General features: G+C 51.7%; 8 protein-coding genes across 34 annotated transcripts in view; 4 read left to right on the top strand and 4 right to left on the bottom strand.

The window, feature by feature from the left end:
- Positions 1 to 1,540: 1,540 nt before the first annotated feature.
- MYBPC3 (myosin binding protein C3) lies at positions 1,541 to 16,910 on the top strand. The gene is made up of 32 exons (XM_080816766.1): positions 1,541 to 1,614; positions 2,669 to 2,935; positions 3,478 to 3,603; positions 3,683 to 3,775; positions 3,864 to 4,012; positions 4,803 to 4,920; positions 5,042 to 5,090; positions 5,246 to 5,275; positions 5,433 to 5,486; positions 6,431 to 6,594; positions 6,822 to 6,954; positions 7,323 to 7,447; positions 7,541 to 7,646; positions 7,782 to 7,948; positions 8,260 to 8,425; positions 9,143 to 9,249; positions 9,341 to 9,370; positions 10,492 to 10,631; positions 10,871 to 10,951; positions 11,626 to 11,785; positions 12,112 to 12,216; positions 12,305 to 12,493; positions 13,315 to 13,449; positions 13,584 to 13,751; positions 14,434 to 14,522; positions 14,663 to 14,858; positions 14,941 to 15,080; positions 15,294 to 15,453; positions 15,567 to 15,703; positions 15,991 to 16,177; positions 16,409 to 16,442; positions 16,591 to 16,910. Exons 1-31 carry the CDS (start codon positions 1,590 to 1,592, stop codon positions 16,417 to 16,419), a joined length of 3,807 nt encoding a protein of 1,268 aa, XP_080672892.1. The 5' UTR covers positions 1,541 to 1,589; the 3' UTR covers positions 16,420 to 16,442; positions 16,591 to 16,910.
- Positions 16,911 to 18,193: 1,283 nt separating this feature from the next.
- Positions 18,194 to 58,378, bottom strand: MADD (MAP kinase activating death domain). Of its 6 annotated transcripts, XM_080817409.1 has the most exons (35): positions 58,281 to 58,378; positions 54,970 to 55,116; positions 53,763 to 54,359; positions 52,958 to 53,261; positions 52,416 to 52,547; positions 51,675 to 51,788; positions 50,923 to 51,003; positions 49,337 to 49,515; positions 48,826 to 49,061; positions 48,487 to 48,643; positions 46,959 to 47,062; positions 46,677 to 46,867; positions 46,047 to 46,300; positions 45,660 to 45,799; positions 44,750 to 44,851; positions 43,395 to 43,454; positions 42,932 to 43,034; positions 42,364 to 42,550; positions 42,114 to 42,264; positions 41,592 to 41,798; positions 38,715 to 38,806; positions 38,070 to 38,153; positions 37,560 to 37,718; positions 34,194 to 34,302; positions 33,849 to 33,911; positions 33,497 to 33,617; positions 33,289 to 33,394; positions 30,370 to 30,480; positions 28,631 to 28,738; positions 24,134 to 24,298; positions 23,833 to 23,905; positions 23,593 to 23,699; positions 21,405 to 21,474; positions 19,480 to 19,526; positions 18,194 to 19,166 (listed from the first exon to the last, which is right to left on the bottom strand). In XM_080817409.1, exons 2-35 carry the CDS (start codon positions 55,029 to 55,031, stop codon positions 19,062 to 19,064), a joined length of 4,881 nt encoding a protein of 1,626 aa, XP_080673535.1. In that variant the 5' UTR covers positions 55,032 to 55,116; positions 58,281 to 58,378; the 3' UTR covers positions 18,194 to 19,061. The 6 variants fall into 6 exon arrangements, with proteins under 6 accessions (XP_080673535.1, XP_080673532.1, XP_080673531.1 ...); XM_080817406.1 differs by lacking the exons at positions 33,849 to 33,911; positions 43,395 to 43,454 and having other exon boundaries at positions 38,082 to 38,153; XM_080817405.1 differs by lacking the exons at positions 33,849 to 33,911; positions 43,395 to 43,454 and having other exon boundaries at positions 38,073 to 38,153.
- A 1,076-nt stretch (positions 58,379 to 59,454) lies between these two features.
- NR1H3 (nuclear receptor subfamily 1 group H member 3) lies at positions 59,455 to 72,455 on the bottom strand. 13 transcript variants are annotated; one of them, XM_080817416.1, is made up of 10 exons: positions 72,121 to 72,455; positions 65,691 to 65,771; positions 64,994 to 65,182; positions 64,309 to 64,575; positions 63,856 to 64,064; positions 63,570 to 63,749; positions 63,323 to 63,422; positions 60,512 to 60,625; positions 60,204 to 60,298; positions 59,455 to 60,002 (listed from the first exon to the last, which is right to left on the bottom strand). In XM_080817416.1, the coding sequence occupies exons 2-10, from the start codon at positions 65,731 to 65,733 to the stop codon at positions 59,856 to 59,858; spliced, it is 1,344 nt and encodes a 447-aa protein (XP_080673542.1). In that variant the 5' UTR covers positions 65,734 to 65,771; positions 72,121 to 72,455; the 3' UTR covers positions 59,455 to 59,855. The 13 variants fall into 13 exon arrangements, with proteins under 13 accessions (XP_080673542.1, XP_080673544.1, XP_080673545.1 ...); XM_080817418.1 differs by having other exon boundaries at positions 71,972 to 72,453; XM_080817419.1 differs by lacking the exon at positions 72,121 to 72,455 and adding an exon at positions 69,136 to 70,020.
- Positions 72,444 to 79,998, top strand: ACP2 (acid phosphatase 2, lysosomal). The gene is made up of 11 exons (XM_080817424.1): positions 72,444 to 72,648; positions 73,243 to 73,338; positions 73,652 to 73,738; positions 74,777 to 74,929; positions 75,042 to 75,140; positions 75,223 to 75,312; positions 75,766 to 75,898; positions 76,647 to 76,729; positions 76,851 to 76,957; positions 77,072 to 77,247; positions 79,068 to 79,998. The coding sequence occupies exons 1-11, from the start codon at positions 72,535 to 72,537 to the stop codon at positions 79,199 to 79,201; spliced, it is 1,272 nt and encodes a 423-aa protein (XP_080673550.1). The 5' UTR covers positions 72,444 to 72,534; the 3' UTR covers positions 79,202 to 79,998.
- Positions 79,999 to 80,081: 83 nt separating this feature from the next.
- On the bottom strand, positions 80,082 to 102,796 carry DDB2 (damage specific DNA binding protein 2). The gene is made up of 11 exons (XM_080816424.1): positions 102,674 to 102,796; positions 102,421 to 102,577; positions 101,144 to 101,277; positions 100,571 to 100,762; positions 84,911 to 85,056; positions 83,525 to 83,624; positions 83,246 to 83,423; positions 82,603 to 82,745; positions 80,998 to 81,162; positions 80,807 to 80,852; positions 80,082 to 80,504 (listed from the first exon to the last, which is right to left on the bottom strand). The coding sequence occupies exons 2-11, from the start codon at positions 102,545 to 102,547 to the stop codon at positions 80,455 to 80,457; spliced, it is 1,281 nt and encodes a 426-aa protein (XP_080672550.1). The 5' UTR covers positions 102,548 to 102,577; positions 102,674 to 102,796; the 3' UTR covers positions 80,082 to 80,454.
- A 12,864-nt stretch (positions 102,797 to 115,660) lies between these two features.
- On the top strand, positions 115,661 to 123,437 carry PACSIN3 (protein kinase C and casein kinase substrate in neurons 3). 5 transcript variants are annotated; one of them, XM_080815455.1, is made up of 12 exons: positions 116,638 to 116,747; positions 117,534 to 117,605; positions 118,699 to 118,772; positions 119,030 to 119,119; positions 119,278 to 119,434; positions 120,179 to 120,414; positions 120,515 to 120,670; positions 121,229 to 121,404; positions 121,549 to 121,669; positions 121,829 to 121,965; positions 122,381 to 122,502; positions 122,897 to 123,437. In XM_080815455.1, exons 4-12 carry the CDS (start codon positions 119,066 to 119,068, stop codon positions 123,010 to 123,012), a joined length of 1,275 nt encoding a protein of 424 aa, XP_080671581.1. In that variant the 5' UTR covers positions 116,638 to 116,747; positions 117,534 to 117,605; positions 118,699 to 118,772; positions 119,030 to 119,065; the 3' UTR covers positions 123,013 to 123,437. The 5 variants fall into 5 exon arrangements, with proteins under 5 accessions (XP_080671579.1, XP_080671582.1, XP_080671578.1 ...); XM_080815453.1 differs by lacking the exons at positions 116,638 to 116,747; positions 117,534 to 117,605 and adding an exon at positions 115,661 to 115,765; XM_080815456.1 differs by lacking the exons at positions 116,638 to 116,747; positions 117,534 to 117,605 and adding an exon at positions 116,207 to 116,437.
- Positions 123,438 to 123,958: 521 nt separating this feature from the next.
- ARFGAP2 (ARF GTPase activating protein 2) lies at positions 123,959 to 134,462 on the top strand. Of its 6 annotated transcripts, XR_013967592.1 has the most exons (18): positions 123,959 to 124,231; positions 124,402 to 124,520; positions 125,087 to 125,159; positions 125,679 to 125,810; positions 125,898 to 125,978; positions 126,823 to 126,904; positions 127,153 to 127,209; positions 127,870 to 127,911; positions 128,293 to 128,345; positions 128,785 to 128,921; positions 129,019 to 129,150; positions 130,827 to 130,955; positions 131,035 to 131,169; positions 132,157 to 132,283; positions 132,428 to 132,521; positions 132,641 to 132,759; positions 133,236 to 133,373; positions 133,944 to 134,462. XR_013967592.1 is itself a non-coding variant. In XM_080817430.1 (17 exons), the coding sequence occupies exons 1-16, from the start codon at positions 124,160 to 124,162 to the stop codon at positions 132,743 to 132,745; spliced, it is 1,593 nt and encodes a 530-aa protein (XP_080673556.1). In that variant the 5' UTR covers positions 123,959 to 124,159; the 3' UTR covers positions 132,746 to 132,759; positions 133,236 to 134,462. The 6 variants fall into 6 exon arrangements, 4 of the variants coding, with proteins under 4 accessions (XP_080673556.1, XP_080673555.1, XP_080673558.1 ...); XR_013967593.1 differs by lacking the exon at positions 127,870 to 127,911; XM_080817430.1 differs by having other exon boundaries at positions 132,405 to 132,521; positions 133,236 to 134,462.
- Positions 134,463 to 135,918: 1,456 nt separating this feature from the next.
- CSTPP1 (centriolar satellite-associated tubulin polyglutamylase complex regulator 1) overlaps positions 135,919 to 136,435 on the bottom strand; it is a 140,247-nt gene continuing 139,730 nt past the window's right edge. Inside the window, exon 9 of the mRNA XM_080817433.1 lies at positions 135,919 to 136,435. This exon is cut by the window's right edge and continues 229 nt beyond it. The gene's annotated coding sequence lies outside the window, so the exon portion shown is untranslated.

A 136,435-nucleotide genomic window follows, 5' to 3' on the forward strand; every position in this document is an offset into this window, starting at 1 on the left:
CGGCCATTTATTACATGTCAGGCTTGAGAAGCAAAGTCTAATATCATCCCATTTTTATAGACTGGGAAACTGAGTCTTGGAGAGGTCACGTGATCTGTCCAAGGTCACACAGCTGCGTGAGGGGCGGGCCGGATCCTGCCGCATGCATGCTAGGTCAGCGTGAGACAGGAAGCCCCCTCCCCCCGCCGTGTCTGGAATGGGGAGCTGGTGAGCAGGGACCCCCAGGGCCCAGCTCGTGTCTGATGCTCTCTGGCTTCTGGTCCACGACAAGGGAGACCCAGAAAAAGAGGAGCCTGGAAGCCTCAAGCATCTTGCTTCCAACAGTAAGTAGCGAGGTGCGGTGCAAGACAGCCTGGGAGTGAGGAAACGTCCCAAGGCAGCCAGCAGGCCTCAGAGAGCCCAGACTCGGGGGAAGGGGGGTGGCCATTAGCATCAGGGCCAAGACCCCCAAAGACCTGCTTGCCCTGAGGGTTGACCTGTGACTTCCTTTCTCAGGTCTCCAAGCCCCAGGAGAGGGTAAGCGGTGCTCAGTCCTCTTTAAAGAAGGTTAAGGAGGAGGGGCAGGGCCAGAGAACAACGAATAATCCTAATCCTAATCCGGGTGGAAAGGAATGGTAGATTGGGGCCCTGTAGCGATGCCTGATGCCTGCATAGAGAATCCCTCCCTCCTGCCGTGGGGGCTCATGAGCATTCCTGATACTGGATCTTGAATGGAGAGATTCCCGAATAATTTTCTTCTTTCCATGCAGCCACTGATGACCCAGATGTGGGGCGGGGGGAGCAGAAGTTCATCAAGGAACAGTGTGGGGGGGGTGCACAATATTCTGGCAGTATTTTTTGTGTGAATCCTTATGACTTTGGGAGACTCCGCTCTGCCTCTGACTTCCACTTTGGGGTGTGTTTAAAGATTAGCCCCATGTCCTCACCTGCAGGCCCAGCCCCGTTCCCCTTGGGTGACACCACCGCCCAATATTTTGGGCGCTGCCCTCCTGGCCCTGGGCTGAGCCCACCCAGGACTCCACGTGGCCAGCCCAGGGCCCCGCGAGCCCCAGTGGCAGAGGCATTGTCATCCAACCCTTTCTACGTACCTGACACCTGCTCTGGCATTTTCATTTATAACCTACTTCACCCGGAACAGTCCTACATGGTGGGTGTTGCTACCATCACCCCACTTTACAGACAAGGGAACTAAGGCCCAGAGGTAAAGGAAGGGGCAGTGCCAGGACTCGGGGCGGCCCGGCCCCGGGATCTGTGTGCGTACCAAACCATCCCACCATTTCTCCGCCAGGTGGACATACAGACAGACTGTGGGGTACCCCTGAGGCTCACCAAGGTTTGGGGGGAAGAAGCCATCATATTGGACTGGAGGGGGAAGGGATGGGAGCTATCGGGGAACAATGTGGCCCCGCTATCTCCCTGGAGAGCCTCGCTCCCTGGAATTTGTCTATATTTAGCAGGTGGCAGGCAGGAGGCAGATAAGAAATCCTGGGGAGGGGGAAGGCCCTTTATATAGTGCAGGGGGACGGTCCTGCTCAGATCCTCTTCGGGTGGCCTGTGTCTGCTCGGTTCCTGGTGTGACCTCTCTCAAGATGCCTGAGCCAGGGAAGAAGCCAGGTAGCTCCAGGCTTGGGGTCGGGGCTGGGTGTGGGGCAAGGAGGGCTGGGACGGCTACAATTGGGACGCAGGCTTCAGAGTGAGTTCCCGAGAGTGGGGGCTGTCTTCCGGATCTTTCCCTGACTCTTAGTTTCTCTTTTCCGTCCTTCTGATAGAGTGAGGGCAAACCAGAGAACCCTCTCCCTGTCCCCACCCCATCTCTTCTGCAGCAAGATTAGGCCCGGGCTTGCCTTTTGGGAAAAGACTGCCACAGGCAGGAGCCCAAGTTCAGTCTAGACTTGAGCCCATCTTGCTGAATGCTCTCAAGCACGGCCGTGACCTCTCCCGGCCTCAGTTTCCCTCTCTGTACAAGGAGGTGTTGGGCTGGTTCTCTCTAGCTGTGAGACTCTGCTTTACAAGCCTGCACCCCTGTGGCCCCCACACCAGGCAGGACTCCCACATTGAGGTGATGCAGCCCGTCTGTTCCGGGAGAGGATGGTTAAGAGGCCCCAGGACCAAGGGCATCCTGGGTCAAGGGCAGAGAAAGTCACAGCCCAGGGACCGGGTCCTGGCCTGTGCTCTTACAAGGTCATGCAGGGCAGGGATCCAGGCCCCCAGCCCCTCCCAGGCCAGCTTTATCTCAGTTGCTGATTCTCAGCCTGAGGCCCTTGGAGAACAAATTTAGCCACATCAAGTAGGCACAGTACCTGCCCCGTGCTAAGGGCCCTGGATTGTAGGGGAGAGAGGGGGCTGGGCTCCCCCCGCCCCCCTTGGCAGGGAGTGTGGGATATCCAGAGATACATCTAGTAAAATTCTTGTGTGGAGTTTAGGAACACAGCTCTGGTTCTCCTGCAGCCTGGCTGTGTGATCTTAGATAAGTCACTTAACCTCTCTGAGCCTCAGTGTCCTCATCTGAGAAATGGGCATAATAATTGCATCTACTTCACAGAGCCATGAGACCATTCAATGAGGTGATACATTAAAGTGCTTATCACCGTAGTTAGAAAGAGAGGCTGCAGGGGTGGGGGGCATGGGACAGTCAGGGGCTCCTGCAGCCTCCATGGGCTTGTCTCAGTCTCAGCCTTCAGCAAGAAGCCGAGATCAGCAGAGGTGGCCGCCGGCAACCCTGCCGTGTTCGAGGCCGAGACAGAGCGGTCAGGAGTAAAGGTGCGCTGGCAGCGAGGGGGCAGTGACATCAGCGCCAGTGACAAGTACAGCCTGGCCACCGAGGGCACAAGGCACACTCTGACTGTGCGGGATGTGGGCCCTGCCGACCAGGGGTCCTACGCAGTCATCGCCGGCTCGTCCAAGGTCAAGTTTGACCTCAAGGTCATAGAAGCAGGTAAGACCCTGGCCAGCCTTCCATGACGTTTCAGCATCCGGCGGCAGCCCTGCCACCTCTCCATGGCCCAGGGTATAGGAAGTGCTTTTCCACTTTCTTGCCTTTGCTTTGGTTGTGCTGTCTGCCAGGAATGCCCTCCTCCTCTTTTCCGCAGCAAGATCTCTCTGAAGGCCCCCATGTGGCTCCCTGGCCTGTTTCAGCCTTGGTGGAAGTAGGGGCGATTCAGGGATGACTAAAGCACAATGCTCTCAGGACACCCGCTCACAGATGGGGACTTGGTGGCTGTGTATGCCCGCAGGGAAGCCCTGGTTGCTGGGGGTGTGGAGGGAGCCCCAGCCGCCTAGGGATGGAGAGGAGGGACGGAGCTCAGAGCTGCTGGGGCAGACCTGCCCGCACGTGGGCACAGGGTCTGCGAGGGGGAGGAGAAGGCGAGATGCATACTGCTGATTCCGTCAGCCCGCAGAGATGGAGGGGGACCAGGGACAAGAGGAGGGCTCTCTGGTGAGAAGCGGCACCACGACCCCTGCCCCTGCCCCTTCCAGAGAAGGCAGCGCCTGTACTGAGCCCTGCTCCTGCCCCTGCTCCTGCCCCTGCTGAAGATCCTGGGGCCCCCGGAGAAGCCCTGGCCTCAGCCACTGAGGAGAGAGGAGGCTCCCCGAGTCCCGAAGGTGAGAGGGGCGGTGCAGGGGAGGCCAGGGCCGGCGGATGGGGTGTCCCAGCACAGGTCTCAAAGGCCTCCACCCACAGGGTCAAGTTCAGTAGTCCCCGATGCCTCCGGTGCCCCTGATGACCCCATCGGCCTCTTTGTGATGAGGCCACAGGATGGCGAGGTGACCACAGGTGAGTGTGGGCTGAGGCACCCAGGGGTGGGCTGGGGAAGGGGACAGCAGGGCATCCTCCCAGCCCAGCCTGTCGCCCCTCTGTGTAGGTGGCAGCATCACCTTCTCGGCACGTGTGGCCGGAGCCAGCCTCCTGAAGCCGCCCACGGTGAAGTGGTTCAAAGGCAAGTGGGTGGACCTGAGCAGCAAAGCGGGTCAGCACCTGCAGCTTCACAGTAGCTACGACCGCGCCAGCAAGGTGGGCCTGCGGGGCACGGGGCTGGAGGCATGGGGCGTAAACAGGGCAGGGAGCCCCTGGGAGGCCCCAGAGGCACAGGCAGTGCCGGGGGTCACCCTGACACTGAGGGCACACGGGACGTGCAAAGAAGAAACCTGGGGAGGCTCGGAAGTAGGTTGGAGGGCCGGGGGTACATGGGGAGAACGAGGAGGCCCAGGGGACCTGTGGAACCTGGGGGGCTCACAGGGCATGATCATCTCAGGGCGGCGTATAAAGCTAGGGGGCAAGGAGCTCAGGAAGGCTGGGTGGGGCATCAGCCAGTGAGGATGAAAAGCCCATGGATAGATGTGTGTCAGAGCCCAAGTGGCCCTTCATTATATAGAAGAAGATACCAGAGCTTGAGAGGTTGTTTTTGCTGGTCTGAGGTCACTCAGAGCCAGGCCTTGAAGCTGTGCTTTGACTCCCTGCTTCTGCTCCTTCTCCCACTCTTCCACAGTCTTGGCCCAGGCAAGTGGGCTTCTGTCAGGGCAGGGCCAACATGTTCAGTTGTGTGGATTGTGCACTGCACAAAAGTGCCTTATCTTAAGAAAATGTCATTTGCTTTGTAGGCATCACAGATTTATATTTTATCACCACCCTGTGCCAGCAGATGGCAGCCATGTCTTGAAAAGGGGTTCCTTTTCCTATTTACACAAAACCCTCTGGGTTAACTAAACCCTGGGGGCTGAGAAGGTTGGTGGCCACACCTCCTTTAGGAGTGAAGGGCCACCCCTTCTGGCCCCTGGTCTCCCCTGACACTTCTCCTCCACAGGTCTACCTGTTTGAGCTGCACATTACAGATGCCCAGGCTACTTTTGCAGGCGGCTACCGCTGTGAGGTGTCCACCAAGGACAAATTTGACAGCTGCAACTTCAATCTCACCGTCCATGGTGAGGGGAGCCTGGCATCTGTCCTGGGATCAGGGTCCCCATGGGTCCTGTCCCCCATGTCTACCCCTATGCCTGCTCCCCTGAAGCCCCTTCCTGGACTCACCTCCCTCTCTGCCCCCAGAGGCCATTGGTCCTGGAGAACTGGACCTCCGATCGGCCTTCCGTCGCACGTGAGTGGTTCCCTCAGGGCCCAGGGGAGGCCAGCGCTGGGGTCTGAGGCCCCTCGGGGTCAGGGCTGGGAGGGATGTGGGGGAGGATGAAGTTGATAGGCATGGGGGACAGCAAGCTCCCCTGGGCAGTGAGGAACTTGTTCTAACCCCCACAGGAGCCTGGCAGGAAGTGGTCGGCGGATCAGGTACCCTGTCCCAGCCCCTACTTGTGTGGTACACAGACTCGGGAGCCCCCATCCAGCCAGTGCCCCTTCCTCCCGCAGTACCTCTCCCCACCCCCGCCATCCCCAAGCCCATTCCAATTGGCTTCACTGCAGCCTTACTGGGTGTCCCTCTCCACAGTGACAGCCACGAGGATGCTGGAACTCTGGACTTCAGCTCACTGCTGAAGAAGAGGTGAGCCCCTGGGCAGCAGGGCCTAGGGCAGACGGCGAGGCCCCGGTTCAAACCCCGGCCATGCGGTTTTCCAGCTGTGCGGCCCTGAGCCGGTCTCTTAACTCTGAGCTGGTTTCCTTGTCTGTCGGACGGGACCGTCCTGGCGTTGGGAAGAGCAGAGGGCCTTGCAGACACTGTAGCCCGTGAACTCACATCCTCACGGGGTCGCCCACGGCCCCCGACAACTTGAGTCTATGATAGCTCAGCTCAGTAGGCTCCGGGGGACCCAGAGAAGCTGGGAACTGCTCCCCCAGCCCCCTCAGCTGACTGTGTGTCCTCTCCCTCTCTCTCCCGGACCCTGCGCTATGGCTGGTGCTGCTGCGGCCCAGAGAGTAAGCTCCGTGGGCGGGTTCTTCAGGGTGGCAGGGGGCTGGTGGGACTCTGTGTCAGGCCCGGGCGAGAGCCAGGGCTGGGATTCACACGGACCTGGTGAGGAGCCCCACTGACCAGGGCGTCTCTGCACCTTGGGTTCTCCTGACACCCGCCTGCCAGAGCTCAGGAGGAACAAGCAAGGCCACGTGTTCGGGGCAGTGTAAATGGAGGGACAGGGTGTGGCAGGGAGGGAGGAGGCTAGGACCCATGGGCTGGGGCCCCAGGTCCCTGTGGGCAGGTGGCCCACGCCTCTAACTGTCCCCTGCTTTCCTGCCCTGCCTGGAGCAGCAGTTTCCGGAGGTGAGTGCCTGATGAGGCCTGCACCCCTGCATCCTTCCGCAGGGACACCCCCACACTGAAACTCAAGTCCATTGCCAGCTCAAGTGGCACCACCAGAGGGGAAGGGGCAGACGGCCTGGGGCCGCTAGGGCTCCTTGGTTGGGCCCCCCGGGGAAGCCCTGCCCCAGGGGAGGGTGGGGTGGGGGGGCCCCCCCGGGTATCCCTTGAGGCCTCTTGGCGGGACCGGGATGCAGGGACTCAAGGCTAGAGGCCCCAGCCGAGGAAGACGTGTGGGAGATCCTGCGGCAGGCCTCCCCGTCGGAGTACGAGCGCATCGCCTTCCAGCACGGGGTCACGGACCTGCGGGGCATGCTCAAGAGGCTGAAGGGCATGAAGCGGGATGAGAAGAAGAGCACAGGTGAGCCCGCCCCTGCGGCGCAGAGGAGAGGCTGAGCGGCACACATGGGGCAGGGTGGGGTGGGGGAGCCCAGCTTAGCAAGAGACCACAGCGGAGGGAACAGGGGAGGTAGGAGGGGGTGGTGGGAGGACATAGCTCTCTGGCACAGCCAACGGCCCCCAAGGTGGGTGTGAGTTTTCGGGGGTGCAGGGCGGCGGAGCAGTGGGGACAGTGATGGCGGTGCTCAGCCTTTCAGAAGAAGCTGGAGCCGGCCTACCAGGTGAGCAAGGGTCACAAGATCCGGCTGACCGTGGAGCTGGCTGACCCTGACGCCGAGGTCAAGTGGCTGAAGAATGGACAAGAGATCCAGATGAGCGGCAGGTGCGGTGGGTGGGGGTGGGGGTGGGGGTAGGGGCAGGTTCTCTCCCTGCCTCTCACAGCATGTGTTCTCTATCTCTGCTGGTTCCTGCTCTGTCTATATCTCCCCATGTCCTTCTTTCTGGCTCTAACTTCCCATCTTTCTGTTTCTGATCTCTGTTCTTGTCTTTTATTCTTCCTTTCTTCCCTTCATTTGGCTTTCGCTCCCCGGGATGCTCCCGTGACCCCTTCTGCTCCAAGCAAGTAAGGGCGGCTCCTGGAGGGAAGGCTTGGGGTGGGGGCACGGGACCCCAACAGGGGGTTGGACGGGGCACCCAGGGCCCAGGAGGTGAGTGTGGCTGTCCCTCCATCCCCCGCGGCCCCCGGCCCAGGTACATCTTCGAGTCCGTGGGGGCCAAGCGCACGCTGACCATCAGCCAGTGCTCGCTGGCGGACGACGCGGCCTATCAGTGCGTGGTGGGCGGGGAGAAGTGCAGCACCGAGCTCTTTGTCAAAGGTGGGCCTGCACCCAGGACCGTGGGAGCCTGCAACCAGGGTGGGGGGAGCAGGGCTGCAGACGACAGACTGTCATGTTCTCCCCACGGGACAGAGCCCCCCGTGCTGATCACTCGGCCCCTAGAAGACCAGCTGGTGATGGTGGGACAGCGGGTGGAGTTCGAGTGCGAAGTGTCTGAGGAGGGGGCCCAGGTCAAATGGTGAGTGCCAAAGGTCACTTGTGTCCCAGGAGGGGGCCTGGGTCAAATGGGGGCATGGGCAGGGACGGTTGGGGGGGGCACACTGGGGGTCTCCCTGGAGGAGGCCATAGCGCTTCCTGCCCACCCACCGGCCAGGCTGAAGGATGGGGTGGAGCTGACCCGGGAGGAGACCTTCAAATACCGGTTCAAGAAGGACGGCCAGAGACACCACCTGATCATCAATGAGGCGACGCTGGAGGACGCTGGGCACTATGCGCTGCGCACCAGCGGGGGCCAGGCGCTGGCCGAGCTCATCGTGCAGGGTGAGGTCGCTCAGCCCCAGCACCCGCCCCGGCCGCAGACGGGAACAGGGCAAACCCAGGATGGTGGCCCTTGTGACCTTGGGCCAGTCACCCGGCACACACGGAGCCTCACCATTTTCCTCTGGAGGGTCCCGTGGGCCTGGTTAGCGTCCCCCCACCCCCAAGACTCCCCATGGGCACTGTACGACCGGAGGCACGCTCACATCACACCCAAGCCTGCACATGCGTGTTCTCCCATGTCCGCGTGATCGCCACGGGGATTCACACCCACACCCACCGCCCCCAGCTCACAGCTCTGCCCTGCCCCCCAGAGAAAAAGCTAGAGGTGTACCAGAACATCGCGGACCTGACGGTGGGCGCAAAGGACCAGGCAGTGTTCAAGTGTGAGGTGTCTGACGAGAATGTGCGGGGTGTGTGGCTGAAGAACGGGAAGGAGCTGGTCCCCGACAGCCGCATCAAGGTGTCCCACATCGGGAGGTGAGTGTGGGGGCTCAGCCCCATCGTGGAGGGGGCAAATGGGGGGGACACTGAGAGACAGAGAGACAGGGAGAGACAGAGACAGAGAGAAGAGCTGACAGAAACAATGACTGAGAGAGAGAGACACGTAGAGAGACAGGGAAAAACAGAGACATAGAGAGAGTTAGAAACAGAGAGACAGAGATGGACAGAAAGACAGACACGCAGACCCAGGACAGAGACTGAGGTAGATAAAGAGATAGAGAGGGAGACAGAGAGACAGAAGCATACAGAAGGGAGTCTTGCCGAGGCAACGGACAGACAGGGAAGTGGTGAGAGAGACAGGCGGGGAGCCCCCCAGCCTCCAGCCCCCAGCTCATGACCAGGGCAAGGCAGGAGGCCACCTGGACGCCAGCCCTGGCCAGCGGCCCTCACTCTCTCCCACTCTCTTACTCATGCCTCTAGCATCTGGGTTGGCCCGTGCTGGGCCCAAGGTCACAGAGATTAGTGAGACCAGCCCCTGCTCAGTCTCCAAGGGCCCAGCCAAGGGGCACTTGTATGTTGTCCACCTCTGAAAACACGTGAGGGACTAGAAAGTCAAAAATAGAGAAAGAAAGCATTTAAAATACGAGACCACCACTGAGCTAGGGGTGGGGCAGGGGCCCTTGGAGCCCTGACTCTGGTGAGGCTGCTGGGGGGGGGGGCTGGGAGGCCCCCTGAGCCCCCACTTCTCGACAGGGTCCACAAACTGACCATTGATGACGTCACACCTGCGGACGAGGCTGACTACAGCTTTGTGCCTGAGGGCTTTGCCTGCAACCTGTCGGCCAAGCTCCATTTCATGGGTGAGCTGGCACCTGGCCGGGCTGGGGGCCCTGTGGCTGGGGTCTGCCTTCGCTCCCCACCCCGTGCCACTTGCTCTTCTTTCTTTCACAGAGGTCAAGATTGACTTCGTGCCCAGGCAAGGTGAGTGTCGGGACCTCTTCCCTGGGCCCCCTCCACACATGTCCCCCTCCAGTCCCAGACAGAGGGAAGAGTGAGGAACCTGGAGTGGGGACCCCAAGACCCAGCCCCAGCCCTACCACTCACAACCACGGGCCAGTTATAATCTCTAGAAACCTCAGTTTCCTCATCTCTAAAGTGGGAATCCTAAAAAAAATAATAATAAGACAAAGTGGGGATCCTGACAGGGCCTCCTCCATGGGGGCAGGAAAGATGAGAGAAAAAGATGTGAGACTTCATTGTTAAATCTTTCTGCCTTTATTTTTTTATTATTATTATTATTTTTTAGAGGGTGGAGGGGCAGAGGGAGAGGGAGAGAGAGAATCTCAAGCAGGCTCTATGTCTGGAGCCCGACTCAGGGCTCCATCTCCACCATGAGATCATGACCTAAGCCGAAAGCAAGAGTCACATGCTTAGTGCGCTGAGCACCCAGATGCCCCAAATCTTTTCTGCTTTTAGATGTACCCCTCCTGCTTGTAGATTAAACACCCATCAGGCATTTAGAATCCTAACGTCAGGAGAACAGTCCGAGGCTGAGGCATGCTCGAGGTCAGTGCTTTCCAAATTAAGTTCACAGACTAGGTTATTCCATCTTAACAGGGTTCCCTGGTGAAGTAAGTTTGGGAAACACTGAACACTTACTCGGCCTCTTGCTGATTCAGAAGGTGTGCTAGCATGTCAAAGGCTCTAGAAAGTCCCGTGATAAAGAAATGTGCTTAACTTTGTTTAATCCAGGGTTTCCTACTTGATTTGGCCGTGGAAACATCTTTTTTCTTTTTTCGGGCAGGACATTGGTGTTCCTCCTGAACACAGTTTGAGAAATGCTACAGCAGGCAACCTGGTGTTACAGACCTCTCTAGGAACTTCCTGGGGGTGGGGATGGAAATGTTCTACATCTTGACTGAGGCTCAGGTGTACACATTTGTCAAAACCCGTCGAGCTGTATGCTCAAACATTGGCATTTTATTGTGTGTAAATTATACCTCAGAGTGACTAAAAATCAACAACTAGGGACATGTGCTCCTTCCAGGATCCCCTACTTTCAGGGGGTTTTCTCTGACCTACGCCATCTTCCCCTCCCCCAGAACCTCCCAAGATCCACCTTGACTGCCCGGGCCGCAAGCCAGACACCATTGTGGTTGTGGCTGGGAACAAGCTACGCCTGGATGTCCCTATCTCCGGGGACCCTGCTCCCACTGTGATTTGGCAGAAGAGCATCCCACAGGTACTCCCTCCTCTACTTCCCCACCCGTCAAATGGGTGCGTGGGACCAAAGGATGTTGGCACCTGTTCCCCACCCACATGGGCAGGGCCTACAGCTAGCTGGTCACTGGCTGGGAGGTGGGCAAGGTGGGCAGCGGAATGGGGGTGGGCAAAGCGGGGACAGAGGGGCTGCTGGGCAGGGATTCCCTCCAGCCCAGGTCAGCCCCTGTCCCCACCACTTCCCTCCTGCTCTGTTCCCAGAAAAACAAGGTCCCAGCAGGGCCAGCCCCTGACGCCACAGGGGATGCTGGTGCCAGTGACGAGTGGGTGTTTGACAAGAAGGTGAGTGCGGCTGATGGTGGGCTCAGGCTTGTTGGCCTTCTGCCGTTTTCTGCCCACATGGTTTCTACCCTTCAGTGAGGTCTCCGTGAAGGCACCACATCTGGCTAGCTGTGCTGCTGCCCCGGGCAAGGTCTCTGGGGGACCCTCATGCCTCAATCAGGCACAAGTCCCCTTAACATTGCTGGGACACCCTCCTGCCTGGGCTGTTCCCTGGCTCCCGTCTTCAGGGGCCGACCTTCACTTTGTACTTCTTCCTGACCAGGGAGTGGGTTTCCCTGTAAGACTAGCTGCCTGGGCACCACTCAGGTCGGCTTTTCCAAAACAGTCAGCAACTCCACCTACCTGAGTCCTTTCAGGACCCTCAGCTCTGTAAGGTCATGTTATTCCCATTCAGCAGGTAGTCAAACTGAGACACAGAGAGAATAGGTGATCGCCTGAAGTTCCACGGCAAAGCTGGAGCTAGAGCCCAAGAGCCTCGCCCCAGTGCTTTGCCCCCGGCAGGCCCTACATCAAGGTTTTTGGACTAGGCGCTCACAGGAGTGGTTTCCGCTCAGGCTGCATTTGCTCATCGGACCCTGCTCTGAGCTCTGTTCCTATCTCGGGCCATTGCAGAGGCTGTCAAAGCCTGTGGGGTCCAACTGGGGCCCTTTCCCCCAAGTCCCCCTTCCCCCCAGTTGCTGTGTGAGACCGAGGGCCGGGTCCGTGTTGAGACCACCAAGGACCGCAGCATCTTCACTGTCGAGGGGGCAGAGAAGGAAGATGAGGGTGTCTACATTGTCACGGTGAAGAACCCTGTGGGCGAGGACCAGGTCAATCTCACAGTCAAGGTCATCGGTGAGGCTGGCTGGCCCAGGGCCAAGAGGGGAAGACAGATGGGCAAGTAGGGAGGGCTCATCCATTCACTCGGTCAGGCCTTTGACAAACATCATAGGGCATGCTCTCAGCTCCGTGGAGAGGACTGGGATTAGGACACGGGGTGAACATGGGCAGTGGGGAACCATAAAGTGTCAATCACAGGCTGGTGACATCATCAGAGACGCATTCTAGAAATGTCCGTGGGGCAGAGGAGGCAGGCACTAGCTGTTGGTCGGGGTGGTGAGGGAACTAGCAGCGCTGGCCCTAGGACTGGGGAAGGGCTGATGTGGGTCCACCCCCCCTAGATGTGCCAGACGCCCCTGCAGCCCCCAAGATCAGCAACGTGGGTGAGGACTCCTGCACGGTGCAGTGGGAGCCCCCTGCCTATGACGGAGGCCAGCCCATCCTGGGTGAGTGGAGGGCATACGGAGAGAGCCGAGGGCCGGGTTGCGGGGGTGTCCAGGCTCCAGACCAGAGCTCCTGCCTGGCCCTCAACAGGCTACATCCTGGAGCGCAAGAAGAAGAAGAGCTACCGGTGGATGCGGCTGAACTTTGACCTGCTGCGAGAGCTCAGCCACGAGGCCCGGCGCATGATCGAGGGCGTGGTGTATGAGATGAGAGTCTACGCAGTCAACGCCATTGGCATGTCCAGGCCCAGCCCGGCCTCCCAGCCCTTCATGCCCATTGGTGAGGCTGCCTGGCCTGGCATGGCCCACGCCCTCCCCGGTCAGGCTCCTCTGTGGGCGGCCACCACACGAGACCACATCAGGGTCCCCTTTAAGCCTCAGTTGGGGCTAAGCCTCTTCGTTTCACAGATGGAGAAAGTGGGGTTCCCAGCAGTTAAATCACCTAGCTGGTAGGTAGGAGTGGAGCCAAGGCTCACACCACTCTGACTGCTGGTGCCTCTCAGGCCTCACTTTACACATCTATAAAAAGGGAATGATGACAATATCTACTTCATGGAACTGCTGTTAGGATGGCATACAGCAGGTGCTCAATAAATTTCAATGGACCCCTCTTCCTTGTTCCCTTCAACCAGGGAGGGAGGGTGATGCCTATGGGGAGCAAACTGCAGACCTTTCCCTTTAGGGACTGACTTCCAGTTTGCTTAACTCTTAGTGGACTCATCTAACCACACAGTGCCAGGAAATTCCCCGTTTTACGCCAGTTTTTCCTGAAACGGTACATTTGTAGCATTTCCTCCATTGTCTAAGGAAGTGGCTCCTTGTAAGCATGTTTGTGTTCTGGGGTATCTTTTCCGATTTACAGCTCTCTTGTGCCCGCTGGCGCTGCTCATGTCTTTAAGCCTGTGCAGAGACAGGTCTTTTCCCGGAGCGGAGGTCTTTCTGGCAGGGCTTGGAAGCGGGACAACACGGGGCGGGGGAGGCCGGGGCGAGGGGAGCGCCTCCGTGGGACCAGTGGTCACTTGGGGGGCTGGGTCACGGCCCTTCGGTCTTCCTGGTGGTGCAGGCCCAGTGGGGCCCCTCTCGAACTCCCCCTGTGCCTAGGCCCCCCGAGCGAGCCCACCCACCTGGCGGTGGAGGACGTGTCGGACACCACCGTCTCCCTCAAGTGGCGGCCGCCGGAGCGCGTGGGAGCGGGCGGCCTGGACGGCTACAGCGTGGAGTACTGCCAGGAGGGCTGTGAGTGCCCCGGGCCGCACCGCCCCTGAACCAGCCTCCAGGCCCGCCGCCCGGCGCTGGGCCCCAGACAGCCTGGGGTGGGGCGGGAGCGGGGGTGGGGGGGCTGCGGATGCCGACGCTGCTCCCCCGACCAGGCTCCGAGTGGACGGCCGCCCTGCAAGGGCTGACGGAGCGCACCTCGATGCTGGTGAAGGACCTGCCCACCCGCGCGCGGCTGCTCTTCCGTGTGCGCGCCCACAACATGGCGGGGCCCGGAGCGCCCGTCGCCACCAAGGAGGCCGTGACGGTGCAGGAGATACTGCGTGAGTGGCCCCGGTGCAGTCACCGGACAGACCTGCCACGGACGGCCTGGCCCTTGGGATCGGCGGAAGGGGGGGCACATCCGGAGAGCCCCTGCCGGGAAAGAGGGGACAGGAGAGCCTTTCTTCATGACCCAGGCCCAGGGCAAATATTCGGAGAGGGCTCCCTGCGTTTTCTGGGACGGGGTTCTGGGACAGGAACATGTAGCCCATCACACCATTGTCCTTGAGCTCTGTTCTATGAGCCTCTCAGTTCAACGGGTATTGTCCCTGTGCCCCTAACTCGGTATCAGATTAACCCCTCTGGGATCCACTTCTCATTCCTCTATTCCCAGCAAAGGCTCAATCATGTAAAGATTGGAAAGAGGCAGCAGCCTGGGGTGCAGACAGCCTCGGGGATAGGGTAGAGACCAAGACCCTACATTTGCATCCTGGCCTGTGACTTGCTAGCTGTGTGACCCTGAACCACTTGCTCACCCTATCCGACCCCTACCTCTTATAGGGTGTGGTGAGGCAGAGGTGGAAACAGGGATTTTGTAGACCCGCTGGGGCGGGGGTTGGGGGAGCTAGGGGAGGGGCATTTCCCTCAGCAGCCGCCTTCTGGCCCCGCCTCCGGAAGGGAGGAGCTGTGGCGCTTCTGGGGCGGGGCTTTCCTCTTGCTGAGCCGCCCACTCGGTACCCACAGAGCGGCCACGACTCCAGTTGCCCAGGCACTTGCGCCAGACCATCCAGAGAAAGGTTGGGGAGCCCGTGAATCTCCTCATTCCTTTCCAGGTAGGGCTGGCCACCCTCCCTGTGCCCTCCCCCCCCGTGTGTCATCTATGCCTAGCGGGGAGACGTGTCTCGGGGCTGACCAGACCCTGAAATGCCACCCAGTCGTGCCAGGCTCAGGGGTGAGCTGTCCCTCCCCACAGGGCAAGCCCCGGCCTCAGGTGACCTGGACCAAAGAGGGACAGCCCCTGGCAGGCGAGGAAGTCAGCATTCGCAACAGCCCCACAGACACCATCCTGTTCATCCGGGCTGCTCGCCGCGCCCACTCTGGAACCTACCAGGTGACGCTGCGAATCGAGAACATGGAGGACAAGGCCACGCTGGTCCTGCAGATCGTTGGTGCGTGGCTCTGGGACCCTTCCTCTGGGGTGGGGGGAGCCCCCCAGCAGGTGGCACCTTCCAGCTGGACTCTCTCCTGCAGACAAGCCAAGCCCTCCCCAGGACATTCGGGTCATGGAAGCATGGGGTTTCAACGTGGCTCTGGAGTGGAAACCACCCCAGGATGATGGCAACACAGAGATCTGGGGTTACACAGTACAGAAAGCTGACAAGAAGACCATGGTGAGCCTGGGGTTCTGGGCGCCCCATATAGACCCTCCCTAGGGCCACTCAGACTCCCTCCCCTGACCTTAGAAAGGGTCTGCTGTTCATCCTCCCTGTTTGATCTTTGTTCCCGCCACATTTGGGGTGCAGACACCAGGAGTCCCCAGAAGAGGCCCCTGACGGGTAGTAGGGCCAGGCCCCAGAGAGCCTCCCTTTCCTCCACACCCCCAGGAATGGTTCACTGTCTTGGAGCATTACCGCCGCACCCACTGCGTGGTTTCAGAGCTCATCATTGGCAATGGCTACTACTTCCGGGTCTTCAGCCATAACATGGTGGGACCCAGTGACAAAGCCGCCACCACCAAGGAGCCTGTCTTTATCCCCAAACCAGGTGCTGTACCTTTCCCACCCCCAGAAGGAGCCAGGGCAGGGGGGGGGCAGTGGGAGCAGGGAGGGGGCCTAGTGTGGCGTGACACTCTTGGTACAAAGTCCTATCACCAACAGGCATCACATATGAGCCACCCAACTATAAGGCCCTGGACTTCTCTGAGGCCCCGAGCTTCACCCGCCCCCTGGTGAACCGCTCAGTCATCGCCGGCTACAACGCTATCCTCTGCTGTGCTGTCCGGGGTAGCCCCAAGGTAGAGAGCTTGGGGCCCTGAGCCAGGCAGACTCAGGAGGCAGGGTTCAGAGGCTCCAACCTCCATTGGTCCTCTCCCCAACCTTTCCCTGCATTCTGTCTCACGGGGGGTTCACAGCAAGGCTCCTCTCCCTGAAGAGGGCCTTGGCAGTCTCCATTGGCTCCCTGGTCATTCCCTGCTTGGGCATCATGTGGATCCTAGTGGGAGCCTGTAGAATAGAAACAGGTTCCCTCCAGGCCTCCTGTCAACCTGAGATGGTCTGCCTTCCTCCCATGACCTGATTATAGCCCAAGATTTCCTGGTTCAAGAACGGCCTGGATCTGGGGGAAGACGCCCGCTTCCGCATGTTCAGCAAGCAGGGAGTGTTGACGCTGGAGATTAGAAAGCCCTGCCCCTTCGACGGGGGCATCTATGTCTGTAGGGCCACCAATTTACAAGGCGAGGCACAGTGTGAGTGCCGCCTAGAAGTACGAGGTGAGGAGCCTGCGGGACCAGGGCCCAGGGTGGCGGAGCAGGCAGGGAACCAGCTGGGACTCTGCTGGCTTGGTCCCCGCAGCTGCTCTGGCTGAAAGAGCAGTGACCCTCTTGCATCCAACATGGGCACTGGCTTCTGCTGCCACAGCTGCTCCCTCGGGAGGCTGGGGGGACATGCAAGGTGCTGGGAGGGGAAACACACATGTGGCGTGGCCTCCTTCTCCCCTGCAGTGCCTCAGTGACCGGCTGGCTCCCCAGAGGCCAGGTATGTACTCCAAGTCACCCCAACACCCCGGCCCGAGTCAGAGGCCAAGCCCTGGCCCTTGGTTTGGGGGCAGCCATCGGGAAATGGAGGCGCAGGTGCCTCTCACAGGGCTCAGTCCAGCACATTCATAAGAGAACCCGTCTTGCAGGCGCCGAGGGATGCTGGCCCGTGTCCCGGGAGCCTGGAAGGATGCTGCCCAAGCCACCTTCCCGCTGTTGGCTGTGTGTGCACAAGTGTGTATCTGGGGCTGGGCTGGGGGAGCATCAGTGGGGCGGTGCCAGGAAGATGAGCAGGGGGTGCTCTGAACAGACCAAACCGCCTGAGCTCCCCCTTGGAAGTTCTCAGGTCTTTGGGACAAAAAGTTGGTGGGCTCAGGAAATGGTGGTTGGGGACAGGCCTTTCTGGCCTGCCACATCTTCTCAGTGGATAAGGGCAATAAATGATGAGTGCAGTCACAGCTGGATCTTGTCCGAAGTGTTTGTTTTCACAAAAAGCACAGGGAAATACACTTGACCTTCTGAGCAAACTGAGGCAGGTGTTCTGTGCCCCAAATGAGTTAAAGGAGGCTGAGAGGGGAATCCTAAATTCATAGAACACTAGAAGAAACCTCCATCATCCCCCCCTGCGTATGTTCTTCCAATGAGGAAAGCAAGGGGCAGTGACGAAAGTGCATTAGCAGCAGAGCAGTAACCCAGGGCGCTCCTGCCTGGTACCTTGTGCTCTGTACGGTCTTTGACCTGCTGACCTGTGCTCACAGCAGCCTGGATAAGGGGCGGAGCTGAACTTCAGCGTGGCTCTGTGCCCATACGGCCTGGAGAGGAGCTGCCACAGGCTGCCCTGGGGTCCCAGTGCACAACGAGCCCACGACCCTCCCACATCTCTTTCCCAGTAGGCGAGGGTGGTCCTGTCCAGCATGAGATACTGGGAACCAGGGCCTTCCTCTGCTCCTCCCTGCTGGGAGCCTAAATCCAATCACCTGTTTACTTTTGGGAAGAGGAAGCCAAGGGGTCTGAGATGCCCTAACAGAACGTGGATAGTCTCAGGCGCCTGGGTGGCTCGGTCAGTTAAGCACCTGACTCTTGATTTTGCCTCAGGTCAGGACCTCCAGGTGGTAAGATTGAGCTCCACATGGGGCTCTGTGCTGGGTGTGGAGCCTGCTTCAGATTCTCCTCCTCCCCCCATCCCCTGCACTGCTTGCTCTCAAAAACAGCGGTTGGTCTTCTTGCCTAGAGAGTGTCAGAGGTTTCCCAACGGCATAGAAAAAAGAATTCCAGGAACGCTGGTCCTAGGGTTGCTCCTGTCAGAGTTCTACTCAACCCAAGGCACTGTTGGCCAAGAGCTCAGAGCCCAGGGCTCCAGGCCCTGTGGGACCCCCTGGACAAGTCACAGCCCTGCTCGACCCCGCCCATGAGGGGCCAGGGGAGCCTTCATTCTCCTTCACAGCCACGGGACTCTGCTCAGGTGTCTTAGCCCGGTTTGGCTGCTTTTTCCAGTGGCCACTTCTTAGCACAGCCGCTCCCTGCAGGGCGAGGGGACAGAGGGCAGGAAGCCCCTCTCCTAACCTTTCCGGGTAAGGGGCCCTGCTGGGTCAGTGGGGTGCGAGGCTGGGGCTTCCGCATACCAGGACTCGGAGGGGCATGATCTCATCGCTCTCCTAGGCCTGAGGGGCCTTTCTGGAGTCCAGGGACAGACCTCCTCAGGCCCGGGCAGAGAGGAGGCATCGTTAAATACAAGGCAGTCAGGAGCCCAAGGAGAGCTAAGGATATTTATTTCACATTCACACATCTGTACATTTTCTATAAATAATGTAGCGCTGAACTATGTACAATCATCTCTTGCCCACACCCAGTGCCAGGAGACGCTGCCTGCAGACACTGGCTGTGTACACTGACCTTGGCCCCATCCCACCCTGCTTCCTGGGCATGGTAGCCAGTGGTCTCTGGGACTCTCCCAGCCCAACCACTCTGCTCAGGCCAAAGGCAAGGCAGACCTTAGGGAAACTGCTGCTCAGCAAAAAGGAGCCCCTTGGTGCCGCCCCCCCACTGCCGTGGCAGGGGCCACAGCGGGCAGCAGCCACCAGCCTGGGAAACGCATAAGGACGAGGGAGGCTGCCACTCACCCTGCCGCCCCGTGACTCTCCCTGCCTTTCCCTGCCCACCTCTTGTCTGGGTGGACAGGCCTCAAGTTTCCCTCCCTCGGTACCGAGTGGGACTTTGCCCAGCACCCAGTCATGCTGGATCCCGGAGGATGGAGAGCCAGAGCCCTGCACTGGAGGGTGAGAATGCCAAAGATGAGGAATCACAACACGACTCTCAGGGACACGCAACGGTGGGCTCCTACTGTACTCAGAGTGCTTAGAAGCCACTAGCCCAAAAGACAGACAGATATCACTCTTGAGCCCTGAGGGGAGAGTAAACTGGTCTCCTGGGAATGGAGAGGGAGCAGGTAGAGGAAACCAGTGGAGCCCTGTGACAGACACTAAGACACGCTGAGACACACAACTGTGAACCAACTAAGCCACAGCTAGGGGCTTGCAGAGAACACACGCGCAGCATTGTGTCCTTGCGAACAGAAGACGCAAGGGCATCCCCTGGACTGGGGGGCTCTCAACCCCTCCCATCAGCTCGAGACGGGCCGGGGCGGGGTCCTGAGGTCTTCCTCCCTGCTGCGGACTGCAGCCACGTACGAGAAGAGACACAACACAGAGTAGCAGATCTCATGGGCCTAGAAGGGAGAGGAAAACCAGACCGATCAGATTCCTGAGACTCCGACATCGCCACGCGGGCAGATGTGCCCAGCAGGAAACTGCCCTCACGGCTGGCCGGTGGGACAGGGCATCTGTGTGCATGGGTCTCTCCCAGGGCTGAAGACCTGTTTTGGCTTCAGCTGAACCTGCGGCATCTAGACCAAGCTCAGGTCTCCAGCCATCCCTAGTCAGCCTGCCCCCGTGCCCTCGGCGGGCCCGCCCCACTCCTGTGGGAAGGTCCCCAGGGAGCCCTGCGCAGACCGGCCTGCCGGACTTGGGGGGCACACTCACCATTGGTGTCTTGTACTTGTGGCTCACCACTTCTTTAATTTCAGGAACTAAAACCGGACGGGCAAGAGACAAAACAGAAAGTTCAAAACTAAGAGCGATAGTGCCAGGCTCCCCCAGGCGGCAGCGCCCGGCACCGGGGTCCCCTTCCCCACGGTGGCCTGTCCCAGTGGCTGCAGCGGCTTCTGCTCTGACAGCTCCTGCCCAGCCGCTGCCGGGTAAGAGGACACGGCCCCAGACTCCTCGGCCAGACCTGTGCGCTCTGTTGTGGCTCCCTGTTCGATGGCTGCGACTCTAGCCACTTCTGTGAGAGCCTCAGCACGGGAGCAGGCTGGCCTTTCACCACGGCCCCGAGGAGCTGCTGTGGGGTGTCCCCCCGTGTTGGCTGGGTGAAGAGAGTCGTCTCTAGCCTGTGCCATCACCCGAGATGCCCAAGAACTCCTCCCCATTACCAGCCCAACACTGTTTGTGTTAAGCATGGTTCCCTGTACTCCCAGCCCCTACGCAGAGCGTCCTGAGGCTGGATGGAGAAGTGGCATGACACTAACACCCAGCAGACTTGTTAGTGTCCTTCCCTGAGTGGCAGGAGAGGCCCAGGCCTGCCTGTGTGAGGGAGAGCGTCAGAGGGCTCTGGAGCAGACACACCGAGCAGAAGACAGGCGAGTGCAGCACCCGGGGAGGGAGGTGACAAGGACCATCAGGCAAAATACACACATGTCCACAGCCCGGAATGCAAGACTAAGTCACCCCTGCCCCAGCCATGCAGGGTTCTGCTTGGCCAGAGGAAGGAGGAAGGCCCCCCGGGGCTCAGCCATCCTGATGGCCCCTGGAGATGGGAGCAGAGGGGCGTGGCATCCCCCTGGAGGCCAGAAAAGGTAGGATCAGAGTTGGCCACACCTTCTTACTGACCCTGGGAGGTAGAACTTGGGGGGACCCAGGGTTACCAGGGGGTAAACTCATCATAGGTAGAGCAAGAAGCCCAGGTCCTTCTCCTGAGTTGAAAGATTCCCCCAAACATCTCTCTGGCAGAAGAGGGAAGGGAGCACACAGAGGAGAAAACTCAGAACCAGTGAGCCAGCACGAGGGGGGAAAGGGGAGGCTGGGAGGAAGAGGGTGGGGAGAAAAGGGATGGGACAAACTGGCAAGTGAGCAGCTGGTCTGCTTGAAGGGAGCCCATCCCACCCATGGTGGGGCCCAGGCAGGGTCCTGCGGGAGGCAGCACGAGCCGAGGTCACTTTACCTGCTGGAGAACGAAGGTTTTCATAGCAGCGATGAGGGGCACAAAAGAATGAAGCACAAACACAGCAGGAACTCAAAGCCCCAGGGTGAGAACCCACTACACCACCGCTCAGCGGCAGCGCCTGGCTGCGGGGAGGCCGGCTCCCAGCCTCCGGTGACAGCTGCCCTGCCTGCCTCGGAGGCCCATGGGGCTTCCCTGCCCTCTAGAGTGGCTGCCTGGCCCCAACACGTCCCTCCTCCAGCATGGAAGCCAGGTGGATGCCAGGGGGGCACTGGGGTGGCTGGAGGGAGCCCTGGGCTGCTAGGAGGAGCTCAGCAGGCGACATGAACACAGCAGAGCTTGAAAACTGCCCATCTGCTCTGCCCCAGAACTTTCTGACCACCAGCTGGCCGAAAAGGGAGGGGGGCACCTGCTCACGGAGCCTCCGCCGGAGCGTCTCTGAGCTCTAAACCCATCTAAGGCCACTTGCTCTTCTGCGACCCTTTCCCTAGCAGCCACTGTCTTTCTCTTCTTTCTTCCTCCTTCCCCTGGCACCTCGCGGCTTCCCTTTGCTTCCCTGTCACTCCTAAGCCTCCTGACCTCTCTGCAGAGGCGCTTCTTCTCTCTGCCTCTAGTCCCTCCTCTGGAGCGCCGAGGTTTGAGTTACTGCCATGTGAGTCCAGACCTAAGAGCAAAATAGTGTAATTACCAAATTCCTCCAGGACAAAGACGCCTCGGACTGTATTGCACTTTTTAATGTGATTCAGCTCTATGAAAACCTGCAAGAGAGGGAGGGAGGGCGGGGTCAGGCCGGGAGGCTCTCCCCCTGCCCACGGCTGCCCGCTCCCCCAGCTACAGCCCCGCCCCCACACAGAAGACCTAGTTTCCAGAGGGAGGGCCGCAGAATCCACACACACACAACTCAAAGCGCTAAGAAGCGAAGACAGCAGAAAGGGCATGTACCTTCCGCTCCTGGCCGGAGGAGAAAGCATGGGAGAGAAATGAAGGCGTTAGTTTTAATGGTCAGACCCCACCCGAAGGCCCCTCTGCTGTCCTGGGCTGCCCGCCCATACCCTCTGCCCAGGGCAGCGCCTGGAGGACACGGTGCCCCGGAGGTCTCCCCCGTCAGCCCATCAGCTCTCTACCCTTCCATGCATCCTCCTCCGGCGCAGAGGGCTGGCACGGGCGCAAAGCTCCCCTCGGACTGTCCTCGGGGTGGGAGGTGTTGATATCGTCCTTGAAACAAAATCCAGGCTCTCCCAAGAGGTACGCGGCGAAAGAAAAATGGCTATCGCTTGGGAGCACCGACTGTGAGTTCTACAATCCTATCTGCGAGCCTCACATCCATGTGGCCCAGTGTGCAGCACGACCCTCGTTTTTCAGAGGAGGACACAGGATCAGGAAATCTATCTGCCCACGAGTAACGAAGCAGGGCTCTGAGTCCAAGCACATCCTGACCCCGAAGATCCGTTTGTGACCCCGCCTGTAGGACTCTACCAGAGGCCAATGCGTCCTCAACTCCAACGGACCCCACGGCCGTTCTCCTGTGATCAGTCAGGGCCTGACTCCCCTTTTTGGCAGGATCTCTCTTCTAGGGCAAAGCCTTAAACTACAGACCAGCAGCTTGTACCTATCCATGGACTGGTTAGACACTGGGTCGGTCCAGGCGGGGGGAACCCAGAAGGGGGCTGGCCGCTGTTTAACAAGACCTCCTCTTCGGAAGGTGAGGCATCAGGGGAAGCCACAGCACTAAAAGGCGGTCAGAAGCCTCTTCCCCAAGAAGTGCCGGCACCTTCGTGCTCCAGGAAAGAACTTCACTAAACCTCTCCTTGGGCTGACCCTAAGGTCTCAGGTATGCTATTTAACATATTAAAGTCACAGGCAGGAAATATACTGCTGGAAATAGACTGCCTGAGCAGCTGTTTCCCATCACACCAAAGCTGCCCGCTTGGGTTCCTGAAAGAAGAAACTACAATGGCAAGGGGAGGAAGAAAGCCACAGAGTCCAGAGGGCCGCTTCCCCCGAGTGTGTGCGGCCTGGCCCGGGGCTGTGGTGCTCGCACACTCAGACCTGGCTCACAGCCTCAAGGAGAGGAACCAGGACATCAGGGAAGGGGTAGGGAAGGCACTTGTGTGAAGAGTCAGAACTGGGAACGGACCTGGGATGACGCGCTGGCCTCAGAAAGGAATTAGCTTAAGGACTGTCCACTGAGAGAAAAAGTAACACTGTGTTAAAAGACCAAGAGAAAAAAAAAAAGTCAGCTCCTATGGTGGGATCACAATGAGAGAAAGATGCACCCCGAAGAGCTCCCCGGCCAAAAGAAGGGGAATGGGGCCTGTGCAGCAGGGGACAGAGTGGGGACACTCAGAGGAATGGAAAGAATAGGAAGAAGAATCAGCGGGAGAAATAGGCAAATAAACACACATACTCCAGGTAAGACAGACACAAGCTCCACACACGCACACGCACGCGCGCGCACGCACACAAGCTTCGTGCACACCAGAAACACGTGAGGAGATCAGCTGGTCTAGACTCTCAAAGCAAAACCACCAAGCAGAAGCACACCCTGGGAACAAGGGAAGGCGGACGCTGTGCGAAGAAGGGCCAAGTGAGACGCTCCCACTCACACTGCACTGGGTCTAATGACGGAGGCAGCCTAGCCACCAAGGCTCCCTCTCTTTCCCCGCCTCCCACGGAGGCTCCTCCTGCACCTTCCGGGTAGTGGCCAATGTCACTGCGCCCTCCCTCTGATTTCTGTCTCTGGTCCAGCTGCTCCCATCCTCCCACTAGCCCCGAAGGCCCAGAGGCTCACTGGGAAAGCACTGGGACCTGGACACTGAGCCTTTCTGCGGATGGAAGAACAGGGCCAGGCAGCCGCTGCTGCCCCTCCCACCTACCTGGCTGTGCATGAACTTGAGATTGATCCCTTCTAGGGTGACCTGCAGCAAGCCGCCCTCACCAGTCTTCATGTCCTGCACAGGGAACTCGCCACCCAGTTCAGGGCCTGCGGTGGGGGAGGAGGTCGTCAGCTAACTGGGGCGGGGACCCCGGGTCTGAGCTCCTGGTTAGGCCTCTGACCCTCAGGATGGACAGAACCAAGCAGAAGGCCCTTGCTCGGGGAGTCACTTTCTTCTCACCGGGTTTGATGCTCTGCTGTCGGGCCGCGGCTCTCTCCATGCTGTCCTTCACGCAGTAGTACAGTTCCCGACACTGCGGCACAGGGGACAGAACATCCCGTCATCCGGGCCTCCCAGGGTCCCCCTGCTCCACTCTCTACGTCGGCCAGGGCCAGGCCACGGGGACAGCCTGCTGTGTCCCACATGACAGCTGGACATAAAGGGGGCTCTCAACATGGATCGTGGAATTTTAACTTCCTTACAAGAAGCTCGACGCTTCTCCCTCAGCACCCACCCCCGCCCAGACGGAGCTCCTGGGTACCTTCTTGGTATAGAACTTGTTGAGCTGAGTCTCAGAGCCATTTCTGCGCCACAGGCACAGCACCTTGGTCTTGGGGCAGTAGGTCATGTTGATGAGCTTCTCGTACCACCAGCGCTCGTACACCGTCCCAATGTTACTCCGCAGGACCACACAGTCATCGCACACCTGTAGAGGCCATGGGGAGCCTCAGCGGGCCTTGTCGCCTGGACTCTCCATGGCCCAGGCTGCATGGCCCTGTCTCCCGGGGGGAAAGGACAGGACGGCTGGTCCTGGGAGCAACCCCAAGGTCAGCTTCTCGGCCTCCTGCTTACTATCTTCCTTTGTAGGGGACACAAACACTGACCTGCCGGACATACTGTCTGCTACAAGGGTTACTGAAACAAAAGGAATCATGGAGAGGAGCCTGCGGGCAGGGAAGGAGGCGCAATTAGTGCTTCAACTTTCACTTCAACCCACGTCTGTCACCTCTTATATGCACTCAACTTAAGAGGGCATCTCATGCCACCATGTGCCACCCTTAGGAATGATCTCTGTGGATGAGCGCAAAGGCAGGAGACTATGGCAGGCTTAAGCAAGGAGGGAAAAAGGGAACCAATGCATTTTCTAATACTGGTTCAGCCCTAGTTCTGCACAAATCTTTTAAATAATTAATCATATAAGTGACGCATGGGCAATGCTTATTGCAAAAAATATAATACAGGGAGGTATAAATTATTATTTTTTTAAAAAAAGATTTTATTTACTTATTTGACAGGCAGAGATCATAAGTAGACAGAGAGGCAGGCAGAGAGAGAGGAGGAAGCGGGCTCCCTGCTGAGCAGAGAGCCCAATGCGGGACTCGATCCCAGGACCCTGAGAACATGACCTGAGCCGAAGGCAGTGGCTTAACCCACTGAGCCACCCAGGCGCCCCAGGGAGGTATAAATTAAAAGGCAAACTTCTCCTTCACATTCTTTTTTAGTACTATTAGTCCTTTTTAATTAACTAATTAATTTATTTTGAGAGAGTGTGTGTGTGTCCATGCATGCAAGTGAGCATGAGTCAGGGCGAGGAGGGGCAGAGGGAAAGGGAGAGAATCTTAAACAGGCTCCACATCTGGCATGGAGCCTGATGTGTGGCTCGATCTCATGACGCCGGGATAATGACTCAAGCCAAAATCAAGAGTTAGACGCTCGACTGACTGAGGGCACCCCCAGGTGCCCTCTTCATATTCTCTTCTTATTCAACATTCTCCCTCTCAGATCAGACCGCTTTAGGTTCCCGGCTTCCCATTACTTAGCTGGGTCACCTTGGACAAGCTGGCCCGCACCTGCATTTCCTCATATGGAGATTAAATAAGGCAATGTGCATAGAATTCTTCGAACAAAGCTGGGCACATAGAAAGTCCCTATAATTAGATGTTATAACAACATTATAATTATAATACAAAAAATGTAACAATGATTATTACAACTCCATTGATGGTTCTCAAATCTTTCTCCACATGTGACCCATTTTCCTGAGTTCCTGAACCTCTCTCTAAATGGATGGCTCACAGGTAGCACCTTGATCTCATCACACCCAAATCTGAAGTCAGCATTTTCTACTGGGCAGATCCTCCTTCCGAGTTCTCTGTCGCCATTCACCCAGTGGTCCAAGCCAAAAGTGAAGGAGTGATATGAGACTCCTCTTTTCCTTCTCACTACACTGAGTTCTGTCCATTTCACCTCAAATACCCCTGGAACTGTCCCCCTCCCCCACTCCAGCTGGTAATTCATACTTCTTTTAAGTCTAAGCTCAAAGGTCATTTCCGAGGGGTCATCCACTACTCCTAGATCCTCTGCTAATACATAGCAGAGGATCTAGGCCTGCCCCTGTGCATCTTCTCCCATAACGCTCATCATAATTCATGACACTTTGCTTCCTTAGCTGACTTCCCCAATGGCTTGTCAACCCCATACGGGCAACAAAAACCATGTCTCGTTTACTCATTGCTACAACCACATACCCACAGTACCTTGGCCTACAGTATGTGCTCCATAATTTTAAGTGAATGAAAAAGGAATATGCAAAACTACCAGGTTCAGTCTACTATGTAGAAGTTACAGAGGTTCTAAAAGCCTTATGAAGAACAAGGTCTTACAGTAGCTGAGTAGAAATTAGAAATCTAGTCCTAGTCTGACTCTAGTATTCTCCAGGTGAAAAATGAAGACTATTACCCTCCTTTCCATAATCCTTTAAGAACACCATGTAAAGGAGAGGGGCAGGACAGGCACTAGGACATACGATTTCTAGGCTAGAGAGATGACAGTAACAATGTACCCGACTCATCTATGCTGCTGGTGGAGATATAAACTGGTATAGTCTTTGGGATGGTATTTGGCAGAATCTATAAAAATTTTAAATCTGTATAAGCTTGATCCAGAAATTTCACATTAAGAATCTATAAAATTAAGAAGTCTATAGAAATTCTCATGTGAGGGGCACCTGGGGGGCTCAGTTGGTTGAGTGTCCGACTCTTGGTTTTGGCTCAGGTCATGATCCCAGGGTCCTGGGATCGAGCCCCGCCCGTGTCAGGCTCCCTGCTCAGTGGGAGGACTGCTTCTTCCTCTCCCACCCCCCTGCTTGTGTTCCCTCTATCGCTGTGTCTCTCTGTCAAATAAATAAACAAAATCTTTAAAAAATAATAATAAAATAAAAGAAAAGGGTGAGAATCAGCTGCCACCTCTTTATGGTGCAGATATCCTGTTTGTCCTCGGCTCGAGGAGACACCTAACCAAATTCTAAAACTTCACAGTGACGTGAATATGACTCTCTTCTCAGCTACACCAACACGCATGTGTCTGCTTCAGGGCAGAACGCCTGCCCCATGCTTGATAAACCACTCATTCAGAAAGCTGTGGGTGTAAAAATCAAACTCAACTAAACCAAAAGGAAACAGAATACTTGTAAAATTATTTAATTTTACTACTTCATATAGGAGTTATACTTGGTTCCTTCATTCATTTTAGAATTAAAAATACCTGGTATTTTATAATTAAAAATTAAAAATTAATTCTAGAATTAGAAATAAAGAAACCATAGCCAATTTCCTTTACAATCTTGGAATAAGGAAGGGTTTTTCTACCTATGACTCAAAATCCAGAAGCTATTAAAAAAAAAAAAAGACTAATTCAACTACATAAAAGTAGAAAGACTCTGCCAAGGGCTGGAGAGAGGGTTAAAAAAAAAAAAAGGTAAAACAATCCTGCATGGCAAAAACCCATAGGCAGACTCAAAGGACTGATGAGGAACTTCACAGGGAACAGGTCAGGTGGCCCATATCTACACCCATTGATCTCGAAGAGAGAGAGGTGAGCAAATGGGGCAACAGGCAATATACACACCACCCATGAAGTATTCTTGCCAAAACACTGAATCTGAAACTCATCCAACCCCTAGATTGAACTACTAGTGTTTATAAAAAATACCAGTGATGAAGAAACGTGTTAACACCAAAGAGATGCAACCAGCAGAAAGTCTAGAACGTGAGGTACTCTGTGCAGCACATTTCTTCAATGAAAGAAATAGCAGAGTGGGAGGGGAACTGTTGTATGTTAAGAGCTACTTCAGAGTCCTATCAGCCAAAGCCATCTATGCATTTTCCCCTTTGGTGCGGTGACAGCCTCTGCGAGCTCTTCCAGCACCTGTGCGTGTGTGGAGGGAAGCAGGCGCGGCCTCACGCACGGCATCACGGTTAGCAACAGCACGGACGTGAAGAAAACCAAGGGCATATATGTACTGACTGATGAGTCAACTACGGTACAACCACACCATGGAATACGACGCAGCCGTAAAAAGAATGAGAGCCACAGAGAATACAGCGGATGACATCGTTGTGACGTATGGTGACAGACAGGGACCACACTTATTATGGTGAGCACTGCACAATATACAGAATCGCCAAATCACTACGCTGTACACTTGAAACTAATTCAACATTGTATGTCAACTCTTCTTCAATCAAAAAAAAAAAAAAGAACCCTCTTTTTGTACTGACATAGAGATCTTCAGGATATGTTCAATGAGAAAAGCAAGGTACAGATCAGTGGTTATGATGTGCTACCTTTCTGCGAGAAAAAAAGAAAAGGAACTTAACTTTATATTTTTTGTGTGTTTGTATAAAATACCACTGAAAGATACAAAGGAAACCACAGAAGTGGTTACCTACAGAAGGAAGTGGTGAAGGGGAGGGGAAATTGAGAGGAAAGGGATAAGAAAGAGAGCGAGACTTCTAACGCCTGCCGTTTCAAGTTGTCCTGACCGACGGACAATGTGACTACATCATCTATTCAACATATATGTAAAAGAAATGATGGTGAATTATCCATTATATTACTTGCATAAGAGCCTGACAATTTAATGATAAGTGGATCATGAAGATGAATGAGATTAAGTGGGAGAAATATTCTGATATCCGGTCTAGGAGTTCCCTGTGACTCTCAAATGTTCCTGTGAGACATACGAACTAGCATTTACCTCCATGAAGAAGATATCTCCATTTGTGTCGGTCCCTGCATGTACCACAAATGTCTGCTTCTTCATGTGCCGGCTGCCACTGGACCGGATAGCGAGATCACGTCCATTCTGAGGAAAGAGACATCTGTTAAGGACATCGGTAAATCTCTCTCACAGAGCTCTCTGGGCCAAGAATTCCGCCCCCATCCCCCACTTCAGCAAGTAAATTCCTATCAGCTCACTTAGCACAGTGCCATCTGCTGGCCACACGCCACGAGGGAGGGATGTGTTCTCAAACTTTCTGGCCTTGGGACTCCCATACCTCTTAAATACTATTCACGACCCCCGAGAGCTTAGGTTTCTGTGAGTTATATTTATAGACATTTGCCATATTAGAAATTAAAACTGAAAAAAGTAAATATTAATTTTGAAGTCATTAAGAATTCTAATAATACACCCATTACATGGTAATATAAGTAATTTTTTTAAATAACATATTTCCCAAAACAAGCAAAAAAAAAAAATGAGAAGACTGGCACTGTTCTATATTTCTGCACATGTTTGTCTTTAAAAATTATCTGGATTCTCATTTCTGCTTCTGCATTCAATCCACTGTGTTATGTTGGTTTGGTTGAGGGATATAAAGAAAATCTGGTCTCACAGACATGTATTTGGAAAAGGGAGGAGTATTTTAATAGCTTTTCCAGATAAATATGCATATTTTCTTTGGTAATTATAACAAAACTTGAGAAGTAACAGTTTGTTAGAGTGGCAATATGAAATCTGAAAACCCATCAATGAACACTTTGTACTTTGTTGCATGAAATCCTTTTGTCTACCTTGCATTTTGATTGGATCTTGACTCACACTTGAATTTGTAACACCACACAATGGCCTTTCAGAAAATATGGGTTTAAGGAGTAATGCAGCTCTTCCAAATATTGACACATTTCATTACAGAGTATCAAAAAACCACACTGACTAATATCATCAATCTTGTTACAAAAGCCTTTAAATCAGGAAGCTTCAAGCTTAAAAGTCTGCCAAATAAATACCCAACTCTGAATAACCAGTTAGTCACTCCTGCTAGTGAAAATGACTTCCCATGAACGAAGCTGACAGTTCACCTTGCAACTCAAACTGTTACGATCGCTTTTCCTTGAAACAATCATATTTTGCTTTGCAGCACAATACTTCCTGTATATTTCTTATTTGGTCACATAAAATATTAAAAAGATGTATCATCAATGATCAGATTAGTAAAATTAATGATTTGAATGCTTTCATCAAGAACATTCATAAGTGCAACTGTTTTTCTTTCTCTTTCTTTTTTAAACTGCACCCCCCCCATGGCTCCCAGCACAGCTTAGTGCCACTGCCTTCACTGTGTGAAGGTTACCAGCAGTTTTAGCCATCACTGCTTTTGTGCCATCAGTGCAAATGTTAACCCAGGACACAAAGGCAAAGACTTTAGTACTATTATGAAAATGTTTTCGGTTCATGGATCTTCAGGAGTCCACAGACCACATGCAGAAATGGCTGCGGCAGGATGGTTCAGTACAGAGAATCTTGTCACAGAACAGAGGGACTAACGTCTCAGCTAGACTCAAAACCCTATTTTCAAAACTGGGGGTCTTGAAAATATACATGCCAACAAATGACCCGTGGAGAAGCCTCTGCATTAGGCGACAAGGCCCCAGCCTGGAAGGCGACAAGTGCCAGTGGGAGGGGAGCCTAGGGGATGGCCCAGACATGCTTACCAGGTTCGCCAGCTGATCAAGCACTTCGTTGATTTGCTGGCTGTACACAAGCCCAATATGCGACTTTCCCATTAGGCGCCTCACCTTCTTCCGGATGTCATTCTTATTTACCTGTGAAGCCGAATGGGATCTTAATGAGGGCTCTGCTCTCCTTGCAACTGACATAGATGTGTCATGACATAGACACAGACATGACATAGAGGGGAATGTATGAGCAAGTTTCCTACCATGTGAGACAATTCTGAGTCCACATCACTGAATATGAGAGAAAACATTCAGCTGTTCTGCCAACAGGCTGGGAAGGAAAACCCTGGCTGTCTTGGGGTGGCTGCTGTAGATAAGTAGCTTTTAGAGCAGGTCTGGTTCAAATGGACTGGGGTTCAAGGAGACACTTCCTCCCTATCCCCAACTGTAACATTGAGCCCTGACAGGGCCCTAAAAACCCCTGGGGCTCCTTAGAGTACAGTTCAGAAATGAGACTTTAGAGGAGCAACATTCTGGCTTGGCTGTAGCAGAGACATGTTCCTGGGGTTCAGGATCACCACCCTTTCCCAACCAGAGTTCACCGGGACCCCTGCAGTTCACCAGAGAAGAGAGATGAAACAAACTAAGTCAGCCTGTCAGGTGTTTTCTGTGCTGGGTCAACTAAACCCTGCATGTTTAGAGAGGCTGGGAGAAAGAGGAGAAACCCAGGGACTCACTCTCAAAACAACTCTCTTCTACCCATCAACCCCACACTTATGCTTCCCTTTCAAAGCAGGACTCTTCTATTTGGTAACACAGTTCTTCCACAGCTATAACAAGTACAACCGAGTCAACCCAGAACTTGCCATTAATTTTTAACAAGTAACTCCTTTTACATCTATGGAAAATTCTATGTGATAAAGGGCTAGTGCTGAAAAATGAATTCTGACTATCCTAAGATTTTAGAAACTGTTTTTTAAATTCATCATATTATGTACGGAGTTCTAATGGCATCCTAAAACTACTTAGCAAAGGAAGCCCATTTAAAATTCAAAATAGGGGGCGCCTGGATGGCTCAGTTGGTTAAGCGTCTGCCTTCAGCTTAGGTCATGATCCCAGCGTCCTGGGATTGAGCCCCATGTCAGGCTCCCTGCTGGGTGGGGAGTCTCCTTCTCCCTCTGCCCCTGCTCATGCCCTCTCCCTCTGCTCACATAAATAAATAAAATCTTTAAAAATAAATAAAAAATGAAAATAAAACTCAAAATAAACAGGGTGCCTGGCTGGCTCAGTTGGTAGAGTATGCAACTCTCTTTTTAAAAAGAGTTATTTATTTATTTATTTTAAAGATGTATTCATTTATTTTTGAGAGGGAGCACACAAGCATGTGTGAGTGGGGGCCGGGGTGGGGGAAGGTGGGCAGAGGGAGAGAGAAAGGGACAGAAGCAGACTTTCTGCTGAGTGGGGAGCACGATGTGGGACTCGATTCCATGACCCTGAGGATCACGACCTGAGCCAAAACCAAGAGTCAGACGCTCAACTGACAGTACCACCCAGGTGCCCCTGTTTATTTTTGAGAGAGAGAGGCGGGGCGGGGGGTGGTGAGGGGCAGAGGGAGAGGGAGAAAGTCCCATGCAGACTCCAAGCTGAGTGCAGAATCAGACACAGGGCTCGATCCCACGACCCCAAGATCACCTGAGCTGAAACCAAGAGTTGGATGCTCAACTGACTGTACCACCCAGACCTCCCAAGTGTGCCACTCTTAATCTTGGGCTTGTGAGTCCCAGTCCCATGCTAGGCACAGAGATTACTTAAAATTTTATTTTTTATTTTTTATTTATTTTTTAAAAATATTTTATTTATTTATTTGAGAGAGAGAAAGAGCTAGAGAGAGCACAAGCAAGGTGAGGGGCAAAGGGAGAAGCAGGCCCCCTGCTGAGCAGGGAGCCCAAAGTGAGGCTCCATCCTGGGACTCCAGGATCATGACCTGAGCTGAAGGCAGATGCTTAACTAAGCCACCCAGGAGCCTTCCAAAAAATCTTTTTAAATAAGAAAATAAGGGGCGCCTGGGTGGCTCCGTGGGTTAAAGGCTCTGCTTTCGGCTCAGGTCATGATCCCAGGGTCCTGGGAATGAGCCCTGCGTCAGGCTCTCTGCTCAGCGGGCAGCCTGCTTCCCCCTTTCTCTGTCTCTCTACCTGCTTGTGATCTCTCTCTGTCAAACAAATAAATAAAATATTTTTTAAATAAATAAATAAATAAATAAGAAAATAAAATTCAAAATGAACAAATGGAATAGAATCACCAATCATCTTTACAACATTCCTCAGTACAAAAGCCTGGCAGCTTTAGACAAACAGAGCATGTGTGAGCTGTAGCAACCTCACACTTTCTTTTTCTTTTCTTTTCTTTTTTTTTTTTTTAAGATCTTATTTATTGGGGCACCTGGGTGGCTCAGTGGGTTAAAGCCTCTGCCTTCGGCTCAGGTCATGATCCCAGGGTGCTGGATCGAGCCCCGCATCGGGCTGTCTGCTCAGCAGGGAGCCTGCTTCCTCCTCTCTCTCTCCGCCTGTCTCTCTGCCTACTTGTGATCTGCCTGTCAAAAAAAAAAAACCCCAAAAATAAAAAAATAAAAAAAGATTTTATTTATTTATGACAGAGAGAGATAGAGAGAAAGGGAACACATGTAGGGGAGCTGGAGAGGGAGAAGCAGGCTTCCCGCTGAGCAGGGAGCCTGATGTGCGGCTCGGTCCCAGGACCCTGGGATCATGACCTGAGCCAAAAGCAGACGCTTAACGACTGAGCAACCCAGGCGCCCCGAGACCTCACACTTTCAATCAGGAAGAGAGACCTAGTAAGATGCTCTGGCCGCTTCCCAACTGCCCCAGAATTTAGGTCACAGGAACAGGCCTTGTCCTTCTGGCATCAGCAGTAGCTGGGCACAAGCAAAGTCGACATTACCTTCATCAGTAGCATGTAGGAGATGAGGTTGTGCAAAAGCGTGGCCAGCAAACGATCTTCATCATCCTCCAGACGCTTCCGGTCATGCTCTCCCAGGGACAGGTACCTGAGCAGGAGACCAGCAAAGTCAGCTCTTAGGCAGGAGACCACAGAACTAACTTGGAAGAGGCTGAATTTGCATTTTTCAAGCGTTCACTAAGTCTCATACCTGTCGATCATTTCCTGGGGACCCTGGTCCATACCCATTCCTTCTCTCTCCAACATCACAGCATCTAAGAATGCGTCTTCCCAGAACTGCATTTGGTCCCATAAAGTAGAACGTTCTTTGCCTGTGTGGAACAGAATTTTTCTAGGGGCTTATTTAACATATAAAGAATACAGCTGCCAAACCAAAGTAAAGAGTAAGCTCTAGATAAAAGGGACAAATTCTAGGACAAAACAAATGTGAGCCTCTCCACCCGAGAACTAACATTCCTGCCACCAGCCCCAGCTCCTCCAAGTGAGGCCCAGCCCCTCCCGAGGAGGAGGGATGAACACAGCACACAAAGAAAGGTGGTTACTTATAGAAAAGGTCTCCATAGCCGCATCCTCTAACTGGTCCCACATCGATCCTTTGTCCCTTCCTGCCAATTTGTGAGCAGGAAGAACCATGGTTGCAAGAAAGGAAAGACAGACAGACAGAAAGACAGAGGCTGTTGATTAAAACCAAAATCTAGTCTCTTTCAATGCTCACCTACTGCCTTTTCCAGACCCAGTAAGTCACCTTCTGCAGATATAAACACACCCTCTAACATCAGCACTGAGATCAGCCCAAAGCTAAGCAGCTACATGTTCAGTGCTACCCTCCTCCCCAGCTGAGTCCAGCTTTCTTCCAGTGCAAGAGGCCTTCCCAGTCTGTGTCTCACCTAGGAGTCCCTCGTAGAGATAGACTCGCTGGCTTACATCCTCAGAAGAGCGAACTGGGCTGCCCACCAGCTTCTCTTTGACACTTGGCTTCAAGCTGTGGGCTTTCCCCTACAAAGACGTGACAGGTTAGCTGCCCAAGGTACCAATGGACAGGGCAACGTAAGCCACACAGTGCATTAAGAGGCCCACACACCCGTTAACCTCCGCTAGCAACATGCACTTGAGCAGTCCTGCTTGTGCTCCTATGCTCGCCTCAAGGATTGGACCAGAAGTCAATCTGATAATGCTGTTTTCTGCTGTTGCCTCCTACAACATGCAATCACATTTTCATTCTCCTTGTCTTTACCCTAGAGTCTCTGTAAGACTCTTTGATCTTTAAAATGAATAAATAAGAAGCGAATCCTCTGTAGCAGCATGATGCAACAGAAGAGAACTCTGGTTTTGAAGACAGACTGACCAAGATTCAGATCCCTGTCTCTTACTAGCTGTGTGATCTGACGCGTAAAACTTAGCTTCTCTGAGTCTTGTTTTCCTCACCTGTAAAAGGAAGGGTATAATATATCTACTTCGTAGGACCATTATGGGAATTAAATTAGAAAATACATATAGGGGCGCCTGGGTGGCTCAGTGGGTTAAGCCTCTGCCTTCGGCTCAGGTCATGATCTCAGGGTCCTGGGATCGAGCCCCGCATCAGGCTCTCTGCTCAGCGGGGAGCCTGCTTCCTCCTCTCTGTCTCTGCCTGCCTCTCTGCATACTTGTGATCTCTGTCTGTCAAATAAATAAATAAAATCTTTAAAAAAAAACATATAAATGCCTGGTACATGGTTGGATGGGATAAATGTTAATTTCCTCTTTCCTACCATCTCTTAGAAATATCTGCCCCTTAGAAAAATCACTAACTTTACCTGCCATTTCTGCAATATTAGACTCTCTATTCATTCAAAAAAGATTTCAAGTGGGTAAGAGGCAAATTTCATGCCCATTTCACAATTCATGCAACAGCATGAGCAGAGAAGCGACTGATCAAAGGTTATGAGGCAACACCTAATTAGTGTGTCTACACGCCAGTCTCCGGGTTCATAGCCCAATTCTTTGTTCAATGGCCCATACTGACTTAATATAACTTATTTCTTGCTAAAACAGCCTTCTTTTTTTGAGCCAAGAAATTTAGCTAATTGCTCTTGGCAACTCAACTGTACAAAAACAGCCCTTGCCCACCAGCACAGAACGAGCATGAATTTGTCCCAGGAAGGTGCCAGGAAAGGCCACACACAGCTGAATGGCTTCTTGCAAGACCTCTATCCCATAATGTCTATCTTAATATCCAGAATGGAGGCACACTAGAAGGATTTAAAATACTCTCATTAAAATTGCTATTTGGACTAAAGGAGAGTTAAGGTCCATTAATTCAAATGGCTCTGATGACTCTCAGTCCCATTTTCTACCTTTGCTCAGGGATGTCATTTGCCCTATTAGAAACACATACTCAGAAAGCCCTGAGGGTGGGAATGATCACTGGTGGTAAATACTTCATTTCATTTAAATTTCATCCTCCATTCTCCCCACAAACCAAAGATAAGGACCTTTAAGCTCCTATAAGGAATACCATTCTCAGGGCTCCTGAGTGGCTCAGTAGGTTAAGTGCCTGCCTTCAGTTCGGGTCATGATCCCAGAGTCCTGGGATCAAACCTTGCATGGGGCTCCTTGCTCAGAGGAGAGTCTGCTTCTCCCTACCCCTGCTCATGATCTCTCTTTTACTCAAATAAAAAAATTTTAAATAAATTATTATTTTTTTAAATATTTTATTTATTTGACAGACAGAGATCACAAGCAGGCAGAGAGGGAAGCAGAGAGAGAGGGAGGGAAGCAGGCTCCCTGCTGAGCAGAGAGCCCGATGCGGGGCTCGATCCCAGGACCCTGAGATCATGACCCAAGCCAAAGGCAGAGGCTTTAACCCACTGAGCCACCCAGGCACCCCTAAAAAAATTAACAAAAAAGGATATTCATTCTCAACTCTAATAAGGTGACAAGTGTATCAGAGTGCTTAATGCTGCCTCAAGAGCCCTGCATACACCAAAATGCAATATGTCTAAAGGCAAGGACTAAACAGAATTACTTTAATTCCAACTGATCACTGCTTTTTGGTAGGATGTAGGGCAAGTTCTTTTTTTCCTAAGGCTTTGTTCCCCTCACCTGTCAGAAGAGATGAGTCACAGCAACATGCTGAACTCCAAACTTCTTGAGAGAGAGAATGTCTTATTCACCCTCTTTCTTTACAGAATAAAGCACTTAGTAAATCACTTAATAAATATTTATTAAAGAATGAAAATATCAAATAACTGTTAGAAATATGAGAAAATAAATGCTATTTTATTTATTTATTTTTTTAAAGATTTTATTTATTTATTTGTCAGAAAGAGAGAGAGCACAGGCAGGCAGAGTGGCAGGCAGAGGTGGAGGGAGAAGGAGGCTCCCTGCTGAGCAAGGAGCCTGATGCAGGACTCGATCCCAGGACTTTGGGATCATGACATGAGCTGAAGGCAGTCACTTAACCGACTGAGCTACCCAGGCATCCCTAAAATGTTATTTTATTCTTTAAGATTTTATTAATTTGACAGACAGAGATCACAAGTAGAGAGAGAGGAGGAAGCAGGCTGCCTGCTGAGCAGAGAGCCTGATGGGGGGCTCGATCCCAGGACCCTGGGATCATGACCTGAGCCGAAGGCAGAGGCTTAACCCACTGAGCCACCCAGGCGCCCCTAAAATGCTATTTTAAAGTGCTATATAAAAAGGGGCACCTGGGTGGCTTAGTCAGTTAAGCATCAGCCTTCGGCTTAGGTCATGATCCCAGGGTCCTGGGACTGAGCCCCGCATTGGGCTCCCTACTCAGTAGGGAGCCTGCTTTTCCCTCTCTCCCTGCTTGTCCTCTCTCTCTCTGTCAAATAAATGTCTAAAAAAAAAAAGTGCTATATAAATAGAGTAGTGACCAGAATAAAACCACACTATTGGCAGAATGATACAAATGAGAGCGGTCATTGCCCTGACATTGCCATGAAGACACCTACCACCTTATCTAATGGTAAATATGGGAATAATTGCTACATAGGATTTGAAGCCCTAATGTGCCTGGGAAGGGAGTCCAACTCATCAGTGATCCAGGAAAGGGTCCTTAAAGCCCCAGATCGTGGAGTAAAATAACTCTGAAAAAAGCCTTAAGAAACATTTTCTTTGAAGCCAAATACATGGGGATAATCCATTCCTTACTTCCTCTTTTCCTTCTAATTGCCCCTAATGTTTCATTCTTTTCTAACCCACTCCCCTCCCATGAAAGAAATGACCTCCTTTTGTTAGTAAACAAAACTTACAAAGATGGTGCTGGTAGCAGAGTTGGTCTCAATTTCACTATCAGACAAGGTGCCCCGAGAGCTGGCCAAGTGGGCGCTGCCCTCACCGCCTGGCCCATCACCTGCGTTGCTGCTCAGGTCACTGTCTGCTCCAAGGGTCTCTCCAGAGCTATTACTCACCTGGAAAGGAAAGAAAGGTAATAAGGGATATTCCCCAGCAAAGGGCTCCCAGAAATGCCCAGCTGTTAGAGCTCTCTACTGCCATCAAAAACAAAACAAAACTGAAAACAAAGCACTGCACTTCAAAGGTGTGTCAGAGAGCCTCTGGTAGTACCTTCTTTACAAGATGAGAAGCCCTGGGTGAAATCTCAGGGTCTGATCCTGTGCACACAGACCTATGCCAGGTGAGCATCTCCACCGTGAGAACCAAGCTGACACGAGACTAAGAGCCTCCAAAGGAGAAATCAGCCCCCTATCCCAAAGGGGGACTCACACCCCACCCACCAAGATGCCAGTGTGGTGTTCCCCTACCACGGTGCTAACTTCAGAGTCCTGACTTGAGCTTCGGATCATAACGGCTGGACTCACACCAATGACAGAGTCTGGATCAGTCCTCTGAAACGACACGGGGACTCAGACACATTAGAGGAGGTGTCCCACACACTCTCAGTTTTCCTAAGAAATACTGTACTGTCTTCCTTCTCCTCAACCCCAACCTACTATCGTCATCCCTAAACAGGTCACAAGACGTTTATCTTTTTCCTCAATATAAAATATACATGACTTGCATTGATGAAAAATAATAAACACTAAAGAAATACATGCTCGCTATAGAAAATACGTGAAAGAATGAGGAAACAGAAATAAACCGTAAACCTACCACTAACATGAATCACTGGTAAGGTTTTAGTATACTTCCTTTCAGTCGTCTCTACAAACATTTTAAAAATAAAATGGGAATCATACTGCACGTAGCCTTGTAAAACATTTTCCCACGTCACTAGATTTTTGAAAACAGTCTTTAGTAGATACTAACATAGTATTACGTACATATGCTACACTTATTTCATCATTCTCCCATCACTGGGCATGCATGTTGTCTTTTTTTTTTTTAACTTGAAGTATTCTGAGATAGCAAATTTAATGCTCACAATTCCCAACAAGGTTGTCACAAACCTGGGAACCAGATGTCAGGCTCACGCCACTGTCCGCGCTGATCTGGGACTTTTTCTCCTCTGTCTCAAAGATGGGTTTGATGACTTCGGGCCCTGGGTAGGGGAAAACCTCTGTCACTCCATACACAAAGGCAAGGGGCAGGCTGGTGAAGGGAGTGGGACAGCACACAGCCAGGTCACACACCTCAGCATGTCCCAGTCACCTTTCCAGGGACTGCCCCCACATCAGGCCCCACTGGAAGAAGTCCCCAGATGCCTTAAGAACCAAGTAGGACAAATGAAACCTGGCCTCAAGGGGTTCTGCAGCCATCTCCACAACCCGAGAAAATTCTCAGCAAATCATTCTAAAACAGAAAGCTCCACAAATAAATTTCTAAACCACATTCCCCCATACTCAGAGTCAGAGCTTCACTGGTGTGTGAAACCAGTTAAGGGTCCCCAGGCCACTCATTGCTTCCCCAACAAACGTGTCTAAAGGAGCTAGAAAAGGACAGGCCCAGCGAGATACAGAAACACCAGCTGTTTCTGTGGATACTGACTACCCCAACCCTATATGTCTCTACATTTGAGATAAAAACCACCCTCATTTTTTCCCCACCCACCCACAGTGGTATGGCAGAAGGACAGAATGACAGAAAGCAAGAAAGCGTGCCTAGGCAAGCCGCCAGAGAGAGCTGGGAAGCTACAGACTCAACATGGAGGGACAGCAACCATCTCTGCCAACTGTGCCCACAGGCCTTCTAACAGGTGAGGGAGATACCAGCCAATGAGGGGCACTGAAATAGGCAAACATTCTCCCCACCAACTCTGGAGCAATAGCGAACCATGTTCTAAGGGACTTTATGCAGTAGATGCCCTGATTACAGCCTGATTGCTAGGAGGATGGGGGGAAGAAGCAGCCTGCAAGTCACATACCTGTGAGTCCCATACCACCTACCTGCTTTCATTCCAAATACCTCCCAAGAGCAAATTTGGGGTGGGGCTGACAAAGGAAGTCTGCCCCAACTGGGCCTGGGGAGTTGGCAGGTATGGGAGATTTGGGAACAGGAAGGGGCATTTGTTCCTTACTCTGTTTTTCCAAAGCTTTTTGCTTTTTCACTTCCTGGTGCTTGTTCCACAATTCTACCCCAGATGCAATGTAAGCAGGAGAGAAAGACAGACAGAGTCAGAGGCTGGTCAGACAGAATGGAAACCCACCCACCCAGGCTGATTCAGTCTCAGGCACAGGATTAAAAATCAAGAGATAAAAAGAGATCTTCATTTGGGGGGGGCGGTTAAAAATCAAGAGATCTAGTGCCTTCCATCCCCACTCATGAACTAAAGACTCTAAATTCCTAACCTGAACCTGAAAGTGGTAGGAAGAACCCTGCGGAACACTGGAGATGGCGCTGCCTTCAATCACGTTCCTCCATCTTGGCGTGAGGAAACTGACGCCTCTGGAGGCTGGAGCACTTTACTCGAGATCATGTCACATAGGACCAGTTTAAACTTCCATCACGCCCTGCTATCTCTGCCAAATGAGCTGGGCAATGGCAATTTTTAAAGATTCCAGACAAGACAGATGATCACCTCAAGCAGCCAAAGGGGTTCAGAAGCATGAGCACCAATCTGTGTGATTTGCTGGACTGGACAGAGGCCACTCAGGCAGGCAGTCAGCATCCCTCCTTGCCTCTACCAAAAAATCTGACTCACCCTCAGAATCAGCGCCTGCCCTGCCAAGTGACCCATTCTTAGCCAGTCATGGGGAAAAACGCTTCCAGTAAAGGTGACAGAGAACGTGAAATACTCAAGAATAGCATCTTTGTTGCGGTAAAGAAGAGAGAATACTGATGATAGATTCTTTTCCCGGAAGAACCTGAGCATATCTACTTAATCAGATCTCCTAGTTTCCCAGATGAGGAGGTAGAGACCCTGAGAGAGGAAGTGGTTTGCCCAAAGTCTCATTCCCAGCTGGAAACAGATGCGGGACTAAAACCCCAGGCCTTCAGACTTGTGCTTGGGGGCCTTTTCTAAAACATCACATCAGGCAGGAGGAAGGCAGGGGTGATGGCCTCTAGGACACTATTCTGCTGGCTTAGAGAAGGGGAGCTCCCCAACGAAGGAAACTGGTGCCTCATCCTCATTTATGGGAACATAAAACAACTGCTAATGGTGTGGCAAAGAAGGACCCATTAGAAGCATACTGCCCACAGAAACAGAATCAGAAAAAGAAAGACGTACAACCTAGATGACTCAAGGTCAAGTACAGAGAGAATCAAATGAGGTGCCACCCAGAGAGCTCACTAAGGCACTGCCTTAGCGGGAATGGAGAAACACTCCACATAAACAAGCTCTTTATCAAGTCCAGGAAGGAGAGGGGTAAAGAAAAGCTGATTCAGAAATCTATACCTTGAGGTCTAGAGCCCAGGGAAACGGGGTTGCTGGACACCCCCCAGAGAAGCAAATTTGAGGGTAGTGTCATGGCTGGATAGAGGTAAAGTGGCCCAGATAATCATAATTTTATAGACCAAAGATGCATCTATAAACTTCCTTACAGCTTCCAGGAGCTCACATGGCTCTCCACTGTGAAGAAATCCAGACATAAACAAAAAGAGGCACCAGGAACAGAGCTCAGACTCCCTGTACTAAACCTCACTGGCCTTCTAAGCAAAACCTCCCTCCTTCCTCTAAGATGTAGGTTTGGGGAGCGTGTAAAGGTGGCGTAAGGGATAAAGAAGTGCAAAGAAACACCATCAGAAATGGACGCAGACCTGCCTCCCTCTCTGGAAAGCAAAGCATGGGGAAAAGAAAGGCAGGATTCTGGATGAATTGAAAGGAGGGAGAGGTATTTAAGAAGCCACAACCCTCCCTCCACCACACCAAACACAGTGATACATACCAACAGATGCTACAAAATTCTCTTCCTTTAAACTTCTGGTGTCTAGTTCTCTGGGACCCTTTCCTGCAGCACTTGGTGCCCGAGGTCCCAGCTGGGGAACTCTCAGCTGTGCCATCGCCTTTGGGTCCCCCCGCCCGGCCAGGCCAGGATCCTTGCCGACTGGGGTATTTACACTCTCTGTGGGACTTCTCTTCCGCTTGTCTGGTTCTAGGAAAAGATCAAATAGAGGAAGAGGTCAAAACAGACACGGTGAGTGGGAATCAAGCTATGGGAGTGAGGTGGGACAAGAAAGTCTACAGGAGGACGGAGAACGGAAGAAACGCAAGGAAAGAAAAGCGGACGTCTTATTTTTCGTGACTGGAAAGTACCCACTACAGACAAACATGCATTAAAAAAATAAATCCCAAAGCCTGATAGGAAGCAAGCTTGACCCTGAGGAACTTGTAAAAGAATGAGTTCCCTTTCCTCGGAGATCAGTAGGAGAGCTGTGGACGGTGCTGGCCCAGCCGGTGGGATCCCTACCTTTGCTATAGTAGTGGGTCTGGGCAATCTCCAAAAGCCCAAAGATGCTGGCCATGCCCCCCAGACCCGCGTGGGCGTAGGACTGCTCCAGGCTGAGCACCGTGCACTTGAGCAGGTCTAGCATCCCCTTGTATACCTTCCGACTGACCTCCTGCAACGATAAGCCAGGGCCTAGAGTTGGCAAAACTGCCTTCGGTGTCCAGGTCCTTCTTCCCACTGATGCCAGCTCCCCTCGCCCCCAGACACTGACCACGTCGGGGATGGCGTCCTGCCGGGTATCGTCCTCTGACTGCACTGAGCGGTTCAGCTTGCTCAGGACAAAGACTCGCAGCTGCTCGCTCTCCAGCAGCCGACGCACCTTTTTCATGTTGAGCCAGCCAACGCCCTGGCCATCCAGCACGCTATGGACCACCTCCTTCAGGAACTGCTGGTTCTCACTACGGGGTCCACACACCACCTCTGTGGTCATCAGCTTCTGTGCAGAGCACCCCCCCACCCCGACCCACCGGCCTTCGCCAGACTAGATGCTTGCCTCCAGGGGCGGAACACAAACCAAGTCTCCAGACGTCTAAGTCCCCTGCACCCCCTGCCCCCCTCCACCCCCTCCCCGCGTACCCAGCACTGCGGTTCCATTCTCCTCGCCGGCGCGGGCTACTACCGTTGCGTGGGGAGTCAGTCAGAATGGGCAGTGTGCGCAAGAACTGATTTCATCTGCCCAACTGGGAGGTGCTCTCCCACTCCTGAGCATCCCTAGAGGGCGGGCACAGGAATCGCTACCTCTATCACAGAACCTTGGAAATAGCCCAGCCATTCATTACCTAGAATTGCTGGATCGACCCTGAGGTGATGGAGGCTCTCTTTTCACTGTTGGGCTGTGTTTAATAACAGATGACTTCTGGTCCACTAAGGCCCTCCTGTTTCCTATAGCCAGGAAGGTAGGAATGACAGACATCACTACTGTGGTCCTGCTGCCTGCGTCAGCACCGCCCTGGGGAGCCATGTTCCACACCCACTCCCCAGAAGGGCTGGGCGAGGGTGGCCCCGGGCCATCACACATAGGTCGAAACCAGCCATGGCAATGTGGAGGAGGTGGGGATGGAGACTCAGGCCACTCCACATGCACCAGCAGCGCCCCACGGGCAAGCACGGGCGTCACAGGGGAGGGGCAAGGCAGGTCACTCATGGGACACTGCTTGCTCCGTGCGGAGGATGGCCCTCAGGCAGGCACGGAAGATGCTAGGAAAAAAAAAAGATCATGCACAGCTCACGGGCAAGACCCACCTTCACCACTCCCGGGGCCGGCTTCAGTAACAATCTCCATTAGAGTATTTAGCCCAAATACTGGGACACAAAATACACAGTTAGTAGGTGCACCGTGATACCACAACCCCTGTTCCCCTCAATGGAGCTGTAAGTCAGACCACCTGAGGATTCTCCCAAAGCTTAGTGCACATAACCTTAGTTCTCAGGCACCTCAGAGCTGGAAGCCAAGAGATCAGGAAACCACCAAGGCTCTAGGAAAGACCGTCCTTAAGGCTATGGTCTCTAAAAGCCAGGGGCAGGGTAAATGACACGAGGGACCTTCAGGTACTGAACAGGCACATGCATGAAAGAGGGACTGCTGGTTTTCATGAAACATCTTGCACCGGGGTCCAGAGGGCCTGCCAGTAGGCCAAGAGAGGAGACCCATCTTGCAGATGCTGTCATGGGAAGTGGGGTGGGGGTGTGAGGGCGGGAGGCGGATGGGAGCGAGAAGGGCAGCAAATGAGTGAGGCGTCCGCATGCGATGAAGGCATTTCAACTGCTTTCCTCCCCAACTACACCACATGAAGCCAGTGACTAACCCTTTTCCTAAGCTACTGAGTTGTGTGTGGATTTGAGCCACAGTGCTAGTTAGCCCCCTACACCTCTAGCTATCACGTCTCTTTGCCCACCTACCCTATGTTCCCATCCCCATCAGAGAACACTCCTTTGATTGCCGGAGTTTTTAATCACCGGGGAGAGAAGTCAGTTAAAATATATACGGAGCTCTTCTCACTATGCTCTCTACTGTAATTAAATATTTCAGCCCAATATCTAGAGAAAACAAACAAATGTCAAGAGAGTAAATTCCGAAGAGCCCTTCAGACCCTCCGAGCTCACAAATGAAAATCAAATAAGGTCATAACTGCTCTTAGAAGCCAACCAGTACTACCTGGCCCACCCACAGGGCCCATCGATGTGAAGCCATAGTGAGAGGCTTCTTGGCTCTGTAAACAGTGCCAGGCTCTCGCAACCATCCCCCGGCGGGCCAGCTCCCTGGGATGGAGCCCTCCTCTGCTCATGCAGCAAGAAGCCGGCAGATGATTGGTGGCAGCTCATGACCAGTGTGTTCATTATGGATCCCCCCAGAAGCAGTTATCGCACAGCCGCTGTTATCCTAAATGACACAGCAGGGCCTCCTCTCCAGCTACAAAGACCATTCCCATCCGAAAACCAGTCAGAGCCCATCATGTGCAGTGAAAGCCATGAGAAGCGGTATGAGGGGCTACAGCCAGATCAAATGAGCCATCATATGCAGGGTTCCTGACAAGCACCCATAGGCCTGAAATATCTGCCGGAGAATCCTGGTTTGGCGGAAGGAGGGCTGCAGTTACCTTTCAGACTGGGGAAGGGTGTGGTCTTCTCTCGCGCACCTTTGGTGGGCAGTGTGAGGTTTGAAAGACTGAAGCTTGTACTGTGGTTTCGATATAGGCTGCCTGTCAAGGGGAGGGTGTGAGAGCAATGAGTTAGGAGCACAGAGAATCAAAGCTGATGACTGTACCATCATCTCCATCTTCTTCCTTTTCAAGCATAACCCTGGTATCTCTGATCTACCACAGAAAGGACCAAGTCTATAATTTAGGGCAACCAAAGGAGCAACTGCCAGGATTGTTCAAAACCCAGTAACAACTTTCTCTGACCACCTCCCGTGGTAACAGCCAAGTCTCTCACCAACCGCTAACTCAGTGTGAAAGCTGACTTTATGCACTTTTGGTCAGAAGTTGATGCTGCCCTTACCTGGCTTCTGAAAAAACTCAGTCATAATTATCCCTGATGCTGGCTCTCTCTGGTCCCTGGTCTGTCCTTAATCTTTTACTGACACCACCCCGCATTTCCAGCAATATTCTCTAGGCACAAAAGTCAACCTCATATAGATTCCTCATACAGATTTCCAAGCGTGTTCATGAAAAAGTCCTTCACCAGGCAAAAATGTATTAGATACAGAACCCAAATCCAATTTGACCATTGTATTTCCACAAAATATATGACATTTAATACAACGACTCTCAGTTGACCGCTATCTTACCTGAGATAGACTGAAACCTCTGGGGATAGAGACTAATCTGTCCCTGTCCTTTACCGTCCTCTCTTGAAAATACCTTATTCACTGTCACCCGAACAAGCTGGACTGGGGCTCGATACCATCAGTCCATCCCTACATCTGAGGTTCTAAGCAGCACCCACCATGGCCAGGCTCTACTGCAGACCAAACGGGACAGAGACCGGGGAGCTGAAGGCACTTACTGGCAAAAGACATGATGCCCCCGAAGCCCTCGGTGCTGTTGTTGGAGATGGTGGAGGTGGGTGAGCTCGCGCGAGAGTCGGACTCTGCCTCGGAGTCGCTTGCCAGTTTCAAGCTGTTGGGCCGCAGCAGCTTTTGAGCCCTTGAATGCACAGTGGCATCTGTGAGCCCCAGGCAAGGGTACCTAGTCTTGGGAGTGTGGGCCTGACCTACACTGCCATCACGGCTCCCTTCCCACAACTCGTATATGCCTAGATCAAAGCACTAGCCTGGGACGGAGGGCAACCAGAGCATTTGGACTTCTCCAACTTTCTGATTAACCCTCACCCGGGGTCCACTGCAGTGCGGTCCTTCAGTCACCCATCTAGAAGGAATCCCCAGGCTCTCACCGATTGCCATTGACATGTTGGCTGAATCGGGGAGTGTAACTTTCCCCCTGCTCATCATCATCTTCCTCAGGGGGAAGGCCATACTGGGGCTCGAAGTATGGATTGTCATAGGTTCGCCGGCGCACTGACCCCTCTCCCATTTCTGTCTGGCGCCTGTCCGTGTTCGATTTGCCAATGCTGGGAGGCACGGCAGAGAAGGGCTTGGAGACGCCTACTGCTGCCTTATCGTCCACCTCTGTTGAGTCGGCAGGTTCCTAAAGGCCACATTAAATATAAACGAGTCACCCGGTGCCCAGTGATACCTTCCTGTATTCTCAGTTTAGCAGGACCAAGCCAGGCCTATCAGGTTCCCATCTACTATCCTAAGGGAATGCGAGAGAGAAGATCTCTGTGACACCCCGGTCTCTGTACCCACAAACTATGCAAGGGGGATATTAGCTAAGTCCTGAACAAAGCCCAGTGAGCTCCTTCTGTGTCTCCTAGGCTTTACGCAAGGAGACCCATGGAGAGGAACACAGGAAGAATGTGAAGTGGCAAGTTAACAGTTTCCGCCTCGACTTTCTGACAGAGGTGTGGCCCACGTGCCCAGTAACAACTCTCACTCATCCACCCTTCCGAGTTGCCACGCACAGCATTAGCTCCATGGATGACGGTGCTGGGGCTACTGCTGGCGGTGGTACTGGAGCTGGAGCGCAGTGGCGGGTTTTCCTGAGAGTTCTCGCTATCCGGGCCCGCTTCCTCAGATTCCTTCTGGTTCTGCAGCTCATCGATCTCCACCTCACTGGCATCCCCCAGAGCCGCGTGCGTCAACGGATCCACATCTGCCGAAACCCAAGGGGGCAGGTACAAACTGCACGGTCCCAGAGCCCCAAACCCTGCCCGGAGCCAGCCAGTGTCCCCAAGTACACTTACTGGGAGTATCACCATTGATGTCACACTTCATCATTTCACTGACGAAGTCACCAAGGGAGGAGTAAGAAGAGCTTGAGTCATCATAATCCATACTATCGCTGCCACTGCAGAGTGAAGAGCCCAAAAATAGAAACAAAAATAAAAATACAACAGAAGGAAGGGGAAGGGAAAAGAATCAGTGATCAGCATTAGGAAAAAATAAAAAAGCAAGGACTCTCATACACACACACACACACACACACACACACACACACACGAGTATTACTTAGCCATAAAAAGGAATGAAATCTTGCCATCTGCAACAACATGGATGGAATCAGAGTATAATACCAAGTGAAATAAGTCAGGGAAAGACAAATACCATATGATTTCACCCATATGCAGAATTTAAGGAACAAAACAATCAAACAAAGGGAAAAAAAAAGACAAACCAAAAAAGAAATTCTTAGAATTTTTTTTTTTTTTTTGACAGATCACAAGTAGACAGAGAGGCAGGCAGAGAAAGAGAGAGAGAGAGGAGGAAGCAGGCTCCCTGCTGAGCAGAGAGCCCAATGCGGGGCTTGATCCCAGGACCCTGAGATCATGACCTGAGCCAAAGGCAGAGGCTTTAACCCCCTGAGCCACCCAGGCGCTCCACAAAGAAATTCTTTTTTTTTTTTTTTTTAAAGAGGATTTAACTTATCTCAAAGAGCTTTTATTTTATTTTTTAAAGATTTTTATTTATTTATTTGACAGACAGAGATCACAAGTAGGTAGAGAGGCAGAGAGAGATAGGAGGAAGCAGGCTTCCCTGCCGAGCAGAGAGAGCCCGATGTGGGGCTCGATCCCAGGACCCTGAGATCATGACCTGAGAGGAAGGCAGAGGCTTTAACCCACGGAGCCACCCAGGCACCCCCAGAAAGAAATTCTTAATACAGAACAAGCTGATGGCTACTGGAGTGGAAGAAGGTGGGGGGTGAAACAGGTGATGAGGATTAGAATACGTTTATCACGATAAGCACTGACTAATGTGTCGAATTGCTGAATCACTGTATTGTACACCTGAAACTAATATAATGCTATATGTTAACTACACTGAAATTAAAATTAAAAACTTTTTTAAAAGGGGGGGAGGGGGTGCCTGGGTGGATCAGTTGATTAAGGGTCCAACTCTTGATTTCAGCTCAGGTCATGATTTCAGGGTGGGGGATCAAGCCCCAAGTTGGACTCTGCACTTAACAGAGTCTGCTTCTCTTCCTCTCCCTCTGCCCCTCCTTGTGCTCTTTCTCTCTCTCTCTCTCAAATGAATAAATAAATCTTTAAAAAAAAAAAACAAAAAACCTTGGGGAAAAAAAAAGAGGAGTACTCTTAACTCGAGGCCAGGAAACAAGATAAAATAAAATAAGTAAGCTAACACAAAACAATTAACAAAAATTGAACCGCGGCTTCAAAGACCAATATCTAAGTCCTATGAGGCTTTGCCACTGTGCTCAATAAAGGCCAGTGAGAAAGCTTCCTTTGTACCTTAAAAAGCGGTTCTGCCGCTCACCTGTCATCAGTGGGGTCAGAGTCAGAGTCGCGCTCTGGGGGCACGCTCAGCGCCTCAGCCAGCTGGGAGTTGCTATCATAGACTCGATAATGAATAGGCTGCAGCTGATGGGCATACCACTTCGGCTTGTCACCAATCAGGGCTGGATCAAACATGTCTACCCAAAGAGAAAGAACAGAGTTAGCAACGAGGAGAAAAAAAAAAACAAGAAGAGCATAAAAGAAAGATAGGAAAAAGTCTAATGCCAAACGGGAATGGAAGGGGCAGGTCAAAGCTGAGAAAAGGCAAAGGGAAGGGCCATCAGGGGACAAACGCAGAAGGTGGGGCAGGTGCGCTCACTGTTGTGGATTCGCTGGAAGGCGTAGTTGGTGGGGTTCAGGATCCATTCTCCGAAGTACTCCACGGCCTGAGTCCTGGCCAGCTTCTCAGCAAAAGGAGTCTGCCGGGGACGTGAGGCTAGAAAGGAGCCAGCTTGAAAAGCTACCACGGGCCGAGGGAAGAGACGCAGGGTACGTGTGTGCATCTGGAAGCCCTGCAGCACGTTGGGGGAGTTGAAGAAACGGACCATGGCCACTCTGGGGAAGAAGGGGATGGTGAGATGATCCGAGTTCCACACCCTGCACTGTAAGGACGGCTGCAATCCAAGGCCTCAGACCACCTCCCCAAGCCAGCACTTCACAGGGAGAAGGATCTTAAACAAGCATCAGTCTCTCTGCACTCAAGGTCTAAAAGGCCTGAGAGTATGAGGAACCAGTACTTCTCTTTGCTTTCACTAAGGTGGCACATGCAGCTACTGATAGAGCAGAACCCAGTTGAAGAGCAAATGATTATCCAGTCAACTTGGTCGTACCTCGTTGCAACATCCACAGAATCCACATCATTGCCATAGATGAGTGGGTTGAATTCAGTGGAAGGTGTGGACTGCAGGTCGCTAGAAGGCCTTCCCAAGAGAAGGGGGATCTCTTGGCCTTCGTGGAATTTCTCCAGATTGAGGATGGGCTGGGTGTTGAGACTCATGCTGGCAAGGGCCTGCGGAACAAGAGGAAATCCCCTATGGAGCGCAGATTCCTGGGTAGCTAGCCAGTCATCTCCTAGGAAAGAGTCTTTGACATAAGAATCCAAATACTTTAACCTTCAGAAGATAATCTGAATTATACAGGCTTTCAGTTTAAGCCAACCTGGCTCAAGGCAACGTAGTCAAATCCGGAACCCAGGGTAATAGTTTCCAAATTTATTTTAGTCATGAAATGTTTTTTAGTCTAGACCAGCAATGCTTCTTAAATGTTAATGAGCACAGGAGTCACCTGGGAATGTTGTTAAAAATGCAGATTCTGGTTCAATATATCTGGGGTGATTCTGCACTTTTAACAACCACAGGCAATAGTAATGCTCCTGGTCCGTGAATCACATTTCAAGTAGCAGGGGTAAGAATACAGGATTAATGAGCCCAGGGATCTTAACTCCTATAAACATTTGAAGTACAATTCTACATATCAACCTCTCCATCTTATTAGTCATACTAAAGCAATCATCAAGAATGAAAACACAGCAAAGGCAGGCTGAGAACTTTCTCAACTTGCAATCCTCACCAGTACCAGCAGTAACAAGACACCATATTACATCAGTAGGGATGAAGCAAGTGAGAGGGAGAGGGATGCTACAGAATGACCCATTTAAGCCCAAACAGATATCTAGAGGCACTGAGCAGCTAAGACAACACGGAGGTTCCTGAAGACCCTTCAAATGAAAACAAGGATTCCTATAAAGAAATATGGAGCTGTCTACTGGTGGTCCTATATAACACACACAAGAGGAAGAAGGAATGGGGCCTTGCCACATGTTACCTTCAGGTACTGCGCTCGGCATGCAGAAGAGGAAGAAAATCAATCAATGAAAAATGTATTGAAAGGATTACTCAAAGAGAGGAATTTTTGAAGAAAGCATTCTACAGGGACTTAGAGATCAATTCAAAAGGAAAATATGAAAGGAGTCAGATTGTCCAAATGACTAGCTCCTTACAAGACAGAGAGAACGCTCTAAGGCCATAAAGAATGGCAGACATGAGGGGCGTCTGGGTGGCTCAGTGGGTTGAATGTCCGACTCTTGGTTTCGGCTCAGGCCATGATCACAGGGTTGTGAGATCGAGCCCCACATTGGGCGCTGTAATCACTGGGGAGTCTGCTTGAGATTCTTGTCCTGTGCTCCTCCCCCTTCCCATGCACACTCTCTCTCAAAATAAATAAATCTTTAAAAAAAAAATCTAAAAGCCCTTTTTGAGATTCATCCTGATACCCAGAAATGGGACACACCTCTTCTTAGCTAAGAAAATCTAATCCACTTGACGTCTGAAAGGAAAGTGGCTCTTAGAAGAGCTACAGCCTCCAGGCCGCCCTCGAGTAGCCACTGCTCCCTTCCTTTTCTTCTCTCTTCACCCACCTGCTTCAGATGCTTCTTCAGCTCTAATGATTCTGGTTCTGGCAGGGTTGGGAGCACTTCTGCATTGGTGGGGGCAATCACCTGCACCAGAAAAACAAGAAAAGGCATGACCTTGGAATTAATTGCTCAGGAGTTACTCTTACATAGAGGAGGTAACAAAAATAGAAAGTTGCATACATGGTATTTTCACCCACATGTGAGTATGTATATCATGTATCCACATATATTTAAAATACACCCGTATGTAAATAAAAAGAAATACACCTTGGTGTTACTGGTGACTATCTCTACATGCTAGGGCTGTGGTTTTTATTTATTTATACTTATTTGGATTTTTAAAGTTTTACAACGAACACATATCAAGAGTTCCTGCTGAAGTCTGAATGTACTCATGCCACAGAATATTAATATGCATTTTAAGTCTGCACTGAAAGACACTTTCTCACTAGAAACCATAGCCCAGGAGAACCATCAGGTGAGCTACACTGTATGTCGTGTTCCCACAATCACAACCACCTTACTGCTCCCAGATGCAGGGCAGCACTTCACTCCGGCAAAACTAACTCTGACACTCCTTTGAGTTCTAACCAGGGCCTAGTAAGCCAATAAAGCAAAAGCTAAGCATTTAAAAAAATTGTTTCAATGAGTCACACAAGAGAAATCACCTAACTGAGGACCTTCCTGGGAATAATCTAGAAAAAGAAAACACAATCCTATTCTAGAATCTATAGTCCCTCAGCCAAGAACCTCACCCTATTGCTGTCCAGATCCACCAGCCATACGTCATCGGGCATTTTGAAGTCCAGTTTGTAGAGGAAGAAGCTGGCAGGGACCCCGATGATGTACGGAGTTGGAGCCAACAGCAGCTGTGGGAAGAAAAAAGAGGGTAAGAAACAAAAACTAAATCTCTTTCGATCACTTAAAGAATCAGGATCTTTTTAGATAAGGAAATCCAGGTCCACAATCTCTTCCAAAACTCTTGAGGGTAGGTATGTTTCTGTATTCACAATTTTTCAGATTTTGGAGAGGTAACAGTGTATATTCTGTACGTTATATAACACCTGTAACAGTGTAGCCAGAAACCTATAATTATTAGCATTTACTTTTTAAAAAATTTTTCATTTATTCATTTGGGGGGGTGGTTTGAGCAGGGAGGAGTGGCAGGCAGAGGGAGAAGCAGGCTCCCCACTGAGCAGGGAGCCTGACATGGGGCTTGATCCCAGGACCCTGGGATCATGACCAGAGCGGAAGGCAAATGCCTAACCAACTGAACCACCCAGGCGCCCCAACATTTACTTTGAAAGTAAAAACCAAAAATAACACGAGTTTTGACATCAAATCAGTTCAAGTTAGGTCATGGTTTACAGACATATAAGTTATAATAAGGGATGGAAGATGAGTACTGATTTACAACTTCTTGGCACTGATCTCCCTCGGAGCTGAACAGAGCTGGAAAATAGAGGTGACAAAGCCAGAAAGCACCTGAAACTCACCTGTTCTGCCGATGCCATGCAGGTGGGCAGCAGTGGGATTACAGGAAACATATACTCCAGTGGGTAGATCATCGCCACAAATGCCATCACAGACATGGAGAGGGCATTGTAGTCTCGGGACTGTAGCACCACCTGCCGCAAGTCATCCCACAAGGATCATTCAACAGCAAGAATAACGGGGATGAGAAAACAGTTTCCAGCGCTACCATTTAACTTCCATCTCACCTCGCCTAGGGCCCCACAAACACAGCTTTCACAGTGATCTCTGCCCCATGCATTACCTTCCTGGTTCTTGTTCCCCCAATTCCAGAACCACTCACTGGAACAGAACTACTGATATTTCCAGAGAATTAGGTCAGTCTAGCTAAGGATAATTCAACTGAGTGGCAGACCCTCTGAATACATTCCACTGAGAGTACCTTAATCCAAATCACACCTAGAGGGTGCCTGCTGTATACCTGGCATATGTTACCTTCTAGGGACAAAAAGATGAAAAAGATGTAGGCCCTGTCCTTAAAGGTCTAGAAAGCTGGCTCTCTCACCTTGTGCTCTAATAGGATGCAGGTTAGCACCTGAAGACAGGCATCCACACCCAGAAGTTCCAAGGGAAGGTGCAGTGGGAAATCCACCAGGGTGAATCGAGAAGGGTCTGGAAGAGCGAAAGTCAGAGCTTGTTGGAGCTCCTGGGGTAGGACCTCAATGTCTACTCGCTTCTGCCCAGAGACGGGCACTGGGGAACGAAGCAATCGATAGATCCAGGCCTCAATCTCTCGAAGGTCATGCAGAAGGGCACTTGACTTCTCCTCCACTAGCAATGATCCAGTAAAGATGCGCCACATAGTGTCCCTGAGGAGCAGACAGCAGGAAACACACACATAAGCACCAGGAGCTGATACCCTACTGCAACACAATACAGTAGCCACACAGTAAAAATGATGATATTGGAAAAGCCCGATCTTTGGGCTCAGCTAGGGCTGGAGGGTATATACAAGAGAACAAATGTAAAAATGTATGCATAGGAGGACTTATATTCCTGCCTGCATGAAACATTGAACTCCAAACATTATTATGTTAGGAAGTCTAACTCTGCAACACTTTTCCCTTAGAAAGGACTAATACAATATACTTAAAGAGGTGTATGAAGGACCGCAAGCCATGTTTTTTAATGATTGACCGAATTCTTTCTTTTAACAAAAGTTTATTCTTAAACGTACAACACGGTCTAAGACAACACTTCATTCTAGCCATACGAAGGACTTCAGGCTTCAGAGGAAATTTCCTGCCCCTCACAGACCGACTCATCTCTAACTGCTTCCCTCTCTCCTGAGTGTCAGCAGCAGACTGTACCTTTGTATGCCTCGAGGGATGCCCAGTTTCTTGCCCAGCAGCCGCTCGCTGCAGCAGTCCACAAGACGTTTGAGGGTGTACAGACATTCTCGGAAGGTGGAGAAGAAGGGATAGTGGCTGAGCACACACAGGGATGTCAGAGTACTATTGCGGGAACGGCTCCCAGCCTTGGCCCGGGGTTTGACCCGAGGAGACTGATTCACATCGGGGGCAGGGTCAGCACTGGGGGGCTGCAAGGACAGGCCAGTCTCTGAGGTCTCAGTGCCAACCTCTTCTGATGCACAAGTGGCACGGGGTCCTTCCTTCCCACGCGACCCTGCCCCAGCTTCCCCCTTTTCTTTAGGCATACGCTTCTGGAAGGAGCGGTAGAAGTTAACACAGATGCCATAACGAGTGACTCCGGTGTCCTTGTCAGTGAGGGTGAAGACGAAAGAAGTGTCATCCCGCAGACTCATGCGCCGCTGCCGCACACTCAGACAGCCCTCGGGCTGGCAGAAGAACACTACATCTGGGGGCAGGGGAAACTCGGAGTGGTCCTCCAAGGGGTACCGCCGTAGTAATTCAGGAGTCTGGGCCACACTATCACTGCTCGGGTGCCTGAAGAACATAAAGACGAGCTCAGTAGCCTGAAGGGATAGGATGCCATTTCAGATGTTCACCAAGGCCCAGAAATGAAACTCAAAATGCTATTTTGGATAAAGTAACCTAACTGTGGGACCTTGGAAAACATGGGTGTGGCTTGCAGCATTCAGCAAGTAGGCTAAATGAGATCTGTACTGTCATGAAGATACCAATCTTCAAATGCAAAGAAAACTGCAGCAACAGAATTATTACTAATGCCTTCAGATGATTAGCACTTTAAAAGGTGTATTAGCTAATGAACTACCAACAGAAGGTACGCAGGTAAAGAGCACAGCCTACTCTTCTTTTTTACAAAATCAGGAAACTGAGGTGTACAGAGTACATTTGCCCAAGAACACAGAGATGCTAGATAAGAGCAATTTTGCTCTGTCTCTGTTTCTCTGGGCCAAGACTCTCAATCCACCTGACTGCTGTTTCCTCAGCTGGCGCTGGTACACCTGTCACGGTAAAATAACAGGGGAAGAGTGAGGAATGCAAAACAATGTGGGTGTCAGGAAGGTGAGTAATTACACATGTTGTGGTCATTGCACGTGAAAAAGACGAAAACCAGTCTCTTCTTAGTTACCTGGCCCCTACGATCACTAGATAATCAAGTAACCGAGGACAGAGCTTCTTCTTTTGCACCATGGTTCCAAATTCACCAGTTCATCTCAGAGAAACTTCAAGACACCACACAAGGAGTCAATGTTCCCAGGAGGAATTCTGATGTTATCTGAAAATTCAAGTCCAATAGGAAAAAAGTAGTGATAAAATCCACTGCTGTGCCCAAGGGACTCATCCCCCTCAGCTTTATTCCAGCCAGGGTCAGATGTCAGAAGGGCTTCTGTTTTAATCCTAAAGAAGGGAGAACATGACACTTTTCCTAGTCCAGAGCTTGGTCAAGGCTTATGAACTCACAGAGCCAAATGTCAAGAAGTAGGATAAATAATGGCTCACCTCCCCCATCCCTACAAAGCAGCCCATTTCCAGCCTCACTCCTGGTGCTCTGTTTCTGAAAAAACAGACCCCGTTAGTCTCATCTGGATTCAGTCATTATGATAACAAAAACTAAGTCACTTTTAGGACAGCTCCAGGGTATCAGGATCCAACCAGACTCTAATCAGCACTAATCTGTACTCCTACCTCTGGATGTAAACCCAATTATTTTCTGCTCTAACATTCTGCATTCAGCTTCATGTGAAACCACCATAAAAACCGTATACTTCATGCACTCAGACGATAACAACAGAGGGCTACTCTACCCTGGGCACTCTCAGATGAAGAAAATCCATGTCCCAATTGCTTCCCTAAACCATGTTTTTCTTCCCTCTTCAAGCAAGAAAGGGGCCCACGGGTCACTGCTACTAGCTCTGCCCTTGGTGCTGAATCATACATAGTCTTTCTCTATTCTAGTCCCAGGACTGGAATCAGCGATACAATACACACAGATGAGACTTTGTCCTTGTACCTCTTACACAAATGAAGAATTAGATGCAGAAATAACAGAATTCCTGCAAGAACAGGGAGAGGTACTCAGAGGAATTGTAAACCATAGTCCAAAAAGCAGGAAAAGCTTACATGGTCTTAATTATAATTTATGTCCTATTGGGTCTCCATACACTTCTCTAAGCAAAATGTTTCACTCCACTACAAGGCTATCTTCAGTGCATACAGGATTCTACTTCTATACTCCACACATGGTCACACTAAGACCTCCTTTGCTACACACACAGATATTCCCATTACACTACATACACACACGCCACTCCCGTGCACTCCCACACCCAGACATGCATAATCCCTGTATGCTTAAGGTTCTATTTGATTTAGATAATGAGTTCTATCTTTTTCTTCCCTGCTTAATAATAAATAGACTGCTCCGCAATATTCTTGAATCCTCAAAATACTGCTCCCTCCCTTCTCTTGCTCCCAATAGAGGAGCTGCAGGTAATAGGATTCGGTATTGTCTCCATAGCGACTCAGGGCCCAGGACTATTTATAGCATAGCCACAGCCCCTCCCCTGCTCGGTGACCACAGAGTGCTAGCAGCTGCTACTCCAGAGTCGTCCAGGGCCCATAACAATTCATTCTCCTTGAATCTAGAGACACTTCTTCCACTGACAGCACCTGCTAATTATTACGTTATCTTCTCCCCATCTATTTTTAGTTTATACTTTGTTCTAAGTTCTGGATTTTGAGAGAAATCTCTTCTTTCCATGCAACCCAAACCGAGTTTCTACGCATGCCATATGCTCATTTTAGGTTATCATTACCACCCAAAAAGTCCTTTGGTTCTCTCCAGTGCCATGGAGTCGTGAGCAAACTGCAGAAGGTGGGGCACTGTTATAAAGTTGATCTCTGCTCCTTGCAAGCAGAGTAAGAAAGGGAAAGGAAATAGAAAAATGACAAGGGACATGTGTAAAAAGTGTAATTCTTTAATTATATGAAAATTGCTTATGATGAGAGCTGATGTATCTTAAAATAAAACAATTTATGGGGCCAGAGCTCAAGGCTAAGCCTTGAAATCTATGTTTACACTGAAAACCAAGGGCACTTTCCTGCCAAAATCTCAACAATCACACCTGAAGAGTCTTCTACTAATATATTAGGGCATCAGACCTCTAGCATTGGTGGGATCTCAGCCCTGCCACTGAGAATCATTTGATAAAGCTCAAGTCATTATCATGCTCTACCACGTCCATCTCCCTCCAGAACGACAAGGACCCTGAGATCTTGTGACTATTCCAGCCCTAGTGATAGGATAGATTTTTAGCCACACTTCATATCTCATCAACAGCCACTACCTCTGGTTATTCCGATTGCAAAGATAGGCTTTCCTCCACATTCTCTCCCCTCCCCAAAAAGACTAACATCACCTATAACTCACATCCTGTCTTCATATCAACCAGACTCAGACTCTGCCTTTTGCCTCAACCATGTTTTCTAACAGGGAGTCCCTGGTTCTCAGCTCCTATGTTCCAAAGGCATCAAGCTCAAAACGCATACCTATCTGCTTCCCCATCCACTCCATCCAGACGCAGATTTAGAATCCACAGACGTTTAAGTTCTCTATGTCTTTTCAGCCTACAAATGGCCAGGTTTAGCAACGCTTTGGATTGGTCCCTCGTTTGGGGCAGAATGTCATAGTAAAACCACAGGAACCGGAGAGCGAGATGACATCTTTGCTGACGTGAGCACAACAGAAGGCTCTCTCCCCTCCTACCCAGGCAGTGACCTTGCAAGCGCATCAGCACAGACCGGTAAGCGTGGGGGAGAACGAGAGCAATAAGGCAGGCAATAGGCAGGGTTGGAAAAGAGGCGAGGACAGAAAGAGGAAGAATTTAAAGATGCGCGAGGATGAGGAGGGAAGCAGTTGCAGAAAAGATGAAATGGTATCTCGATTCTCCAACAAGCCAGTTTTCAAACATCAAAAATTTTTTTTCTTTTTTCAAAAAAACCAAACATGATCTCCAACCCGTGATCAAATATAAGGTGCACACGGCGTCCGCGCGCCAGGTGCTTATCCCGGCTTGGTCCACGGCAAGACAGCTCTGCCCGCCCCCTCACCTGCTGGACAGTTCTCCCCCGCCCACGCCCCGAACCAGCGCCCCCAGCCAGCCGGGCCGGAATCGAGGCCAGCCACCGCGAGCTGAGTGAGCCCAGTCCGGCAGCCCGCACCTCTTCCGCGGCTCCGAGCGCCCTCCCTTCTAGCCCCGCCTCCTTCCCTCAGGACCCCCCCCCCGGTCCCCCTCCAGACCCCACGCCCCCCATCTCCTTTAGGGCCTCTCCAAAGGTGGCTTCCCCCTAGAGCCCTTGTTTCCTCTCAAAGTCCGTCTCCCCCGGGGAGCCCCGTCCCGAATACCTTCCCAGGAACCCCTGTGGCCCGGACCTTCCTACCTCCCGATCCTTGGGGAACCGGCCAGGCCCAGCCAGACGGCCCCCGGCAGCGGACTGTCGGAAGCTCGCCGGCTCCAGCGCCGCTTCAAGCGCGCGCCAGTTCCGTGTCTGCACCGGGGGGCGCGTACCACTCGGAGCCAGTGAGGGAGGGGGAGGTTGAGGGGCCGGGGGCTGTACCACGCACCACCGAGGGGGGACAGGGCTGCACCAAGCCGAGAGCTGAAGGGTGGAGTTAACCTCGGGAGAAAGGCGGCTACGCACACACCTATCCTTGTGGGAGTGAGAGGGCGATGGGGAACGCTGGGCCAGCCCAGCGCCAAGCGTGCCACGGGGAGGACCCACAGGAATACATTTTGTCTAGGTTGCACGAAGAGATTTTAATTTCACATGGTAATAGAGCCTATTTCGACGAGATGTGGATTAATCTGGAGGCGACTTCTCAAGATAACACTGCTTCCGAGACTCTCTGAGCGTCCCCCACACCTCACCCTCCCTCCCCCCGCTAGCGGTTTGGAAGTGCCCAGCAGCCTGGGCGCAAAGCCGGCTGCCTCGGAGGTGGAGCCTACCAACTCAGGGACGGCGGGGGGACCGATGCCGGAAGGCGCGGCCGCCGTCTCACCTACACGGGAGCGCGCCGAGCGAAGGGGGCGTGAACGGTGCCGCGGTGTCCGCTGGGAAATGGAGTCCAGCCCTTCTGACAGGCCCAAACCACAATGGGGCAGCCTCCCCATTCCACAGGGCCTGGGGCCCTAGAGCACAGACTGTTGTGCCCTCCCCCCCCCTTTTTTTTTTAAATTTTTTAATTTTTAGGTACCAACGGAAAACCCAAGACATTATGGAGGCGCGTGCGAAGACAGGTGCATGGCTGGGGTGCTAGTTCTGAAAATTCACCCACGCTCCTCCTCGGAAAGACAACCCGATCCCACCTGGATCATTAAACGAAAAGGGCATCTAACCCTCAGCATTTCATTCACCGTCATGGGACCAGTAAGAGGAGGTCCCCTCTCACTGCCAAGGCTGTCACTCGTGACTTGTCTCCCCCTCTTTTGCATCTGGAGGCAGATCTTAAACGACGGTTTCCTCCTCTGTGGCCGTGCCCCCACCCCCAACCCAGAAATGGTTTCGCTCATCCTATCTTCCTTTTGGTCTTTCTGTACAAAGAGCGCCAGGCCTATCAGTGAGGCAGCCCCAAGGCATTTATGGCCAAGCCGCAGAATGACAGCAGAGAATTTCTCTGGGGGCCCTGTGGGGAAAACAGGAAGTGGTGGAGGCAGGACGGGCAGGGCCTGGGAGAATCTTGTGCAAAGTGGCCCCCAGGTCCATCCATTTGGTTGGGGCAGTACAGGCTTCAGATGGAGCACAGTTTCAGCAGAACCCTCCACTGCCCAGCAGCCACAAACTCCCAACCCTTTGACTCTCCTTTAATGTTACTCGAGGATCTCCTTTGCCCAGCTCCGAGGAATGTTTGCCCTTCTCAGTCTGCTTCACCTCTAGGAAGCAGCCGGATGGATCAGCCATCCAGCCCAGAAAACAGAAGATATGGGGGTGGGCGGGGGAGGGGGGGAGGAAGAGCAGTCACTCGTGCACATCCCAGATCTCAGAGAGCAGCGGGGGAAGCTTTTTGTCCTGTAGGCGCAGTGCAAACACTTGCTCTGAATGGACACTGCTCAGTGTCCGGAGGCTCACCAGTTTCATTAGCATCCGTGGGAACATCAGTCGGTCCTGGGGGAAGGAGGGGACAAAGTACAGTTTCTGCCTCTCCCGAGGGAAGGGGGCAAGGGTAGGGGAATTGTGGGAGAGGTAGCGAATTGTCTGTGCAAGATGTAGTCAGGGAAGGATTCTTGAAGGGAAAGTAGGTGTGTCAGGGGATGAACCTCTGGGGAGGAGGAGAAGAGAGGAGGGGAGACTCATGGGGAGACTCACATGGGGGTGGTGGATGGAGACGTAGGCATGCAGGGCCTCCACATATGTGTGTTGCAGCCTCTCTACCTGGAGCTGGTCCTGCACGTTGGGCCGGTCTATAGGTCACCAACAGAGTTGAGGAGCAGGTCTGGCCAGGGTCTTAGTTCTATACCCCAAATCACAACCCCCCAAATAGGGACATACCCCACCCAGCCTCTCCCAAAGTAGCACAGCAAGGGCTTCCACTCCCACAATTCCTGCCCTATGGGGCCTGCAGCTCTGCTTGGTGCAAATCTCTTGCTCCTTTTCCCTCCCGCCCCTCCTCGCACCTGCAGAAAAGATGCTGATGGCAATGAGCAAAGCAAACTCGGCATCATTGAGTTGCAGTTCGTTCATGGCTCTGGAGAACTCGAAGATGGGGTTGATGAACTCCACCTGCAGCCCTGGGGAGGCAGAAGGGAGGCTCGGGCATGCGGCACAGGCAGCAGGAACTTCCTTCTCTCCTCCAGCTCCTCAACTTAGGGGAACTGTTAGGAAATCACTAAGAAGTCTCCCGGGGCTCTGCTGGGTAACATTAGGCAAGTTTCTTAACTTTTCTAAGCCTCCTCTGTGACCTGGGAATCCTATCTGAACGTATAAGACTGCCGTGATGGTGAAACCATAAAGCAGGCAAAACATGTAGGGTTGTGCTTGGCACACAGGAGGTGCTGGATTCAATGATAATACTGCTGTCACTGGAATTCTCTAGAAATAGAGGCAAAGCTTGTTTCTGTTTACAAAGAAAACTTTATCACTGGCAACTGGCCTTAGTTATTAGAATACCAGAGATACATTTCATGTTTCATGTCCCAGCAGGAAGACAGCAACGTGGGCAGGGGCTGTGGCATCACACTGCCTGGGTCTGAGTCCCGGCTCGACCATTTATTAGGCTGTGTGACCTTGGGTAAGTTATTTGTTGCCTGAGCCTTGGTTTTTCCGACTGCAAAATGGGGATAATAATAGTACCTCATTGGGTCCTTAGAATGGTAACTACTATATAAGTATTTGTTAAATAAATGAATGAATGAATAAACTTAAAACATAGAACCAGTCTTCTTGCTGAGGAGAGTGAAGGTCAACAAACCATGACCTACAGTCATGACACCTAAAGAACACTTCTCCCATTACTAAGTCTCCTCGCTCCACCCCACCCTGTCTCTGTCTGTCTGCTGTCTCTCAGCAGCCTTCTGCTAACTTTTCCAGGCGACGCTCCCTGATTAGTCACTTCCTGTACTTCTCCCCTGATGTTTATCAAGTGTGTGTTGAGACAGTTGAGACACTGAATGGACAAGAGCCATTTTATAAAGCCTTTCTTAGAGGGTTGTTGAGCCTCAAAATGTGCTGAACGGCCCCTTCATACAGAGAGGATGAGGAGATTCTGGAGCTGGGCCGTGCACCCTGCCAGCTCCACTCCTGGTCACTGAGCGCGGGCCTCCGTTGCTCTCGGTCCGCATCCTGAGCTGCCCACCCCGTGCACGCACAGCAGTGGATGCAGAGATGGACGGAGACCTGACAAAAGACAGCCCCTGCCCCTCCTCCCCAAGACCTCGCTGACAGAAGGAAATGAGAGGCAAACAGGATGGCAGCAAAACTGCTCACATCAACGTATCGATAACTAGGTGCCGATTCAGACAGCACGAGTCTGCAAGCGCTGAAGGAACGCCCAGGCAGGGGAAGGGCAAAGCGTTCAGAAAGCAGGGTGCTGGGGCGCCTGGGTGGCTCAGTGGGTTAAAGCCTCTGCCTTTGGCTCAGGTCAGGATCCCAGAGTCCTGGGACCGAGCCCCGCATCGGGCTCTCTGCTCAGCGGGGAGCCTGCTTCCACCTCTCTCTCTCTCTGCCTGCCTCTCTGCCTACTTGTGACCTCTGTCTGCCAAATAAATAGATAAAATCTTAAAAAAAAAAAAAAAAAAGAAAGAAAGAAAGAAAGAAAAGAAAGGAGGGTGCTAGGAAGGAGGCAGCAGCCATGCTTTGGAAGGATGGGGATAATAAGCATTTAGGGACCAGGCAGATAAAGGGAGCAGGGCTGGGCTTTGAAAGCTGGAGAAAGTCATCAAATTGCCCCATGAGGTGCCTATACACGCCAGCAGCACCCAGGGCAACTGATGGCTACAGAGCTAGGGTTTATGGGAGGCCTTCCTAGAAAGCTCATGGGCGGGCCTGTGCTGGAACAAGAGGCACGTGAGCTGCTCTGTCACCAGAAACCGGAGAAGACTATGAGTTCTGCCCTGGAAACCAGGACCTACCAACTCCGAGAATGAAGTCACTGCTTCAGTCCTAGTTCACAGGCCTATGCCCTCAGGTGTTCAACTCCTCAGTCTCCTGTTAAGCCGAAGTTCTAGTCCCTCCAAAACCCTCTCAGCCTTCCATGCTTTTCCACCCCCACTCCCATAACACAAACGTTACCGGCAACTGAATATGAGGAGGCCAACACCACTTAGCCTGCAAGCAAGTAGCAATGAGCAGCACCGTGTGTGCTCTAATTCCTGAAGAAAACACTCCGGGGTACAGCACGAGGATAGGAGTGGTTACTCTTATCCTAAAACTGCCCTAAAATTGCCAGGTTCCAACATGTATTTTAGCTTTTCAGAAAAAGCAACTGAAAAAGAGTGGTGGGGGTGGGGGTGGGGGGATCGTCCACACGATCCTTAAAGAGCACAACCAAGTTCTTCAGTAAATACTAAAAGGCTCATTGCAGCGGTTTTCGAGCTTTTCCCCTCGCTGTGATATCGTTTCTTCAAGCAAAACATTATGCAGAAGCACAGTATTAAGTGGGGTTTCTTGTTTGGCTACAAAGAGGATGAGGGACAGTCTTGTACCTCTCTGTTCCTCCTCTAAGGGGACACTTCTTTGGAGCCCCAACCCCCTCGGTCTCCCCAAAACACTGAAAACCACTGGCCAAATGCAACAGAGGTCAGATGTCTCTTTGCAGCAGCTGAGAGAGGCCTATCACCACTCCAACTTTCTGTCTTGGAAAAACAAGTGGAGCCTTCCCCATACAGCCACCCAAAAACCCTGGGCCTGTGTCTCTGTAGTCACTATGAGCCCAGTGACAGAAAGTGTCTTTCCATCCAACCCAATCCTTTTCTGACCTCAGTTCTTACCTGCTTTGGCAAAGTCTTCCCGGTTATAACTGAAATCCTTGAGGAAGGTGATACTCTCACTCCCAGGGTTGTACCTCCGAGATGTCTCCAGAAGCATCACCTGCACGCAAGTAGCAGACCTCAAACAGGGACTCAGAAGGCTGGTCTTGGCATGGGGCCCCTTTGCTCCCCACCAAGCTGTCTGCAAGCCCCTGCGGGAGACAGTCCCGCCCTGCTTCTCCCTTCACCCCTCGGCCTTGCCAGCCACCTCGATCGCAGAGGTCTTCAGCAGGGCGATCTGGTCCTCCCGGCTGAGCTGCAGGAAGCCAGGCAGCTGTTTGGCAAAATCAACGATCTCCTGCACAGAGACGATGGCCAGCTCGGTGAAGTGGGCAAAACGCTGCTGACGGGCCTCCCGGCTCTGGGGATCTGGTGCCATGGGCCAAGGCTACCCAGCAGGGCAAGGATGGAGAAAACGAACTGTACTGAGTCAGCTATCAAGAAGCCGGTGGGTGCTCTGGGCACAGCCACCTCTCCCCAGTTCCTTCGGTTACCGTGACTCGAAGCCGGTCAGAAAAAGAGCGTCTGTTACACTGCTGCTGGGCAGCCACCAGCTTCTCAATCATGCCCCGCTGCTCGGGGCTGAGCTGGGGCAGGACTTGGGGGGGTGAGGACACCCTTGGGGGCATGGACATGGCCTGAGCCTGCTCCTCCTCTAGCCGCTTCAGTTTCTTCAGGCGGATCTGCTCTTCTGACAAGACACCTAAGGACAGGGTTGGACATGAGGAGGGGAGAAGAGGGGGACACAAGAAGCAAGGATGGGACAGAGGGGTAGTTTGAGGCTCTAGAAAAGCAGAGAGCACTGGGTAAAGTCAAGGACGAGATTTTTAACTCATACTTAGGGACCACGTAGGAAGACCCTGTAGGCTCAGCTGCCTGTCTACTCTCACACCCCAGCAGCCCTTTCCCGTCATCCTCTCCCCCCACTCCTGTCCCCAGACACTCACACTCCTCCCGCATGCCAGCCTGGCGGCATTTCCGAAGACGACACTCCTGACATTTGCGACGCATGTAGGTGTCCATGGGGCAGTGGCCCCCACTGTGGCAGACATAGCGCGCCCCTTTGATGACACTGCGGCGGAAGAACCCCTTGCAGCCCTCACAGCTCAGCACGTTGTAGTGGAAACCGGAGGCCTTGTCCCCACACACACTGCACAGCTCGTTCCCCAGCATTTTGGGGGCTGGCCCCTTTTTCCGCTTTTGTGGACGGAGCTCTGGAAACAGAGGAGAGACTTCATGTTCTTCTCCAAGTATAAAGTCCCTGGTGCCCAGTTGGCCACTGCGCTGAGCACTCAGTGAACATCATCCCCTTCAGTGTATGCTGTCTAGTCTGTTATGACAAAGTAGCTCTCATGTGCCAAGTGCTATTCCGTCCTAGGTACTGCCTGAGCCCTTTACATGCACTGATTCTCCCAACTGTAACAGATACATACTATTATTTCCATCTTACAGATAAGGAAACTGAGGCTCAGGAAGGCCCAAGGCAGAGACAAAATTCACATTCAGATCACTCAGGTCTAGTAGAATCCAAAGCCTTTGGATTTAACCATGGTCTCAGAAGGTAAACAGCCCTAAGGTACCCCTCCCAGATCCAGGGGGCCCCTTCCTCCCCCAAATCCAACAGCTCCTCACCTGTAGACTCTGGAGGGGTATCCACCCCAGGGAGCAGAACTGCAGGCTCTGCTGCCTCCAGCCCTGCCCCCAGAGAGCCCCCACCGGACTGGGGAGTGTTGGCTTCCTCCCTGAGGATGCAGGTGTTGCCTCCCAGCGCCTGGCTGCCGGCATCTTGTGCATCTGGCTCCCACAGCTCCGCTGCAGAGTCTGAGCCCCGAAAAAGAGGCACAAGGGGGTCTCAGGTCCCTCCCATCCACTTCCTTAGCGACCTTCTGGGAAACTGCTCATTTCTCTCTACCCCTAGAGGGCAGCAAAATGTTGGCTCAGGCTTCAGGACCCTGGGGTTTACGTGGGCTCTAGAGCTAGTCTCTTGTAATCCCCTGTACCTCATTACCTTAGATGAGGATGTTAACCTTTGTCCCCTTGAAGGGCTGACATGCATCCACTTCAGAGGTCAGACAGAACTCTTCAAAGCCAGTGCTGGTAGGCACCAGACAAGCCAGCTCTCCCCAGCAGCAAGCCCACATTGAGAAGGACCAGCACCAGACCCAGCGCAGAGGTAGTCTGGGCAGAAGGAGGCAAGCAATACCGAGAACAACTCTGGACTGCTCTCCAGGGGACTGCTGAAGGCAAGTAGTGAAGGAGGCTTATTCCTGAGGGAGGACAGGAGCTGGGATCTGAGCTCAGAGGAGAGGGCTGGAGTGAAGAAGCTTACCACGAGAAGCATCAGGCACAGGGGCCTCCAGCCACAAGGACATCTCTTCCTGGAGCGCTGGACATTACCAAGGTGGCTGTCCTGCAGGAATGACCGAGGTTACCGTCTGCAGAACTGGGGCCCTCTTTGGCCTCATCAACCTTCTCCTCCTGATCCTACGAGTACTCATATACCCACCAACATTTACTTGCTGTGTATGTGTATACTGGCCTGTGCTAAAGCTTTATATGCCTTCCTCTAGATATGCCTATGATGTCATGACTATTCTTAAATCCATTTTATAGACGAGGAAACTGAGGTTCAAAGAGATTAAGTAAATTGCCTATAGCCACACAGTTAGGCAATGGTAGAGCCAAGATTCCAACTCTGGTCTGACTCCAAAGTCTTAGCTGTTGGCTAAGGTGCCCACCTTGCCACCTTTTCTCCCCCAGGGATCCCCTCCAGGCCATCACAGAGTGTCTGGGCACATCTGCCCAGCTTCTGTCAGAGCCCCTTCCCCTTCCTCCAGCACTGAGGACAGCCAAAGTTGGCCAGGACTAGGGCATGAGATTGAGGCTCACTCACCCAGTAAGACTCACTGCTTGTTAGATAACTTCACTGCTGTCACTTTCCAGTGTCCCAGCACAAACCTCCTACCTCCAGGAGTTGCTCCATTTCACAGACAGGACCCCCTCCCCCAGAACCCCTCAGGAATTTTTCTGGACCCAAATAGAATCCTTTTGCTTCCTGGGCTGCCATCACCATCATCATCCTTCACTTCTCCCCAGAGACCCCTAAGATCTACAGGGTACCCACCCACCCCCTCCCAGACTCACACAAAGAGCCCCAGGCCAGTGCTGAGGAGCAGACACACCGGATCCCCAGGCCACCAGACTTCCCGGCTGGGGCAGTCTCTGGAGCCCCCTTGCTGGGAGGGGAGGGCAGTGCAATCCCCTGTCTGGAGACCTTGCACTGGGAGCCGGAGCTGAGCAAGTGAGGGACCGGAGCCCCAGGGAAGTAATGTGGGGAAAGGCTGAGGGGAGGGACTGCCAAGGGGTCGGGCCACTTCTCCTTCCTGCTAGGCAGACCGGAGACGACTGACCAGAGCCCTAGCCGCCGTCCCCCACACCCACAGGGCAGCTTCCCCACCATGTTGACTCCTCCCCAGCAAAACTGCCCGCCCCCTCAGTCCAGCCTCACCCCTGCCCCCCCTGCCCCCAACCACGACAGTCCCATTTCCCTATAGACCCGCCCAGTTCCACATCTCTCCCCTTCCTCTCCTCACCCCGGTGGCTCTTAGCTGCTCTTACAGAAGGACTGCCTCCCAGGCACCCCCTACCCCAATCCCGGCAGCCTCCAGAGTCACCTCGTAGAGCAAAGGTCCCGGCACTGCCTGGAATTGCAACACTGAGCCTCAGCCTGCTTTCCCAGCCTCCCTCCTCCTCCCCTGCCTCTGAGAAGGCCAAAAGCTCTCCCCACTAGCCCCAGGCCTCAGCCAAATTAGGATAATAACTCCAGGGGTGGAGAGGCCGGTGCTCATCCTTCTAGGGAGTCTCTGAGTGGCGGTACCCTGCAGGGGGCCACCAAGATGTGAAGAGGCCAGGAGAGAGAGGAGCAGTGGCAGGGCTGGGATGGGGGTGGAGGCAGAGATGGCAGGTGACCCAGGTGCCAGCCCAGGATGGACCTGGGACGGTATGCAGGTTCTCACATCTGGGAACCATTCATCTGAAGTGATGGTAGGTTCTATCCAGCATCTACTGAGACTACACCCATAGCAATCCTGCCCTGCTGCCTGGAATGTGAGATCCATCCCTGAGAGGAGACACCATGTTTTATTGATTTTATCTCCCCTGTCGCCCATGGAACAGGGCCTAGCACAGAGCAGGCAACAGAATAGGGACTACGTCCCTGTTTGTTAAATGAACAGGTGAACAAAAAAAATAATATGATCCTCTTCTACACCTGAGCTTTCAGCACCTGAGCTCTGGGCCTGGCTTTGCCTCTGCCTCTTTCTAACTGTGATCTTGATTAAATGAGTTACATAATATCTCTGAACCTGTTTCCCTACCTTTAAAATAGGGATGGTAATAATAATGGTGTTTGCCACATAAGGTTGTCATGAGAAGTACACAACGTATTACATAGCTCAAGGGGTGGTACATAGTAAGTGTTCAAGAAAGAGCAGCAGTTATCATTCCCCCTCTCAATCCTTTCATCTACAGGTCTTCCCGTCACCTCGAATCTGCACACTGTTAACCTTCTAGTGCTTGTTTCCACACACAAACCCCTCACTATCTCTTTTGGTCCTTAAAGCAGCCCCAGGAAGGAGGGAGGGCAAGTAACAGGAGCACCATTTCACAGAGAGCCCTGAGCTCATGGCAAAGCCCCTGCCAAGACCACACACAGTTAGTGACCAAGCTGGGATCAGAATCCAGATGTCCTTGCTCTAGTCCCTGTGCTCTTTCTTCCTCCTGTGTCAGAGTCCAGGAATACTCTTGTCTGGACTCTGCGGAGTCCAGTGGCCAGCGGAGCACTGAGACGGAAGAAGCGAGGGCTCGTGGACTGCAGTGGGAGAGACAGGGAGCCCTGGGGATGCTTCAGTCCAGATGTGGGAGGCAAGGAGCTGAGGTTACTGCTGGTTGTTCACCCCCTGCCCTGCTCCCAGTTTCCTGCTCCCAGGCTCTTCCTGTTTTGCTGTGAACTCCAGTTCCCATGGGCCCCACATTAAAGGACAGAAGGACAGAGGGCCAGGGCAGGCAGCCAGAGGGATTGAAACAGATGAACAGGGCACCAGGGAAGAGATGAAAAAGGGAAAGAGTGGACAGAGGGTGTGGAGGAACAGGATGGGAGAAGGACAGGGAAAGCAGAAACAGAGAAGGAGCATGGTGAGAGATGGGAGGAAGCACAGGGTGGGGTGGGGGAGTAGGCGGGGGTGGGAGAGCAGAGACTTGAGAAGACAGCAGGCTGCCTGGTGTTGCAAAATCTGCCCATGTATTCACTTTCACATTTCAGAAAAGCCCCTCCGACACCCCCCATCTCAAAGTTCTGCCTCCAGTTTTAGCTCTTGTTCCGTCTTTTCACAAGGTCATCCCCTCATAAGGCCACCACCCTTGTCTGAGCATCTTTGAGTCACGAGCACAAGGCTCTCCATTCCTCTTGCATGTGTTCCTTTCCTGATTTTCACAAGGCCCCAGCTGTCCTGGGAAAGTAGACACTAGGGACTCCAACCCCTGGGAAACTGCAACCATCCTGTCCCAGCACCCACACCATCCAACCAGTTCCCTCCTCCACCTTCCCTACCCCCAGAAGTACAGCCAGAGATGCAACTGCAGCACCTGGTTCCAAGGAACGTGGGACAGCACGTGCTCTGGGCTTTGATGACCTATCTTCTGGGGGTTGGAAAACACCTCTCTCATCTACTCCTGACCCTTAGCTCCAGGACCCCGTGACCACATGCGAGCCCCACCTGGAGCCCTCTTGACCCAGGTTAGCATCAGCTGCTCAACGAACAGGGCGCCATCTTCCTCCAAGGCAGGAAATCAGTTCGCTTTATCTCAAGTGGAGAAGGAGGAAGCATCAGCAGCCCTTTACTGCCAGAGCCAACCCTTCAGGTTACAGGGGTTCAGGAGTGCCACCTCCCCCTGCCCCCCACCCATGAAAAGGGAAAGGTGAGGAAAATGGGAGACAAAACCTGCTGGCACTATCTCCACAGAGTTTCTGCAGGCCAACCGCTGGGACTTCTCTCCCAAACCAGAGCAAGTCGTCAGACAATCAGCAGCTGGGGTCACATGTCTCACTCTGCCAGACCCACCCCCACAGAATGGTCCCACCAGCCCACAGGTGTTAGGCGCAAAGCCTCCCAGTGCCATGGGGCCTTTCCTAGGTTTCTTTGGCTCCTGGGGGATCCTAGAACCTCTGGGGATTTTCCAGGTCCTATTTGTGAACCCCTAGAACCTAGAACCTAGAACCAGAGGCTTTTCCTTGCAGCAAGGGGAACCTTGAAGCAAAAAAAGAGGAGCATTCACCAGTTCACAGTCATACATAAAACTTGAAAATTCCCCTGAAAGTACGTGAATTCCCATGAAGCAGGCCACAAGTTATGGTCTGGAGGGACAGACTGGGGAAACTGGTTCTTGCTCCCTCCTTCACCATTCTGGAAAGATGCAGTGTGGGTGTCATCTTGCAGGGCACTTAAACAACTTCTGCCCAACCTCCAATCACAAGACAGAGAAGAACCCAGGAGTTTCTGCTTCCCAGGCCTACAAGTTCAGAGATGATATACCAGGCGAAAAGGAAAAAAGTAACATCTATTACTACATACATTTATATTTACATGTATTATTTTATTTATCCTCGTATATAACCCTAGGAGATAGTCACTAGCAAGTGGGCCAATATCAAATCTGAACACAGGTATAACAGACTCAAAAGCTCAAACTCATCTTCAAACAAACACAAAACACCTCACTCCATTACACAAAACTGCCTCCCCAGATGGAAAAAATGGTTAACTCACCTGGATTTAGGTTTGCTTCTGACAACACAGGGTGAAACAGTGGTTTCCAAACCTGGTCTCATTTTCAGAGATTCTAATTTATTTGGTCTGGGGTAGGCCCCTGTATCTATCTATCTATCTATCTATCTATCTACATGCCTAGTTTTTTGTATCTATAGTTAGGAACCAAGGCATGGAGACCACAGAATCATCTGGCAGAAAATATGCAGAAGCTGGGGGTCAAGAAACCAGGGCTTAGCTCTTGATTCCACCATGTACTTCACCCTTCCTAGATTTGTTTTCCCTACAGAAATGAAATAATATCTGCTCCATCAATCCCTCCTACATAGGATACTTGCAGGCACAAAGGATACAGACATACTTTAGCAAGTGGGAAGAAAAGCAAAAGATGAATTTGTTCTACTCGCCAAAATTTAGTGAGCCCAGGATTTACATTCTGAAATCATAAAGGTCTGGCTACATTGCAAGAAGAGTAAGGGATATATTAGAAGAAACATTCAAGAATGCCCACTACTGGGGCGCCTGGGTGGCTCAGTGGGTTAAAACCTCTGCCTTCGGCTCAGGTCATGATCTCAGGGTCCTGGGATCGAGCCCCACATCGGGCTCTCTGCTCAGCGGGGAACCTGCTTCCTCCTCTCTCTCTGCCTGCCTCTCTGCCTACCTGTGATCTCTCTCTCTGTCAAATAAATAAATAAAATTAAAAAAATTAAAAAAAAAAGAATGCCCACTACTATGCAGAATTTTGCCCATTAGCTGTGCCCCCATTCAACCCCACCAATGTGAAAAGGTTTCCTTTGTCAGGAATCTCTACTGGAAGTATTTGGGGGCCACTCAGTATGGTTTAACAATGCAGTTTGAGTGGCCTGCAAGAAGCAGCCCATTTTAAAGACTAATTGGGAATCAGAAAACTTGAGTTTTATTCCCTTCTCCTAAACTCTGTGACCTTGGACAAGCTCTTCTCTCTGGTTTTGTTTCTTTATTCTTTTAAGTAATGGCAGTAGGTTAGATTGGGGATTCAGAGATGCTGACTTATGGAAACTACTGACATTCTTCATGAACCCTAGAGATTATATGCAAAATTCCATTTGTGTGTGTGGACATTTTTCCAGAAGGTGGGGGGGTGTGTGGTAAATTTTCATCTGATTCATAAAGGTCCTTGTGACTAAGTAAGAAGATTAACAACTATTTGACTACCCATACTTCAGTTCTCAATTTCTATTTACTCCTCCATAGTAACTGTAAGGTATACATAAGTAATTGGATCCGAAGTCCTAGGGCAAAATTATGACCCTGCTTTCTCCCATATAGTTCTGATCAGGTTTTATTTCTCCAACCATCTGAAGTGATTTTACTTCCAGTGGGCACATCTGATCAAAGCATCCCAAGGGTCTAGTGATTCTGAAGCTCTGAGTCACGCCCAGCTCAGTCACAAAGCCATGAAGCCAAATTGGCTGCACCCGGATCCTAATGGCCGATGCCTGGAGGGTCTCTGATTCTGCAGAAACTCCACTTACTCCCACTTTATGATATGCTCCTTCCCCTTATCCCTATATATCTACCTCCCCATTGGTCTGAAATTCCTCCCCCGTGGATTCACTGCTTTGGTTTTTCAAAGTCTGAACATACTGTGCAACCCACTCGTTTCGGAGAAAGCATGAAACCTTCCCAGGCATCCAAAACTCGGAAATGGAAGGATGGGAGGGCAGGGAAAAAACTGTAACGGAAAGTGAGAGGTCTCCTGGAGCTTTGCTCAAAGGCACGAGCTGTAGGCTACACTGGGACCAACCTCAAGGGCATAAGGAGTCCAAAGAACTGTTGACACGCTGTGCCCTGCACCAAACGGAGCCTCCCCGGGGCAAAGAGCCAGGGCCAAGGCTCAAATTCCACCAGAAGGTAGGGGCGTGGAGCGGGGTGCCCTGCACTTCCAACCCTTGCCTGAATTCCGCAGCAGCTCTGGCTCTGAGCTCAGGCCCAGCGGCACTCCGGCCCGAGGGGGCGCTCGCTCTCCCAGCCAACGTCCGGCCCAGAGCAGGCGCCACCTTGTTATTCGGTCTCCGTGGCGGGGGCCAACCGGAGCTCGGGGTTCTCTTTACCAAGACGAGGTCTTCAGCATCTTCTACCGCGCGAGGTTGCGCTACACTCCCACGCTCCTCCGCCGCGGCCGCATCGCGGGCCTCCTACACGCATTCCCTCCCAAATTCCTCCTTCTCCCACCATCTCTGCCCCTCCTTTAGCAAGATGGCGGCGAAGGCACTTCCGGCGTGTGTCCCGAAGGGTGCGTCCGGGCGGCAGCTGGAGGTGCCACGCAGCGGGTTCCACCCTCTTTCTGCAGCATAGTCTCTAACGGTGATGGCGGGCAGACAGTTTGCGTGGAGCGGGGCGGCTCTTCTCCCCCTCCTTCTTGGCGTGAATCTGCTGGTGATGCCCCCCACCCAGGCCCGGAGTCTGCGCTTCGTTACCTTGGTAATGAGAGATGGGGTGTCCCAAGGGCTCGCCAAGAGCTGGAAGGGCACAGGCCCGCTGTTGGAGGGAGGGGCGGGGCTTGGGCTGGTGTCGGGGTCTCTCCAGGATCATGAGCGGGTTTAGGAGGAGACCCCTGGCCTGCAGGGTAGGGGGCCCGGTTTGGAATTGAAGTGGAGCCCCAGTTATTTTCGTGGGGCAGGCAGGGTATAAGTAGTTCTATATCAGGGCATAGGTCGGGTGAGTCTGTCTTGGGAAAGGGATGTGATAGAAGGAACGGTCAAGAGACTCACCCTTAAGCCTTTGGTGATTTCCCCCCAATTTCTCCCACCACCTGCATTGCTTTCATTTCTCTTTTCCTTTTTCACCTATATCTTTGGTTTCGCCTATAGTCTCCACTGGCGTTGTGTTGGCCAAATTAGAATCTCTGGAACCTGTTCAAAGTTAGTGACTTCCGAGCTGGGGTCTTTTGCAGTGAGCAGAATTAAGGCTTCACAGAAGGAGCAGGGCTTCCTTCCCCAGCAGGGCAAAGGTGGGCCCTGTGTCCCCATCGAGGAACCTTCTGACCTGGAGGCAAACTATTTTTTTTTTCCTCAGCTATACCGACATGGAGACCGTTCACCAGTGAAGACATATCCCAAGGACCCCTATCAGGAAGATGAGTGGCCTCAGGGGTTTGGTCAGCTAACCAAGGTGGGTCAGAGGCCAGGCCCCCTCTCCGGGTGTGCTGTAGCATGAGTGACCTCGAGAGCAGACCGCAGAACTTGGGGGCCCCACCGAACTGTCATTTCCCACGTGGCTGCTGACTTTGACCAGATTTCTCAACCTTACTTTCCTCTGTGCCCAGGACAGGTGACATACACAATGGGCCACTTAATAAATGATTCTGTGATCAGATTGACCCACTCCTACTTCCAGCCAGGGTAGATTTGGAAAGCAACACTGCCTAAGTCCTGTGGGATGTGTGAGCTGTCCCTTCCCTGTCAACCCTTGCATTTGTCTGCAGGAGGGGATGCGACAGCACTGGGAGCTGGGCCAGGCTCTGCGGCAGCGCTACCAAGGCTTTCTCAACACCTCCTACCACCGGCAAGAGGTAAGGCTGGGAGCCCAAGAGGCAAGGGGAAGGGAAACTGCTGTTCTCACCCTCTGCCCTCAAGGAGCCTGGGCCACTCTGGCCTCCTTCCATGCATTTTCGGTTACACCTACAGGACAAGGCATCCCAGAGCTGTATAGCACACAGTCCCAGAGGCCAAGTTGCCCTTCTTTGACTCGGAAAGGGCCAAAACAGATCAAGGATCCAAGCTTAGGCTTAAGGGCGTAGCGAAGTCTTTCCTGGTTCTGTGAAATAACCTGGATTTCCCATCCAAGATGCTTCTCGAGTACCTACTAAGGGCAGAGTGCTGTCCTAGCACTCTGCATTAATGGTGCAGCACACAGATAGGATCTCCGTCTTCGCAGAGCTTAGAGTGTAGTGAGGGTGACATGATAAACCACCCAAGGCCAAGAGATAAAGAGCAGGGATCACGTGTAGAGAAGGCGTGTCAGGGAAGACTGGCCAGTGTTCCAGCTCCTTGAGGCCCTCCACCCCAGGGAGGGGGTTGGCTGTTCCTCTGGTTACCACTGTTGGCCACGGGCATCTCGATGTTATTGTTCCCTTGAGGGGCAGCTCTGTCCTGGTCTTGCCCTGCCCCACTGCATCCTCCTCCCTTTGCACAAGGAATTCTTTCTGTTCCTTATTTCCTCTCCCTGATCTCTAAGCCATTTCATAAAGGGGTGTATGTCTTTGGAGACAGTTTCTGCCTTCAAGGACCGTGATGTTGATAGGGAGATAGGCATCATTAGAAAACCGGACCGACAGACAGAACTGACAGCCTTAGTGACTGAGCACTTGGGACTGGGAGGGCATTTGAGCTAGAGCCATTTCCACAGGAGTTCTTCACAGACTGGGGACAGCCAGCCCTTAGCTGAGTGTTTGGACCTTTGCTGGGAAGAGGAACAGGGAAGGTCAGAGAGGCGGAGAGGGCCCCATTCACCGGGTAACCATCAAGGACAGGTCCTCCCGCCATGGCCCGTCCAAGGGGCCAAAGCTCCCACCCCACCCCCACAGGAGAGACTGGTGTTGTCATTGTAGGTTTACGTGCGAAGCACAGACTTTGACCGCACTCTCATGAGTGCTGAGGCCAACCTGGCTGGACTCTTCCCTCCCAACGGGATGCAGCGTTTCAACCCAAATATCTCTTGGCAACCTATACCCGTTCACACTGTGCCCATCGCTGAGGATAGGGTAAGACTGGCCAGCCCTTCCCTGGAGGTGGTGGGAGGGACGACTCTGGCCGTGAGCCTGGCCGTGATCCCCAACTCCTTCTCTGCCTCTGTTCCCCCTCTTCGGTCTACAGCTGCTGAAGTTCCCGTTGGGCCCATGTCCCCGCTACGAGCAGCTACAGAATGAGACCCGACAGACACCAGAGTATCAGAATGAGAGTGTTCAGAATGCAGTGAGTGGGGCTCAGGCGGAGGTCACCACACTGGTCCTTTCCCCCAGGGCGGTACTGATCCCCTTTGATCCATTTTTCATAGCAATTTCTGGATATGGTGGCCAACAAGACAGGGCTTACAGATGTGACACTGGAGACCGTTTGGAATGTCTATGACACACTCTTCTGTGAGGTGAGCCCTCTTAGGGTCCCGGGTATGGCCTTTCTTCCCTCAAACGTCTGCAGGCCCAGGTGACCAGGACAAGTAGCATACCATGCCTGGATACCATTCCCACCGGGAAGGTCCAGGCAAGCCGCTTCTTGTGAAACCAAGGAATTTCCCTCATGGGTGAAAAAGAACCTTGGAGTGGGAAATGGTTTATTCTGTGTCAGCAGTTCTTGGCCCTCTCCACCCAGAAGTCTCATGGTGCCCAGCTCCATTCTGCTGAGTCACGCTTTCCGTGCCTGAGCTTCCTTTCCTGTGTCCTGTCCGCCATGTGTCCTGGTTCCAGTCCCTCAGCTTCACGTCTCATCTCCTCTCCCTCCGTCACACACACACAGGCACCTTCCCGCTGGGGAGGAGAGCTGTCCCCGGAGAGGCTCTGGCCTAGGCCTGGGAAGCTAACCTGCCCGCTGCGATACACAGCAAACACATGGGCTGGTCCTGCCGCCCTGGGCCTCACCCCGAACCATGCAGCGTCTGAGCCGACTAAAGGACTTCAGCTTCCGCTTCCTCTTCGGGATCTACGAGCAGGCAGAGAAGGCCCGGCTTCAGGGGGGTGAGTGGCGGGCAGCGCGTCACTCCCCTCCTCAGGACCCTACTGCATTAAAAATCTGCTCTGGAGGGCTTCTCCCACGCTTCCTTCTCCAGCTGTAGTGCTCTCTGCTTCTTCGAGACCAGACCTCCCGTTAGCCCCCGAAGTCTCCCCAGTCCTCCGAATGCTTAGCTCCTCTGTCCCTGTAGAAAGGCCACTGTCGAGTGTGTGTGCTTCTTTTCTAGCATTCATATTCTTAAGTGTCACCCATGTCAGAAGACCCTCTGTCCCCTCCAGAGAACCACCGGGGGCCACTTTGGCGAGAAGGCTGAGAGTAATACACATGCCAGTTTCCTGATCCGAGTCCCCGCAGAGCTGGCTGTCACACTTTCCCCAGCCTACACGTGGCGAGCGCCCATGTGTGGCCGCCATCTTGTGCGTTCTGAAGCAAGCTTCGGTTTGTATTTGCTCCAGACCGGAGTAATTGTCCAGATGCCGGCAGGGCCTTGCAGCTGCTTTATAAATTGGCAGGTCTCTATGTCTGTGTTGAAATACGGGTATTTTGTTTTATCTTGCTTCCCTCTGTACATGCGAAAGCTCTTAAGACAGCAGAGGTGCTGGAGAGTTTTCTGCGTGATTCCTGTGCCCCTGAGTAGAGTTCCCTGTGCCGGTGATCAGACCTAGGACTAGTAGAGGGTGAAGGGCCACACACAGGTCTGGTCAGAAGACGGGGTAGCTGGTGCCACTGACACTGGGGACTCTTCTCCTTCAGGAGTCCTGCTGGCTCAGATACGGAAGAACCTGACCCTGATGGCAACCTCCTCCCAGCTCCCTAAGCTGCTGGTTTACTCCGCGGTGAGCTCCCGTAGTCCCCGGGGTGCGGTCGTCAAGCAAGGAGCTGGATTTCCTCTCTCTCCAGCGCCTGGGGGTGGGGCTGGGGGGAGCAGTGCTGATGGGGAGCTCCACTGTCTTACAGCATGATACCACCCTGGTCGCGCTGCAGATGGCACTGGACGTCTACAATGGGGAACAGGCCCCCTACGCCTCCTGCCACATATTTGAACTGTACCAGGAAGATAACGGGTGAGTGCAGCCACCAGTCTGCCCTCTGGAGGGGTACTCGGGTAGTGGCTGTGGGTGGTCCCAGGGCTCGGGTACCGGCCTGTGGAGCAGCTTCCGTCTCCTGTCAACCCTCAGGAATTTCTCAGTGGAGATGTACTTCCGGAATGAGAGTGACAAGGCTCCCTGGCCTCTGGTCCTGCCTGGCTGCCCTCACCGCTGCCCGCTGCAGGACTTCCTGCACCTCACAGAGCCCGTCGTGCCCAAGGATTGGCAGCAGGAGTGCCAGCTGGCAAGCGGGCCCGCGGACACAGGTGAGCTGCTGCCTGCCTCTGCGAGGAACATCCCAGAACAGCTTTCAGTTCCTACCCACAGGTCTCCAGAGAGCTGCTGTACCTCCAGCCCTTTGACTCATGTCGCTAGACAGTTCACTTCCCTTCCCCAAGACCATTCCTCACCCTCTCCCTCCTCCTCATTCTCAGGCGATGCCCTCCCTTCTCATATCGCTGAGGAAACTGGGTGTCCAGGAGAGCATGGGCTCGTCCTCCCACCAACAGTTCTTCCAGCTTATTTGCTGGCATAAGCCACCACCTGAGGCCGAGCTCCCACGGGTGCTCCGGGTCCATCTCTTTTCACCTCCACAGGGACTTGTGGGGCCCCAGTGTTTCCTGTTTCCTGGCTCAGGAAACAGGAAAAGTTACACTTTCACATCTTGAAAGTGTAACGAAGACCCGTCAGGGCCCCATCTTCCGCAGCCGTGCTCCGTCTCTGTTCCCTGTGAAAGTGGAATCCTTTGCCTAGACTCTGGTTCCGCTATTCAGTGCCCATTCTGTCAGACTCTTGCTAGACAGCGTGTGTCACCTTCTACCCCAGTGAAGCCTTTCGTAAAGGACCAATGGCCTCTTCTTATCAAAGCCTGATCAGTTCTCAGCTTCTCTCATCTCTTAGGGGCATGATATAATCGACTGTTCTGTAGACACTTCCTCGGCTTCTCTGGCTTTTTTCTGACTTGCAGGTGGCTCCCTTACTGGCTTTTTCTCCCCACAGAACAATGGATGGCCCAGGTCTCATCTTGGCCTTTCCCCATCTGTGCTCACTCCCAAGGTGATCCCATCCAACCTCCTGGCTTCACATACTACCTCCGTGCAGAGTTCCATCCTTTTATGATTCAGATTCATGAGCTTCTCTCTGAGCTTCAGACTCAAATATCCAGCTGCTGACTTGAGGTCTCTCCAAGCTGCTGTGTCTGAGACCAAACACTCTTACCCCCAAAACCACGCTTCCTCCAGGTTCGCCCATCTTCGCGAATGCCACATTCGTTACCTCCTTGCATAGGGTGACCCTATGAGTCCTCTTGAATACCATCTTTCTCAGACCCCAAATCCGGTTCACTAGCAGGATCTGCTAGATCCTATCAGCTCGACCTTTAAAATACATCCTCTTGGGGCACCTGGGTGGCTCAGTCAGTTAATTATCTGCCGTCGGCTCAAGTCATGATCCCATGAGCCCCACATTGGGCTCTGTGCTCAGTGGGGAGTCTGCTTCTCCCTCTCCCTGCCTCTCTCCTCTTTCCCTGTCCAATAAATAAAATCACACACACACACACACACACACACAAACACACATATATATAATCAGTTCATATCACTGCCCTTCTTAGAACCTTCCAGTGGCTTCCTGTGACTTTGAAAACAAAATCCAGGTTCTTCCCCACGGCCTTCCAGGTGCTTCTGGTCTGATTCTCTGCTCTGATCTGTTTGCTCCTCACTTACTCTGCTGTAGTGATACTGATTTCGCAGCTGATCCTAGAATGTGCCAAATGTATTCCCACATCAGTGCCTTTTGTGCTTGCTTTCTGTCTACCCACCCCTTCCGCCCTTGTCCCAAGACCCTTTCTCTCAGATGCAAGTGTCTCAGTGAGTCCAGGTCTCTGGTCAAATTGTCACTTCCTCAGCGACCCCTTCCATGACTGACCTACTACCTTTCCATCCTTTTCTCTTTGCTTCGTTTTTCTTTATAGCACTTGTCACTAACCTGGTATGTCCCATTGTAAGAGCACCTGGTGTCTGGTAGTCAGTCAGGTTTTTGTCGGTCAAATACTGATAAGCCCTTTCTCTTTCCCTCGCCCGCCCAGAGGTGATCGTGGCCTTGGCTGTCTGTGGCTCCATCCTCTTCCTCCTCATCGTGCTGCTCCTCACCGTCTTGTTCCGGATACAGGCCCAGCCTCCTGGCTACCGCCACGTCGCAGACGGGGAAGATCATGCCTGACAACCACTCAGCCCCCTTCCCTCTGCCTCCTAGGGGAGGGGGGCTGGGCCCTTGCTCCTGACTGTTGCTGCTCCCCAGCCCTGGACGGGAGACCCTGAGTTGGCCTCCCTCTGATGACCCCAACCCAGATGAACAAGTGGGACTCGGCTTGGCCCTTGGCACCTGTCACTCAGCATTCACGTGCCTCCCTGTTCACCAAGTACTGTGTTGGACCTCGGCTTTCTCCAGACAAGATTTGCCTCCACCATGCTTCCTAAGGACCAGAAGTGTAGACAAGTATTCGAGCTTCACTCAGGACCCGGGATTGAAAAACTGAAGGAGTTAGTGCTTGTTCTGCCTCACCCCCCCCCCCACCCCCCAAACCCAGCCTTGCTCTCTCTTCCAGCCTGGAGTCTTTGGCAAATGGTTCAGAGGACACTCTTGCCTCTGTGCTTATTGTAGTGGGAAAAACTGCACAACATCGGGGGTATGGACACTGGCCACTAAGGAACCGGATCGCCCAGAGGCCAGCCAGCCAAGTTTTCCTTTGTCCCCCTGAAGCCACTGTTAGAGTCAGACATAATGCTTTAGGCATCTTGTCAGCCTGCAGCTGGAGCAGGGCAGGGGGGTGTTGGTGCAGGGGAGAGGGTGGGGGAGGGGACGTGAGTTGTGGCGCAGACCTGACACTACTATCCCTCTCAGCGAGGCTGGGGTCTCCATGGACCAGAGGCCCATGCAGGTTGTGAGCTGGCCAGCTTTTGACTGTGGCCCAGAATAGGGCTAAGGTGGCTTCCGGAGAATGAAAGTTCTAGACTCTTAGTGCGGTTTCTGTGCCTTTTCTTCCTTTGGGGGCCCCCAGGAGCTCTTCGGCCAGGTCAGTGTTGGAAGATCCACTCAGAAGCTCAGTTGGGTATGGTTTTATTAGCCACGTCAATCGTGAGCACAAACCGAGGAATGCTACCTGATCCCTCTGTCACTGCACGTCAAAGAACAGAGAAGTCCCTTGGCCCCAGGAGAAGCTTGGCTCCAGGCTGGATATAGCAGAGACCCTTGGAGCACCTGGGGTACCAACCCCAGAGAAGTTTCTGGAGCTAAGCCCAAAGCAGTTAACATGCCAATGTCCCAGTCCCACAGTGTCCCATGCCACAGTGTCCCTGCTCCGACCCTAAGACTTGGATACCTTTGGCCCTTTAACACACAGCCGCCTCTTCACACAGGATGTGTTCTCAGGTGGCTCCAAGCTCTGGCTTGGCCCACACCTTCATTAATGGGTCTCATGTCCGCATCCCAGCTTCCTCCTGGCTCCAAATGAGAATGTGATAACCTAGGAGGAGTGAGACCAGTCTGACTTGCACCTTCCATGATCCGTCTCTGAGAACTTGGGGCTAGCTCAGGGCACCTACGACTTGGTCAGGAAATACCAGGAAACCGGACAGCAGCCAGGCATTGTCATGACCAAGCCAAAGCAAGAGGCATGGAGGGCCTGGGCCAGAGAGTCTGCTGTCTCCTGGAAGTCTTCACTGACTCCTACCCTGGGGTGACTTGCTAAGCTGAGGGGGGCCTGCACTCAACCTGGGGGAGCAGGGGAGGGCTTGGCCAATCTGAGATACAACCTGCTTCACTCACCCATCACAGAGGCCAGCGTGTCCCCCATGGGATTGAACTCATTGAGCTGTGGAGACAAGGGCATAAGCATCAGGAGGAGGTGAGGTGTTGGGAGAAGGGCACATGAGAACTAATTTCTGGTCATTTTTGGTCAGTTAAGGTAGGTTGAAGCCCTGCGTCCTCCCGTCAATATTTGAGGGCCCAAACCTCACCGAAATGATACCAGAAGATTCTGGGTCATAGAGCTGATACATCATCTTCCCTGAGTTTCCATCAAACACATCGATCGTCCTTAATTCGTGGGGGGTACAGCTTTTGAAATTGGGATCTGGGTATCGGCCCACGACAACGAGGTTGTACCGAGGATGCCAGGTTGCCTAGGAGATGGAGAGTTGTCATGAGAGTAAATGCCGAGTACAATCAAGAGGGACATCGGAAGTATTCTTTGTCACTCTCAACTATTAATACAGTTGCTAGCAATTTAATAATGGAGGTAAGACTCACACGAAACTACAAGAACAGCTTTCAAGTGCATGTGCATCCACCCTCCCAAATTTTTAACTCCAAACTGGCCTCTCTGGACCTTGGGACACCTTCAGGCCTTCTCTCTCTTTCCTATTTCCTGAGATCATACCAACCAATAAATGTTTTAACATCAGCTTGACCCAGACATTAACCAAAGAAGTAAGCCTACAACCGAGCAAAAAGTCTCCAGGAACCAAAACCACGTAGGACATAAGTTCTGAAGGAATCCCACCGCTGTCCCTCCTGCATCAACACAAATGACGGACGAGTTGAGCAGAAAATGGCTAGTGGCCAAGAAAGGGAAGGAAACCTATGTTCCCCAGCTTACTCCACTCAAAACAAATCTGGCAGTTAGTCGGAATGACAGAATCAGATGGGGTTTTCTTAAGAAATCACAAGGAAGTGCTGGAGGAGAAAAGACATGGTTAGCAGGAAGGACAGAGTGGTACGTGCCATGGCTTGGAAATACGTCATGAGTCCCACTTGGGAAGCTGGAAATTGTCCTGGCTGGATACAAAGTGGGAGGTGACACATGAATCAGTAAGAACCAACCAGTGAAGAACCCTTGTTCTTAAGAGCTTGGATTTGATCTGAGGTATGGGCAGACATTCTGATATTAAATGATCACTGCTGACGTTGTACTTCCCAGGCACTAGACATGTGCTGTAAGCATATGGATTCTTCCAACAAACCTGTCCATCAGATACTGATACTCGCTTTTTAGAGAGGAGGAAACCGAGATCCAAAAGTCAAGCAGCTTACCCAAGGTCTCTAACCGGGGCTGTGGGCCTACATGAAGCTGGTGCCTCCCACCAGACCCCATGCTATTTTAATGAAAGAAGTACAGGCATGAAACCTGGAGGTCTGGAGAGGGACTGCACTGTTAGAAAAAGAACAGAAACCAGGAGAGCAGAGGAACCACCAGAGTTGAAGCTGCCTGGGGTGTGGGCAGGAAGGAATCCGAAGACTTAAAGACTGTCAGCCATGGGGACTGGGGTCAGCTGGGGGGGGGGGCAGCAGCCCACGCAGGTAACTGGAGGTGACAGCAAAAGAGCAGGGAGGTGGGCTGAGCTGAACAACCCAGGAAAAGAGTTTATGGGAGACAAAGAAAACCCAGCACAGTGGGATTGCAGAAGGGGGACAGAAGTTGCAGAGAGCACTGGGAGAGAAGAGACGGCTTCCTGCGGGTGCAGGATGAGATCTGGGATTAGGGATTTTGGATCTGGCCTCTCCCTACCTCGGGCAGTCTTGGTCGATCCCCGTGATCACAGCTCCCTGCCTCCATCACTTACCTTGATGGGCGTCAGGTGCTGGAAGTGGCGGTGAGGGTGTGGGATCAGGCTCGGGGGGCAGTCCCACTGGGAGGCTGAGTAAACCCGGAGCTCACTCTTCTGGTCAGTGGTCAGGAGCTGGGCTCCATCAGGACTGAAACAAGCTGGCAAGTGAAAAGCCCCGGAGATGAAGGAACCCCAGGCCCTTGTTATCCTGGCTGTCACAGACCTTCTCCTGCAGGGGCACCCTCTCTCCCACTCCGCTCTAGACAGAGGTGGAAGGGAAGAGGTGACTCTGGACTGTGAACAAAAACATTCTAGAAACTTGGGGCATCTGGGTGGCTCAGTGGGTTAAGCTGCCGACTCCTGGGCTCAGGTTAGTAATTTCAGAGTCCTCGCTCGGTGGGAAGTCTGCTTGTCCCTCTCCCTTTGCTCCTCCCCCTGCTTGTGCTCTCTCTAAAAAATAAAAAAATTTAAAAAAAATTCTAGAAACTTAGCAGCTGTTGGAGGTAGCTAGACTCAAAGTTTCCAAGACATCCACTTGGCTGATGTTCTCAGGAGAGAGGTTTAACCTAGCAGGTCCTAAACGTCGAGGGAAAAAAAAAACCCAGAAGTGGTTGGACAGGCAGGGTCTGCAGGAAGGATGAAGTCTGGTATATCACACCTGCGTTGACAGGATGGCTATGCGGCAGTGAGTGGAGGAAGCTGGATTTCCCTCTAACCTGGCGCAGGTCCCAGATTTTCACTGTTTGGTCTACGGAGGCTGTGGCCAGGAACCAATCACAGCATGGATTCAGGGCCACGTGGGTCACTTTCTTTTTGTGCATTCTCAGATTCCAAAGCTGCGGAGAAGGGCTCGGTTCAGATGGGGCGCAAGGAGGCCCAGGGTTGGGGGCAGGGGGTAAGGGAGAGAACGGGAGGACCTGGGCTCCAGAGAACGCACCTCCCTGCCATCCATGTTCAGCAGGATCACGTGCCCCACATTGTCTCCTGTGACCACCATTCGGCTTCTGGCAGACACATCCAGGCTGCAAAACCAGACGCTGGAGGGAGAAACTGTGCTGTAAGATTGCTGGGGACAGAGGCAAGGTCCCTTCTGTCACTGTTGCAGCTCTGGCATCTAATGTACCAGAGCCGTCCCATGAGGATTTGCTGAAGGAATAACCATCTCGCCACAGACTCCCAGAGAGGAGCCCTTGGACTTGTCTACCAGCCGTCAGAGGGGATGGGGTGACGGGGCTCCGAAATGTGTCCAGTGACTCAGCCAGTAAGAGTCCTTGAAGCAGCCACAGCTCAGAGCCATAAGGCAAGTCCCCAGGCTAGCCTCCCCCTAGACCCCTGGGTTCCGAGGAGGAGGACTTGTTTATTGCTTTCTCCCTCCTCTACCCTTTGGGCCAAAGGAGATGACAAACCAAACGGACTGCCCAGCTCTCTTCCGCAGGGCTGGTGAGAAAGGAACTTCTGCCCCCTTCTGAGCACTTAGGGGAAAAAAGCACACACAACCTCGGAGCTCTGTTCTGCTCTTCCGTCTCTCTGACTACTTGAGGGTGAAGGGAATGGGTTGGGATTGCTTCAGGGATCCTAAAACCCAGCCAGGAGAGCTCAGGTTCATATTCTTTTCTCTCGAACACTCAAATCCTCGCTGCAGTGCCCACAAACCTACAAATGTCTTTCAGAGGGAGGGTCTCTCGTGGAAGAATAGCGTGGCGCAGAGTCTACCCGTCTCTGCCCGGACCTGTGTGGAGCCACCCAGGATAGCGGCCAGTGCCAGTTAGACCCCCTCACACATACCCTGGACTCTCTGGAGAACAGTAAGAGTCATGTCTCTGCTAGGAATCCAAGTGACAAGCATTTTGTCATTTCTCTAGTCACTTGCTCTTGGGGCATCCCACGGGCTCTGCGGACATGACTGTATCCCTTTCAGCTTCCCTCGAGGAACTGGTTGCATCATTACACCCCAGTGACGTGACGGGAATGAAATCTTAAATTCTTAGTTCCTGCCCCAACCTTTAAGTGGCTTTCCTGGCCATTGCCATGTGAACTAGTGAGAATCAAGGTCTAGTCTAATACAGGAATGCCTTACAGAAGAGCCCAAGCCCTTCCCTCGCTGGGAAGAGTGGAGGTTCTAGAACCCCTCACTGAAGCAGTAACGCACCCAGAATGCAGGAAGAGCAGCTACGGAAAGTCTCAGCGGGAAGGGTGGGACGTGGCCACCACCTTGCAGTTCTCCCCCGTACCAGGTGTGGGGAACACACATGAGACCTGGGTGCTCTCACCAGAACTATGCCGAGAGCCCAGACGCCCTTTCCCTCCTAGTGAGGCTACTCACTTGCAGGTGCCTGAGCTGGCAAAAACTCGGAGAGTGTTGCCTTTAAAGTCTTGCAGCCTAGTTGTTCCCTCCATTGAGGAGGTGAAAAACTGGTTGGTATCAAGAGGGTTAAACTTCAGCCCAGTGATGCTCCCTCCAGCTCCAATCTAACACAAGGAAGAGAAAAGCCAGTGAGTGACGTCGGCCCAGGCGGAGGACGAGGCCTGGGTGCACAGGCTCTGCGGACCAGAGAGCCAGGCAGGCAGCAGGTGCGGCCAGGCCAGCCGAAGGGCCTGGACACGGTGATGTGCCCCAAGATGCTCTTTTCTTACTTAAGATTTTAGTTTTAAGTAAATTGTTAAAAAAAAAAAAAAACTAACATACGGTACATTTGGTTGTTTTCAAAATACAGTTCTATGAATTTGAACAGAGAGATCTGAATAACTACCACCCAAATTGGGACACAGAACAGTTCCATCCCCTCAAAAAACTTCCTTGTGCCCTCCCGGCGTGGTCACACCCCCGCCCCACCTGTAACAGCCCGGCCGCCACGGCTCTGCTCTCCATCATTATGCTATGGCTTTGCCTTGAACGGAACGTTCTAGAAGTGACTCCCACAGTCGGCATCCTCTTGCGACTGGCTCCCTTCATCTGACTGAGCATGGCGCCCGCGAGACGCGGCCAGGTTGCTGTGTGTACCCATCGCTCACCCATTCTCCTGCTGGCCGTTCCGAAACGTGGATGCACCACAGCTTACTTACTATTGCCCGGAGCTCTTTAGAAGAGCCTCAGCTCAGAACAGGGCCTGGATTAGGAGGGCAGGAGTCAGATCTGAGCTCCTTCCTAATTTTTCCACACATCCCCGACAACGGTGATGAAAACGATCATGATAAGGTCAGCAACGTCTCCAGCTCTTACGCCGCTGCTCTCCCAGCCCCACAGACTCCCCAAGGCCTCTGACCCAGCGCCCGCTTATCTCACTCAACACGCTCACTGGCACGTTCCGTCCCCTGTCCAAAGCAGTCTAACCAGTGCCTGTGGTCCGCCCAACCCTTGCTGGTCACTTTCCGCTCCCAACAGCTGACTCCTGTGCTCACCCGGGCTTCGTGGTGTCTGTTCTTAAACCCGTATATGCCTGTTGTACTTTTTGTTGTAATTATGTAATTTAATTAAACATGTAACTTAATTACATGTCATTTATTAACCATTTCATAAAAATTAGAAACTTTAAACATTTCAACGAAACATGTAAACATTTAAACAGGTTAAGTTAATTAAACAGAAGAACTACGTGCAAAAAGGAAGAACGCTGTTATTTCTATGAGAGGCGTGTTGAACACTTTGGAAAAACTAGATAAAAAATGAGTTGTTAAAAAATGATAGTTGTCAAATTGAGCATGGGTGCGATACTTATAAAGACGTAGCGTGGGAAATAATAAAACTTGAAGAATCTACAATCAGATTGCTTCACAACTGCCTTTAAATTATGTCTTCACGGGGCACCTGGGTGGCTCGGTCAGTTAGGCGTCTGACTCTTGATTTTGGCTCAGGTCATGACCTCCTGGGTTGTGGGATTGAGCCCTGTGATGGGCTCTGTGCTCAGTGGGGAGTCTGCTTGGAATTCTCTCCCTCTATCCCATTCGTGTACTCTGTCTCTCTCTCTCAAATGAATAAATAAAAAAATCTTAAAAAAAAAAAGATTTTGTTTTTTAAGTGAGGGGAGCCGCAGAAGGAGAGGGAGAAGCAAGACTCCCCACTGAGGAGGGAGCCCAATGCAGGGTTTGATCCCAGGACCTGGAGATTATAACCTGAGCCAAAAGCAGATGCTTAACTATCTGAGCCACCCAGGTGCCCCAATAAATAAATCTTTTTTTTTTTTTTTAAGATTTTATTTATTTATTTGACAGAGAGAGAGACATCACAAGTAGGCAGAGGCAGGCGGGGGCAGGGGGGGAAAGCAGGCTCCCTGCTGAGCAGAGAGCCCAACGCGAGCCTTGATCCCAGGACCCTGGGTTCATGACCCGAGCCGAAGGCAGAAGCTTAACCCACTGAGCCACGCAGGCACCCCCAATAAATAAATCTTAAAAAAAAATTTTGTCTCCACTTTTAGGGAAAGGGAAACTAGACCCTATAAAAAATACATTATGGGGGTGATTTCTGTAAAACCAGGTGAGCCCTCATCAGTGGACCATGACTCCCAGAAAAGGACTGGTCCTATGTCAGAGCATCAGTAGTAAACACACACATAAACATTTTAAGCTAAAATACATGTGTGTTCTTTCTAGTAAGGGCTGACTTAAGTGGTTACGACCACCTCTTTCATTGAGAAGGAAGAACAAAACCAGGCCAAAGTATGATAACCAAATACACTGGAAACTTCCAATACCAGAGAAGATGGCTAGCTCATCAGCCTTCTGTTGAGAACTAGAAAAGGGAAACAAAATCAGTATCTCTAGAGAGAAGCTTTTGAAGTCAATGAGCGCTATGAAGGCATCAAGGACTTGAAAACTGACATCCTAGAGAGAGGAGAAGCAGCAGGTAGGCCTGACTTTGGATGCCGCCTTTCCCCTTGAAGCCTACGCAGCCCAGAAAGATGTGGTTGGGAAGCAGAGGGAGCAAACTGCAGAGAAGCTGAACGGAAAGTGGTAGGTGGCTCCAAGGCTGAGAAGCTGGGCTGAGGTTTTGCCAGTCTCTCAGGGCAAGAGGAGAGGTCTGGGGAAAAAATCCAGCTTTTAGTTAGGATTCCTGACATGCTAGAGATAAGAGCAAACTGGAACTAGTCTGATGCTCACAAAGACTGAGAGGTCCAGATTCAAATCATTTCTTTCTTTCTTTCTTTCTTTCTTTTTTTTAAAGATTTTATTCATTTATTTGTCAGAGAGAGAGAGCAAGAGAGAGGGAACACAAGCAGAGGTAGTGGGAGAGGGAGAAGCAGGCTTCCCGCTGAGCAGGGAACCAGATATGGGGCTGGATCCCAGGACCCAGGATCATGACCTGAGCCGAAGACAGACACTTAACTGACTGAGCCCCCCAGGAGCCCCCAGATTCAAATAATTTCAATCTCATTGGATGAAGATGATCTGGTTCCATCCTACCTGCCTGTCAGAAAGAAAAAAAAAAAGTCTCTGGAGGAAAATATCACCACTCAAAACTCCAAATTATCTCTGCAAGTTTTCATATGCAATATTTGGCATTGAATCTAAAATCACCCAGTATACCAGAAGATAAGGCCAAATAACCAAAAACTAAGGAAAAAGCATTTGAAAGACACAGGAGATCCAGATATTAGAGTTATTAGATACAGGCTTGAAAATAACTGTGATTAATATATTTTAAAAAAATAGACCTGGGATGCCTGGGTGGCTCAGTTGGTTAAGTGTCTGCCTTCGGCTCAGGTCACGATCCCGGGATCTTGGGATCGAGCCCTGCATTGGGTTCCATGCTCATCAGGGAGTCTGTTTCTCCCTGTCTTTCTGCCCCTTCCCCGACTCGTGCTCCCCACCAACCCTCTCGAATAAATAAATAAAATCTTTAAAAAAAAATGGACCTCATTTAAAAATGGATGAAGGATTTAAACAGACATTTTTTTAAAGACATGCAAATGGCCAGGAGCACATGAGCAGATGCTAAGCACCGTTAGTCACCACGAGATACTATTTCACACCCCTCTGAGGGCAATGATAAAAAAGATGGACAGTTATAAGTGGTGACACGATAACCCCTGAAAGGGGAGAAAATACTTGCAAACTAGATCTAATAAGAAGTTAATATCAAAAATATATGAGGAACTCAGTAGCAAAAAACAAATAAACAAAAAACCCCAAATAACCTCATTAAAAACTGGTCAAAGGGCCTCAATCAACATTTCTCCAAAGAAGACACACAAATGGCCAACAGGTATATGAAAAGGCGGTCAACATCACTAATCCTGACACCAGGGAAATGCAAATCAAAACCACAATGCTATCACTTTACACTTGTTAGAATGGCTATTATCGAAAGAACAAAAGATAAGAGGTGTTAGCAAGGGTGTGGAGAAAAAGGTACTCTTGCACTCGGTTGATGGCAATGTAAATTGGATGGGGCCCTGTGGAAAACAGTATGGAGGTTCCTCAGAAAATACACATGGTCCATGAGTCCCACTTGTGGTTATAGAGTCCAAGGAAACGAAACGAGCTTCTCACAGTGTTATCTTCCCTCCTGTGTTCACTGTAGCTACTCACAATAGCCCAGGAAGGGAAACCACCTCAGTGTCTGCTGATAGATGAAGGGATAAAGAAAATGTGGTATGTATGTATGATGGAGTATCATGGAGCCCTCAAGGAGAAGGGAATCCTGCCATTTGTGACAACCAGGGGGAAGTTTCGCTAAGTGAAATAAATCAGACACAGACACTGCATGATCTCAATTATATGTGGGTCTATAGATGTGGAATTCATAAAAGCTCAGAGTAGAATGGTGGTTGCCAGGGGCTTGGAGATGGAGGAGATGGGGAGATGTGGGTCAAAGGGTACAAAGTGTCGATCATGCAGGGTGAATAAGTTCCAGAGATCTAATGCACAGCGTGGTGACGTAGTTAATAATACTGTGTTGTGTATGTGAAATTTACTAAGAGTTGATCTTAAGTGTTCTCAGACAGACACACAAGGTAATATGTGAAGTGATGAATGTTAACTAGCTTGACTGTGGTAATCATTTTTTTAAAGATTTTATTTATTTATTTATTTGACAGAGAGAGATCACAAGTAGGGAGAGAGGCAGGCAGAGAGAGGGGGAAGCAGGCTCCCTGCTGAGCAGAGAGCCTGATGTGGGGCTCGATCCCAGGACCCTGGGATCATGACCTGAGCTGAAAGGCAGAGGTTTAACCCACTGAGCCATCCAGGTACCTCAACTGTGGCAATCATTTGCAACGTACCCATGTTAAAATTCACCCTGTATGCTTTAAATATGTGCAATTTTTATTTGTCAATTGTATCTCAATAAAGCTGGAAAAGTGTTGTTTAGGATATGGAGAAGTTGGAGCCCTCCTACATCGCTGATGGGAATGTGAAATGGAGTAGTCACTGCGGAAAATGGTTTGACAGTTCCTCAAAAACTCAAAATTACCATATGTCCCAGCAATTCCACTCCTAGACATACACCCAAGAGAAATGAATATGTATGTTCACACGAAAACTTGTATACAAATATTCCTAGAAGCATCCATAATAAAAGAAGGCTAAAAATCAATGCCTCAAAACATCCATCTCAAAAAGTTGTGAAAGTAACGGGAAAAGAAAGTAGGAGAGGGCTGCCTGCGTGGCTCAGTCAGGTAAGCATCTGACTCTTGATTTCGTCTAGGGTCATGATCTCAGGGTTGTGGGATCGAGCTCCACGTCAGGCTCTGTGCTCAGCATGGAGTCTGCTTGTTGCTCTCCCTCTGCTCCCTCTGCTCCCCCCGCTCTCTCTCTCTCTCCCTCTCCAAAATAAATAAGTAAAATCTCAAAAAAAAAAAAAAAAGAAGGAAAAAAAAGAACAGAAATTAATGAAACAGAAAACAAATACACTGTGAGAGAATTAACAAACAGAAGTTGGGGGTGCCTGGCTAGCATGCAAGAGCATGCAACTCTTGATCTCAGGGTTGTGAGTTCAAGCCCCACACTGGGCATGGAGCCTACTGTAAAAAGAAAAAAAAAGTCAGTTTAATGCAAGATTAATAAAATTGATAAATCCCTGTTGAGACCGATCAAACGGAAGTCACCAATAACCAATGTAATAGATCAAAAAAGGGACATCAATATAAATCCTAGACATTTTAAACAATTATAAGAGGATATAACTAATCTGATGCCAATAAATATGAAAACTTAGATGAAATGGGCAAATTCATTAGAAAAATGCAAACCTGCCAAACTGACAGAACATGAAAGAGAAAATCAGAATGGTCTGAGACCTATTAAAGACATTGTGGGGGGTGCCTGGGTGGCTCAGTGGGTTAAGCCTCTGCCTTCAGCTCAGGTCATGATCTCAGGGTTCTGGGATCGAGTCCTGCATCGGGGTCTCTGCTTAGCAGGGAGCCTGCCTGCTTTCCCCTCTCTCTCTCTGCCTACTTATGATATCTCTCTCTGTCAAATAAATAAATAAATAATTTTAAAAAATAAGACATTGCAGTTACAACTAAAAACTTTCTTGCAAAGTAAATTCCAGACCCTGATAGCTTCACTGCTGAATGTACTAAACATTTAAGGAAGAAATAATATCAGTCCTTTTTTTTTTTTAACTTTGTTTAAAAAACTTTGTTGAAAAGTTGCAAAAATTGCACAAAGAAGTGCTTTTCTGGAAAAAAAAAAACACCTACTTTTCTGGAATCATTGAAAATAAATTGCCAACATGATGTCCCATGGTCCTCAAACATGCTACTATGTATTTCCTATAAAAACATGCTTCTGGGTAACCACAATAAGACCATCAAAACTTAGGGATATCCAAAGTGGTTCAGACTCATAGAAACAGAAAGTGTAATTGTGGTTGCCAAGGCCTGAGGGAAGGGGAAAATGAGGAACTTATTCAGTGGGTACAGAGTTTCAGTTTTACACCATGAAGAAATTCTACAGTTCTGCTACACAATAACATGAATATAGTTAACACTTAAAATACCATACACTTAAAAATGATTCAGTGATAAATGTTATGTGCTTTTACCACAATGTTTAAGAAGTATTACCTGTTAGAGATATAATTGGAAAGGTTAAAAAAAGGGGTGGGGGAAGAAAATTTAAATAAAAAATTTGAATATAAAACTAAAATAAACATAGAATAATCATACCACGTAGGGGTGTGTGGGTGGTTCAGTTGGTTAAGTGTCTGTCTTTGGCTCAGATCATGATCCCAAGGTCCTGGGATGGAGCCCAGCCTTGGGCTCCCAGCTCGGCGTGGAGCCTGCTTCTCCCTCTCCCTGTGCCCCTCCCCACCACTCAAGCTCTATCTCAAATAAATAAAAATTTTTAAAAAATTAATCAGTGTAACATCACATTAGCAGAATAAAGGGGGAAAATCATATGGTGATCTCAAGAGATACAAAAACGTATTTGATGAAATTCGATTATCATTCATGCTAAGAACTTCTGGTACCTTCTTTTATTTAGAAGTAAAAGGGGGAACTTCCATAGTCTGATAGAGGATATTCAAAAACAGACAAGTTTTAACACACAAACAAGCTCCTCTGTGTGTATGTAAGAGAAGTGAAAACAGGTGTTCAAGCAAAAACTTGTACATGAACATTCACAGCCGTTGTATTCATAAGAGCAAAAGGTGGAAAGAGTCCAAACGTCCATCAGCAGGTGAATGGATAAATAAAATGTGGCATATCCATATGATGGCCCATTATTCAGCTATAAAAAGGAATGAAGTGCTTATACAAGTTGCAGCATGGATGAAAATTGAAAACATTATGCTAAATCAAAGAAGCCAGACCCAAAAGGGCAAATATCATGTGATTCCATTTATACGATGTACCTAGAAGAGTCGACTTCATAGAGACAGAAGGCAGATGAGTGGATCTAGGGGAGGGTAATAGAAAGTCATTGTTTAATGGGTACAGAGTTTTATTTTGGGAAGACAAAAAAGTTTTGCAGACAGTTGGTGGTGAGAGTTGTGCAGTGTGCTTAATTGTACACTTAAAATGGCTAAAACGGGGGGATGCCTGGCTGGCTTAGTTGGAAGAACATGCAACTGCTGATCTCAGGGCTGTGAGTTCGAGCCCCATGTTGAGTGCAGAGATCACTAAACAACAACAAAAAACCCTTAAAAATGGTTAAAATGGTAAATTGTATGTTAGGTGTATTTTACCACAATAAGACGTATAAGAAATCATACTTAATGATCAAATAGAAAAGCCTTCTATGATCAAGAACAAAACAAGCATGTCTGCTATATGTAACACCAACAACGTACTAGAGGTCTTGCCAATGGAATAGGGCAAAAAAGAAGTATAAGAATAGTAAAGAGAGAAACCAAACTCTCCTTATTTGTAGAGGACAAGATTGCGTAGGAAAAAAATTTTAAATCTTCAGATAAACTATTAAAATTAGTCAGTGTGGATTTTTGCTTCCAACCATGATGGGATGTCCTATCCTCCCGCGTTAAACCACCGAAAAAATGGACACGATACATGAACTAGGTTCTCAGACATTGGACAACAGACGGCACAAGACAGGAGGGAAAGAAAGGAGAGAGCCCTGCCACTGCCCCAGCTTGACTGTTTGGAGAGCGACTTCAGGGTGCAAGACAGGGAGGAACCAACCACACGGCCCAGCAATCTCACTGAGCTGAGAAGACAGAGTTTTAGGAAAGCCAACATAGCAAAAATCGGTGGACAAAATGCTGGGGAGGAGAGAGACCCACAGAAGGAGCGTTCTGGAGAGTTTCACAAGGGTCCCCTCAAGTCTTTGGGGGAGTATTAATGTATCTGTGTGTCTGAGGAAACTACCCAAGACTGGAGGAGGGGGCGGAGAGAAACATCATACATCGGTAGGGGAGGAATCCTCAGAACAGTCTGTGTTCTCATGGTCAGGAAAGGGAAGACTTAATATACAAAACGTTGAGTCCCGGGGTGCCTGGGTGGCTCAGTGGGTTAAGCCTCTGCCTTCCGCTCGGGTCATGATCTCAAGGTTCTGGGATCGAGCCCCATATTGGGCTCTCTGCTCAGTGGGGAGCCTGCTTCTCCCTCCCCCTCTGCCTGCCTCTCTGCCTACTTGTGATCTTTCTCTCTCTCTGTCAAATAAATAAATAAAATCTTTAAAAAAAAATTGAGTCCTCAGAAGGGTATTGCCTCAGGGTGAGAACAGGTTATATCTATGGGCTGCCTTAAACCCATGCTCACTGGGGTCTCCAAGATGTCCATGTGCTAAGCCATGGACCCTGTGAAAAATAAATCAATAAATACACTAGATGACAAAAGGGACTTTGGATGTGGTTAAGGGTCTTGAGATGGGAAGTTTACCTTGGATTATTATCTGGGTGGGATAGATATAATCAAACACAGAAGGGTCTTTATAAGAGGTACCCAGGAGGAGTCAGAGGCAGAAGAGAAGGTAATGGGTCAGAGGCAGAAGAGAAGGTAATGGAGGACAGAAGCAAAAATCGGGGTGATGCACTTTGAAGACAGAAGAAGCAGCCACTGCCCAGCAACTCAGACGGGCACAAGAGGCTGAAACACACAAGGAAACGGATTCTGCCCTCGGAACCTTGAGAAAGAACTAGCCCTGCCAACACCTTGACCTTAAATCCAGAAAAAATGATTTCAGACTTCTGACCTCCCGATCTCCAGAACTGTAAGAAATAAAATTGGGTACTTTTAAGATACCAAGCCTGTGGTAATTTGTTATAGAGGCAATTGGAAACTACTACAGTAACTGGATTAACAAAGCTTAAAAGCAAGCCTTGAAGGTATCAAACTGCTTAGAAGTAACTGCATCCCAGAACAAAGCCCAACACTATTTAAAAGAATACAACACAATCCAACATCCCACCATGTACCATTCACAATGTCTGGCATCCAGTGAGAAATTACCAGGCATGCAAAGAAGCATGAAAATGGAACTCATAACCAGAAGAAAACTTAATGAATAGAAACACCCTCAGAAGTGACACAGATGATAGAATTAGCAAAAATGTTAAAACCGCTATCACGAATGTACTCTATATGGTCAAGAGAGTAGAGGAAGTAGTGAACATGAAAAAAGAAATAGAATATATTTAAGAAGGCCCAAATCAAACTTCTAGAGATGATACACAACATCTGAAAAAAAATACAATCTAATACAGATTAGATAATGCAGAAGATCGTGAATATGTAAGACAGCAATAGAAGCTATGCAAAATAAAATAGGGGTATTAAAAAATGAACAGTTTATCAATGACCTGTAGGACGGACAATACCTAGTAGCCTAACATATATATAATTGGAATCCCAGAAAATAAAAAGAGGGGGGGGAAACTATTTGAATAAATTATGACCTAAAATTCTCCAAAATTTTTAAAAAGATTTTATTTAATTATTTGACACAGACAGAGAGAGATCACAAGTAGGCAGAGAGGCAGGCAGAGAGAGACAGGGAAGCAGGCTCCCCACCGAGCAGAGAGTCCCATGAGGGGCTCGATCCCAGGACCCTGAGATCACGACCCAAGCCAAAGGCAGAGGCTTAACCCACTGAGCCATCCAGGCGCCCCAAATTTTCCAAATTTGATGACAAACCCAGAGATCCAAGAGGTACAATGAACCCCAAAGAGGAGAAACATGTAGAGAAATACACCAGATAAATCATAATCATTTTTAAAGCAGCCAGAAGGAAAAAAGAAAAGAAAAATCATGTAAAGAGGAACATAAGAATGAGAGAAGACTTTGCATCAGAAATCATCTCCAGGGCTCAGTGGGTTAAAGCCTCTGCCTTCGGCTCGGGTCATGATCTCAGGGTCCTGGGGTCGAGCCCCACATCGGGCTCTCTGCTCGGCGGGGAGCCTGCTTCCCCCTCTCTCTCTCTGCCTGCCTCTCTGCCTGCCTGTGATCTCTGTCTCTCAAATAAATAAATAAAAATCTTAAAAAAAAAAAATCATCTCCAAAGTAGTAAAAGCAAGAAAACAAAAACAAAAGCCTGTGAACCGGGGCACCTGGGTGGCTCAGTGAGTTAAGCCTCTGCCTTCGGCTCAGGTCATGATCCCAGGGTCCTGGGATGGAGCCCCACATGGGGCTCTCTGCTCAGCAGTGAGCCTGTTTCCCCCTTTCCCTCTGCCTGCCTCTCTGCCCACTTGTGATCTCTGTCTGTCAAATAAATAAATAAAATCTTGGAAAAAAAAAAAGTCTGTGAACCTAGAATTCTATACTAGCAAAGATATCTTTTCCCCTAAAAAAAGACAAACAAAAGAAAAAAAGGTATCACCAACCAACCCACATTATAAGAAATGTTGAAGAAAATTCTCCAGGCAGAAGGAAAATATTACCAAAAGGAAATCTAGATCACACAAAAGAATGAAAATCACTGGAAATGGCAAATATGTAAATATTGAAGTTTTTCTTCTCATTTAAAAAAATCCTTAAAAGTTACCTACCCTACAACACAGTCATTCCACAACTAGGTACCTACTCAAGAAAAATGAAAACATATATCCATACAAAGCTTGTACATAAATGTTTATAACAGCTTTATTTTTATTTGGAAAAAAATCCAAATATCCTTCTGAAGGTGAATGGATAAATTGTGGTACATTGATATAGTGGAACACTACCAAGAAAGAAAAAGAAAACCCAACTGATACATGTAAAAATGAGGATGAATCTCAAACAATTATACTGAGTGAAAGCCAGAAAAAAAAAAAAGGGTATATATTGCACTATGTCATTTATAGAAAAGTCTAGAAAATGCAAATTAACCAATAGGGTTAGAAAGCAGATCAACAATTTTCAAAGGTAGGAAGGGGTAGATTGCAAAGGGGTAAAAGGAAACTTTGGGGCTGAAAAAAAAGACACAAATAACCCATATTAAGAACGTGAGGGTAGGTATCACCAAAGATTGTGTAGACATTAGCAGGATAGTAAGGAAATACCAGGAACAAATTCATGTGACTAAATTCAACAACTTAGGTAAAATGGACACATTTCTTGAAAGACAAACTACCAAGCTCATTCACAAGAAACACGGGACCTAAAATTCTCCATAGCTATGAAAGATATTGAACACATAGCTAACTCCCCAACAAAGAAAACTCCAGTCCTAAAAACACTACAAAATTTTTAAGGAAGAGATAGTATCAATTTACACAAAGAATTCCAGAAAATACAAGAGGTAGGAATACTCCTAACTCTTTTTATGAGGTCTGCATTAGCCTGATACCAAAGTGATTACAAAAAACAAAAGGGAATTATAGGATATTGTTAGTGGTCGTCTAGTACATGATCTTAAACTAGAATATCTGATGGGGTGCCTGGGTGGCTTAGTGGGTTGGGCCTCTGCCTTCAGCTCAGGTCATGATCTCAGGGTCCTGGGGTCGAGCCCCACATTGGGCTCTCTGCTCAGCGGGGAGCCTGCTTCCCCCTCTCTCTCTCTGCCTGTCTCTCTGCTTACTTATGATCTCTCTCTCTCTGTCAAATAAATAAATAAAATATTTTTTAAAAAACTAGAATATCTGATATAATAAGTAAAATACAACAGATTCTAGGGTAGAATATTTACGCAAAAATCTAAGTAGAGGTTTGGGTGTGTGTAATAGTGTATACACACAGAGAAAGAGGTCCCAAATGGCGATTTCAAGTAATTTTTATTCTTCATGCTTTTCTCTGTATTATTTGAAAATCTGAAAAAAAAAAAAAAAGAAAGAAAATCTGAGAAGCATCGATCATTTTACAAGAAGAGTAAAACAAAGTAATCTTCATTTTGAAAATGTCACACGTGTCTCCTTGCCAAGGGCCTGAAAGATGTAAAGATCAGAGCCAAGGTCAGAGGACTAAAGAAGTAACAAAATGAGGGGCACCTGGCTGGCTCAGTCAGTGGAGCATGTGATTCTTGATTTTGGGGTCGTGAGTTCAGGCCCCATGGTGGGCATGGAGCCTACTTAAAAAATTAAAAAGAAAAATAAAAAAAATTAAAAAGAAAAAAAGAAGTAGCAAAATGAGGCACTGCTGCTCCTTTAGTCCCTGTTCTCAAATCAACTTTCTGTTAGTATGTGGGAGGAAAAACAGAGAGGTCTCCAGACTACCATACCCTTCTTCTGCTCCCATCTAGCCTCTTGGTAGTCACAAAGTTCAGATGCTCGGGCCAATCTCTGCCATGTGTGAGGAAATGTCACTTAAAGTCACATTATACTAGAGAGGGTATAAACCCAAAGCAGCCTCAGCCTGGCACAGGTTTAAAGCAGATGTCATTCCCCTTTTGGTCAAGAGGCTTTCTTCTAGGACACCCTTAGGCTACTTCTTAAATTTCTCTATTCCCATGTCCTAGATTCCAAGGGGAAACAAAACAAAACAAAACAACAACAAAAAAATCTCTTCCTGAGCTCTGGGTTTTGACTTCAACTTAAAAATTGCCCCTTCTGGTGGTCACCTGTCTCGCCAGCGGGGCAGGAAGCCAAGGTCTGTTCACAGCATTCCTCTGGCTGCCTTTCTTCTGGCCTAAAGCACCTGTTTTCTTTTCTTTTCTTTTCTTTTTTTAAGATTTTATTTATTTATTTGACAGACAGAGATCACAAGCAGGCAGAGAGGCAGGCAGAGAGAGAGGAGAAAGCAGGCTCCCTGCTGAGCAGAGAGCCCGATGTGGGGCTCCATCCTAGGACCCTGGGATCATGACCTGAGCCGAAGGCAGAGGCTTTTAACCCACTGAGCCACCCAGGGGCACCCAAGTACCTGTTTTCTTGAACATGCACGCATCTCATCCCAAGCCTGTCTAACCTGGCCTTTTCTGATGGGCTGCTTTGAGGAAGCACTTAAGAAAAGTCATCCTGGGTTCACCCTTGGCCTCATTTATCTCTTCTGTTCCATTTCTGGGTATATGCCCCAAAGAACTGAAAAGTGGGGACTTGAAGAGATATTTGCATACCCATGTCCGTAGCAGCATTGTTCACAAGAGCCGAAAGGTGGAAGCAACCCAAGTGTCCATCAGCAGATGAATACGGAAGCAAAATGCGGTAGATGGATCAAGTGGGGAATTATTCAGCCTTAAAGAGGAAATTCTGACACCTGCTACAACACAGATGAAGCTAGAGGACATTATGCAAAGTGAAGTAAGCCAAAGGATAAAAATTGTGTGATTCCACTTATGCAAGATACTCGTGAGCGTGTCAAAACCATCAAGACAGAAAGTAGAACGGTGGTTGCCAAGGATGGGGAGACGGAAGAATGGGGAGTTAAGTGTTTAGTGGGTACAGAGTCTCACTTTTACAAGATGGGATTCTGGAGACTAGCTACACAAGAACTCCAATGTACATAAGGCAGATGAACTGCACACTTAAAAATGGGTAAGAGGGTACATTTTTGGTGTATTTCATCACCATCTTTAAAAATCAGAACATTTCATGTAAAAAAAATTAGGACTTCAGACTTCATTTGAATAAATCAGATCTGATACCATCATGGGACCTAGATTCTTTTTTTTTTTTTAAGGTTTTATTTATTCATCTGACAGATAGAGATCACAAGTAGGCAGAGAGGCAGGCAGAGAGAGAGGAGGAAGCAGGCTCCCTGCTGAGCAGAGAGCCGGATGTGGGGCTCCATCCCAGAACCCTGGGATCATGACCTGAGCCGAAGGCAGAGGCTTTAACCCACTGAGCCACCCAGGCGCCTCAAGGGACCTAGATTCTTACATGTTAATCGTCTCCAGTGTACCTCTGACCCCACCCCCTATCATTCTTTTTCCTGTTTGGCTTTTTTAAGCATGTGACTTTGTGGCTTCTGCTCTAAACACAGAAAACCACTCTAGACGGTACAGCCCTCCACTGTTAGCCCCCTGCTGGGCAAACCAAGGTCTTCTCTTTGGTGGAGGGGCCAGCACCGTCATGCCTCAGCAACTCACGATAAATACTAACCACGCCTAGAAAATGCTAGGCCAAACTGCCCAGAACACACTCTGCCTTTCCTTTTTCTCTCCATTTACCTAATTATTGTTCTTCCCCACTCCCCACTCACCCATGAGCCTTCTCTCTAACTCACAAGGGGTTCTTCCTTCTCTCACGTTCTGCAGCATTTAGCATCAGTAGTGCCAATTATCTTGTATGCATATCCCATCTTCCCAGTTACACTTCAAGGCCCTCATTCGTTCAACAAACAAAAAGCAGCGGCGCCTGGGTGGCTCAGTGGGTTAAACCTCTGCCTTCGGCTCAGGTCATGATCTCAGGGTCCTGGGATCAAGCCCTGTATCGGGCTCTCTGCTCAGTGGGGAGCCTGCTTCCTCCTCTCTCTCTGCCTGCTTGTCTGCCTACTTGTGATCTCTGTCTGTCAATAAATAAGATTTTTTAAAGAACAAAACAAAAACAAAAAAACAAATATAAAGCAGCGACTCGAGGCCAAACGTTATTCTAGGCACTAGGCATATGGTGGTGAACCAGAGAGGCAAGGTCTCTCTTAACGTGGAACTTACTTTCCGAAGACATTTGTTTGGGCAGAGACATACAAGTAAGTCAAACATATCGGGAACTGATAAACATTGTTCAGGGGGTGGCGAGAGTGAGGCAGGGTAAGGAGAGAAGGGGTGAAGCAGAGGCTCCTTTAGACAGAGTGGTCAGTGACAGCTGTTTGAAGAAGTACGTGAAACCAAGACCTGAGTGGTAAGGGGGAGCCAGCCATGAGAAAACCGTGGGAAAGAGCACCCCCGTCAAAGAGAACAGCAAGTGCAAAGACCCCGTTTTAGGAATAGAAATAGCTAGTGTGGCTCGAAGCCTAGGAAGTGGGGAAAGACAGTAGTAGGAGACGAGGCCAAGAGTGAAGAAGGGGCTCAGATTCTGTTCTGTGTGATAACTTACAAGAGGGTGATCAATATTTTATATCTTCTAATGTTTTAAGGGCTGGCACTCAAGGCAGATCTGAATAGCATTACCATTTACTCGTTTGAAAATACCCAGTTCCTTCTGATCCCAATCATTTCCTCATTCCCCGATAACTTTTCATTCCTTCCACAAACACTTCTTCAGCACTACTGACTGGTACAGGGAACTGCTCACCCCTTTAATGAAGGTGGGTTTGTCCTTTATGCCAAAGTTCCAGAGCATGATATCTCCCCCTTTGGAACCCACAGCCAGGGTGCTGGGGTGAGTTGGGTGCCATGCCAAGGATGTGGCCCTCCTGTCAAAGGGGGCAGCCTTTTGGAATATCCGGTAAGAAGCCAGAGAGTGCAGAAAGGCCTGCTGGAGACCCTGACACAGAGGGGGGGGAAAAAAAAAGAATTAAGTTGAATTAAAACCCAAGTCCTGGGTAAATTGCTAATCTCTGCCACCTCCATAGATGAGCTCTAGGGCCAAGTCCCGCCACCAAAGGAAAACTAACCGCCTGGCTCTGTGCAGGCAACGTGCATGAACTCATCGTGGAAAGCAAGGGGGCAGAGCGTATTCCAGATGAGACCTTTACGGCATAAGACTTCTACCTGGCTGAATGCCCAGTAGGTCAGTCCCCAACACAGAGGTGATCTGGCCACTCTGACAACCCACTGAACCAACCCAGCATCTAACCTGAGAACATCCCCGTAATGAAAAGGTACCAGGCAACCCCTGGAGCACTTCAGCCAGGAAACACCTCACCTGCTGCAGTGATGGCCAGACAGCGTTGCCTAGCTTATGGTGGTGGAGGGCCCTGACGATGCTGCATGGTGGCGGGACCTGCAGGCTAGCCAGCCCCGCCCAAAGGCAGCCTGAGTCAAATCTTCTGCTAGAACCTGCCAAGCAGAACAGATACATATTTTCCTCTCTCTTCTCACGCACGCAAGAGTTTCCTGCTGAAATCTCAGAAAGAAAGCCTTGTTTTTTCATGCCGCATAGCCAGTCTCTCCCATCACCTCCTAAGACCTTTCCATGGTCTGCTCGCTCTCACTCAGCACAAGAAATAAAGTAAGGATTAGCCCCTTGCCCCGAACACTCTCCGAAATAGTAATTTTGAAGTGAAACTAAATATGAAATCATAGGAAACCAGACCCTTTGCAGGGTTTCTGAGCAGGGAGCCGAAAAGACACACAGGAATAAAGTTTATGCAGAACTCTTTCCAGTGCGCTGGGAAACTCATGCTAGGGTTGGGTGACAATTTTAAAATCACATATGATGCATAATAAAAGGGTTTTAGGATAGCACAGTAGAAGTGACTGGGGAAAGAAGTATCTTTAAATCCTGCATTAAAATAATGTAGAGGTGACCAGTTGTTGGCCCCAAGTCCAATCTGCTCTTTTGGAAACCAGCGGATCTAGAGGGTCTGGTGGCTGGAAATTAACTAAGCTGCTTTTGGAGAGGTAGATCCACTCAGAATAGGGATACAGATGTATTTGAGGACCTGGTCTCTATGAATCTGGTCTCTTGACAACCCATTCCTTCTTTTTATGGACAAAAAGCACTTCAGCAACAACCCCCTGCTCCAGTCTTTTGTGTTCCCCCACACTCCTTATCGCCCCAGGTTCAAGCCCCAATAAACCTCAGAGACTGAGTTTTCTAAGGAAGGAAATTGAGGGTTCTTACAGAGGAAACCAAGGACACACAGCTAGCAACTATGACTATAGAAATTCAGCACACACACCACCAGGCAAGGTAGGGTTATTTTAAGCAGTCCTCGTGTGTAAAAATCCTGGGACAAACAAGGAATTGGAAGGTCCGTTGTGTCTTATGTAATGGAGCTCATCTGCCTCTTCCCGTCACCTGAGGGGGGTTAAGCCCAAGCTCTATGATGTCAAAGGACCTGCAGAAAAAATGCACAGCCCGAGGCATCCAAAACTTGGGACAGCCTGGAGAAACCAGTAGCACCCATCCCCCACTCCAGCCTCCTGCGTGAGAACCCCAAAAGGCGGAATTATTAAAGCAGCAGGCGCAGGCAGTACCAGGGCCCTTCACACAGAGCTTCTTGGCCTCGGGCTCCAGCTCCCGGGGGCTTCTGCTCCTCTTGCTCTTGGGGCGCACAGCCACCTCGGGGGTCTTCTGGGTTTCTGGGCGTTTCCTAGGAGCCATCGCGTCCTCCGTGCGAAAGGGTACTGTGCCCTATGCCGAGATCGTGGAGGGAAGATTGTGAAGCCCCTGGGGAGAAACAAGGCGGGGACCAGGGAAATAAGCCAACTTCCCGCCAAACAGTCTCACCGCTTTCAATCTGGCTTCTAGCTCCGGCCCCGCCCCTCCCGGAGAGGCCCCGCCCCTCCCGCGAAGACTGGGGCACGAGAGGGGAGGAGCTCAGGGGCTCCCTAGGGAAACGGGATGGAGCCTACGTGCCTGGCCAAATTGTGCTCGTCAGCTGATCTGCCAGAAATAAAGATGGCCGCCACCGTGAGGTCACCCAACTTGAAGCCTCTTCAGAATCCGCGCTGCCCGGCCTCCGCCGGTTCCCCAGGAGACCAGGTACCAATCAAGGCTTCGGCTCCGCCTCCTCTGACTTTTAATTGGTGTTCAGGCCCTCTCGGGCTTTAGGATTGGCTGTTTCTGGCAATAGAAAGCTTTGTAGAAAGCTACCCGCCCCCCACCCGCGATGGAAATCAAAACTCTTCCCGCCCGCCGGCTTCGCCATAGGGGTCGAGTCCTTCTGTCTCCTCAGCTGTCCCGAATCTCAGCTTCTCTGTGCAGAGTGGTTGAAACTTGCAGCTCCTAACTACGGTTTCCCCAAAGCTGCGGAGTGTCGGCGTAGGGAGTAATGAGCGGGAGAATGTGCAGGCTAACCGGGCTTAGAGGTCTTGTGCCCTGATTTAAGCCAGAGGCCAAGGCATTGACTCTCCTAGGTGACTCTCGCCCGGCCCCGAAGGAGACAGTTCGGACGTATCTGACTTTCTGCGACGAGCCACTCAGGAGCTGCGGTTAGTGGAGGACCGCGGGGCCTTTCCTTCTACTTGCTAAACTCCGTCCCGGGCGCTATGGAAGGGCGAGAGGAGACAGCAATGCATTAACGGAAGGTCCTGCACTCACGGACAGGTAGGGACAGAAGACATTTCCAAAAATAACCCTTGGGAAGAAATGAATGCTACGAAAGAAAAATCCGAACATAGTTTCCTGATAGGAAGATGCAAACATAAGGTCAGAGTGTTAGAAAGGGGAAAGGCAAGCTGGTGGCTTCTCCCCTGATGGCTTGTAGCTGTTTTCGGACAAGCAGACTCACCCCCTTTACTCAGACCAGCCATTCGTTCCACCTCAGCAAGTTTCTCAGTTGGAGGGGGGTATGCCAAAATGTAAGAAATGACTCTGCCCCCACTGAGCAGAGAAGAACAATACATGTGAAACAAGTGAAACCATTCCAGAGAGAAGGTGGTTATATACTAAATTGTGGCATGTCGGCCAAGACTTCTAGAGGCATTCAGAAACGATCATCTAATGGAGAAAGAAGTATTTCGGAAAGCCTCATGGAGAAGGTGGGATTTTGTGGAGTTCAATTGGAATGTAAGCAGGGTTTGGCCGGATTAGGGATAAGAGCATTCTAGGTAGGGGAACAGCTTGGTAAAGTTAGGAATGGGTATAAGTTATGAGAAAGAGAGAAGCAGCCCCTGGCATCTGGGATCTGGCCTGATAGATCAGCTAGACCTTGGTGTTCTGTCGAAATAAATAATTGCACAAAACAACATCAGACAAGGCCACTCTGTGACCATGATCAATCAAAACAAAAACATGATCACTCGTGTCCGAACACAGGCAGAAGTAAGAATATTGTCCAAACCACAAAAATAACCAGACATTGCCCTATTAGTTTGGCTAATACGGAAGCAGCTTCTTTGCCAATCACAGCTCTAGCTTTCCTTTTGTTTCATTCCTCCCACCTTGTGGATAAGATTTACTTATACCCTCCATAGAATCACCCCCATTTCCTGACAACCTCCAATCCAGAGCAATGCCCCACTTCCCTTATCCAGATCATCCAACACAAGCCAAATCTACAAGTCCTTCCCAACACCTTACAGAGATGTTCCACTATATGCATTCTCTGTTGCATTGAGCAATACACCCCAAGTTCAACTACAGAGGTGTTCTTGATGGTGTTTGAATTGGAGGCATTGACATTTATGAGTAGGGTAGGAGGCAGCTTGAAGAGGAGAAGTTGGTCATATCGAGGATCTGTTCCCAGAGGCCAGGTGGAGGGGGAGGTTGAAAGGCAGGCAGAATTCAAATTTCATTAATTCTACTGACATTTATCAAAACCTACTCTGTCCCTGGCAACTATTCCAGTGAAAGAGAATGCTGAAATGAAAAATACTCTTTGCCCTTATGGAGTGTGCTTTTTATGGTGGGAAAGACAGGTAAGTAATCCTAAAGCTACAACTGGGTGCGATGAGCTTAGTGAGAGAGGAAGCTTTGGGTTTAGGCAGGGCTGGGGGTTGGTACAGAACGAGGACACTAACTCAGCGTGGAGTGGTGGTAAAAAGGAACAGTGTCAAAAAAGTTTTCGTGGGTTAGGCCTCTGCCTTTGGCTCAGGTCATGGTCTCAGGTCCTGGGATCGAGCCCGGCATCGGGCTCTCTGCTCAGCGGGGAGCCTGCTTCCTCCTCTCTCTCTCTCTGCCTGTCTCTCTGCCTACTTGTGATCTCTGTCTGTCAAATAAATAAATAAAATCTTTAAAATAAATAAATTAAATTAAATTGTTAAAAAAAAAAAAGTTTTCCCAGAGAAGAGGCCCACTTAAGCTGAATCTTGAGATGGGAGGGGTGGGGGAAGATATTCCAGACAGAGGGTAGGAAATGGGAAGGCAAGGAGGCAATAACTAGCCATGATGGATTCATGAGCAGAGGAAATGTTCTGCTTAATGCCAGGATTTCCCGGAGTCTGTTTTTAGGATAGGGGAGGTTTTCCATGGTGAATTAAAAAAAAAAACAAAAACACATGGGGCGCCTGGGTGGCTCAGGGGGTTAAAGCCTCTGCCTTCGGCTCAGGTCATGATCCCAGGGTCCTGGGATGGAGTCCCGCATCCGGCTCTCTGCTCAGCGGGGAGCCTGCTTCCTCCTCTCTCTGTCTCTACCTGCCTCTCTGCCAACTTGTCTGTCAAATAAATAAATAAAATCTTTAAAAAAACAAAAATAAAAAAAAAACAAAAACACAAAAACGTGCGTGAGTAGTGGAAACCCGCCTTGAACATGCCATGAAAGTGTTTTTGTTTCAGGTCCTGCTTTGGGGCATTCCCATCCTAGGTTTTGCCGTGTTTCACCAAGAAAACAACTGTCTAGGCACTTAACGTCCTCCATTCCCATCTGATGAACCATTGGGCAGATGGACAAAAGTATTTAATAACAGATTTTTTTGATGCTGCCCATCTGATACGGAGGTGAATGGTGTAGCATGACTTTGGTTTCCTGCCACAGAGAGGCTGTGCTATGAAGCCCTGTTTATAGATGTTTTGGTCTCATCTGTGACGCTACCTTTGACATAAGGCATCACAAGGCAGTTCATTCAAAAGCTGCTGGTGATAGCAAAGGAAGGTCTCGTGTTCACACTGGAAGCTGGGCAGACCACGAGCATGACCCCCAATTATGCCATTTTCTTTGATCTGCAAAATGGCATGGGACTTATGTGTTTTCTGGAACAAGGAGTATGGCACAGAGGGAAGAGCACTGTTCTTAGATGATGTCTCTTGGGTTCCTCCTTTCACTTCTCTCTAAGTTTCGTCATCCCGAAGTCAAGAAGAGGTACTCAGTGGCCTTTCAGATCCCTTCCAGTTTTAAAACCTGGGATCTTGTGAGCTGCTGTTAAAGCAGCAGGAACCAGTGAGGGCTTTCCACTCTGGCCTCCCTGTGGGAAATTTCCATCCAGTAGGAATTGTCTGTCTGGTGCAGGCCGGTACATGACTGATTCTGATCAAGCCGCCTATGGATCCAAACATTCTGCTGAGTCTGCGAAACCATCCATAATCCACGAGGATGGTGTGTGCCGGCTTCCCACACACAGTCCCTGCATTCAGTGGTTTGCAAATGACAGCCTCAAGCGTTCCGCCGAGCTCGCAGGGAACTGAAGTTTAAATTCCTCCTCAAGGCTCGGAAGCCGACTGAATACGGCCTCTCGGAGTTCTCGTTCCTTGGCATCTCTGATACATAGTTCTAGTGCCCAAATAGGAATTAATTCTGGAATAGTGCTAAGTGAAAGCCTGGCTCCCACCCCCTAGGGAATAGCTTCCATTTTCAAAAATACAATTGGGGCTAGCTTTAGAAGTGTCAGACAGCTGTGTAAATACAAAAAAAAAACCCAAAAACAAAACAAAACAAAAAACCAAAAACACCAAAACAAAACAAAACAAAACAACCAAAAACCCTCCCCACCTTCTGTCTTCGCTGTGGGGCATGAGACACCAGCCACACTCTAAATCAATATCCTGTCGTGCAAAACCAGAGGTGTGGGATGCCAGGAAACTTCCCTAGGCGGCCAGATTTGCAGGGCGCCTGCCAGAGGGCTGAGAGTCTGTGTGGAAGTGCTGCACGGACTGTAAAGTGCTCTAGAAATAGAAGCTGCTGTAAAATCTCCTGGCGATATGTTATTGAACGATAAGATCTAAACGAGGTGGTGAAGAAGCTGTTTGCCATCCTCAAGAGCTCGCACCAGGCAGGTGGCCATCGTGGGAAGAGCAGGGAGCAGAGAATGGGAAAGCAGGGGTTTGAATTCTGGCAGTGAATTCTCACTGTCTTCCAAAGACTCCCCAAAACTCCCCAGTGGCAGAAATATAAATGCTTCTGTCTGTGGCAGAGCCAAGCCAGTTGCCTATGGCTGGATGAATCCCATGCTCGTGGGACTGGGGGTTGCTGCATTTATATTCCCCTTACATTCCCATCCTCCCACTCCAGCCTCCACTTCCCCGCCTTGGCTCCTGTCCCTACAGGGACATCAGTGTCCCTGACATGGTCACTCCCTCCCAGAGCACAGGACAAAATGCTGGCCCAAGGAACCGCCGCTAAGTTTCTTTTCTTTCTTTCTTTCTTTTTTTTTTTTTTTTAAGATTTTATTTGTTTGTCAGAGAGAGAGAACACAAGCACAGGGAAAGGAAAGCAGAGGGGGAAGCAGGCTCCCTGCTGAGCAAGGAGCCCAATGCAGGACTCAGTCCCAGGAGGCTGGGATCATGACCTGAGCTGAAGGCAGATGCTTACCCACTGAGCCACCCAGGTGTCCCTAAGTTTCTGTCTGTAGAGGAAGGTGGTGGGCTGCTCGGGTAGCTGTGGTTCTTTGCGGTGAAGCCGATGGCTGGGAGGAGGTGCTCTTGTGACGAATCCACTCACATCCTCCCCAGAGCTTCAGACGTTCGGCGAACATCCCCGCAGACACATGGCACATGCCCCGCTGTGCTCAGCTTTCCCTGTGTCATAAGGCCCCGGAGTCTGAGAGTTTTGTCCTAATTCGAGGCTGCCTGCCAAGCCACATTCGTGTGGGTGGCATGGAGGCTGCTGGGCTATTCTGTGAAGGGGCACGTTAGCGAAACTGGGGGACGACGTCTCTGAAAGGCAGCCGACTTTTTTAAAGTTCAGGCTGTATTTTACTAGATTTCCCAGGCTAACAGCTGTGGCCTCCTTCAGGCTGGTGTGCTGGGTTGAGTCGTGGTCCCTGAAAAGAGAAACCCATATGCAAATTCCCAGAACCTGTGAATGTTATCTAGAAAAAAAAAAAGGATCTTTGTAGATGTAGTCAAGGGTCTTCAGATGAGGAGAGCATCCTGGATGATCCGAGTAGGTCTTAAACCCAGTAGTAAGCATCTTTGTACGAGCAAGGCCAAGATCATAGAACCTTGTGTGTCAACCATGCTTCAATTATAGACAACAATTACCACCACAAACCAGAGCATAAGGTGTTGAGTTATGGAATCGCTGTTGTACACCTGAAACTAATGTAACCTTGTGTGTCAACTAGACTTCCAAAAAAATAAATAAAAAGAGTAAAAAAAAAAAGTAAAAACAGTGAGGCGGAGGGGGACTGAGACACAGGCGGAGAGACAGACACACAGAGACGACAATGTGAAGACAGAGGCAGAGATGGGAGTGACACAGCTATGCGCCCAGATTGCCAGACTTCCAGATTGCTGGCAGCTTCCAGAAGCTAGGAGAAGGGCGAGGACTGATAAGCCCCCAGAGCATGGGGAGGGACGGCACAGCCCTGCCAATACTTTGATTTCTGGCCTCCAGAACTCTAAGAGGAGACATTTCTGTTGTTCTGAGACCTCTAGTCTGGGGGTACTTTGTTAGCCCCCGGAAACTAATACAGCACCGATCTCTGCGGGGGATGTTCAGCATCACCAAGGGGAGAATGGCTCCCCGAGGCCGGGCTCAGGCAGCTCTCAAATTCCCACCTCCTTGCTGTGTCTCTGAGCGAATCTTAACACCTCTCTGAGCCTGTTCCCTCCTTTGGAAATGGGGAAGAAGGAGGCCGACGGGATAGGGTTGTCGCAGGGTGGGTACCAGCGGGCCAAACACAATGCCAGCTGTGCCGCAGACACTTCATGCATGTGCGCCCCCGTGGCCCCTCTGGGGGGGACCGCCTTGGCTGGCCCCACCTCAGGCACGGAACTCCCACTCGGAGGCTGAGTTGCACGGTTTCTCCACCTTCCTCTGGCTCACGGGCGATGCCCACAGTAACGCCCGGCCTGGCCTTCTTGACGCACCCACTTGGCCATCTCAGCATCTCACGCTACTGTGTCCAAAAGAGAAGTCCTAATTTTCCGATCTTCTGCCTTTTTCGCATTTCCGCTGCCTCCATAAATGGCACTTCTGTGCCGAAACTCAAGGTAAACACCCTCGAGTCATTTTTGTTTTATGTTTAATCTTTTCACTTGGACGGAATTTCAGACTTAGAAAGAGTCGAGAAAAGGTTATAAAGAATTTCCATAGACTCGTCCCTAATTTCCTGAGTGTAACATCAGATGTAAGTACAATGTGATGATCGAGAGGAGAGAACTGTGGATTTTCTGGCTGGCTCCGTCTGTGAAGCCTGGGACTCTTGATCTCAGGGGTCATGAGTTCAAGCCCCATGTTGGGCATAGAGCTTACTTAAAAAAAGAGAGAGAAAATTAGTACTAATGACACTATTATCCAATCAATAAACTTTATTCAAATTTTGCCAAGTGCCCCAGTCATGTCCTTCTCTGGTCCAGAACCCAATCCAAGATCACAGGCTGGGATTCATTTTGATATGTATCTATCCCTTACCATCACACTTAACCCATCAGCAAGTTCGACTCCCCATCAATTCCTCCCCCGAGATAATTCTTCAGTTCCTGTATTGAGCAGCTGCAGACCACTGTCCTAGAATAAGCCCCTGTCCCTGGTACCTGGATGACCGAAGTGGCCCCCTAAATGGCCCCCCCCCGTTTGTCTCCCTCTAATACACTGGCCACATGGTTTATGTGTAAAGGGGTTGACAGCAAACATTTTAGGCTTTTCTGCCCCTGCGATCCCCATTGCAACCACTCCACTCTGCCACTGCATTGCAGAAGCAGCCATAGACTATATGTGAACGAGGGAGCGTGACTCTGTTCTAGTAAAACTTTATGGACACTGAAATTTTTCCTTAAAATCTTCACATATCACCAAATCTTTTTCTTTACTTTTTTTTTTTTTTTGAGATTTTACTTATTTATTTGACAGACAGAGATCACAAGTAGGCAGAGAGGCAGGCAGAGAGAGAGGAGGAAGCAGGCTTCCCGCTGAGCAGAGAGCCTGATGCAGGACTCGATCCCAGGACCCTGGGATCATGACCTGAGCCGAAGGCAGAGGCTTTAACCCACTGAGCCACCCAGGCGCCCCTTTCTTTTGATTCTTTTCAACCATTTAAAAATGTGAAAACTGGGACACCTGGGTGGCTCAGTCGGTTAAGCGTCTGCCTTTGGCTCAGGTCATGATCCTGGGGTCCTGGAATCGAGTCCTGCCTCGAGCTCTCTGCTTGGTGGGGAGTCTGCTTGCCCTCTCCCTCTCCTTCTGTGATCTCTCTCGATTTCACTCTCTATCAAATAAACAAATCTTTAAAAAATTAAGTAAGTAAAATGTGAAAACCATTCTTTGCTCCTGGGCCGTCCATCCTACTGTTTTTTTGGTGCCCTGTTCTGCTCTGTCCTCATGCAACATCTAGAAAGACACTCTGTCACTCCTCTGCTTCAATTCTGCACTCAGAATAGAACAAAGCCTGCAGTGTTCGGGTGCCGTCCTCCTCTCTTACCTTACCCTCGACCTCTTACTCTCCTTCACCACACCCTACCCACTCTGCCTTCTTTCCCAGGAGGTCAAGTTCCCATTTCTGGGCCTTTGTACACGTGAGCCCTTTCGTGTAGCATGCTCTCTCCCAGGTTCCCCCTTTACCCAGCTAACTTCCATTTGTCTTTGGGGTCTGTTGGGCTGTTTGGGGGTAGAGAAGCGGAGACTTCCTGAAAGAGATCTTCTCTGACCCTCCCCTCATTGAAATTATGCTCCCCTATTCTCTCAGAGCACTGAATCTTAAAAGCTTTTTGCCTTTAGAAACTTAATCACGATTTGTAAATACCTACGGCAGGCCTTTACTTGGTTTTAGTGGAAAACCCCACAAAGCCAAGGAGCATGTCTGCTTTGTTTACATTGTGGACCAAGCACCCAGGCTAGTGTCTAGCATCGTGGATATTCCTTGAAAGTCAGCTAAATAAACGGACCGTCCACAAGAATTCCTCTCTGGCCAATCAGGAGGCCCCCAGGGGACTTCAGAGGAGGGACCGAAGGAACCGGGCAGGCTTCCTGGGCAGAACCCTCAGCTTACTGAGCTGACACCTGGGCTGGGCCTTGGCAGCTCGGGGCACCTTCCAAAGAATCTGCCCCGGGCAAATTCCTGACCTGGAGAAGGTTTCTGCAGGGGCCCCACGGAAGCCTGCTATGCATTTTTACTCTAATGCCTTCCATCTGCTGTTTTTCCTGCCCAGAACATTTTCCCCCACCGAAGTTGCCTCCTGTCGATAACTCCGACCAGTTTTTTCTACCTGGGGTTGCCTGAGATCTTAAGAACATAGCTATTGGGGGCGCCCGGGGGGGCTCAGTGGGTTAAAGCCTCTGCCTTCAGCTCAGGTCATGATCTCAGGGTCCTGGGATCGAGCCCCGAATCAGGCTCTCTGCTCGGCGGGGAGCCTGCTTCCTCCTCTCTCTCTCTCTGCCTGCCTCTCTGCCTACTTGTGATCTCCGTCTGTCAAATAAATAAAATCTTAAAAAAAAAAAAAAAAAAAAGAACATAGCTGTTGAACCAGAATCTTTTACTCAGCTGCCCATCAGGAATGCTGGGGCAAGGTCCAGAGGCCACAAAGAGTAACACAGCTGCCTTCCAGAAAGATAAAGCCTGCCTACAGCCTTCTGCCTGCTCTCTTCTGCCCTTCTGGGGGCTGCCTGCCAGACTTCTTCGGATAAATCTCCTCTAGCCCCTCCCATGCACACTTCCCACCGCCTATTGGATAAAGTTTGAGCTCCTCAGCCCACTTGCAAGTCACTGTTCAGTCTCTACTCATTCTCCAGCTTCATCTTCCATCTGCCTCCACCCCGTCTTGAACTCAATATTCTAGATATTCTAGATGGGAACTGTCCAATACAGTTGCCACTAGCCACGTGTGGCTGTTACATTTTAACTAATTAAAATTAAATGAACTTAAAAATCCAGTTCCTAACTACAAGTGGCTAGTGGTTGCTCTACGGGGCAGTGCAGCTATACAACATTTCCGTCCTTGCGGAAAATTCCATTTGGACAGGCCTGTGTTAGACAATAATTTCCCAAAAACTCTTCATTATACAATTTACATATGAGTACATGCTCACTGCTCATTTCCTAACTCTCCAAAAATCTCTTTTTACCAATTCTAGCCCTCTCCCTAGTGATAGCCACCAAAATCAGTTTGGTATATATTCTCCAAATATTTTTTTGTGTGTTCTGCATTTTGTTCTTTTTGTTCTGCAGGGTCTTGGAGCTCTTCATATAAGAACACATCTCAGGACATCTGGGTGGCTCAGGTGGTTAAGTATCCTATTCTTGTTTCGGCTCGGGTTATGATCTCACGGTTGTGAGATCGAGCCCTGAGTCAGGCTCTGTGCTCAGCCTCTGCCCCTCCACCTGCTCTCTCTCTCTCTTAAATAAATCTTAAAAAAAAAAAAAAAGAAAAAAAAACCCACATCTCCATCTACCTTGTGCCTCAGGTGCTGTAGAGTCTAGCCATCTCATGAATGAACTCTAGGTTATTCAACTATTTTTTCCCCCCTCCTGCACTTTGGTGTTTATCCTTATTTCCAAATCTCTGGTGTACATACAGGATTTTTTTTAAGCGGCTGAGGTGGCCGGTGGGCTGCTCTGAGGGTCAAGGCTTGGACCTCCTCCCCCATGTCCCTGGAGGGAGTCCCTGGGCCAAGGCCTCTCTGCACTGTCTGACCTGTGCACCCCGGTGACCTGCCAGCCAGCAGTCTCTCGATGGAAATTTGCTTCCAGTTTTCCCTTACTGCAAACAATACTACATGCAAACATCCTTGTGCCTTTTCCTGCACTTCTACTCATGTTTGTCTAGGGTAGATTCCAAAAAGTGAAATTGCTGGATCACCAAGTCATATGCTAACACCTCTGGGGCTTGGCACATCCCTTGTTCCCGTCTACAATGCCTCCTCACATGACTAATTCCTGCTCATCAAGCCCCATCAAGTGTTATCACCCGGTGAAAGGTGGTCTCTTCTGGCTCTATTTTCCCAAAGTACTTCCTACCCACACTGTATCATTAGCCTACATTTAAGACTGTGCCTTATTTATCTTGTATTTTCAATACCTAGTAGAGGGCTCAGCATAGAACAAAAATTCAAATGATTTCTCGACTGGATGACTGAATGAATAAATAAACAAATAAAGGTGCAGTGGTTAGGACATTCCAGAAACTCAAGGTGAGCGAGTCTGTGAGTGTTGTGAGCTTAGGCTTTGGACCCATCTGCCACCTGGCACCCTGAGCCAGGCTGCCTCCCTCGGTTTCTGTCTATCCAACCTCTGACCTTGGGCATCTCATCTTGAACTCTGTTCTAGTTCAGTATTGCTCCGATAGAGCCGTATGAGTATGCAGGGGCTCTCTGGCCAGCAGAGCATAGAAATCTGAGCCCTGGGGATAGCCTAGCAGGGGGTTGGTTTTCCAAAGGCAGCTCTGTCTCCTTTCACCTTTAAAGCACCTCCGTATGCTCTGGGTTTTAGTTTATTTTTTCTCCCTACATTACCTTAGGGGCAATTAAAATCAGCTGCAATATTTCTGCTTTCTGCCTCCAGACTGGAATCTAAGAGAAGCCAGATGCTTTCCACTCCATATCCCCTTCTCCTTGTGATCTGAGGAACAGCCCTGTTTTCTGAACCTCTCTCTGGCCTGGCTTTCCCAGATGCCAGTCTGGCTTGCGGCCTTTACTTTTAATGGGGTTTTAATAGGCGGTTCCTGCAATTAATTTCATTCTTGTGTTTTCACACTTTCTGTCTAGGTGCCTACAGGCCCCCAGGCACTAGGTGGGATGTTAACTGATTTAAAATAATACAGAACAGTAGGGCTGTCATTATAGATTAGCCCAGCTCCTCTCACTTACAGCTTTTACAATCAGTTATTAGCTGGGTGCACATGGTCCATTTGGGAGGTCAGCTGGGTCACCTGTCATGTTTCATAGAGGTAGAAACAGAAATATGGAAAGAAGTGATTTTTTCATGCCCCAACAGAGACTGGGTGTTGCAACTGGTTTCAGAAGCCACAACCTGCTGGGTACACACCCCGTGAGAGCCAAGGCCAGGATCCACTACTCAGGTAGGATTTGTCAAACGCGCTGTGTCCTGGCTGCCCAGAGTCTGACCCTCCCACCAGGACGGGGGAGCAGTTCAGTCAGCAGCTAATACCACCACCTGAAATTACCCTCGTTCATTCTCTTCAGGGCCCTTTTCCATTTTGTGAGCGGATTTAGCTGCATAAAGAACGCATCAGCAGTTCCTGTCGGATTCAGGAACATAGTTTTGCTATTTTTAAAGCTGCGATTTAAAAATCCGCGCACACGCACTCACCCTCCTCAGGGAGTGGTGGTGGGGCGGGGAGTGGGGACGAAGAGTACGTGCTGGAGAGAGAACCGCTTGGCCTTCGGCTTCCCAGAGCCCCACGCCGTCCCCCTGAGGGAGCACTCCTCGGAGCCCCTGGGACTCTCCCATCCCCAGCGACTCTGCGCCACCAGGACCCTCTGAGCACCCGGGGCGTTAGACCCTGCTAACCCGCGGCCGCCCTCTCCTGCCAGGCGGAGGGCTCGGTCGCTGGCTCTCCCGGCCCAGGAGGGATCGGGAGGGACGGAGAGGCCAAGCAGGTGGCGATTAGGTCAGCCTCGGAACATTCTTGGACCGCTCCAGTGGATATAAATAACAGACAGGCAGGCTGCGAAAAATCCCAGGGTGGGGGCAAAGACGGTGAGGGAGAAGAGACTTACTAAGGGTGGGGTGGCAGCGTGGCGATCTGGAAAAATCTACCAAAGCTGGTGACTGACAAAAGGTGGGGGGGGGGGGTGGAGGGGCGAAGGGATTTAAGAATGAATCGTGGTACAAAATCTGGGACTAAGAACACAGAGGGGGAGGAGCTCGTGCCTTTTTGCCCCACCCCCACCGCGTGTCCGACGCAGTCCTCAGATTGGCAGGCGGGCTGTGCATGGAAAGGGCACGGTTCTGGAATCCAGGTCTTGCCCGACTACAGATCTTTTGCAAGCTGCCGAAGGTCTCTGCGCCTCAGTTTCCGCACCCGTACAATGGGAATCCTAATGCTTAAAAGGGGGTGACTGTGAGCCTCGACGGAACTAACGTACACGTATCAGAAAGATGTGCTCAGCAAAGAAATACTAAGGCAGTGTAGCCCCCAGTCCTCCCTCCAAGGGGTACCCGGGCAGGCCCGATCCCTTCCCGCTTCCACGGGTCTGTCTCCCACGCTCTGCAAAGGCCGGGAGGGGCAAAGCCGAAATCCGACTCGCTTTGCCCGCGCGGTGCCACCCGGGGATGCGAGGCCTGGCGCTTCTCCCGTTGGAGACGATACCCCGCGGCCCATGCTTCGGGAGCCGCCAGTCGCCGCGATGCCTGCAGCCCTCGCGTCCCAGACTCTGGCGGGTAGGGTTGGGGCCGCGGCGGCGAGGAGAGGGCGGGGCCGGGGGCCGGGCTTCCCGGGGGAGGGCCGGGCGCGCTCCGGGAGGCGGTGGCCCCGGCCCGGGAGCGGCAGGACTCCGGCCGGAGCGTGGCCGGACCCCCACCCGCCGAGACGCCCAGGAAGGACGCGGTGAGTGCTGCCCCGGCGGGAACCGAGGGGAGGCGGCGGCGGGAGCCGCGAGTCGATCCCGCCCTCTCCTTCGGCTCCTGAAGTTTGCAGTGGGACCGACTCCCACCCTGGGAGCTCCCGGCTACCCCACTCCGCGCGAGGACGGGAAGAGCTGCCCCCGAGCCGAGGGGGTGTCTCATCTGCGGCGCCGCGCCCCCCGCGATTTCCCAGGCCGGTGGAGGAGAGGGGGGGCGTCGGGGCTGGAGGGCCACACCATCTCCGAGGGCTCCTCAAAGGCCCCCAAACGCCCCGGGGACCTCTCGCTCTTTGCAAAGAGCCCTAATTCCTGGGCCGCTGCCCCGGGTCACCTTCTGGCGTCCACGGCCGGGCTGGCCTGGGCAGGGTGCGCCCCCTCCCCTCAGCGGTGACCGGCCGGCCCCACCCCCGCCGAGACCAAGTTCAACAAGTTTGGCCAAGAAGTCCTAGAGCCTCCATGGCTAGGCCTGGCCCGGCCGCTCCGCGTGGGCTCCACCGGCTCCGAGTTGTGCAGCTCCGGGCCGGCAGGAGGGTCGGTCGAAGGGCGCCGTCCACAAGGGTTGAGGCCAGAGACGGGCCGCCACTGGGCTCCGAAGTTTGGTGTGGAGGCTCCGGGTTTGGAGTGCGTCATCAGGGAGCAGGCACCTCAGGCGGCAGGTCGGGTTTCCAAAAGTGCCCCTTTGTTATGCCCCTCCCTGGCCCTGCCTCCTCCCCTTTCCCTGCGCCACCCCTTCCCCCACCCTCTGGGGCGGCTCTGGCTGCTGCTTCCAGCCACTCTAGCCTAGGCACCCCTCTCTGGACCAATGGGCCGCCCCCAGCTGCGCCTCCGCATCCTCGGGCTGCAGGGACGGCGGGGAGGGGCCGCTGGTAGGAGCCCTTGGGCGCAGCCGGTGACTCAGGAGGACGGGCAGGGCAGGATGGCCCTGCTCCCTCCCAGGGCATGCGCCCAGCTTCTGGAAGGTGGGAGGTGGGTACCTACCTGCCTTAGATAGGGAGTGTGGGGTCTTCCCTGAGTTTCAGGACTTCTACCTTGGCCCACGCAACTCTGAGGAGACCCTGCCTAGCGCCCTGCCGACTTCTGCAGGTCCAGTAGGTCCTGGCCACCTGGGCTGGGAAGCATTCATTCTCTGCCTTCCGAGCTCTTGCCTGTGGCGGGATGTATTCTGGAGACCAGACTGGGTCTCTGCTGAAGTCAGGAGGCACAGGGTGCCCCCTCATGGCACGCGGGGCCTACCCCCATAGCTAGATCCTGCCAGGGCTGTGGGGCCTGGCTGTGCCTGGGACTCCGGCTTGTGTTTGCTCTGGGAGGCTGGAGGGAGCAGTGCCAGCCCAGCACACACAGCTTGCTCTGTTCTGGGGCCAGAGAGAGGGAACGGGTGGGGGGCAGCTCTCCCAGGAGCCCAAGCCTGGAGGCTGGAGCAGGCAGGGGGCCCAGGCCCCTGGATGCCTGACTGGGACAGCTCCGAAGGCCCTGGGATTTACAGCTGTGGCTCTGTTTCCCTCCATCTGGTTGGCAAGTTCTTTCTGGGTGAATGGGGCAGACTCGAGAGGAAGCAAGGGAAAGTGCTGAGGACCCTGGTGGGCCAGACCCTCTGTCCCTCTCCTGCTCTGTCCCCCAGGCCCCTCCAAGGCAGGCCTGAGCTCTGTCTCCTATTAGCTTAGGCCCGGATCCCACCCAGGCCAAGCTTTCTCACTGTTGCTATAGCCAGCAGGTCTCCTGGTCCTTAGGGGGACGTCTTGTTTCTTCCTTCAGCTACCAGCTCCAGTGCCTGAAGAAATGCAGATTGGACGCCCTCTGTCAGTGGCTGGGGACAGATCCTCTCCCGTCAGTGATGATCCAATGCAATACACAATATCTAGCCTGACGGAGGGCTCACAAGGGGCTGTGTGAATGGCGGTGGAGGAATGGGGTCTGGGAGACTCTGGAGAAGATGCCTCAGTTTAAGTTTGGAAGGATGGATAGTGGCTTGTCAGCTTGTCAGGAGGGGAGCAGTGTGACAGAGCCCTGCTTTGGGGCAGTGGGCACACACTCTGCCCTCCTGGGTCCGGCGGTGTCCCTTGGGCTTGCTCAGAGGAGGAAGCGGTTTCCTTCTAGGGGCTTGAGTCAGTGCTAGGGTAGGGACAGCTGAGCCACTGCCAAGAGGCAGGAGGGGAGTGGCCGCGTGCCACTGTGTTCTCTGGCCTCTGGGGTGGTGGCTCTGGGGTTGGAATCCGCCTTGCCCTCCTCTACGGTTCTGGAGCACACTCTTACAATTGGCTGATGGCCCTTCGGAATCCCCCATGCTGCCCCAGATTCTGGACTTTTTGAGGGCGGGGCTGAGCTACTCATTCCCCAGGGAGGTTTGTGAGACCTCAGTGGATGCTGTGGAACAGGATGAATGTCCTTTGTGACTGTCAGGCCCCTCACATTTTTTGTTTATTGCGTGGTTTGAGTCTGAGACCAGCCCGGGCACAGAAGACCAGGAGGCAGAATTTCCACCTCACCGGGGAGCCAAGGCTTCCTTAGGAGATGACAGTAAAAGCACTTGTTCAAGCTTCTCGGCCAAGATCGGACTCAGGCCTCCTGGCTCCCAGTCTGCTTTTGCGGGCAAAGGGAGTCACCGGAGTGTGGCCGGGCACCCTCCGATTTGGCCTGGTCTGGTAAAGGGTTGTCTTGGTGTTCGGGGAAAGGCAGAGTGGCCCAGCAGGGGCAAGTATCCTCCCCTGTCATCTGCAGCAGGGAAGGGGGGGGCAGTGGGGCCCTCTGCCCACCATCCACCCCCACCCGCCGCCTGATCCCCAGCTGGATCGTGTGACCCGCCTGGCATTCTCCTGGCTGGAGTCTGGCGCTTCTGACAGCAGTTGCTATATTGGGGGAGCTGGGCACCGCCCTGGACGCTCCAAGTCCCTGCCCTCACCCCTTGGCTTGCTTTCGTCAGCTTCAAGGCAGAATCACAGTGGCAGCTTTGAGAGTTGGACATCCGGGTCCCCGAAAGTGATCTCTAGGCCCCAGGTAGGTGGAATGAGGCTGGGTGGGGGAGGGGGTGGGCAGACTTGAGGCCCAAGGAAGAGCTTTGAAGGGGCCACCCTTTCCCCTATCCCAGCCCCTCCCGGGACCTTCCAGATCCCCCACCTGTGAAGTTCTAGCTCTGACAGTTCCCTGGGTGGTGGAGATAGGCGTGAGGCGAAAGTCCAGGGATAGGAAAGGATCTTTTCCTCTCCCCAAAAGTATACATCTGGCTTCCCTGCTTACCCCTCTGCCCTCCACAGCACCCATCCGCCACCATTCCGTGCTGCAGGGACGCCATGGCTCCAGAGGAAGACGCTGGAGGGGAGGCCCTGGAGGGCAGTTTCTGGGAGGTGAGCAGCTGGGTCCTAGGATTGGAGGTGGCACTGAGATGCCCACCCCCTCTGCCAGGCTGGGCTCAGCCACCTGTCCAGGGGAGGAGCCCAGCTGTCGGCCCCACCCTGGAGGGGGCTTCTCCCCAGCGACACTGCCTTTCTCCTGTCCGCCCCAGGCTGGCAACTATAGGCGGACTGTGCAGCGGGTGGAGGACGGGCATCGGCTATGCGGAGACCTGGTCAGCTGCTTCCAGGAGCGTGCCCGCATCGAGAAGGCCTATGCTCAGCAGCTGGCTGATTGGGCCCGCAAGTGGAGGAGCACTGTGGAAAAGGGTGAGCCGGCGCTTGGCTCTCACCAGGAGCAGAGGGCCGCTGAGGGTGTGGGAGACCAGGCGAGGGAGCTTCTTTTTTTGCACCTTTTATGGAAAATTTGAGGATTTCATGTATGCCTTCCCACTGAAGTGGGAAGAGCTTCCTGATTATTCTTGCAGTTGTTAAGAATAACCTAGGTGTTAAGAGTTTGCAAAGTATGGTCGTGAGTTATTTTGATACTTCTAACAGCCTGGTGGTGGAGATGGTCTTGTACTACCCATTTTCTAGAGGAGAATCCAGAAATTCAGAGAGGTTAAGTGATTTTCCTGAGGTCACACAGCTAGAAAGCACTGAAACTTGAACCTAGGCCTTTAACTCGGGAGCTGGGGATCTTTCCATCCTAACCAAGCTCGTTCTTCCCTCTGAGGCAACAAAGTGTGGTGGTTCATGTCACAGAATTGGGTTTGCATCTCAGCTGTAATGTTTTGGGCAATTAACTTGTAGCTGTAATGCTTTGGGTATTAGCTTCACTTTTCTGGGCTGCTTTTTGCCTGTTAAATGTTGATTGTAACAGTTTCCCTGGTGGTGGATAAGGATTCCACAAAATCTCCTATATGCACAAGTAGCTGCTGACCTCTTCCTTGTTCCTCTTCGCATCCCGCCCTCCGGGCCTGGCCCCCACGGCGGCACCCTGGGGTGTGGGGGGCTGGCTCGTTTCTGGCTGTGTCCCTGGCCCGGTACCAGCCCCTCCGTCCCTCCCTGCAGGCCCCCAGTATGGCACGCTGGAGAAGGCCTGGCACGCCTTCTTCACCGCGGCCGAGAGGCTGAGCGCGCTGCACCTGGAGGTGCGGGAGAAGCTGCAGGGCCAGGACAGCGAGCGGGTGCGCGCCTGGCAGCGGGGGGCCTTCCACCGGCCGGTGCTGGGGGGCTTCCGCGAGAGCCGGGCTGCCGAGGACGGCTTCCGCAAGGCCCAGAAGCCCTGGCTCAAGAGGCTGAAGGAGGTGAGCCGGGGAGGGATGGGTCCCTTCCTGAATCCCACCCGGGCTGGGGGCGGCCGGCGCTCGGCGTCGCAGGGTCCACATTTGTCGCCGTCCGCGCCAGGTTGAGGCTTCCAAGAAGAGCTACCATGCAGCACGGAAGGAGGAGAAGACGGCGCAGACTCGGGAGAGCCACGCGAAGGCCGACAGCGCCGTCTCGCAGGAGCAGCTGCGCAAACTGCAGGAGCGGGTGGAACGCTGCGCCCGGGAGGCCGAGAAGGTAGCGGGAGACCTCTCTCTCCGGCCCCACGCTCTACCGCCCTCATCCTCACGGGCCACCTGCTCTCCAGACCCTCATTTAAAAGAGGAGTCAGAGAAAACTGATGCTTTCCCCGGGAAAGAGATGGTTCCGTTTCAGGCGTTGGGTCTCAGAGTTGAGGAGACCTTCCAGCTCCGTTCCTTCCGCTGTGCCCGCCCCCAACCACAAGCTCTCACGTTGCCTGCCCTGCTAGAGCGCTCTGTCCTCGCGCTCGGTCTGTCCTCTGCTCAGTTTCCACCTCCTCCATGAAGCCCGTTCTGATTTCTCCCCGCTCCTCGCGGGGTGGTGGACCTCATCTCACCCTCCATCCTCACTCCCCAGACCCTTAAAGTGGCTGTGCCCAAGTGTCCCCTGCCCTGTTCGGCTGCTGGGGTCTTGGAGGGCCGGAGCTGGATCTGCAGCCTAATGGCCGCTGGTGCCCGGCCCGGGGTCTAGCCCCCAGTGCTGCTCGGTAAATGTGAGTGGTGTCCCGAGTGGAAGCAGGTCTGGTCCTCACCAGGCCCCTCCCGCCCCACGCAGATGAAAAGCCACTACGAGCAGACGCTGGCGGAGCTGCATCGCTACACGCCGCGCTACATGGAGGACATGGAGCAGGCCTTTGAGAGCTGCCAGGCGGCCGAGCGCCAGCGGCTTCTCTTCTTCAAGGATATGCTGCTTGCCTTGCACCAGCACCTCGACCTCTCCAGCAGCGAGAGGTGTGGCCTGCGAGGGGGCCTGGAGGTCTGGGGGTACAGCTGGGTCTGCTCTGTCTCCCCCAGGCTCTGGCCAGGTGGAATGAGTTTCAGGGGGGTTACTGGGGCCTGGGGCTCCCCAGGTTGAGGTGGTGCCTTGGGCCGCAGGTTCCATGAACTCCACCGAGACCTGCATCAAGGCATCGAGGCAGCCAGCGATGAGGAGGATTTGCACTGGTGGCGCAGCACCCACGGGCCGGGCATGGCCATGAACTGGCCGCAGTTTGAGGTCAGCGTTCCGGGCTGCCCGGGGCTGGGAGGGGTGGCGGACTCAGCCTGAACCTCAGGAGGGAGGCTAGGGCTTGGGAGGAGGTAGATGAAGGTCTGAATGGCTCTGGCTGCCACCACAGCCTGCAGCCCAGCCTGACCCTCAGCACTGTCCCCACAGGAGTGGTCCTTGGATACACAGAGGACAATTAGCAGGAAGGAGAAGGGTGGCCGGAGCCCTGATGAGGTTACTCTGACCAGCATCGTGCCCACAAGAGATGGCGCTGCACCCCCACCCCAGTCCCCGGGGTCCCCAGGGTGAGAGCCAGGAACCTGGCTGTGGGGAGGAAAGAGCTCGGCCCCTGTCCTGCCTTCTTGCCCTCTGTCTCCTTCTCTTCATTCCCCTCACACCTGAACTGGGTCGAAAATTGGTGCCAGGAACCTCAGGCCCTGCTTAGTAGTTATCATGATGCCAGTGTTCATGGTGGCTTAGCCTCGCCCGCCGGTGCCTGCATTCGTGCTCATCTAGTGCTCACGTCAGCCCTGGGTGGCGGGAGGCGTGCCAAGCTTACAGGCACATGTGGCAGAGGTCAGACCAGGATCTTTAAGTTCTTTCCCACCTGCCTCTCCCAGGGTTCTTCCTGAGGGGGACCCTTTGCCCTGGGTCGTAGGCTCTCTGGCTCATGGTGGTCCTTGTGCCCTGAGCCTGCCACCATCTGTTTCCCCTCTGTAGCGGTGGGCAGGATGAGGAGTGGTCGGACGAGGAGAACCCCCGGAAGGCTGCCACCGGGGTGCGGGTGCGGGCGCTCTATGACTATGCTGGCCAGGAAGCTGATGAGCTGAGCTTTCGAGCAGGTATGCAGGGACCCCTTTCCTGTTCCTTCCCAGGCTTCAGCCACCCTCTCCCCTCCTTTACAACCTGAGCAGGGGTGTGGAAAAGGGAAGCCTGATGCCTGCTTCCCAAATCCAGTTGTCTGATTCTGTAAGGCTGCTCTGGGTCCAGACTCCAGGTGTCGGAGTGTCTGCTCTGAGCCCTCACTGCTCTCTCAAAGTCACCGGCTGGGGCCTGCTTGATGCATTCAGGGTCTGGGGTGGGGTGTTTGCTGACTTTGACCTTTCTTCGCCTCAGGCATGTCTCTTCTCCTAGCTGTGTTCTCCTACCACCCCTCCCCCTCCTCAGTCCTTGACCCAGTTGCAGGATCGGGGGCTGGGCCAGGGCAATGGGCAGTGACGAAACCCCTTTCCCCAGGGGAGGAGCTGCTGAAGATGAGCGAGGAGGATGAGCAGGGCTGGTGCCAGGGCCAGCTGCAGAGTGGCCGCATTGGTCTGTACCCGGCCAATTACGTGGAGTGTGTGGGGGCCTGACCTCCCGTGACAGCCCTTCTGCAGCGTTTCTCCACCGTGCATCAGGGCCCTGCTTCTCTTGGACAGCTGGACCCGAAGGCCCTGGACCATGGTGCCCCTTGCTGCCCTTCTGTCCGTTGAGGAGGGAGGAAGTCCTGGGACCCAGGGTGGGGAGCGGCCTGCATCTAGAAAGGGACTGGTAGGGAAAGGCCAACTGAGTCTAGGCTGAGGGGAAGATGGGGGAGGTCAGGAGGTGACAGAAGGGCTCAGGGATGCCCGGGCCTCTCCAGGAATGGGTGGGTCTCCCCAGGAGCTGTGGACCCAGTTCCTGGTCTCAGTGTTTTGGGGTTCCTGGGGTGGTCTTGGGGTGAGTGTAGTTCTGGGCTAGCGGCGGCACTCTCTTGTGGTTTGTTCTAGTGTGTATTAAACTTGGAGAAAAAACCCAACACCGTCAGGCTTGTGTGCATCTTTTCTGATAGTCCACCCTTCCCAGGCTGCAGAGAGCATCTGGAGAGAGGCACTCCAGAGAGGGGAGGTCTGTGGGCCTAGGGTGTGTTATGGGCAAAGGTTTGCCAGCTTGGTATCTGCTCTGGCTGGTATCTGCTCTGGGGACCTTAATCTGGGGTGGGAGGTACTCCAGGTTGGGCCTGGAGTGAGCCCGCCAAGGTTGGAGGCTGGGTACTGAGTTCTGGGCCGGACGGGAGCCCAGCCCGTTTGTCTTCCCGTTCAGGCCGGTGAGATCCTGAGTGCAGGGTAGAATGTTAATCATTACTTATGCATCGAGAACTGGCCCCAGCCGTGGCCCCTGGCCACCTGCCCCCCCCTCGCAGCCTTCGCCTTCTGGGACGTCGCCCCACCTGCCGGGGGTGGCAGGGCGTCCGGTGGCGGTGGCCCGAGGTTTGGCTCCGCCGGCGAGCCGTCGCTCCGCCCTGGCTGCGGATTGGCCCCGGCGTGGCGCGGCGTGGAACCCGCGACCATTGTAGAGTCGGCGGCTGCCGCCGGCTCCGCTCCGGTTCCGCCGCTTCTCATTGGTCCAGATCTGGACAGATCGCCCCACCCCCGGCTGGCGAGGGCGCTGTGGGCGCCCCCTCGGTGCCCCTCCTTCCCCGCTGCGGATTGGCCCGCGACAGGACCCGTCGGTCGCGCTGCTGTCTGGGAAGGAGAGAAAATGGCGGCGGAACCGAGCAAGACCGAAATCCAGACTCTTTTCAAGCGGCTTCGCGGAATTCCGACCAACAAGGTGCGCGAGCGGGAGGCGCGTGGGGTCCGGCGCTAGCGGAGAGGGATTCTCCTGTCTCCCCTGGGGCGTGAGGGAGGGAGAGGGGCGGACGTGGGCTGTTTACCTGGCGTGTCTGCGTCCGGCCTCGACTCGGGGCCCCTAACCATTGGCTCATCGCCTCCTCCACCCAGGCCTGCTTCGACTGTGGCGCCAAGAATCCGAGTTGGGCCAGCATCACGTATGGTGTTTTCTTGTGCATTGACTGTTCCGGGGTGCACCGCTCCCTGGGCGTCCATCTCAGCTTCATCAGGTGGGGTCGTCTTGCGGCTGCTGTGCTTACCTGGCCGGCCAGGGCTGTGGGCTTAGTAAGGGAGAGTCACTGCCTCGATTGGACCGCTTGGCCGGGGAGGGGTCCAGTGGCTGCCCACGGGAGGGACCCGCCTGGGTGGGCCCCTTGCCACATAGGCGGCTTGTGTCCGCGTATAGATTAAAATTTCTTTCTTTCCTGTTGGTTAAACTTGACACTCCGAGTATTAGTTTCAGGGAAAAGTTAGCTGCATTGATCTTGTTGCTGATCAGTTTGGTCGAGTATGTCTGGAGCAAGACTATGAACGTCCTTAAGGGGAAAGCCAAATCCAAGCTTGAGCGCTTGAGAATTCGATCTCCTTTCGTATCTGAACAATAATTACTACTCTTTTGACTAGATAATTGAAGAGCAAACCTTTCATGGGCCAGGTAAAGTGGAGGAAATAGGGTGGTGGCTGATTAATGTTTCCTGGGCGCCTACTGCAGCCCGAGGCCAGATGACAGGTATGTGTCTGCCAGGAAGCGTCTCCTGGTATCTCCTGGTGGGTGACATGCAGCCCTTGCACACAGGTCCACAGAGTTGGATTCCAACTGGAACTGGTTCCAGCTGAGGTGTATGCAGGTCGGCGGAAATGCCAATGCGGTAAAGCTCCTTCTTACCATCCTCCCCACCCCCATTCTTCTGCTCGGGTTCTAACTTCACAGTGTCTTCCTAGGAGGCCCTGTCATTATCTCTTTTCAGAGGATTTTCTGGTCTATAGCAACACTGTACACTATTCTTTAAACCTGGAAATTGGTTTTTCTCAACTGGGCTTCGGATTCAAACTAAACTGGACAGATGTTCTTGGGGAGAGGCTAAATGAATAGTTGGGGCCTCCACAGTCATCCAGATCTCGTGAGCCTGGATGAAGGATGGGCACGGTGGGGATGGCATGCTGTCTGCAGGCAGGGCTGAGTGAGGGCTGAGGTGCAGTCAGCTCTCAGAGAATGGGAGGTTGTTTTTTCACAGGCATTGCTGGGGATCTTTGCCTCTGTGAAGAACTGCTCATGTCAGTAGGGTGTATTTTATCATATGTAAATATTAACCCACTGTTACAAGGAGTGCCTCTTTCGCTCTGGGGAATCACCTGTAGCATGCTCTCCTCTCTTCCTTGCTCTCCAGACAGCTTTCTTCCGCCAACATGGATGTACAGCCAGTGATGCTAACACCAAATATAATAGCCGAGCTGCCCAGATGTACCGGGAAAAGATCCGGCAGCTGGGGAGTGCAGCCCTGGCGAGGCATGGCACTGATGTAAGTGCCTGTTCCCTGGGGCCAGGGTAGTGGGGTGAGTGGGAATATTCAGGGCCATGTGTTTCAAGGCTGTCCTCTTCCTTCTAGCTTTGGATAGACAATATGAGTAGTGCTGCCAGTCACTCCCCAGAGAAGAAAGACTCTGATTTCTTCACGGAACACTCTCAAGTGAGTGCCCACAGGGAATATTTCACATGGTTGTTGCTGGCGGGTGGCTTACTTACCAGGCCAAGGCCTTCTGTGATCATGTGGCATGGAGTCCATTCACCTTGGTATGAGACCTCAGCAGGGAATGTCTGCGGCCCACTGCTGGGTAGACCCAGATGTTTCCCCCTCCTATAAGTAGGTGTGCACTGTGTCCGTCCTTAGGAATGGACCCCTATAAACTGGGATAGTAGGGAGGAGGAGAAGCTTTTTGAAAGCTCAGGAGGTGTCAGGAGCTCTAGACAACTTTTCCTGGGTTCTTCCCCCATAAGGAAGGTACTGTGGTTGGGGACAATGAAAGGATTCCCTCCCAGCAGCCCACCTGTGGCAGGAGGTTTCCTGTCTACTGGCATTGGGTGCTGAATTCAGATTCTTAGTTTGAATTCCTGCTCCTCTCCTTAGCATTTGTAGGATGGTGACTAAGTAATTTAACCTGTCAAAACCTGTGACTCTAAAAGAGCTCTATCTACCGCATAGGGTTTGTCCTGATCATTAAGTGTATTTATATGTGAAAGGCCTTTAGACTTGTGCTTGGCAGGTGGTAAGTGCCCAATAGTTGTTAGTTGTTGTGAAATTAGGGCAGTGGGCTCTGGCTCTAAGTGAGTCCTGGAGGCTGGAGGTAGCTGTGAATTTCCGGTTTCTTTCTTCCATTGGCAGTAGCAGCTATGCTTTTACTCACTGGCCTCCAGTCGTCTTTTCGTATGGGCTTGAGGAGAGCCTCATCCCCACAAGGTACCTATGGGTTCTTGGCACTCCTTGCTAGGAGGAGTGTCTCATTCAAGCTTCTGTGATCTGGCTTGTTTTTCAGCCCCCTGCCTGGAAAGTACCAGCCCCAGACCCAGCAGAGACGCAGCAGCTAGCCCCTTCTGCAGAGATCAGTAGCCTGGCACGTGAGTTCAGTCCAGATTTCAACCAGGTGCCCTGGTGTTGGCAGAGGACTTGGACCTAGGAAGGGGACATCGGACCAAGAGGATTGGAATTGTGTGGGGGGGTTCCTGTGTTTCTCGGTGGGTTAAGATTCTTTTCAGTCTCATGGAGGACGTAGTGGGCATTCCCTACTCATCCCCGTCACCTCCTGTAAGGGGAAGTCACCGTAAGCTTTGTGCCTTACACCTAACTCCCACCATTGCATCCATAGAGCCGGAACACGGCCCCAACATGGACCTGCTTGGCACCTCACCCAAAGCCTCTCTGGGTCAGTATGCCACCTGGCAGGTGCGGGGTGACTGGGAGAGGGTGGGCCTCCAGGACTCTTTTCAGGTATGCTCTTGCCTGGTCGTGTGGACTGAGGTCATGAGATTGAGCATCTGACCTCTCTGGAGTGGGGACTGGGATTGGGTTTGTGGTTGCAGCATTAGCTGCAAGGACTTTGAATTGATAAAGTGGGTAGCTGGTGGACAAGGCCTGGGGTCTGCCTCCAAATGTGGAGCTGAGTCTAGCCAAAGTGTGGGGAGGCCAGTATGAGACTGGACACCTAACCCTGGAGTCTGAGGCCAGATTGGCCTGTCTGGTCCATTTCATGGGATGGGCATGCAGCTCTCACACCTGGAGGCAACACTGTCCTTTCTCAACCTGTCTCTGGCCTTTTGGTCTTTTTTTATTTTCCTTAGTGTTCTTTAGTTTTGGCTCAGCATTAGAACAGTGTTTGCTGACCTTGGTTGTTCTGTTGACCCTTGGGGGTTGGGGCAGGAGGCTAGCAAATGACTAAAACAGAGCCCATGTGAAGGCTGGCATGGTTTGGTCTGAAGTGAGGCTCTTTAGAGGCCTCTGCGGATAACTTTGTGGCCTCTGGGCTCAGGAGCTATATGGAGGCTCTGGGGTGGACCCCTTGTTAGTCATAAGTCTTTCTCTCTAGAGTCCGTGTGTCTGTCACCTAAAGGGGCCCTTCCTGCCAGAGGTAACCAACAGCTGCTTGGGGAGCCCAGCCCCTTGCATGTCAGCTCCCTGCTGTAGGAGCTGAGGCTGGTATTTAACTCCTGGCCCCTGCCTAGTATTCTTCGTGTTGGTTCAGGGACTGTGACAGTCTCTGGTGCTTTGGGTCTAGGTTCTTATCTCAGTCTGCTGGGAGTCGGGAGCCTCGCCTAACCTTGTCTGTCTGTCCTTGGCTTGGACTCTGCCAGTGCCATAGGTTGGGACTGGTGGGTGGCAGCCTTGCCTTCCTCTGCCTGAAGCAGTTCTTTTGTAGAAGCTCTTGCCAAGAAGCTGCACAGTATGAACTGAGCCGCCGCCTCTGACCTCCCTTTGTCTTCACTCATGCCCCATCTTCTTTCTCACACAGAACCGAGAACCTCCCTCATTGGCAAGAAGAAGCCAGCAGGAGCTAAGAAAGGGGTAGGTGGAGAGCGGCAGTGGATGCACTGGATGCACCCCCTGACCCTGCTGCTTACTGGCTGTGTGACTTTGGCAGAGGTACTTCTCTGAACCCTGACTATGAAAGGGCTGTCCAGATGCCTGTCTTTAAGGGGCCCCAGGGAAGAGTCGGTGCGATTGTGCATGTCAGGGGCCTGGCACAGACCGGTCCTGGTCAGCATTACCTGCTATTTGCAGGCCCTGAGGCCTCTGCTGTGCATGGGGAGAGCCACCTTGTACCCAACTCCAGCAGAGCCACTGTTCTCCTTCTTGAGCATGCTGGCTGGGCTCCCTGTTTTTTTACCCTAATTGTTAAGAAGGAATGCTTCCTTTGGGGGTGTGGCTAGAGGACCCATGCTTGGGAGGGAGCAGAAGAGTTGTGGTTGTTGGCAAGGACTCCATCCCATCATTCTCCTCCTAGCTGGGCGCCAAGAAAGGCCTGGGGGCCCAGAAGGTGAGCAGCCAGAGCTTCAGTGAGATTGAGCGGCAGGCCCAGGTGGCGGAGAAGCTCCGTGAGCAGCAGGCAGCTGATGCCAAGAAGCAGGCCGAGGAGTCCATGTGAGCGTTCCCCGAGCAGCCCCAGCTCATGGGGATTGGGTGGGTGATGGGACAGTCGGGATGTGAGCTGGCCTCTGACACGTTTATTCCTTCCAAGGGTTGCCTCTATGCGCCTGGCCTACCAGGAGCTCCAAATTGACCGGAAGAAGGAGGAGAAGAAGCTACAGAATCTGGAAGGGAAGAAGCGAGAACAGGCAGAGAGGTTGGGCATGGGCTTGGTGTCCCGCAGGTGAGGCTTAGCTCTGGGTTGTGGCAGGGAAATGCCACTGTTCTCCTGGAAGCCACTGCGAATTCTTCCCAGCAGTTTGGGTTTTGAGGCTCAGTCTTCCCCCGAGGCTAAACAGATAGATGGCTTTGCTAATTGTCTTAAAGTGCCTAGTATAGTGCTTGTCACAGAGTAGGTCTGTGCTCATTGCGTTTGCCAAATGAAAGAAATAGGATTGGGTGCTTTTTCGATATTCCCAAGAGGGTAGGGTGATGTTGCTTAGTGGGGTACTAACAGCACTTTGGTGGGATGTTTCTTTATTTTTTAAGAGTTTTTAAGACTTTATTTTTTAAGACTTCCCTGAGAATTGCAAGGCTCTTAGCATCCCTAATCCTTGTCCACTAAACACCATTGCCGCCAGGCACGATAACACCGAGGAATGCCCCTAGACAAATGCTCTTTGCGTCAACAATATCCTTCCTGTTTCAGCACCACTGGGCTTATGTTGCTGTGGTTTTCTTAAAAACAAAACAAAGACTGCAAACCAGTTCTCTTACCCTTTTTGTTTGCTCTGCACTAAGAGCTTGCATCTAGAGATTTCAGTGGCACTAGACTTTTGATCTCTCCTAAAAACCAGAATGTTGGACAGCACCAGGCCCTGGGGCTGCTGTCTGGTCTCCCGGTGAAGAGGCAGCGTTGGGCGAGTGGTACTAATTCTTGGCGCCTCGCTCTCCTCCTATGTCTTCCTCCACAGAGGCATCTTAAGGATTAATTTCACTTAAACTCAATACAAAATATCTACAGCTTTTAGCTGGCGGAACCCTGAAGATGAATGTTGTACAGTGGGGTTTTAAGTAGGGTAGTCTGGATTTAAGTTCAAGATTCTATTGCATTGCGAAAAAAGCCCTTTCTGGGCTTAAAATGTGATGTTTCCCTGATTAGCTGTGTGTTATACAAGTAGCACATGGAAGGAAATGGAGCTACTTAAATCCAGCTGGCACGTGTTCTGAAAAGATTAAGCAGAAATAGCCAGCCTTATCTTCTTTCAGAGAAGTAGAGGATCAAGGCACAAAATACTGAATTTGGAATCAATAGTTCTGTGTTCAGCATCTCGTTGTGCCAGTTATGAGATGTGTGGGCTTTAGGCAAGTTGCTGAGCTGCTTGGAGTCCATTTTCTCACCTGTAGAAAGACATAGTAATACCTTCTGCACGGGGCTGCTGCACTTCAGTAAATCAGACCACTGGCGGAGCTCACAGGCCCACTATCGCCGGGATTGCTGTCCAGTATTCTGGTTTTTAAGTGGGATCGAAAGTCTACAATTCGCCTTTGATTCCATTAGACTCCGTTTCCTGGTTCTGGGGCATTTGTGCCTCTTTTCTGTGTGAACATGTCAGTCTTGGCAAAGGATATGCCCCACGGTGCAGCAAGTCTGTTGAGTTGTTTTTAAGGACTGAGAGCACTACTGTTCGGTGCATGTCGTTAAAGTAAGAGGCAGACGAACAGTCCTTTGCCAGGGAAGGCCCGCTTTGAGAGAACAGCTGACGTGCGGACAGTCGAGAGTGTCCTCCGGCTCCGTGGGGCCCTGAGAGCTCCCTGCGGGGTCTGGCCCAGCCCGGGGCGCGGGCCTGGGGAGAGGACTCTCCACTGGTGACACCGCTGCTCACAGCTGCTCTTGGGCGGCTCTGCTTGTCCCCACAGCTCCGTCTCTCACTCGGTGCTGTCTGAGATGCAGGTGATCGAGCAGGAAACGCCCGTGAGTGCAAAATCCTCCCGCTCGCAGCTCGACTTGTTTGATGATGTTGGTACTTTCGCCTCTGGACCCCCGAAGTAAGGCTGTTGTTGGGGTGCAGACTTGGCCACCATGTTCCTCATCAAGTTTTTCTAAGCCACTCTTCTGTCTCACCAGGTACAAGGACAACCCCTTCTCCTTGGGGGAAAGTTTCAGTTCCCGCTGGGATACAGATACTGCCTGGGGTATGGACCGGATGGAGGAGAAGGAGCCAGAAGTGACCATCTCAAGCATCCGGCCTATTTCAGAAAGGTGGAGTGGGCTAGGGCAGCACTGTCCAGCAGGATTTTCTTGGGACAGGAATGTTCTGTGTACCTGTTTTCTGCCAGGTGGGGACAGGCTCCTGAGTTCTTCACACATGGCTGGTGCAGCTGAGGAGCTGGGTTTTTAATTTAATATTAGTAAGTTTAGCCACTTGTGGCTGGTGGCTGTCAGGTGGCGCAGGAATCAGGCTTTGGTTTGAGCTGTGCTTTGTCGTCACAGAAGGCTTAGCAGCTTCTTTAGTTCAGGGTCTGTTTCTCTGGCGTGAGGGTCCTGATTTTATGCTTTAGTCCTGACCACCTGGATTTATGGGTCTCTGGTCACCATGTTACTTGGTGGTGTTTTTGTTTTTTTTTTTTCTTTATAAGCTGATTATAATCTGGGCAAGATTTAACTGATGAATGGCCTGCAAATCATTTGTAAAATAGTAGTGACTTCACAGAGTCCCTGGAAGAATTAAATGTAACGAAACTTACAAAGCACCTAGGCCAGGGTCTGTGCATGTTGGCGGGAGATGGGAGTGACCAGACACTTATATCCACACCGGGAGGCTTTTGAGGGTAAAAATGCCAGGAGAGTAGGTATAAACTCAGGCGGACAGAGACATATGGTCACCCTAGTGTTAGGCCAGTCGTCCCATTTGGAGGAGACTGGCAGTAGTGATATATTGACATCCTAGACTTTGATGACGTTCTAGAAGTTTGGGGCAGAAGGCTAGTCCCCTCTAAACTGTATGTCCGCGCAGCCTGGCAGAGGCACCATAAGCTCTCTTGTGCCCTGGCTTCGGTGTGGGGAAGGGAGGGGCCTTGTCCAGGAGAGAGGGTCCATGAGTCCCAGGGCCACAGCCAGATGGGGCCATAGTGAGCAGCCACAGGAGGCCACTGGCACTGTTTGCAGTCTCTGTTAGTAGTGGGATTAGTACAACTGGGCTCCGATGGTAATGGGAAGGATCAGAGGTATCCCACATCCACTCCTCAGAGTCACAAACAGAAGGGAGGTGGAAAGCCGGAGCTCAAGCCTCGAGTCCAGCGAAGCGCGCCAGAAATTTGCAGGAGCCAAAGCCATCTCATCGGACATGTTCTTCGGGCGGGAGGTGGATGCTGAGGTAAGTGGAGTTGGCAGTCCTGAGCCTGGAGGCAGCAGGTGGGGTGGGAGCTTCCGCCTTGCGCACCGGGGGGTCTCGGCGGATAAGGAGTTTTTGAGTCTTTGGCCAAAACATTCCCTAGGCCTTCCTCTTTCCTCACCACAGCATGAAGCCCGGTCTCGACTCCAGCAGCTCTCAGGGAGCAGTGCCATCAGCTCTTCTGACCTCTTCGGGGACGTGGATGGCACTCATGGAGCAGGTAGGGCTGCGGGGGTAAGGTGCACACCAGGCCTGGCCCGTGAGCAGTACTGGAAGGCCCTGTGGGCTGGGAAGGGCTGCCCACAGGGCTCTAAGCCCGCCTTTCCCTTACTTTTCCAGGTAGCGTATCGTTGGGCAACGTGCTTCCCACGGCGGACATTGCCCAGTTTAAGCAGGGTGTCAAGTCTGTGGCCGGGAAGATGGCCGTGCTGGCCAACGGTGTGATGAATTCTTTGCAGGTGAGGCTGGGGCTGTTTGGCCTGGGGCAGGAGGGTAAAGCAATAGAGAGTTGTCCTGGGAGGTTGGCCTTCACCACTTCCAGACACTGGCTAGCTCCAGCCAGCTGCTGGCTAGCTCCTGAGCCCGAAAAAGAGCTTTTTCTTTTCCTGGAGGGGCAGCTTCTCTCCTTTGAGTTGGGTACCGGGCCTGGGCTGCTCCCTGAGAGGATGCCCTGCCTGCACTGATTTCTCCGGCCTTGTCACCTTCCCCTTCTTTCTCCTTCCTCCCCAGCTTCAAGATCAGGCAGGGCTTCCCCATTGGGATCTGGCCACAGCCCCTTCCCTGAGTCACAGTAAAATATAAAACTATAAAACTACCTCTGCCATAGTGAGATTGGAGCCCGATTCCCCGTGGTACCCTAGTCCTGCCAGAGTGGTGGGGGATGCTGCTGCCAGCGAGGGGCTTGGACTTTGTTTTCTTCTTCCCCCATGTCCAGGATCGCTATGGTTCCTACTGATCCAGGCGCCACGGCTCAAGCATATGGTGGCAATAGCAGCAAAAACCCCATGATTCCAAGGCCAGGGGTGCTTGCCTTGTGGAAGCTGGGGAGGAATTGTTACTTTATGTGTTGTGTGTGAGTTGGGTGGCTTTTGAGGATCTCGGGTGAGGGGGGGATGGGCAGTTCCAGCCTTGACCTCTGCCTGTAGACTGAGCCCTGTATTCTCCTCCCCTCACCCCCTGGCCCATGTGCTAGACACTGTCCTTTGATCCTGCCCCTCCCCCCCCAACCAAGCTGCTGCTCCCTTGTCTGGCCACACTGGGAGCGAGGGGAGGAGTTCCCTCAGGCGAGCTTCTGCTGGGTCCACCCCTTCCCCAAGTAGGGAAAGTGAGACGTATAAGGCTTTTTTGCCAGCTCTAGGATCCTTCCAGGTTGTCTGGGGTTTGGCCCCCCTCCTCTGGAACCCGTGGGCCGGTCTAGAAAGAGTTCAGCTGTGGACCAGCCCCCAGGGGAGGGAGGCTCTGGACTTGCTGCTCTTGCTGCTCCAGTGGCCTCTTCTGCTGCCAGGAGATGGCAGGGGAGGGGAAGGACCTTCATCTGGGCCTTATTAAGGGCTAGAAACTTTACGCAGTACCTAAAGGTTTCACTTGGGATCAGACTGGAGGCCCGAGTGGTCATCTCCTGACTCACCACCCCTTTTTACAGTGATCACTTGAGGGATGCTTCTCCTGAGTGTCTTGGAGTCCTTCCATACCATCTGTTGTGGAGCACAGGCCCCTCTGTCCCTTCTTTCCCTGCTTGGTGGCCATGCTGGGTCTCATCTGCCCTGTGCCCTGCTCTGGATGCTGTGAGCGTAATGCTGGCCAAGGAAGCAGAGGACATGAGGGACAGAAACGGGCTTTTGGGGCTCAGCTTTCTTCTGTATCATCCTGGTCTTAAGGGGGTCCTGGACAGCACCCCCCTAGTGAGAGCTTGAGGCACCGACAGAATTGCAGGCCTTGTCCCGTGGCCGCGCACAGTGTCGTCCCTGGTGCCCTTTCTCCCTGCTGTGCTGCCTGTTCGGGCCCACCCTGCCCGCTGGGGGATGGGGGATGGGCTCCTAAGCCACACAGACCATTCTTCCCTTGCCCCCTCCCCCAAAGGGACTTGACTTTCTTTCTGGACTGTTTGTATTGAAACAGAGTGGTGTCAAATAAAGCCTTGGCAGGGCCCTGGGCCGCTCTTGGTCTGAGTGAAGTCGTGTCCTTTCTGGGTCCCACCTCCCTGCCCAGTGCAGGCCCCTGGCTCACTCTCTGGGCTCCCACCGACACGGGTAGGGCGATGGTGCCGAAGCTGAGGGCATGCTCTCCGGGGCCTCCAGCTTGTCTCTTCTCTGAAAACCAAAGGCCCCTGGCTCCTCGGCCCTGTGCTGCCGCGAGGTCCAGTGCAGCCTCGACCTCACCACCCTGTTGCACGCGGAGGAAAGAGCTGGTATTAGTTGGCCCTTTGACTCCTCCAGTGAGCCATACTGCTGTGGGCCGGCGAGCAGCCTAGCAGCCCCGCACCTCACCCCAACAGGAGGCTTGACTGGGGTGTGTTTCTCAGGGGAGTTTAAAGACAAATGAAATTTACAGCCTTAATGGAACCCTTTTAAATCTAGGAAGAAAAGAATGTATGTGTGTGTAGAACTCCCTAGTTTGGTAATCTGTTCCCCCAGTAGAGGCCCCTGGAATATATCTGCCATCTTAGGGGTCCTCAGGGTACAGGGGTAAACCACTGATCTGGGAGACACAGGATTAGAAGAGGGGCCGTGGGGCTTTAATCCCTTGATTTCCAAAGTGCGGGTCTGGGCCTTCCAGCTCTGGAATCACCTGGAGTGTTGATAATGCAGATTTCTGTGCCCGCCCCCGCCACCCCAAGCCAGAACTTGGTCACTTGTGTCGTAAACTAACTCCCCAGGTGATTCCGATGCCCACCAGGATCTCCGTACCGCTGTCAGTCAGCCGGCAGCTGGAGATGATGGTGGGCCTGGAAAGTTTCTAGGGCTTGGGGCTTCAGTGGGATTGGAGCTTCTCGTTCCCGCTGGCTCTGCAGGCCTTGGGGAGCCAGCTCCTGAAACTGGAGGGGCTGGCCTGGGCAGAGAGGAGACCAGGAAAATGCGTGTGCCCAGTGTGGTGACCCTCATCCTAGGAGGCAGCCTGTTCTGCTTGGGTCTCTGGGTGGCTTTTACTTTCTGGACGATCCCTGGCCCATTCAAGGAAGTTGAAGACCACGTGTCTTTACCTTCCTCCAGTCTTGGCTGGAAGCTTGTCTTCCTCAGGCCTGTCATTCACAGCTACATCCCTATTGTCCCAACCCTGAGCAGCGGCTTAGCAAACATTTTAATGAAACTCTGGCTAGAAGACTCTACAGTGCTAACTGTATGAGGCTGGGGTCTTCAGAGTCATGGGAACCTGGCCTTGAACCCCCTGAGCTTGTTTTCTAAAGGCCCATTTCAGCTGAGAGCACCTTTGAAAGGTTGCTGGCCTGTGCAGGAGGGGAGTCCCTCTTGGCTCATTATCTGATGCTGGTGTCCAGGCTTGAGTGGCCCCCGGCCCCCACCTCCCAGTCCTGCCAGAAAAGCCGGGACTCAGCACCAAAAATGCAAACTCGCCCCTTCCCTTCACCCCCTCCCCAGTCTAGTGGCTTTAGATTCACCACTTACCAGATACAAGGGACTTTATTCATTTAACATGTTGAACTGTTAGACACAGAGGGGACTCGGAGCAGTTTTTGAAAGTGGACTTGTCTTCTTGCCAACCCTTCATCCTATCATGCCAGTGGCTCTTCCTCCAGCAGAAGGCCACCATGCGTATGTCCACCCTACACTTGCACCACAGGTGTCACCCCTGGCCATACAAGGCCCTGCACAGTTATTCATGGTCTCCCCTGCCTAATGTTGCTGTGAGAAGAGCACCCTTATGTGGTGGGGACTGTCAGAAAAAGTCACCTTCCTGATGGCCTCCGCTCAGTCTGCTGTCAGCTTGGGTCATGACTAAAGTGCAGAGGCTGACAGGACCAAGGAGAGTAGGCTGTTACTTTTCAGGGTCACTGCTTGACTTGGTTGATGATACCGGAACCCCTCTGGCTGGTCTCTGGGCTTGGGCTGTTATTCAGGCTTTTCGCCAGCAGAGGGCAGCATGGCACGGGAGTTGGGGAGGAGGTTGGGTGGGAGTCCC

This window comes from Martes martes, assembly GCF_963455335.1.
Source record: "Martes martes genome assembly, chromosome: 10".
NCBI lineage: Eukaryota > Metazoa > Chordata > Mammalia > Carnivora > Mustelidae > Martes > Martes martes.

Bases quoted from the DNA above. Each gene is read 5' to 3' on its own strand.
- ARFGAP2 (XM_080817429.1), top strand. From the start codon at position 124,160: ATGGCGGCGGAACCGAGCAAGACCGAAATCCAGACTCTTTTCAAGCGG. The intron at 124,232-124,401 runs GTGCGCGAGCGG...TCCTCCACCCAG, and splicing joins GCGGAATTCCGACCAACAAG to GCCTGCTTCGACTGTGGCGC. The intron at 127,912-128,292 runs GTAACCAACAGC...TTTCTCACACAG, and splicing joins AGGGGCCCTTCCTGCCAGAG to AACCGAGAACCTCCCTCATT.
- PACSIN3 (XM_080815452.1), top strand. From the start codon at position 116,584: ATGGGCCGCCCCCAGCTGCGCCTCCGCATCCTCGGGCTGCAGGGACGG. The intron at 118,773-119,029 runs GTAGGTGGAATG...TGCCCTCCACAG, and splicing joins AAGTGATCTCTAGGCCCCAG to CACCCATCCGCCACCATTCC. The intron at 121,966-122,380 runs GTGAGAGCCAGG...TCCCCTCTGTAG, and splicing joins CAGTCCCCGGGGTCCCCAGG to CGGTGGGCAGGATGAGGAGT.
- DDB2 (XM_080816424.1), bottom strand. From the start codon at position 102,547: ATGGCTCCTAGGAAACGCCCAGAAACCCAGAAGACCCCCGAGGTGGCT. The intron at 101,278-102,420 runs GTACTGCCTGCG...TCTGCTTGGCAG, and splicing joins GCTCTGTGTGAAGGGCCCTG to GTTCTAGCAGAAGATTTGAC. The intron at 83,424-83,524 runs GTGCGTTCTCTG...CCTTCTCCGCAG, and splicing joins TGAACATGGATGGCAGGGAG to CTTTGGAATCTGAGAATGCA.
- MADD (XM_080817409.1), bottom strand. From the start codon at position 55,031: ATGGTGCAAAAGAAGAAGCTCTGTCCTCGGTTACTTGATTATCTAGTG. The intron at 52,548-52,957 runs GTGAGAGAGCCA...GACTTGCGGCAG, and splicing joins GCATCCTATTAGAGCACAAG to GTGGTGCTACAGTCCCGAGA. The intron at 43,455-44,749 runs GTAACTGCAGCC...TTTGTGTCCCAG, and splicing joins ACCCTTCCCCAGTCTGAAAG to TATTTGGGCTAAATACTCTA.
- ACP2 (XM_080817424.1), top strand. From the start codon at position 72,535: ATGGCGGGCAGACAGTTTGCGTGGAGCGGGGCGGCTCTTCTCCCCCTC. The intron at 73,339-73,651 runs GTGGGTCAGAGG...ATTTGTCTGCAG, and splicing joins GGTTTGGTCAGCTAACCAAG to GAGGGGATGCGACAGCACTG. The intron at 76,730-76,850 runs GTGAGCTCCCGT...ACTGTCTTACAG, and splicing joins AGCTGCTGGTTTACTCCGCG to CATGATACCACCCTGGTCGC.
- NR1H3 (XM_080817416.1), bottom strand. From the start codon at position 65,733: ATGTCCTTGTGGCTGGAGGCCCCTGTGCCTGATGCTTCTCGTG. The intron at 64,576-64,993 runs GTGAGGAGCTGT...CTCTGTTTCCAG, and splicing joins TACCCCTCCAGAGTCTACAG to AGCTCCGTCCACAAAAGCGG. The intron at 64,065-64,308 runs GTGAGTGTCTGG...CCCTGTCCTTAG, and splicing joins GGCTGGCATGCGGGAGGAGT to GTGTCTTGTCAGAAGAGCAG.
- MYBPC3 (XM_080816766.1), top strand. From the start codon at position 1,590: ATGCCTGAGCCAGGGAAGAAGCCAG. The intron at 3,776-3,863 runs GTGAGTGTGGGC...CCCTCTGTGTAG, and splicing joins GGATGGCGAGGTGACCACAG to GTGGCAGCATCACCTTCTCG. The intron at 12,217-12,304 runs GTGAGTGGAGGG...GGCCCTCAACAG, and splicing joins CGGAGGCCAGCCCATCCTGG to GCTACATCCTGGAGCGCAAG.